At 42.0% G+C, this 144,179-nt stretch overlaps 4 protein-coding genes across 12 annotated transcripts in view; 1 reads left to right on the top strand and 3 right to left on the bottom strand.

Annotated features, from left to right (window-relative positions):
• LOC126985622 (cytochrome P450 4C1-like) overlaps nt 1-9,883 on the top strand; it is a 55,135-nt gene extending 45,252 nt beyond the window's left edge. Inside the window, exons 10-11 of the mRNA XM_050840778.1 lie at nt 5,556-5,735; nt 6,069-9,883. Coding sequence (XP_050696735.1) covers nt 5,556-5,735; nt 6,069-6,532 — 644 coding nt within the window. The 3' untranslated portion in view covers nt 6,533-9,883. The remainder of the gene's footprint in view (nt 1-5,555; nt 5,736-6,068) is intronic.
• Nucleotides 9,884-14,861: 4,978 nt separating this feature from the next.
• Nucleotides 14,862-24,472, bottom strand: LOC126985879 (translation initiation factor IF-2-like). Of its 2 annotated transcripts, none has more exons than XR_007739107.1 (4): nt 24,389-24,472; nt 22,154-22,225; nt 21,574-21,976; nt 14,862-15,503 (listed from the first exon to the last, which is right to left on the bottom strand). XR_007739107.1 is itself a non-coding variant. In XM_050841371.1 (4 exons), the coding sequence occupies exons 2-4, from the start codon at nt 22,217-22,219 to the stop codon at nt 15,271-15,273; spliced, it is 390 nt and encodes a 129-aa protein (XP_050697328.1). In that variant the 5' UTR covers nt 22,220-22,225; nt 24,389-24,472; the 3' UTR covers nt 14,862-15,270. The 2 variants fall into 2 exon arrangements, 1 of the variants encoding a protein (XP_050697328.1); XM_050841371.1 differs by having other exon boundaries at nt 21,886-21,976.
• Nucleotides 24,473-34,210: 9,738 nt separating this feature from the next.
• Nucleotides 34,211-53,475, bottom strand: LOC126985877 (trichohyalin-like). Its single transcript, XM_050841361.1, has 11 exons — nt 53,233-53,475; nt 51,586-51,733; nt 49,907-50,533; nt 48,987-49,163; nt 48,278-48,430; nt 47,606-47,768; nt 46,500-46,561; nt 46,032-46,130; nt 44,607-44,757; nt 42,827-43,054; nt 34,211-42,029 (listed from the first exon to the last, which is right to left on the bottom strand). Exons 1-11 carry the CDS (start codon nt 53,334-53,336, stop codon nt 40,021-40,023), a joined length of 3,921 nt encoding a protein of 1,306 aa, XP_050697318.1. The 5' UTR covers nt 53,337-53,475; the 3' UTR covers nt 34,211-40,020.
• Nucleotides 53,476-59,753: 6,278 nt separating this feature from the next.
• LOC126985878 (protein kinase shaggy-like) lies at nt 59,754-131,707 on the bottom strand. Of its 8 annotated transcripts, none has more exons than XM_050841366.1 (9): nt 131,143-131,707; nt 86,590-86,780; nt 83,327-83,410; nt 82,049-82,159; nt 80,890-81,127; nt 79,539-79,744; nt 76,238-76,297; nt 69,993-70,179; nt 59,754-69,264 (listed from the first exon to the last, which is right to left on the bottom strand). In XM_050841366.1, the coding sequence occupies exons 1-9, from the start codon at nt 131,225-131,227 to the stop codon at nt 69,113-69,115; spliced, it is 1,314 nt and encodes a 437-aa protein (XP_050697323.1). In that variant the 5' UTR covers nt 131,228-131,707; the 3' UTR covers nt 59,754-69,112. The 8 variants fall into 8 exon arrangements, with proteins under 8 accessions (XP_050697323.1, XP_050697319.1, XP_050697320.1 ...); XM_050841362.1 differs by lacking the exon at nt 131,143-131,707 and adding an exon at nt 100,065-100,337; XM_050841363.1 differs by lacking the exon at nt 131,143-131,707 and adding an exon at nt 100,065-100,335 and having other exon boundaries at nt 79,551-79,744.
• Between the last annotated feature and the right edge of the window lie 12,472 nt (nt 131,708-144,179).

Here is a 144,179-nt window from a genome sequence, read left to right as displayed (position 1 = left end):
TGTCACGAAAGATGGCGGGGATGATCCTTCAGGGATGGACGCGCGGGCTTGGCATCATTGCTTGGGTGAGGGAGGGTCTCTGCGCCACTCATTGGCTGTTGTTAATAAGAGCTAACCTGCGGCGGGGAGGGACTCGAACCCGGGGCCTCCAGGACACCTCGCCGCATGATGTTTTGGGCTGGTTTATCAATGTTTGGGCTGGTTTATAAATGTCTGGGCTGGTTCATCAATGTTTAGGCTGGTTTATCAATGTTCGGGCTGGTTCATCAATGGTTGGGCTGGTTCATCAATGGTTGGGCTGGTTCATCAATGGTTGGGCTGGTTTATCGAAGTCCAGGGGGAGTTAGCGCTGTGTTTGACGAGCATTAGGAAAAGAATGATCTGTTTATCTTCTTCCTCCTCCTCCTCCTCCTCCTCCTCTTCATCTTTTTTAATTTTTTTAGGGGAACATATGGACGCCTCTACGATCCTCCTGATAAACTCATTACCGCTTCATTTTTGTTCATCTTTAGGAAGCCAATTGTTTTCTTGTGTATTTTTCCTTTTATTTTCTCTCGGCCCGCGCGATCTTCTTCCTTTGCCATAAAAGGGTGACGAGGAGAGGAAAAGGAAGGGAATAATAACAATGATAATAATAACAATAATAATAATAATAATAATAATAATAATAATAATAATAATAATAATAATAATAATAATAATAATAATAATAATAATAATAATAATAATAAGAAGAAGAAGAAGAAGAAGAAGAAGAAGAAGAAGAAGAAGAAGAAGAAGAAGAAGAAGAAGAAGAAGATTTTGATCTTGATGTCACAGGTGGCTCGGGATTTCTCCCCAGCCAGGCCTTTGTATCGGCAACTCCTGTGAAAGAAAACAAAAACATGCGGGAAAGTCTATGTCCTACTCGGGGCAAGGTGTCATTCCCTACATCTTGCACACCGCATGCCCTCCAGGAACTCTTTCACTGCCTCAATCACTCTTCCACTCGTCTCTCCACTGAGCCCCAGCAGCAGCACCATCCACTCCCTTACATTCCTCCCATTCACTCCACGTCCCATCTCACTCAGAAACACCTGCATCATCTTCGTTCTCTCCCTGTCATACTTCTTACATTCCAGCACTACATGCTGCACAGTCTCGTCCACACCCCTGTCACACATCTGGCACACTTTGCTGCGGGACTCAGACCATCTATAGTTCCTTGCATTCACATCCAGACACTGCTCTCTAGCACGGAAAAGATCACCTCCCAGGCTTCCCTCATACCACACCTCACACTTTGGGGCCACTTTCTCCCTGTACCTGTCTAGGCCGGGTTTCCTTTCTTTCCATCTCATTCTTCCACTTGCTCAATCCCTCATCTTTAACTGCCATATCTATCACATTCTTCCACTTTCTTACATCCCACACAAACCCCTCTCCAGTTCTGTTTGTTATTCTCCATTCAAACACAGTCTGCCTATCTTCAAAGGGTCGGTACACCCATCTACTTAGCACAACATTCCTGTCTATCATTCGCCCACATTTATTCGCCCATTTGCCATCTCTTATATTACACAAGTAGGCTATACCTTTCGTGCTAATCTTGCATCCTCCATCCTCACTTTATATCTCAAGGTTGCCTTCACTAGTCTTTCCCTAAATGTGTTCCATCCCATATGTCACCCCTAAGAGCCTCTACTGCTGCAAACCTTGGTGCATTCAGTGCCACTCTTGCTACCCTATTCTGCCCCACTTCCAGTTTATCTATCTCACTCTCGTTCCATGTCACCACATCCATTCCATACATAATGCTCGGAACACCCACACTCTTCCAAACCTCACGGATGACATACTTACTCGCCCTCAACCTTGAAGAAGAAGAAGAAGAAGAAGAAGAAGAAGAAAAAGGAATAGAAGAAGAAAGATAATAACAACAACAACAACAACAACAACAATAATAACAACAACCGATAGACATAGTGGGGTTTTTTACGCTATCTAGAACTGGTTGATCAGAAGTGTTGTTGTTGTTGATGTTGCTGTTGTTGATGTTGTCGGGGCGCGCAGGTAGGCACTAACGAGGGCAGAAATCACAGTCTGGCGGGGCGCGGGGGGGGGGGGGAGTTAGGCTACCGGCGGGCCGCCCAGACTCGTTTGGCCACTATTATATTATGAAAGTTGTTTGGCCCGCTGTGCACTGTCGCGTGGTGTGTGTGTGTGTGTGTGTGTGTGTGTGTGTGTGTGTGTGCATTTATGTGTACAATGTGAGGAATTTTGTACAGCCACACGTTCACAAAGTAATTTTTGATCAGTGCCCAAAATAACACATCAACCTAATATGATGTAAGTACAAAAGAATATCCGAGGATGTGTAATTTTGATAAATATGGTGTCGTTAAATCCGGTGTTTGAAGTAATGGAAGCACTCATTCGTGTTGCCGTGGGTGTTTTCTATCAGCCTTCACGCCTCAGCCTTGTGGAGAGCCGCGGGAAGCAGCGCAGAGATCAACGCTCGGGTGAAAATATAAAGTGTGCACAACGGCGCGGCCGCGGGCGTCGGAGCAGCACTGACTGTCCGCCTCTCACTCATACAATCCTGAAGAGCTGCCTAGCAGTGCCACGAGGCAGCCCTGCTGGCAGCACCGGCGCCTGCTCTGCGGTGACCACTCTCAAGGTTTACGGCTGTGCGCGGGACCCCCGGAAGTGCCGTGCACACAGGAGAGCGCTCACGTACACGCACACGCACGTATTACCGTCACAAATTCTGGGTAATGAGGCTACTTTCCCCCCACTCTCTCTCTCTCTCTCTCTCTCTCTCTCTCTCTCTCTCTCTCTCTCTCTCTCTCTCTCTCTCTCTCTCTCTCTCTCTCTCTCCCACACACACACACACAAGGTCTAAGCATTTTCCAGCGGGACCGGCATCGTCAACAGAAGGATCCGGGTAATCTTCACTGTAGCCTCTCAAACCGGTCAAAATAAAGAGCTAAGAGCGTGTGTTAAAGAGTACGAGTCATTTGGTTCTCTCGCAGCATCACATCTATACAAGAACCCGATTAACCTTCTCTGTAGCCTTTGAAAGTAGTTGAAATGAAGAGACCCAAAGCCAGGAACCCGACTGATCTCAAACATATAAAACCAGTTGAAACGAAGAGCCTAAAGCGTTCGTTGAAGAATACTAATGTTCTGTTTCCCACGCAGCTTCAGGTCAATACAAATACCTGACGGAGGTGGGTGATGGGGGTGGGGGGAGGCAGCGCTCCTAAATGTACTACAATGCTAGGTAAACCAAGTGTTGTATTAGGTTCTTGGAGTTAAGTGCTCAGTCGGAGTCACTCACTTTCCTCTTCCTTTGCTACTTTCCGTGTTGAACTCTTAAGAAACGACCGGCCGATTACCACAACAAGCAGAGCCTCTTTCGCAGTAACCACAAGTAACCACCAACATTAGAAAAGGCTTTCGTAGAGATTGTTGTGGGTAGGTCCATGCGCAGTTTGACAAGGTTGCTGCACCATGAACGCGAAAAGCACTCATGAGAACCCGACTAATATCCTTTGCGGCCTTTGGAAATAATAGTTTTGAGAGCCGAAAGCGTTTAAGAATAGGGCCCTTGGAGGCATGTATTCGGCGTTACTCACTTTCCTTTTCGCTACTTTCCGTGTCGGAGTCTTAAGAAACGACCGACCGATTACCACTAAATGCTGAGACTCCTTCGCAGTAACCACAAGTGCAAAAAAAATACTTCCTGTTGCCGTAAAATAGCACCAAATTACAGTGCGTGGAGAATTATTGCGGCTCTCGCGTAGCTGCAATAAAAATAAAAAAAAACTTCTTGACGCAAAAAAACACTAAATGAGAAAGTGTGGAAGATTATAAAACTCGCGTCATAACTCCCGGTAAAAGTACTTCCGCGTATGCCGGTTGACGGAAACACAAACTAACGCAACGCCGCTCTTTGTTTCCGTCGCGTGCGTCGTGTCCGTCGTTACTACAGGTGTACTTTTACCGGTTGATTGGCGGGTAAGTTTCTGGAGTGTCATTTCCGCTTTACTCTATCCAGTAGTGAGGCGGAGACCACAGGGACGCCGTTCAGGCCCTGTAAATCCTCACAACTCCTACGAAAGTGAAGTCAATTACGTGAGCTTTTCTCAGACGCTTCCGCCTCTCACATCAGCTATTTCCAAAGGCCGAAAAGGATGCCAGTCGGGTTCTACAGAATGTCTTTTTAGGTTCTTGTTACAGAAGAAGGGTCAAACCATCCCCAGGGTCATAAAACTACCCATGGAAATGCTCAAAACTCCTGTGAAAACCTTGTCAGGACACCTCTCCTCCCGAAACTGACCTATCTTTCGGCCACCTCTTTGGATTCTTTTTAGGAGCAGCGAGTAGCGGGCTTTTTTTTTTATTAATGTTTACTTTTTTGTGCCCTTGAACTGTCTCCTTTGCTGTAAAAAAAAATAAAAAAAAAATGTGCTTGGGCGCCGAAATGTCTAAGAATTAGCCCGTATTCTAAAACGTATCGGCGTCTCAGTTCGCCGATTTGAAAAGCCTCTCGTAGAAACTGCTGGGGTTTACACGGACTGTTTTGTGATGCTGGTGATAGTTTAACACACTTCTGCATCTTGAGCGGGAAAATCACCCATGAAAACCCGGTTAACCTTTTCTGTGGCCTTGGAAAATAGACGTAATGGGAACCCGAGACGTTTAAAATGAACCTCAGGGCCTGCATGAGGGGACTAAAATACTTGGGGGAGGGGGGGATTACCGTGGAGGGGAACCCCAGTGGCTATTACAAGTTATATCACTGATACCTTGGAAAACTTCACATACCTTGGTTCAGAACAACGGCGGGTCTCGCCAGGAATTACGGCGGACTGGCCTGGCCCACGGTGTTATGGACTCGCTCAACACAAGTATATGGCGTTGTCGATACCTGTGTAGAAGGACACAGATCTGGATCTGCAAATCCCTTGTGCTCCCTGTCTTACTCTATGGCTGTGAGACATGGACACTAAATAGGGACTTGGAGAGGCGGATTGATGCCTTTGGTAATAAATGTCTACGCAGAATCACGGAGTATCGCTGGATTGACTTTATGTCAAACCGGCAACTACTCCGTGAGACTGATTCGACATATATTACCTGCATGGTCCGTCAACGCCAACTCCGGCTATACGGGCACGTGGCACGCTGCCCAGAAGCTGATCCTGCTCACCGGGTTGTCTCTGTAGCTTGAGCAAGTCGATAGATCCTGCCGGGAGGTACTCGGGATGGGAAGGGGCCTGCATGGAGACCTGAATGGAGGGATCCTAGGACTTGGCGTCGTGGGGTGGGCGAAGCGACGCGCCCCCCGACGTTTGTCTCCATTGATTGATTGATGGCATATTTTCCTTAATACAGCCATATTATGAGGCTCTGATCGCGGGTTCTGTATTTTCGTGGGTTTTGTACTTTCGCGTTTTTTTTATTTAAGGGTTTTTTACTTTCGCGAGTCTGGGATACGCAAACCCGCGTTAATCGATGGACGACTATTACACCCAGCATTACCCTTCCCTCCCTCTCTCTCCCCGCAGACAACTACACCATCCCGGCCGGCACCACCATCTTCATCTTCACGTACGCGATCCACAGGGACGCCTCGCAGTTCCCGCACCCGGAGAGGTTCGACCCTGACCGCTTCCTACCCGAGAACGTGGCCAAGAGGGACCCCTTCTCCTACATCCCCTTCAGCGCCGGCCCCAGGAACTGCCTCGGTGGGTGGGAGGTGGGGGGGAGTGTTAATGGTAGCGGTGCTGGTGATAGTTGTAGCAGTAGTAGTAGTAGTAACAGTAGCAGTAGTAGTAGTATTCCTGACACATTCAAAATATAACTACTATACAAAATAAGATTCCTGTTAAACTAATCCTCTCTGTCTATCCATCTATCTCTTGCTGCCTATCAATCTATCTATCTACCTATCTCTCTATCTATATATCCATCTCTTGCTCTACCTATCTATCTATACCTATCTTTTGCTTGATATATCTATCTATTTATCCATCTATCTGTCTCTATCTGTCTCTATTCATCTCTCTCTCCCCCAACAGGACAAAAGTTTGGCATGCTGGAAGAGAAGGTGATGGTGTCCAATGTCCTGCGCAAGTTCACCGTGGAGAGTCTGACCAGCAGGGAAGCGATGAGCCTCAAGAGCGAGATTGTCCTAAGACCCAACGACGGCAACTTTGTCCGTCTTCACCCCAGGACCATGCCAACGACGGGGAAAGAAGAGGAGGAGCAGGTGGAGGAGGTGGTGGTGGAAACGGAAAGGGAAGAGGAGGAGGAGAAAGAGGAGGCGGTGGTGAAGTCTACGGGTGTTAAAGGAAAGGAAGAGGAGGTGAAGGTGGAGACTACGGGTGATGTGGAAGAAAGGAAAGAGGAGGAGGAGGAGGAGTTGATGATAGGGCGTACGTGTGTGGAAGAGGAGGATGTGGTAATAGGGATGGAGAAGGATGGGAAGGATAGGATGGCAGGAATGAGGGCCGAGGAAGGATCGGAGGTGAGGTGCAGGTGAGAGAGGTGGACTTGGACAGGTATATAAGTGTCTCCCGCTATAGGTTCAGGTGGCTGAGTGGTGCAGCGGTTGACTTGTAAACTGAGTGGCCCGAGGTCGAGTCCAACGCACGCTGATAAATGCACATAAATCCACATGACAGCTAGGTTGATTCTGCCGATTGGTAAGGTATCCGGGTGGTTGTGTGGTGCAGTGGTTGGCTTGCAAACTGAGTGCCACTAGTTCGAAACCAATAACATACACATACACACGGTAGAAAGGTAACTGTATCTCTATCTGTCTATCTGTCTATCTGTCTGTCTATCTACCTCTATCTCCCTCTGTAGCTGTCTGATTCTAGCAGTTAAACCCGTCTCAGGACAACTAAAATGCAATAGGAACGTAAGAACATATGGAGTCTGCAAGAGTCCAGTCAACTCACACAAGACAACTCCTGGAATACATAAGAAAGCCATCACTAATTCTACCCCTGACCTACTGCCTGGGCCATGCTGTCACCTTGTCTTGGGATAACTTAACACCAGGAACATAAGAACATAAGGAGTCTGCAAGCGGCCAGTCGGTTTACACAAGGAAGCTCATGGATATCTAAGACAGCCATCACTAGTTCTACCCTTGATCCATCTGCCTGGACCCTGTTCTCACCCCGTCTTAGGATAACTTAACACCAGGAACATAAGAACATAAGGATCTGCAAGCGGCCAGTCGGTTTACACAAGGAAGCTCATGGATATCTAAGACACCCATCACTTGTTCTACCCTTGATCCATCTGCCTGGACCCTGTTCTCACCCCGTCTTAGGATAACTTAACACCAGGAACATAAGGAGTCTGCAAGCGGCCAGTCAGTCTACACAAGGAAGCTCATGGATATCTAAGACAGCCATCACTAGTTCTGCCCTTGATCTATCTGCCTGGACCCTGTTTTCACCCCGTCTTAGGATAACTTAACACCAGGAACATAAGAACATAAGGAGTCTGCAAGCGGCCAGTCGGTCTATACAAGGTAGCTCCTGGAATACCTAAGACACCCATCACTAGTTCTACCCCTGACCTATTGCCTGGGCCATGCTGTCACCCTGTCTTGGGATTACTTAACACCAGGATCATAAGGAGTCTGCAAGCGGCCAGTGGACCCAAACAAGGCAGCTTCTGTAAACCCATTCCCATGCATCCAACTCATAAAGTCATTCCAGTACGAACATTAGCACATAGGAAAATCATAACAACACGAGGAGTCTGAGGGCCAGTATTTCTAAACGTATAGCCGCCTCAGTTCGCCTGTTTCAAAAGCCTCTCATAGAAGTTGTTGGGATTTCCATGGACTGTTTTGTGGCGTTAGTGGTAGTTGTACACGACATCTGCATCTTGAACGGGATAATCACCCATCAAAACCCGGTTAGTCATCTCTGTGGCCTTGGGAAAGAGTCGCACTAGGAGCCTGATACGTTTAAGAATATGAACCTCTGCATTAAGCTACATTCACTCTACACGAAGCAGCTTTTGTCAACCTCTCACCACGTACAAATCCATCATACTTGAATCTGTGTTTTATATGCTTGAAGCGTCTATCGTGTTTGCCTTGTTCATGTAACTGTCCTTTGCTTGGTAGCCGCAGGGCAGTAAGCGTTTTGAATAAAGGCGGTTGTTGTCAGGCAGGATTAAAGGTTAGGTTAGGTTGTTAAGCTGAAGGAAATTTACAAACAAATGAACGTCGACATCGCGGCATTCAATAAATAAATGAACAAAAATTAAAAGACTGAAATTTAAGATGAAGGGTTTAAAGAAGGATAATTATTGTTAGATAATATTATGGTTTGTAAACAACTGAACATCACGACATACAATAAATATATTAAAAAAATAGAGAAAACGGAAATATATGACCAAATCCACTGACGGCAACAATATATGAACACTACAAATAGAAAAAAATACTTCTGCAAACAGCTGAGCATCGCGACACGTAACGAAACAAGTTATTACGCAGAAAACGGCGAAAAACAGGTAAAATAAAAAAGGTGGCAGGAAAGGAAAACTAAACCTGGTTGGCTGAACTCAGACTTTTGTGAAGAGTTGAGCCAGCAAACAGCGGCGTGGACTAGGGTGTCGGTGAGCCCCGAAACGTTTATACCGCCCGTATGCTCAGACGTTTCCGGCTCACAACAACGATTTCCCGAGGCCACAAAGGAGACTAGTCGGGTTCTCAGGAGCGATGTTCAGGTCCATAGTGTAGAAGATACCACTACCACTTGGCTCTTAACTCTACCCATAAAAATACCTCTACGAAAGCCTTACCAAATATGGGTGTAAACTAAAGGTCGAGTTGGAGCATATGTTATAGCTGCGCGTGGCGGCGGTGCTCATCTCCGACACAGGGCCAGTATGACATCCGGGATACCACAGTTTACCTTCCCCAGGTGTCCCCAGGTACCCATTTATCGACCAGCCCGAAAGGAAGGATGAACAGCTGGGTGGGCTGCACGCCGACTACAAAGGCCGGGATTCAAACCCAGGCCTATAGATTCGTAGTCAGGGACGCTAACCACTGCACCGCGGAGGCGTGGGTGTGGGTGTGGGTGTGAAGGTGAAGGCCCCGAGATGTGGAGTGCCCGAGAAATGTACTACCCCCCCCCCCCCCCCCTCACACTAGGCCAGCCATTTCCACTACACACAAATGGAGCAAAGAAAATTCACGACAACCAAAATATGTGAAGAAATAGTCCAACAAACATAACCATAAAAAATGAGATGAAATAAATGTTGGAAAACTAAAGTATGTGAAAAAAAAAAGTTGAGACGAAAGTAAAATAGAAAACGAGTTAAAAAATATTCAAACACCAAAGAATGTAAAGAAATAGTCAGAAAAATGAATAAATACATGTTCGAAAACCAAAATATGTGAAGAATTAACATATAAAATTACAGAAAAATAAGACGTTAAAAAAATCGAAAACCAAAGTAGATATGTGAAAAAAATATTGCAACAAAAGTAAAATAGAAAAAACAGCAATAATAAAATAAGTGAAAAAATAATCAAACAGGAAGTAAAACCGAAAACAGGAAGTAATAAAATAAGTAAAGAAATAAAGAGACAAAAATAAAATAGAAAAAAATGGTAAAACATGTGAAAATAAAATAATCACACGGGAAGCAAAACAGAAAACAGGAAGCAATAAAATGAGTAAAGAAATAGACAAAAGTAAAATAGAAAAAATAAATGATAAAACATGAAAAAAATAAACAAACAGGAAGCAAAACAGAAAACAGGAAGCAATAAAATGAGTAAAGAAATAGACAAAAGTAAAATAGAAAAAAATAAATGATAAAACATGAAAAAAATAAACAAACAGGAAGCAAAACAGAAAACAAGAAGGAATAAAATAAGTGAAGAAATAGACAAAAGTAAAATAGAAAAAAATAAATGATAAAACGTGAAAAAAAAAATAATCACAGGAAGTAAAACAGAAAACAGGAAGCAATAAAATAAGTAAAGAAATTAACTGACAAAAAAAAAAAATCAAAGAAAACGGGAAGTGGGAAATGTAAACTCCAGGTGAGGACAGAAGATAGCGTTGGTGTGCTCGCATGGACGGAGGGGAGACTCTTGTAATTAAACATGTTAGCGCTAAGTCCTGTATATTACCGTACTAGTTATCATAGTTAACCAGTGCATGTATACTATTAACGTGCATGTATACTATTAACGAGTTTTTCATAGCTAGCCGTTGTTCCTTGTGATATGCAGAGTATTATGAGAGCTGTTATTACTTAGAGTGTTAACAGAGGAATCTTAAACCTTTTTTTATCTTGTTTTTACATAGAGTTAGTGTCTCCTTTAGTTTTCTTTGTAGTTTAAGAGGTTGTTTTATACGTAATACAAATGTTATTGCACGAGGTTGAAGTTTGTTGTGAAGATAATTATATATCTTAATCTTTATTCTTATTCATATTCATATTATTACTATTATTGTTGTTGTCATTATTATTATTTTTTTTTCTTATCATTATTATTATTATTATTATTATTATTATTATTATTATTATTATTATTATTATTATTATTATTATTATCATTGTTGTTGTTCTTGTTGTTGAAGTTATTACACTCAGTATCACTAGTTATTATAATTAGTATTACAATAGTTAATACATTCAGATCATTTATACAATAATTTTAGTTATTATTATCATTATTACTAAAGTTTTTAATATTTTCATTGGTTTATTATTATTATTATTATTATTATTATTATTATTATTATTATTATTATTATTATTATTATTATTATTATTATTATTATTATTGTTATTATTATTATTACAGTTATCTTTACTCACTAATAGTTATAATTTGTTAATATATAAGCTTTCAGGATTAATATAAGTCTGTAGATAGTGTAAATTGTTCTCTCTCTCTCTCTCTCTCTCTCTCTCTCTCTCTCTCTCTCTCTCTCTCTTTACACACACACACACACACACACACACGTACAAATACAAATCTGTTAAGTTTTTTTTTAAGTAAATCTTATCTGTTAACTCTTTCTAATTGTGTCCTTAACCTGATGTATGAGAGAGAGAGAGAGAGAGAGAGAGAGAGAGAGAGAGAGAGAGAGAGAGAGAGAGAGAGAGGTGGGGGCTCGTGTGAGAGTGAGTGAAGCCTTAACTGAAAAAATATATCGTCACCTTCGTAAACAAACCGCCTAAGTCATTATTTTCTACTTTACAGGAAATCATAAAAGAAGTGCCATTATCTCATTTGGCATAAGATTTAGGCAGAAGTGAAAAGGCCAATTCCAGAACACTCAAACCCTGAATGACGAAGGCAACTGTACAAAAATGGCCGTCAAAAATGTCATTGATGTAGACAAAAACCTGGAAATCGCTGAAACATGATTTTGGCGATTATTTTATGAGGGTGACGATATACAAATCTACATGAGCAGCAGATGAACAAGTTTTCTTTACGGAATAGGAAGCAACCAAAAGAAAATATCTAACTATATCTCCGACACTGTTCCCTCGGTTCGGGTGTCTCCATCTCTCCCTATTCTGGCACTCCCTCACAGCACACTCAGTCCTGCTACTCCAACTCTCTCTCTCTCTCTCTCTCTCTCTCTCTCTCTCTCTCTCTCTCACCCTATTGGTCCACTTCACAGGTTGTCTTTCCCCGACACACCCTCCCTCAATCCTTCCCTAATACCCACTCTACACAAATTCATTCTCCCCCATTCTCATCACGCGTCCAAACCATCTCAGCGCACCACACTTCACCCACTCCACACTCCACAATCCACTCCTTTCGCTGTCACACCCATACCAAATCGCTCATACACGCTTTCCATACTTTCTCCATCCCATCCTGACACACCACATGCACCTCTTATATAACTCATCTCCCCTGCACGTATTCTCGATTGAGTGAGTTGGCAGGATAATACTGATGCCCCTCTTTACATACTCACACTTCTTCCTTTCATAACCCTCCAGTGCACCTGCTACCTGTTGTCTGCCCTTCACTGCTCTTTCCCTCACCTCACCTTCCATACTTCCATGCTTATATGAAACTCTCCCTAAATATTTAAACTTAGTCACCTCCACTGTTATCTCTTCCCCAAGCCAATATATATAATTATAAAAAAAAAAAACTATATATCCACAACGCACCAACCCCCCAAAAAAAGTAAACAAATTGAGATACCAAGAGACGGAGATCAACTTTAAAGAGGTTAGCGAGGCGCCTTGATTCTCCTCTCAGCGTAATGCCGCGATGGTTGTCGAAAGTAACCTCTCCTAAGAGAAGATGGACCTTCCCAAGAATGGTACCATTAGCCTAAAAATAGTACCGTACCTTTCGTCCAAGAATGTAGCCTACCGCTAGCCGCAAAATAGTACTGTTAGTCTAGGAACGGTCAAGTTAACAAGATTGGTACCGTTAACCCAAGAATGGTACCGTTATTAGCCCAAGAATGGTACCGTTAACCCAAGAGTGGTACCGGTAGCCAAAGAATGATACAGTTTCCCATTTTACGAGCGGCAGAACAGAGAAAGCACGACCGCCTGAGATGATGGACGCTGCTATATAACTGTTAATCTCATCCGTCTGTTTTATGAAGACTCTTAGGGCGCAGCTGCATCCTTTACTAAATTTAACTGAGCCGCCACATCTACACATATGTCATAGGCCAAACTTCCAAGGCGGGGTAGAGACAATTTTCATCCCCCTGCCTGGTCTGAGTTAGGTTAGGTTAGATGAGTTACACGTGTATACCAGACCACGAGTACTTTCAGTCGGGAAATACACTGAGAATAATTAGAAGAGGATCACATCATTAAATTGTGAGCTACGACCCGCGCGTCACCCACGGCGCAGGGAGGTGCCCATTAAAAGCCCCGTTCACACTGTGCCGACCCTGGGCCACGACAACCCAGCGACTTTTAGGCCCCCTTCACACTGTGCCGACCCTGGGCCACGACAACCCAGCGACCTTTAGGCCCCCTTCACACTGTGCCGACCCTGGGCCACGACAACCCAGCGACTTTTAGGCCCCCTTCACACTGTGCCGACCCTGGGCCACGACAACCCAGCGACTTTTAGGCCCCCTTCACACTGTGCCGATTCTGGGCCACGACAACCCAGCGACTTTTAGGCCCCCTTCACACTGTGCCGACTCAGCATCTGGCGATCGTTTCTAGACCCCTCTCCGACCAGGTGCGACCTTTTTCTCATCAACTTTTCATACTCATATAAAACGCAAAATGCAGGCAAGGTAGGAAAAAATTAGTAATAACAATAATAAAAGGTAAAGTTGGGTGTATTCGCTATAGTTGCGCGTGGCCTCGGTGCTCATCTCCGTCACATTGTCCCTTTGAGCCTGTGGTGAGTAAAGGCGGCGTCACACAGGGCAAATTTCTCCCAACATGTTGCTCGTTTTGGTTGGCGGTTGGTCAAAATAAACAACCACCAACAAGATATGGCGGATCGGGAAGGATGGACAACGGTTGTGTTGTCAGACTGGTTGGGAGAAATCGGGGTCAAATGACATTCGTGCTATAAGCTGTAAATGTAAATTGAAAATCAATCATCGCACATGTTTACTCAAATTGTCAACTGTAAAACTCCAAAAACCGACGTACATGTGCAAGTATGTGTTTGTGATTTATTTGTCCAGTGTGTAAAGTTATTTATAACACTCAACTGACTGTGATGGTATGCTGGGCGGAGTCTGTGCCTGGCGCGAGGTAAACAAACTGTTGAGATGGAGAACACTGCCTCTTCTGGCGCTTCTGCAGTCATAACACATGCTTCATTATGTGGAATGCAGCAGCACAATCTTCTAAAACCTCAATATCCTTCCGATTCATGGTAAGGTGGCTGGAGAGATGCTGGCGTGGTGTTTGTTGTTGTTGGAGCGCGGCGTCAACACAACAGTTCAGGGTCAGTACAGTGTGATGCACAACATTGTTGTTTGGCGATATCACCAACGAAAACAAGCAACATGTCGGGAGAAATTTGCCCTGTGTGACGCCGCCTTAAGAACCCATCACCCGGGACACAGGGCCAGTGTGACATACGGGTTACCACAGTTAACCTTCCCCAGGTTTCCCCAGGTACATATTTATCGACCAGCCCGAAAGGAAGGATGAACAGCTGGGTGAGCTGGACGCTGACTGCCCGGGCCGGGATTCGAGCTCGGGCCCGCAGCTTCGCAGCTAGGCACGCTGACCACTGCACCGCGAGGACGCAAAGGACTGAATGACGGCATGGCTGTATAAGTGGAGGAGACAAGAATAAAGGATGGACATAGCGAAGGATAGAAAGACTGTTCATGTAAAAGGCAAAATGAAAGCAAGACTCGCCAATGGTTAAAGATAATAATAACAATAATGATAACAAGTGTTAAAAGCACAAAAACTGTGCAAGATCGCCGTCGCGTGACCCTCCAACACTCCCCCAACAAGTTATATTTCCAACTAGCGGTCTAAAATGGAAAATGCTGAAAAGTAAAGATGGCGCCACTATAAACACTTGCCTGCGCCACAACGGGCAGGGGCCGACCATCAGGCCCTACTATGAAGCCCTACCGGCGCCACAGGCCGAGACGTAAAAAATAAAAAATAAAAAGCTGACTTTGTTTATAATGCCATGTTGCAGGGTTCATCAGGGCTAACAAATGTTATTATACAATGTCATGTCTACAATGCATGGGTAAGCCAGGAAAACAACTTGAAGAGAACAACAAGAAGATGGATAATCTGTTGATCGGCGTCTGCGACGCAGATAAAAATGATAAAGATGATAATAATAATAAAGTGGAATAAAAGAGAAGTCACAATGCATTACGTTACTATTATATGTACATGGCGACCAGCGCACATGATCATGTGTACACAGATAAGCACACACACACACACACACACACACACACACACACACACACACACACACACACACGTAGACATACACAAACATGTAAACTTAAAAACGTACAAAATTTTTGACCTATACGAAAAACATACATAAGAAAAAACAGAACAATTAAAACAAAGATCAGAGTACTATGAACAACAACAACAACAACAATTACTACTACTACTACTACTACTACTACTACAATAACAACAAAAGATGGTCACAATACAGTACTAATACCATTACAAAATCTCTCTCTCTCTCTCTCTCTCTCTCTCTCTCTCTCTCTCTCTCTCTCTCTCTCTCTCTCTCTCTCTCTCTCTCGTCTACAGGTTTTCCAGGACCAGCTTACGGAAGGACTTTAGGAACCCCGACACACTTCTATCCTGACCTCTTGCCCCGATCGCTTCCCGCTGCTTCTGGGGCGCGACGGGGCGGGGGGCGGGGGCGGGGCGGTTGGCGGGGGCGGGGCGACGACGGGGCCTCTTGCTGGGGCGCTTGGCTTTCTTCACGGGGCGCGGACGAAGGGGGGCAGTGGCTGAGGCGGGGTGGAAGGCGTCTGAGGGAAGAGAGAGAGGCAGTGGGTGAGTGTGAGGATTCGAAAACAAAGAAATAAAGAAAGAAAGAAAGAAAGAAGAAAACTGTATTGGAATTCACTTATATGTTTGTTTTTCGTATATGTTTCTTTATTTTTGGTATTATCTATTATCCATCTATCGATCTTTTATCTGTTATCATATACTGTTACCTTTCATCTTTATCAAATTTATTGCTACTTTATTATTATTATTATTATTATTATTATTATTATTATTATTATTATTATTATTATTATTATTATTATTATTATTATTATTATTATTATTATTATTATTATTATTATTATTATTATTATTATTATTATTACTACTACTACTACTACTACTCCTACTACTACTACTACTACTACTGATACTATTACTTTTGTCATCATTATTCCTACTACGTACTTTACAACTACTACTACTACTACTACTACTACTGCTATTACTATTGTTATCATTATTCCTCCTACGTACTTTACATCTACTACTAATACTTCTACTACTACTACTACTACTTTCACTACTACTACTACTATTACTATTACTACTACTACTACTACTACTGCTACGACATTTTTTTATCATTAATTAGTCTTATCAAATGAAGGAGATTATGCTAAGAGAACAATAAATAAACAACTAAATGAATAAATCCTCAAACAATGACATTCCTGAAATAAACACTAAGGAAAAAAAGTTGAAAATTTAATGCGGACAGAAAAACAAGAATCTTCACAACCCATTCCTTTCCTGAAGTGTTTTGATGCTCCTTCACTGAGATAACATAAAGGGTTGAGTCTGGAGGGCGGTAGACTACGTAGAGTATTGGTAAAGTATTGGTATCCCATTACTAAGAGAACAGTCATTGCCAACTCAAAAAAACAACGGCAGCTTCTAAACTATTTCTCGCCTTCATTCAATTCAACACACTTCACTTCTAACTACTTTTCTTAGCCTATTTCACCCACACTATTACCAACAGAGAAATATAACGTTGGATGTAGCCATTAACACGCATAAGTGGATCATTGAGAGCTTGTAGGGATCGGGTCTGGCTGAGTGATAGCGTTGGAACTGGTCACAAGGGAATGGCCGAGGAAAAGAGATGTGATAGGGTTGTACGGAACGGTGTCTGGCTGAGCGATAGCGTTGGAACTGATCTCAAGGGAATGAAATGGAAGGGAAGGAAAGGAAAGGAAAGGAAAGGAAAGGAAGGGAAGGGAATGGAAGAGAAGGGAGGGGAAGGAGAGGAAATTAAGGGAAGGGAAAGGAAGGGAAGGGAGTGAAATGGAAGGAAACGGAAGGGAAGGGAAGGGAAGGGAAGGAAACGGAAGGGAAGGGAATGAAATGGAAGGGAAGGGAAGGGAAGGGAAGGGACAGGAATAGAAGGAAAGGAAAAGAAGGCGAGGGGAAGGAAAGGAAACGAAAGGGAAGGGAACATAATAAAAGGAAGAGATTCAAAGGAAAGATAGGTAAGATGAGGAGAGGGAAGGGAAGGAAAGGGAAGGAAACGGTATAAAACGAAGTGATTCAAAGATAGGTAAGATGCGGAGAGGGAAGGGAAGGAAAGGAAGGAAAATGAAGGGAAGGGAAAAGAATGGAAAAGAACGGAAAGTGATGGAAAGAAAAATGAAAAATGAGGAAAGAGAAAGGAAGGGAAGGGAACGAAAGAGAAGAGAAGGGGATGGAGGGAAAGGGAACGGAACGGAGAACGAAAAGGAGCAAAAAGGAAGGGAAGAAAAGGAAAAGAAAGGAAAGGAGACAGCGTATAGAGGAAAGGAATGAAACGGAGAGTGAGAAATAAAAGTAAGGAAAGAAGGGAAGGGGAAGAAATGAAAGGAAAGAAAGGAGAAACGAACAGACGGTGATGATAAGATAAATATATAGAGAGAAGGGAAGGAAAGGTATGTGAAAGTGAAGGGAAGGAAAGGAAAGGATAGCCCGCCCAAGGATACAGCAGGACATAAGGAGATTTCAAGAGGTCCGTCCATCAGCCCAAACACGACAGCTCCAAAGGATTAGCTATTCACCATCTACCTTTCCAGCCTTCAATCTTATCTAGCCCCCACTGGAAGCTTTCACTGCCACGGCACTAACTGCACTGCCAGGGTTGGTACACCGATGTTAACAGCAGTACCAAAACGAACCTGAACACGTACCAGAGGAGAACAAGCCGTACCCAAGTAAGAATTTCCATCTTTTTGTTGTTGTTGTTTATGCTCTTTTTGATTTAGTTTCGGTATCCTTAGAATTGTGATTGCGGAGTGTCTTCCTTTTACAGCCACACGCTTCCCCTTGTACTGCAGGGAGCCTTGACGTTACCTCTCGACACATACTTTCTCTGGGAAAAAATTCGTACTAAGACACCCACCGAGCGTACTTAAGGGTGGCTGGAGTATCTGTATTTGTAATTCAATGCAAATGTAATAGTAATTCAGTTCAAATGTAATTAATTTCGTAAATAAAGAAATTGTACTTATAATTGATTGAAAATAAAATTAGGGCGAGGAATTGTAATTATTCATAAGATGAGGTAATTTGCAGCTTCATTCTAATTATTGTGAACGGTGAGTGACACGGCCAAGCTCTCTAACAGTGAGGAAAGACGGACTGACCCTGGAAGAAGAAACTTAACCAATTACCTCCCTGCACACACAGCTCATCTTTGTGTCACTTCTTGCCGTTCAGTTTTATTGCTCAAATGTCATAGTGAATTATTTGAAGAATTTGCAGTTTTTTCGGTCTATTGTTTCTTTTTTGTATTTTCCTAGTTTCTGCTACTCTGTAAATAAAGGACAACTTTATAATCCAAAATACCTGTTTCTCATTACCAAAGGGAGAGGAGGGAGTGACAGGAAGGGAAAGGAAAGTAATGGGAAAGGAAGGGAAGTGAAAGGAAACATAGGTAAGTGGTAAGGGAGGGTCCGATAGGGAAGGTGATGTGAATGGAAGGTAAGGTGATGGGAATGGAAAGTAAAAAAAAAAAAAAAGTGATGGGAAGGGAAGGAAGGGTGACAGGAAAGGAAGGGAAAGGAAAGGAAGCATAAGGAAGAAGTAAGGGATGGCCCGGTAAGGAATAGGGTGGGAAGGGAAGGGAAATAAATGGGAAGAGAAACTGATGGGATGAAAGAAAGGTAAGGCAAGTCATGGGAAGGGAAAGGGAAGGGAAGGGGAGGGAAGGGAAAGGGAAGGGAAGGGGAGGGAAGGGAAGGGAAGGGAAGGGAAGGGAAGGGAAGGGAAGGGGAAGGGAAGGGGAGGGAAGGGAAGGGAAAGGGGAAGGGAAGGGAAGGGAAGGGAAGGGAAGGGGTGTAGATGTGACGGCATGCAGTACACAGGCGGGCAGGTGTTCCTCTCCTTAATGGTTACCTGGAGATGCCTGGGGAGTGGAGAGGTGAAGGGTTAACGTGAGGAGGAGGAGGAGGAGGAGGAGGAGGGATGATAGTCAGAGAGGGAAGAAAATGGAAGGAAGGAAGGGAAAAAAAATAACGAAAAAAAGAAAAGTGAAAAAAAGGGAAATGAGGAAAAGGGATGGAGAGGAAGGGAGAGTTTGAGGAGAGAAGGAAGGAACAAAGAAGAAGAAGAAGAAGAAGAAGAAGAAGAAGAAGAAGAAGAAGAAGAAGAAGAAGAAGAAGAAGAAGAAAAAGAAGAAGAAGAAGAAAAGACAGAGAAAGAACAAGAACAAAAGAAGGGAACAAAAAAAAAAAAAAAAGAGGAGGAGGAGGAGGAGGAGGAGGAGAAAAGTAAAGGTAAAGGTGGAGTTGTGAGCATACGCTATAGCTGCGCGTGGCGGCGGTGCTCATCTCCGTCGCACTGACCCGTCAAGCCTGTGGTGGGAGGGAACCCTTAACCCACCATGGCCAGCGTGACATCCGGGTTACCACAGTCTACCTTCCCCAGGTTTCCCCAGGTACCCATTTTCGACCAGCCCGGAAGGAAGGATGAACAGCTGGGATTCGAACCAAGGCCCGTGGATTCTTAGGTAGTGGGAAAGGAGTAGGAGGAAAATAAAAAGGGAGAGGAAGAGAGCAATGGATGGGTGTGGGAAGAGGAGAGAAAGAATGAATAAGACAAGGAGAAAGAACAGGAAGAGGAGTAAGAGGAAGAGTGCCAGAATGAAGAGGTGTGTGAGAAGGGAAAGGAGGACGGGGAGAATGACAAGCAGAAACAAAAGGAGAGGCAAGAAGAAGAAGAAGAAGAAGAAGAAGAAGAAGAAGAAGAAGAAGAAGAAGAAGAAGAAGAAGAAGAAGAAGAAGAAGAAGAAGAAGAAGAAGAAGAAGAAGAAGAAGAAGAGTAAATAAGTAGGCAGCAGGTGATGAAGAAGGAGGAGAAAGAAAATAACAAGATAGAAGAGGAAGAAAATATGATTAAGTGCGTTTAACAAATCATGGAGAAAGAAGATAAAGAGGAGGAGGAGGAAAGTGGACAACTGGAGGCTCGGAGAAGAGGAGGAGGAAATGGAGATGAATTATGTGTTTATGAGGAGGAGGAGGAGGAGGAGGAGACGAAGAAAGTATAGGACTGGGGCTCGAGGAGGAGGCGCGTGGATTGGAGATGAATTATGTGTTCATGGAGGAGGAGGAGGAAGAGGAGGAGGAGGAGGAGGAGGAGGAGGAGGAGGAGGAAGAAGAAGAAAGTGGAGAACTGGAAGCTTGATGAATTACGTGTGAATGGGGGAGGAGATGAATCATGAGTGAATAGTGGAGGAGGAGGAGGAGGAGGAGGAGGAGGAGGAGGAGGAGGGGGAGGAGAAAGTGGAGAAATGGAAGCTCAGGGAAGAGTTGGAAGAAGGGGAGATGACTTATGGTTCTGAGGAGGAGGAGGAGGAGGAGGAAGAGGAGGCGAAGATGAGGCAACACAAACTTTCAAAAATGGGACGTGAATGAGGACGAGGGGGAAGCATGGACACAGGGCAAAGCAGGCAACAGTAAACAAGGTACCATTATAACGCGAACCTGCAGCCTTCCCAGTGACCTGCTGATCTGACCCCGTATTCCTAAACATCTTGGCGCCTTAGTTCGACTATTTGAAAAGCCTCTCGTAGAAGTTGCCGGGCTTTCCATGGACTGTTTCGTGATTCTAGTAGTAGTAGTAGTAGTAGTAGAAATTGACCTCTCTTTCGGCCACCTCTTTTGATTTTTTTTTATTTTTTTTATTTTTTTATTTTAGGAGCAGCGAGTAGCGTGCCGTTGCCAGATTATCGTACTCAGAGCATCGTATTTACCGGTTTCTGACCTATAACAATTGCCAAGAAACACCAATAATGAACCATTTTAACGATAACTATATATGAAGCCAGTTATTAGGATGGAGGAGACTGTTTTTGGGTCGGAAATTGGCAAACATAAGAGGCTGAGTACGACAATCTGGCACCGTTGCTCCTACGAGACCCGATGAATGTGGCTTATTAAAGAAACCTTCGTGTGGTACCTTGTCAAAAGCTTCCTGAAAGTCTAGTTATACGTACACAAGTTACGCTGCTGGGGGTATGGTTGTCAAAATTTTCATATGCACACAGGAAGAAGTCTAACAATTTTTTTTGGAGAAAGAGCGTTTGTTATTGAGACCTTCCTGGACACTGCAAATATTAACGTTCTTTAGAATCTTGAAAAGTTTGTCTAATATTTTCTCGAAGATATCAGGATCATAGGCCAGTAGAAATAGTAGTAGTAGCAGTAGTAACAGGAGGAGGAGGAGGAGGAGGAGGAAGAAGAAGAAGAGAACGAGGAGGAGGTGAAGGACTAGGAGAAGAAGAAGGAATAGAATGAAAAAGAGATGTAGTAATAGGAGGAGGAGGAGGAGGAGGAGGACGAGGTGAAGGACCAGGAGAAGAAGAAGGAATAGAATGAAAAAGAGATGTAGTAATAGGAGGAGGAGGAGGAGGATGAGGAGGAGGAGGACTAGGAGAAGAAGAAGGAATAGAATGAAAAAGAGATGTAGTAATAGGAGGAGGAGGAGGAGGAGGAGGACTAGGAGAAGAAGAAGGAATAGAATGAAAAAGAGAAGGAGAAAGATGACCAGAAAGAGGAGTAGGAGAGAATGAGATACCTTTCACTTTCGAAGGACGAGGACGAGGACGAGGACGAGGAGGGGGGTGAGAAGGACTTGCGAACTCGAATTCTGGAGGATGAGAGGAAGGAGGAGGAGGCGGAGGAGGGGGAGCAGGAGGATGGGGGGAATCAAAGTCGGGAAACGAATCAAAGTGGGGAGGGTCAAACTCCCCTCCGCGCCCCCCAGATAACTCCGGTATGCTGAAGGGTGACGGCCCCCCAACCTCAGGGAAGGGCGCGAATCCCCCCGTTGGAGGGTCCCCTAGCTCCCCCAGTGACGCCAGGCCGGGGGGGCGGGGGAGGGGGTTACCTGGGGGGAAGAAGCCCAGGTGGGGGTCGGCCTCTAGGTCCTGGCGGGGGGCGGCGGCGAGGAGAGGGGAGCCGCCGCGGAAGGGGTGGGCCTGAGGGGGAGGGGGGAGGGGGGAATTACGTCTATTACTACAACTACTACTACTACTACATATACTACTACATATACTACAACTAATATTGGTATGACATTTACTCTTATTATTACTGCTATTACTACTACTACTTCTACTACTACTACTACTACTACTACTACTGCTGCTACTCACCTCACACAACGCCATCATCACCACCACCACCGCCATCACCATCACGTTAAACACTTTCATCTCCATCACCACCTGAAAGGATGATGATGATAATAATAATAATAATAATAATAATAATAATAATAAGAAGAAGAAGAAGAAGAAGAAGAAGAAGAAGAAGAAGAAGAAGAAGAAGAAGAAGAAGAAGAAGAAGAAGAAGAAGAAGAAGAAGAAGAAGAAGAAGAAGAAGAAGAAGAAGAAGAAGAAGAAGAAGAAGAAGAAGAAGAAGAAGAAGAAGAAGAAGAAGAAGAAGAAGAAGAAGAAGAAGAAGAAGAAGAAGAAGAAGAAGAAGAAGAAGAAGAAGAAGAAGAAGAAGAAGAAGAAGAAGAAGAAGAAGAAGAAGAAGAAGAAGAAGAAGAAGAAGAAGAAGAAGAAGAAGAAGAAGAAGAAGAAGAAGAAGAAGAAGAAGAAGAAGAAGAAGAAGAAGAAGAAGAAGAAGAAGAAGAAGAAGAAGAAGAAGAAGAAGAAGAAGAAGAAGAAGAAAAAAGAAGAAGAAGAAGATGAAGAAGAAGAAGGAGAAAAAAAAGAAGATGATGATGATGAAGAAAAATAGAAAAACAAAAAGAAGAAAAGGAAGGAGAAAAAGAAGGAAAGAAAAAGAAAAAAAAAACAAGGAGAAAAACCTAACACTCCTCTTCCCAACACTCAGGAAATCCTCAAGAAACATAAGAACATAAGGAGTCTGCAAGAGGCCTAAACAAAGACCATAGAAGGCAACTAATCCCGAACGAAGACCTTGGTGGCACAACTGGGCCATTCAACAACGACGTGTGTGTGGGGGAGGGAGGGACAAGCTAACAATAATGATAGGATGTTGATAGCGTAATGATAACACATGTATTGATAGTTTTGTTAATATATAAGTAGCAGCCGTTCTAGCGACAGCCACTGAGCCAACAAACACCGAAAAACGGCTCTTGTGTGGACCATTGTGGGGCCCTGACACACCCACACTCCCGCACCCACACCCACACCCACACACTACACCTCCTCCCTAAACACATACACACCCTACACCCCCCTACACACACTGTGACCAGAAAAGACAGCAACGCCTTCACCGCGACACCACAATAAATCTACACTCCGGGGCGCGTCGTGGCCTGTAGGAAAAAATAAATGAAAGTGCAACAGTTAATGCTCTGAGCGGCGGCCGAGCGGTCAGCACACGGGGATGGTGATCGATGAGGAGCGAGATTCAAGTCACGCTGTCGGCCGGTTCGTAAACCACAGCCCTTTGAAAGTGTTTGTAGTGGGAGCCGAAAGCGTCGGAAAATACTGGCCTGGCAAAGTTTCTTACACCACGCCTGAGGATGTTACCGGAGCTCGAACCTCTGGCCATCAGTTTGAGTGTAATAAACCCAACACCAAATGGCCGCGGCACAATGGTTGGCGCTTTTCTTTTCTTTTTTTTTTTTTTCTTTTTTTTTTTTTTACGTCAAAGCCTGTAGCACCGTTATGCTTCCTTGAGGGGCCTGGTGGTCGGCCCGAGCCCGTCTTCGTGTAGGCAAGTGTTTATATTGGCGCCATCTTTTCTTGGCTCATGCTGCCCCCCGGAGCTTATTCTTGAATGCTTTGGACGGTTCTTTTAGAGCCCCATTTCCCAACCCTGGGGTCGCGACCCCCGCCATGACCTCAAAATATCAAACAGGGTGTTATTATGTTATTATAACACATATACAACTAAACTAGTGGGATCGCGGTCATGTCTAGAGGTGCATGATTGGGGTCGCCTGAAAAAAAGGTTGGGAACCACTGTTCTAGTCCGGGTTGATGGGTGGTCGGTCTTCAGGACAGCATGTGGGTAGTCTTGGGCCACTCGGCGGTGACTGAAAAATCCAAGGTGGTAGCGGAGGATTCGAACTCACGTCGTAAGTCTCGACTTACGAAGAGCAGAGAACAGATCAATTCTTTTTCTCGACTTATGAAGAGCAGAGAACAGAGCGATTCTTTTCCTTGACATACGACCAGCAAACAGAGTGATTCTTTTTCTCGACTTACGAAGAGCAAAGAACAAAGCGATTCTTTTTCTTGACATACGACCAGCAAAGAACAGAGTGATTCTTTTTCTCGACTTATGAAGAGCAAAGAACAAAGCGATTCTTTTTCTTGACATACGACCAGCAAAGAACAGAGCGATTCTTTTTCTCGACTTATGAAGAGCAAAGAACAGAGCGATTATTTTTCTCGACTTACGAATGCAGAGACCAGAGTAGAGGCAGAGGTAGAGGGAAGGCGTCCTGCTTGCACCTCTCGCCCCAGTGTTAGTGTGCGGGAGAGAAAGCGAGATAGTTTATTTATGCTGTAATGCTACCGTAAGGCGATCTATGGCAACCTCCCTCTCTCTCTCTCTCTCTCTGTTGACTTTCTCGTGACAAGCAATAGACACAAGACAGCCATCATCACCCCCCCATCAGCACCCCACCCCCCACCTACACCCAAACACATACACACACAAACACACACACAAAGGCTACAGTGAAAGCAGGATCGTTTGCCTTAGAGAACTCCTATTTATCACCTTAGAATTTCACTTTTTCCTCCTTGTATGTGTTTGTAATTCACCACTCCGCCTGGGAATCGAACCCGGGTTCTCTTGGTTGCGAGGCGAGCGTGCTAACCGCCGTACTATTGTTACATTATTATTTTGACTACTATTACTACAACTACTACTACTACAACTACTACTACTACTACTACAACTACTACTACTATATATACTACAACTAATATTGGTATGACATTTACTCTTATTATTACTGCTATTACTACTACTACTATTACTACTACTACTACTACTACCACCACTACTACTACTGCTACTACTATATGACTATTAAGTCACGTAGGAAGCGTAGGCTACCTGCCGTTGTAACACACTCTCTCTCTCTCTCTCTCTCTCTCTCTCTCTCTCTCTCTCTCTCTCTCTCTCTTTTGTTTGTGTTTATTTTGCATGTCTGTCTGCTTGTCTGTCACCCTAAAACACACACACACACACACACACACACAGACACACACACACACACACACACACGTGACATAACCGCAAAAGAAAGTGAGAAAAACGTGTTAACAGATATACAATTTTTACGCAACACACAGGTAAAGGGGAAACTTTCACGAGAGAGAGAGAGAGAGAGAGAGAGAGAGAGAGAGAGAGAGAGAGAGAGAGAGTGAGTTGTGGAAGAATTAAAAGTAATCAAATACATTAAAACGGACAGGGAACAAACAACATATGGCTTCAAATAATCATGAGAGAAAGAAAGAAAGAAAGCCGACATTAGCCACACACTTTCCTTATGATGAAGACGAAAATAATAGAAAAGTAAACCAATTCCAGCAGAGACTTAGAGAATAACTGATCGCTGGAGAAAATGAAAACACCAAGATGAAATAATGTACGATAAAGTATAATAAACTAAGAATATGATCGCTAATGTTATTGAAGATATAAGGAGAAAGGAAAACGGTAAAAGAGGGGAAAATAGTAGTTTAGAATGTTAGAAAAGAATATGTAAAAGATAAAAGGATACAAAAAAAAGGAAAGAAGAGTAATAAGGAAAAAGATAGGCTAGTTAATGTTCATCATGAGAAAGGAGAAAGAAAATAGCAAACAAGAGCAAAGAAAAGTAGCAAAAAAAAGATAGTCAATGTTCATAATGAGAAAGGAGAAAGAAAATAGCAAACAAGAGCAAAGAAAAGTAGCAAAAAAAAGATAGTCAATGTTCATAATGAGAAAGGAGAAAGAAAATAGCAAACAAGAGGAAAGAAAAGTAGCAAAAAAAAAGATAGCTAATGTTCATAATGAGAAAGGAGAAAGAAAATAGCAAACAGGAGCAAAGAAAAGTAGCAAAAAAAAGATAGTTAATGTTCATAATGAGAAAGGAGAAAGAAAATAGCAAACAAGAGGAAAGAAAAGTAGCAAAAAAAAGATAGTCAATGTTCATAATGAGAAAGGAGAAAGAAAATAGCAAACAGGAACAAAGAAAAGTAGCAGAAAAAGATAGTCAATGTTCATAAGAAATAATAAAGAAAATCAGTATAAGAAGAGGAAAGAAGGATGGTTAATAAAAAGTTGGATTACATAAATACGTAGTACCTCTGGATTCGCTGAACAGGATTTTTACTAAACAATCTTTTTGTGTTATAAAGAATTCAATGAACGATATTTTCACTTAATCATTTCAAAGTTATCAATGATTCACATATTATTTTTTTAATAATATATAGATTATCAATGTCGCCACTTCATGTTTTTATGTTTTTTGCGTGTCACAACGGATTCATTTGACAACATCTTCATTTAACCATCTTTACATGTTATAATCGCTCTGCTTACTTGCAAGTCAAAATGGATTCATTTAACAAAATTTCACTTAACGATCTTTATATGTTAAAATCGCTCTGCTTAACGATATTTTGCCTTTATGATCGTCTTTCTGGGATTACCACAGGTTCAAGGGCCAAATGTGACGGAGATGAGCACCAAGGCCACGCGAAGCTATAGCGTGTGCCCCAATTTAACCTTTACTTACCATGTAATCAGTACTTCTCATATTCTATTGCTATAATATCCTACGCTCCAGAGCCCAGACAACTGTATTTTCTTCAGATTATAATTTCTTCGCTTAACAGTGCTGACTGCTGGGATATTTTGGACTAGCGGGGTTCAAACTGACTTTTACTGCGTAATAATAAGAGTGACGAACAAGCTAACAATAAGCGGCTTGGATTTCTCATATAACCTCTCCCTAAGATTAGTTCCGGTAGTAGTAGTAGTAGTAGTAGTAGTAGTAGTAGTAGTAGTAGTGGAAATTATGATGATGATGATATTGATGATGATGATCATCATCAAAATAATAATAATAATAATAATAATAATAATAATAATAATAATAATAATAATAATAATAATAATGATAATAATAATAACAATAATAATAATAATAATAATAATAATAATAATAATAATAATAATAATAATAATAATAATAATAATAATAATAATAATAATAATAATAAAATTAATAACAATAATAGCAGCAACAATTAGAATAGCCGTCGTTATAGTATCCACTCTAGAATACTATTATTTCTAAGAGGCGGAGGCTGGACGCATGAGTGTTTTGCTAGCTGCGGTGCGGAGGAGTTTAGTCAACGAGATACGACCAGCAGGCAACCGTGGCCACAGGTGCTGACGCCCCCGGCGGGAGCACTGAACACAGAGGGCTATGAACAGGAGGCGGCGAAGCGCCGCCGGCCGCCGCTTGAAAGTCGATCCTGAGTAAGAAAGTATAGTTTCCAGGCAAAACTTTAATGATAGCGGAGGCGTGCACAAATATTTGAAAAAAAAAAAAAAAAAAAGCTTTAGAAATCACCTTGTCTGCAGCAACAGTAGTGAGAATGATTTGAAGCGAGACGATGATCGGTAAAGGTGTAACTCACCTACTCTGAACACGACCGCCAGCCAGCCGAATAAGCTTGGAGCCCACAAGTGGCGGATCTCTGGGTAGGCTACAACTGAAACCTCACGCCCACACATACCCATGAGGCGGGACACAGCCCCCGACTGACGCCCGGCACCCATTCACTGCTGGGTGGGTGGACAGGGGGCACGGATAAAGGAGGCTGCCCACCCGCCTCCCTCCGCCCGGGAATCGAACCCGGGATCTCTTGGTTGTGAGGCGAGCGAACGAGCGAGCGCGCACGTGTGTGTGTTTGTGTGTGTGTGTGTGTGTGTTCGGGACAAAACATCGAGACAAATCACAAGCAGGATAACTACCATACAACACTTTGCACCATTAAGATCTGTTTAATATAATTATGGTGACTTATCAACATAAATGAAGACTTAATATATAAAGGATGAAGCATAGTACGTGTACGTGTAATGAGCCACCACCCCTCCACCAGCCACCAGATTAAATACCACACGCTCCCTTGGCCGTGGAGTACCATTATCAGGGTTAAGATTCTCTTAATCCTGCCTTATTGGCCGAACAGTGGCTAGAGTCGTACGAGTCATTACCCGCGTCTCTCTCTCTCTCTCTCTCTCTCTCTCTCTCTCTCTCTCTCTCTCTCTGGTCATTACAGTGATACATATATTATCAAACATTTTATTATTTTAATATTATAATTTATATTTGACATTGATAATTTATTCATGATCATTAATACATTTACTTTTTTATTTATTGCTTTTTATACTTTATATATATATTTTTTTTATTTGACTTCTTTTTTTATTATATTAATAATTATATATATAAATTATCTGTATATTCTAATTATTTACTTTTTTTATTACTTTTACAATGGGTGGGGCAAAACGGACCTCACATATAGGGCAAAATGGCCCTCATATGGAAATGTTTGGTAACATGCCAAAACATACGTTTTGATAAGAGAATTACACTAGAAAGATTACTTAACATAAAACTAAAATAGTCTAGTTATTCCATTAGAAAATAATTGCTCTTAGGCTCAGTAACATGAACAACAATGAATTCTTATAAACTACTCACAAATTAAAAGTGATATTACCTTCCTGAACATAAAAGTTCTTATTCCATTACAAAATAAAGGATCTGTGGCTCAATAGCATGAACACCAATGAACTCTCACGGAACTACTCAAGAGAAAGTGAAATTACCTTTCTGGACATATATAAAAGTTCTTTATGCATTACAAAAATAATTGTTCTTTTGCTCAGTAGCATGAACAGCATGAACTCACAAATGAAAAGTGACCACCTTCCTGAACATAAAATTAATATTCATATAAAAGAAACAGATAATACTTTGTCCTTATCTTTGTTCAGTGAAGTTGTGAGTTAGTTAGCAGCAAAAATTAATTATTGCTAAGTGGGCCGTTTTGCCCCAAGGGCAATGAAAATGTTAACAACAATCTCAGCGGAACAATGGTGGTGCAGAAAAATGTTTCAGTAGTCAGACTCATTCACAGAGTAACGCCAAAGAATCATGCAATAACACATGAAATTATGAGTCACAGTATTCCTACAAACACGATTTTATCAGACTCTTACCAATACATCAGCTGGTGAAAAAATATTCTGGGATTTTTCACACACAAACAAACGACGGCGTCCAAACTTGCTCCGATGTTACGGCTGACTAATGAGCCGAGGAGTAAGTCCATATCATTATCAATACCTGGCAGAAGCTAAAAACACAGAAAACGGGGTGGTCCATATAACCCACCTGTGCCATTTTGCTCCACCTTCCCCTATTGTGGGTTTACTCACCTGGTTGGTCAATCCATTCTCATAGCATGACGAGGACTTATAGGGGAAAAGGTTAGGTGGGCCAAAAACTGCTGGCAAGCCGGACCCCAAGTCGATATATCATACTGAGATTATATGGGCTGGAGGGGTGTGTCATGAGCAGTATACTTATGTTCAGTCTTGAAAACCATACAACACATCAGATAAGCGAGTGTGTAAGGAGGATTGGAAACTATCAAGTGAGAGGCGTCCTGCCACTGCTTAGCGTACTGTAATATAAATGATAATCTTGGCCAGGCAGAGAACAACTGTTGACGGGTGCGATTGTCTGTCCTTTCTGCTGCTCACCCATAAACACATTTGAGGTTTGTTGTGGAGCATTGAGCGATTTTTAGTTGTTAGCCTACTCTGACGGGAGGAAAAAAATAGTTTTCACAGTGTAACTCGAGAACAAATATAACTTAAGTTTGATTGGCTAATAAACAAGAAAATAACTATTACAATACATTTGTATGAGCACAAAAGTGTCCTCTCAATATATATATATATATATATATATATATATATATATATATATATATATATATATATATATATATATATATATATATATATATGAAAACTATAAGAAATAACTCAAGAATTATGGATTTATGGCTCCTTTTCTCACAAGCATATTATAAATCAACCAAAACTGTCCGAATCATCACGACTTTAAAAAGTAAATGGGTGGTCACACTCCCCTTCCACACGAGAGCTGGGTGATCGTGATTTACGGCAATACCTTCGCCGTGCATGCTGCGTCGCTATAATAATGGACATTTCGCTACTTGTCATATTCATGAGGTGAGAGCTTACGATACACCCTAAAATATGAGATGCAAAAAATAAAATCGGACTTACATCGAAAAGAACAGCTCTGAAGGCAACGGTGTCCCATCAGTCCCTTACGTTTTACAATCAATGCGTTGTCCGCACCACCCCGCCGTCCGAATCATCACCGCTCTCCCCTATATTCTTGAATTATTTCAACGCGGGGGGAATACGTAGATAATCGTAGCCTACTCCGCCGCCAGTGACAACAAAAGGTCTATCTTCAGTTTTTATCGTAAACCATTGATAAACCCAACAAATCTAACCAAACTAATCTAACTCAACCTGACCTAACCTAACCATATCTAACCCAACCTAACCTAATCTGGCCTGACCCCCCCACTCCCACCCACCGCTGCCAAAATACAATGTGCTGCACTGCGTTCATAATATTTTAGCATCAATATTTTGAAAATTCTTTATTTTTCCAGAAGCTGTAAGTTACTTCACTGCATCATGGCCAAAATACAACACCAGACCGTACCCAGGGTTTGGACGACACCCCCATCTGCTAAAAGGTCCACTTTTTGAGTCAAAACGAAAACCGAGGACAAAAGGCCCAGTTTAGACAGCAGGAAAATGCACCCAGAAATATCAATTTTTCAAAATCCCAAATCCCTCAGGTGATTTGGCTCGCTTCGCTCGCCACTCGCTACTCTTCAAGTGGCTACAAAGGTTCACATTTAGTGGAAAAAGACCCACCCACATCCCATTTACAGCTCTGGGTACGCCCCTGAACACATAACGGAAGCATTTACCTCGCGCGAGATGGCTTCCCTAAAATAACAAATAGCCAAAGTTTGACTCGAATAGCCTCGTCGCTGCCGCCTCTGAAACGACTTGACAGAACAACACGGCAGGTACTGTGCCTGATGCGTCGCCGTCAGGTAAAAACATATATTCTTGCACGACTACCGGTACAAGTTTTGGGGGATCTAATACAAGCCTTCTTTATGTACCCGTAATGCAAGGAACCAAGAGGTGAAGACGAGTGGACGAGGGATCTTGTATTATTCTTTACTGGACCTATTTCTGCCTATCGTCCCGTTGCTTCGAAGCCTCATAGCATCAACTCCAAGAACCCGTCCCCACAAAACACCCTCCCAGACTACTCTATAGGTATTAGTAACTGTTTCTAGCCTATTAATACTCACCACCAGACCTTCCTTGGTGTACAATTGCGTCACACCGGCCAGTGAGATCCTTGAGGAACACACAGAGCTAAAAAGACTAATAGGTGGCGTCCTTCAGCACATGAGCCGCGCGAAGCGTCTCCATATTATAAACGTATCAGGCTCCTATTACGACTATTTTCCAAGGCCACAGAAGAGTAGTCGAATTTTCATGGGTGATTTCCCCATTCAAGATGCAGAAGTCATGTAAAACTATCACTGAGGTCACATAATAAAAATTCCAGAAACCAAGGTCCATGATTCTTAACGTTTCAGCCTACCATTACGATTTTTTTTTTTGTCAAGCCCACAGAGAAAATTAACCGGGTTTTATGGATGTTTTTTTCCGTTATCACTAGCATCACCACAGTCCATGAAAACCAAGGTCACTATTCTTTTAAACGTTTCAGGCTCCAACTATACGACTATTTTCCAAGGCCACAGAGAAGATTACCCGGGTTGTCATATGCGATTTTTCCGTTTAAGATGCAAAGTCATGTAAAGCTATCACCAGCATCACAAAACAGTCCATGAAAATCCCAGGAACTTTTACGAGAGGCTTTTCAAACAGGCGAACAGGCGGCTATACGTTTGTGAATACGAGGTTCAGTGCTGACCACCTCCTTTCAAGACCTTTGTATATTGATAATGCAAAACAGGTAGATAAATTCGAACCCGGACCCACAGATGCATAGCCAGGCACGCTAGCCACTACACCACGGAGTCAGATAGACATATGTTCAGTTCAGTGCCAGCTCTTAATATCCTGCCCCAAAAATTAAGACTTATGAGATCTTTGGACCATTGGAACTTAGATGAACTGAATTTTACTGTAGTTAAGCCTTCCTAGTTATATAAAGGAGAATATGCTGCAGAATGTGAGTAGACTGTTTTTGTTATGAGATGGGAGTGTTTTAACTGTTGCTCCAATAAATATTTTTGCTGTAAGATAAGGGAAGGTCTTTATTGTCATTCGGTTAACCTTTTTTTGTTATATTAGAAGGGAAAGTGCTTACTGTTTCTTGCTAAGTGTTTTTTTGTACGTAAGGGAAGGGAAAGTTGTTAGTGTCATCCTGTTAAGTGGTTTTGTTATGAGAGCAGGGAGAGTCTTTGCTCATGTCCACCTAAATGTCTGAAGAGATGGCAATTTTAACATAATGAAGTGTGAGGATAATAATAAGAATAACATTACTACTACTACTACTGCTACTACTACACTACCACAACTACTACTACTACTACTACTACTATTACTACTACTACTACTACTACTACTACACCAATGATGATAATAATAATAATAATAATAATAATAATAATAATAATAATAATAATAATAATAATAATGGTAATAGTTGGTAAGTCACATCATCTGCTTCGGTCAGTTCATTACAACATTTATTAAAGCTTCAGTCGTACACATAATAATAATAATAATAATAATAATAATAATAATAATAATAATAATAATAATAATAATAATAATAATAATAATAATAATAATAATAACTACTGCAGATTATCATGTAGAAGTTGAATTTTTTATGATCTCAAATGCCAAGTTTAGAATCGACTCTCACATGAAATTGACTTTTACAGTATTCTCAGTAATAATAATAATAACAGGAATGACAATAATGATAAAAATAACGACACTACAAAATCCTTCAAAATATATATCTTCACGCCCACTTCCCTAATAACTAACATGGATTCCTAGTACATGGCTATCATCTGTGGTAAGGCTAAGAGACAGAGGTGAGCGCTGAGGCAATGATCCTCAAGCTCTGCCCTCCTTCCTTCATCTCATCATACACACAAGCAGGAACATTTTAAAGACTATGCCTAAGAAGGTGTTTTAAAATTGTTATTACCTACCACTTTCAAGTTTCTGAATGTGTAGTTAGTGGTGGTAGTGGTAGTAGTAGTGGTAGCAGTAGTAGTAGTGGTGGTAGTTGTGGTGATAACTGTAGTAGTAGTAATAATGATAGCTGCAATAGTAGTAGTAGTAGTAGTAGTAACAGAAGTCATATTAGTTGTGGCAATAAAAAATAATAATAATAATAATAATAATAATAATAATAATAATAATAATAATAATAATAATAATAATAATAATAATAATGAAAAATCCACATAATATTCATAACCTTTAACTTCACACTACCATGTATATATATTTTTTTTACCTTGTTTCAAAATACTTCTAGACTAACTCATTTCACACACACACACACACACACACACACAGATGAGCAGTAGGAGGTGACAACAAGAGTACTAAAGTGTTCCCCTAAGGCTACTGGGCCATGTTGACCAATCTGTACTCGCCACCCCTGTTAGTACTCACCAGGAAAAAGACAAATAAGTAAATGAAGTAGAAAGTTTGGACTGAGGTATAAGCATGAACTCTTGTCAAAATGAAAATAACCCAAACTAATTTTCCCTTTCAATTCATGAGACAAAGAATCTTACAGCCTAAAGTTGTATCAGAGACAAACAAAACACTGGAATTTGGTGAAAAAATCAATTTGTGCCAATGTTGCTCCCGGCAGGTCAGAGGTGGCGTGATATTATGAGCTCCTAGGTCTGTGTTTGTGTGTATTTCGGCCTAAGGTTGTCGCTTATTTTCTATAGTGTATTTAAATTACACGACAGAAGCAAAGGTCACAAGGAAACAAAGGAAATGACATTCGTCCTTTAGGGTTAAAAAAATATTCAACCTGTTCATTTTTTTTTCTTGCTTCCTTTACTCTATTAAACAACAAATACACGTTTTTTATTCCTAATGCTTACTAACTGGAGAGGTACGTACAAATTGGCAAGCACTGCAGCCCTTGTATGTATATATGTATAATACCTGAATGTTGCAAGATGAACCAAACTAATACAACATTTAAACCTTATGAAATCACTGAAGGAAGGAAAGTCACACCGACACGAATATATATAATTTTTATGGGCGATTTTTCCTCTTATTTTTTATTTTTTTTATATCTAGAGAGCTGCTTCTACCACACCCAAAAAATAGGTACAGTACACTATCAATACAGATACTGGGGTTACGCATGGAAGAAAAGACATGATCACTATTATTGTGAGCATTATTCACCATCACTAAATTACCAGTTGCCATCACTATCATCAATTAGCTTATGACGTCATTATCACAATCAGCAACACTATTACTATCATATTCATTCACTATTTTCATCACTATCACATTCAGCATTATCATCATCAGTCACCATTTTCAAGTTACTATCACAATTCACAATCATTATCATTCACTATCTTTTTCCTTATCATATCCAGCATCACTATCATCATCATCATTCACCATTTCTATCATTAACATTTCCAGCATCATCACTATCATCATTCATCATTTTGTAGTCATTATCACATACAACATCATTATCATTCACTATCTTTTTCCTTATCATATCCAGCATCACTATCATCATCATCATTCACCATTTCCATCATTAATATTTCCAGCATCATCACTATCATCATTCATCATTTTGTAGTCATTATCACATATAACATCATTATCATTCACTATCTTTCTCATCTTCATGATCATTAATTATAACCATCAACATCATTAATAAAGTCATACACACACCATTCAAACATCATTATCACTCTCAACATCACAATCTCCATTATCATTACTATCATTATAATATACTGTCACTAATCTTACGAGTCATCATCATCGTCATCATTCACCATTACGACATCATCACATTCAGCCATCATCATCATCGTCATCATTCACCATTACATCATCATTTCTTAGCATTTTCTCAAGGGAACGGCCACAGAAGAGGCTCTATTTTCTCATATTCTTACACTCCATCTTTGCATACCCAAGCCCCTCATTCTGCTACACTCTCAGGTCCATATTCTTAAACATACAAGACTCCCATTACGATTATTTCCCAAGGCCACAGAGAGGATTAACCAGGTTTTCAAGGGTGATTTTCCATTTCCGGGTGCAGAGGTCGTGTCAAACTATCACTAGGATCACAAAACAGTCCGTAGAGAGCCAGTGAACTACTACGAGAGGCTTTTCAAACGAGGGAACTGAGGTGCCAAGATGTTTAATAATTTGGGTTTCTATCTCTCAAGTATTCTGCCTTCCATTTCTTTTACTTCACATCCTCTGTCTCCTCTTCCTACTCCTTCTCCTCCTCTTTCTTCTCCTCTTCCTCCTCCTGTTTCTACTCATTATCTTTTACTGAGCACATTTTCTCCTTCAGACTTTCAAAACTGTATCTCTCCATAACAACTTCTACCGAGCACATTTTCTCCTTCAGACATTCAAAACTGTATCTATTTCCATAACAACCTCTACCAGGCACATCTCTCTCTCTCTCTCTCCTTCAGACATTCAAAAACCTGTACCCTCCTTTTTCCCAGTTTCCATCCAGCAAACATCTTCCTGCTTCACATATTCAAAGTCAAGCCTCCTCCTATCCATCTTCCATTGCCCAAACTCATTTTTTTTCCCTTCAGACATTCAAAACTGCCTCTTTCCATCCAGTTTCCATATACCAAACATCTTTCTTCAGGCATTCTTTTCATAACACCTTCCACAACAGACATTTTACTCCTTCATATATTCCAAGCTGCCTCTTTCCATTTATTTGCCATCTACTAACTGCCACCTATATCTACATTTTTCTTCCTCCTCAGGCATCCACCAATCCCATCCACCTATAACTTGTCTGTGGAAGGAGCAAGCACATCCACCACTAACCAATGGCATGCATCGTAGGTGGGTCAGGGGCGGAGCTTGAGCAACATATTGGTGTAAACAGGAATTTTTTTTAGGGGTAATTGTTTTAGGAGTAATTTTCAAGGGCAATGGTTTTTTTGGGGGGTGGGGGTAATTTTTTAGGGTAAATATTTTAAGGGGAAATTTTTATGATTTTTTTTATAGGGAAATTTTTTAGGAGCAATTTTTAAGGGCAAATTTTACACACACACACACACACACACCATTGAGAAATTGAGCTTCCCGTATAGATTTGCTGATGCTGGGAATGGTTTAGATTGAACATGAAGGTGGTGTGGGCAAGATATCTCCACAACTTTGAATAAACCAGATAAAGGTAAGTTACGGAGATAAGGAATTAGAGGTTAACTCAACACACACACACACACACACTCTTTCCCTCCTGTACTCATAATAGATTTCTTTCTCTTGCACTCACAGCGTTACCTTTATTCATGTATATACTTTCATTCCGAGTACATTTCTTCCCTTTCTCTGCTAGACTTTACCGTTCTTACTACTCCACATTCTGCCACATAATATACCCTCATTCTCTCCAGTATTAATAGGGCAAGAAATATACATGACTTTATGATTGAGCCAAATAAGGGAAAATATAGAGATGGAACGACTCAAGACTAACTCAACACACACACACACACTCACACTCTCACACACACACACTTCCCTCCTCAATGCCACAGGAACTACGGTAAGCTCACACTAACATATCACCAACATTTAAGTGTAGCAAAATACTGTATATAAACACCACTCAACAAGAACAACAACGAGTGTGCAACCACTGGCAAAGTGAGCAAAATAGCAACAGTAAGCGCCTACCAACAATAGTCTTTATGTTACGATGCAAACACGAACGGTCTCCTCTACGCCGAGCCACTACAGTGTTACATGACAAGCTACGAGTGCATTGTGAGCCGTGAACTTACGCTTTTAACATTGAGTCGTCATTGAAAGAGTATAAACGTGTAAAGACCTCTGAGGCTGGTGTGGAGTGTAGTGTTTCTTAAGGGTTGAAAGGTTGGAGGTGGTATTACGTGCTTCCTGTCGGGGGGAAAATAGGTGTGGAATGAATGAATGAGAGGAAGGAACGATGGAATGATTAAAAGGAGGAAGAAAGGTGTACGAAAGGGAGGAAAACAGAATGAATAAAAGGAAGGAAGGATAAAGAAAGGGGACCACAATGAATGAATGAAAGAGGGAAATAGAAAGGAAGGAAAGGAAGGAAGGAAGGGAAAAAATTAGATGAATAAAAGGGAAGGAAGGAAAAAGATACCGTAGAATGAATGAATCACTGAAGGAAATGAAGGAAGGAAGAATGGAATTAATGAAAGAAAAGAAGAGGTAAAGAAGGAATGCATGAAGGGATAAAATGGAATGCATGCACGAAAGGAAAGAGAGAAATGTGATGAAAGAAAAACAGAGCATGAAAAAAGTGGAAGAAAGGACATAAAATAATGGCCTATAAGAAAGACAAAAGGTGCATGAAGGAGAAAATAATTAAATGAAAAGAAAGCAAAAAGAAAAACTTGCATCACGTGGGACACTGAACGCAAGAGTCAAACCGATACAGAAAATTTCCTTCGGTGACGTGAGTGTTAACTTTCTCGAGGGAACGGAAAAATGCATCAACAACAACCATCAATCAATTCAGGAGAGAGAAAAAACATGAAAGGAGTGAGATTAGAAGAGGAGGAATGCATGAGGGACAGATAAAGGAAATAAGAACAGAAAGGAGTGAACTAGGGAGAAGAGGAGGGTAAGGGAGATGGACATAAAAAAAGGAAATAAGTTAACCCCTTCAACACGAGGACGCGTATACTGCGTCCTGGCGCGCTTTAGCCAATACACGAGTTATTTTATCTTTATATTTATGCTTACATCTAAAAATTATCAATTAATTCATGCTTCTTTATGTGCACCATTTACTTCTGCATGTTTTCATATATAATACATGATGATTATGTTGAGTTTATGGCTGAAAACTTGTTATATTCAATAGCGACATTTGAAATTTGGCGCGCGGTGATCCTGGATATGGCACAGGGCGCTGTTTTTGGCCCGGCCGTAGTGAGTTTCATGTGCACCATTTATTCTGCATGTTTTCATATATAACACATGGTGATTATGTTGAGTTTATGGCTGAAAACTTGTTATATTCAATAGCGACATTTGAAATTTGGTGCGCGCGGCGATCTCAGATACGGGGCGGGGCGCTGTTTTCACCCGGCCGTAGTGAAGGGGTTAAATGAATGTAATGGCGTAGAGAGGAATTAGAGGAGGGAAGGGAAGAATGAAATGTAAGAATGGGAGGATAAAAAGAATCAATAAAAGAAGTCAACTCAAGGCTTGTGAAGTCAGCCTTTGAATGCCCTCCCTTGATATGTTTAAATTTTATAATATACTAGTGTCAAAGCCTCATTCTGAAACTACTACTACTACTTTTAATCAGACTTTTACACTAGTATATACAATCTCTCTCTCTCTCTCTCTCTCTCTCTCTCTTACAAACACATACTCTATTTTTGTTGTTTTCTCTCATTTTTGCTTTTTATATATTTATCCATAACTAAACTAATTTGACATAACACAATTCATTACTCTCTCTCTCTCTCTCTCTCTCTCTCTCTCTCTCTCTCTCTCTCTCTCTCTCTCTCTCTCACACACACACACACACTTTGGCTTCCACATGACAGCCGAGCGGAAGAATTTATTAAAGTTACAAAGTGGAATATATAAGACCCTACAAAAATATCAATGTACGTCTAAATTTGCGACGGAACACAAATGATGCCAAGTCAGTGTTATGGAAACTTACGGCAAAAAACACCGATGGCGAAGCGAGGGACAGACAGAAATAAGAAAACACGATTGACGCTCCGAAAATAATAATAATAATAATGATGACAATAATAAGAACAATGATAATAATAATAATAATAATAATAATAATAATAATAAACTTTTCAACAGAGGCAAGGTGGTTTCATAATGGTGTTAATAACTAATAATAATAATAATGATAGTAAAAAGAAGAAGGAAAAAGAAGAAGTAAAACAAGAAAGAAAGAAAAGAAGAAAATGAGGAAAAAGAAAGAGAAAGAAAAACAAGAACAAGAAACAATAGTAATAACAATAATACACAAAAATAATAATAGTAATGACAATAACAATAATGAAAATAATGACAATAATAATGCTAACTTTGGTAATAACAATAACAATAATAATAATAATAATAATAATAATAATAATAATAATAATAATAATAATAATAATAATAATAATAATAATAATAATAATAATAGCAAAAAAATAACCCATAGTTGTTCTCCTCCGCACACCACAACAAAAACAGACATTACGAACCCTTCACGCCACCTCCATAAGTGCCGTGCTCACAAGGGATCCAGGACTAACATGCAGAGGATCGGACCCTTCATCGGAGCCTCGAGGAGCATCAGCGCAAACTCCCGACTAACGGCACAGCAGGACTCGATTCCACAAAAAGGACTGCCAACAGGATCGAATTCCCCACAGTTATCAGATCTCTTGCTGCAATCTCCTCTTCTATTCTGCACTAAGGACTTTCAATAGGATCAAACTCCCTATGCAAGAGGTTCTGGTTTATGTGTTATCAAGCAGGTTCAGATCTCTTGCTGCAATCTCCTCTTCTATTCCACACTAAGGACTTTTAACAGGATTGAATTCCCCATGCAGGAGGTTCTGGTTTATGTGTTATCAAGCAGGATCAGGTCTCTTGTTCCGATCTCATCTTCTTCGTGCTGGAGGTTAAAGAGATCTTGTTGCAGTAAATCCTCCTCGTCCTGTAATCCCAAGTCCTCCGGTAACTCCAATTCTAACCTTCCCTGAAACGCCGAAGGGTCGAAACTTGCTTCAAATGCCTCGTCCTCGCTGATGAAACTCGGTACTTGCGTCTCGTGTTCAAGCTGTACCGACAACAAGCTTCCTTGGTGCTGGGGTAAGCTTCTATCTGGCTCCCCTGTGGCCCTGGTGAGTGGTGAAGCTTTCTGTGTTCTCTGGTGCTCTCCTGCTGTGCTCTCTGCTGTCTGCTGTGCGAACGTCACTCTACGCTGTGTGGTTTGTCTTCCTCTCTGTTGCTGTGGGTTGCTGTATACATGGAAATGCTGTGATGCTAACTGTTCTTGCTGCTGTGGGCTACCATATGCTTGGAAATGCTGGACGTTCTGTGGTACTGGTTGTTCTTGTTTTTGAGGTTGCTGTTCAAACCTGTCTTGCTTCAGTGGGACGGTTTTCAGGGCACGTGTCTTTCGCTTGACGTCACGCTGCTTGAGTGTTTGGAGTTGTTTGTTTTGGGGGCTCTGTGTGGGGGGATGCTTTGCTATGCCTTTGGTCTTCTTGTGTTGGCCTCTCCCTTCATGACCCTGTTGCGGTATAAGGTTCATTACTTTGGGTTTGTATGTGTGTGGCTGTGTGGCTGTGTTTGGTTGGGTGGAATGATGTAGTAGATGCCTCTTTAACTGTTGTGGTGGTGGCGGTGGAAGTGGTTTCGTTGTGTTTGCCTTCCTGTCTTCCTTCTCTCCTTCCTTCATCACCTCCTCCTCCTCTTTCTTTAAATACATCCCACCAACTTCCCTCTCAAGTAGAAGAATCTGCCGTCTTTGTCTCTGCGGTTGTGGTTGTGGTGGTGGTGGGAGTTGTGGTTGCAAGTTCCCATTTTCGTGTAAGATCAGAAGTTGTTGTGGTTGTTGTAGGAGCTGTATTTGTGGGTTGTTTATTACTAGTTGCTGTTGTGGAGGGTGGTTTTTCAGGAGTGGTAGTGGTTCAAGTTGATTTTGTTGTTGTTGTTGTTGGCCTCCAAGTTGTAATGGTTGTAGTTGTTGTCCCAGTAAGTGTAGTTCTTCTTCTGATATCACAACCTCCTCCTCTTCTTCCTCCTTCTCTTTCTCTACTTGTTGTTGTTCTTGTTGTATTATAAGTTGGTGTTGCAGTACTTCCTCATCTTGTATTTCTATTGCTACTTCCTCCTCATCCTCATCTTCCTCCTCCTGTTGCTGATGTTGATAGTGATGATTCAGTTCTAAGTCCTCAATATATATCAGCTGCTCTGGTTTTTGTTGCTGTTGTTGTTGTTGAGGGTGTACTTGTATGTATTGTACCTTCGCTCTGGGCAGATGATGTTGATGTTGATGAAAATTGTCACTTTGGGATAGGAACCGATTTGCCATTAGTGTTTTGTTTTGTACTTGTTGTTGCTGTTGCTGGCTGTCCCCGTCAGCCAGCAGGTCCCCACTGAGCAATGCTGAGTCCTGGCACGGCTTCAGCAGGCACTCCACCAACTCAGGGTCACTGCCAGACGTGTTCTCCTCCAGGTCCTGTTGCTGGAGATGTATTCCCTCGTCCTGTGACCCCAGCTCCTCCTCTTGTTGGCACAGATCATCATCCTCTTCCTCTTCCTCCTCATCTTCCTCTTCCTCCTGTCCGTGTACCTCAGCATCATCTTGTTGTTGTTGTTCCTGTGTGATGCGCGTCGTCACCTCCACCATCTGCAGCGGTGTAACCCCAAACAGCGCCGGCAGCCTCCACAGCGTCTCAGCCGTCGCCTTGAGCTCAGCGTTGCGGCGGTCCAGCGCCTCCCTGGTGGCCCCCAGCCGCCGCCCCCGGGCCTGGAGGCGGCTCAGCGTGGCGTTCAGCTCCTCCTTGGCCGCCACTGCCACCACACTGCTCTGGCGCAGGGCGTGGATCTCCTCCTCACGCTCTGGGGGGGGTGGGAGTGAGGGAGAGGGTGAGGGTGAGGTGAGGGTGATGGGAGAAATATGATAGGGGGAAAGAATCACACTTAACCTAGGATAAGGAGTGCAAGGGTGCATGTCCACCCAAAGACAAAGCTGTCACTTTTTTTTTACGTCTGGCCTGTAGCATCAGTAGCCTTTCATAATGGGGCCTGCTGGTCAGCCCCAGCCCATGAGTGACAAAAGTATGCATTTTAAAGTGGCACCATTCTTGTTTGGCTCATGTAGACCTCCCAGAGCTCCACTTAAGCCTCTTCGCCTGCCTGGAACCTGGGTCCTCCTGGACACGGTGCATGCACGCTGACCACTCAGCCACTGCCTCCCCCATAAAAGTGCTGTCAACAGCACCACCATCAAGAAGAAATGGCCCTGCAAGTTTCTATTAGATGGTTTGAGTTTACTCTTTGAGAACTGCACTCTGCTTATCTGCCCCTGTGTGGACATGGCACACCAAAACTATCAAGAGAAACTCTCGTAATGAGCTAAATTCATCTACATGTCACTATCTTCTTTTAAAGTAATTTTCTGTTGCTTAATCCTATTAGTTAGCCAGACCATGTGTGTTTTGTTGATTACCTCCTCTGTCCTTCATCTGTGTCTGGAGGATGTTGTGTTGGTGTTGCAGACTTTGTAACTTTGTATTTGCACTCTTCGTAATTTGATGACAACAACAACTCTCTAACTTATACATCACATGAAGAGCCAAGAGGAAAGACATTAGCTGCAGATAAACAAATGAACAACAAACAACAGCAAGACTCACCCATGACCTTGGCCATCACTCCCTCCAGCGCCTCCGTGATGCTCTCTGTGGGGGGCGGCGGAGGGGACGGGGGAGTGGAAGAAATGCCTCCTTCATCTTGTCCATCCTCCTCCTCCTCCTCATCCTCCTTGTCGCCATCGTGGTCATCCTCCTGGGGGGTGCGGGGGGACTGAGGGGGGGCAGGGGAGGGGCTGCAGGAAGGGCACCCCACCAGGAGGGAGTCAACACCTGAGAGAGAGAGAGAGAGAAGGGTGAGAGGCTGCAAGAAGAGAGTAATGCTTTGACACAAACTTTTTTTTGTTACTGTTTGCAGCATTACTTCCAGGTCCATTTTCTTTTTACAGTGAAGGAAAAAGCTCAAGGGCAAAAGCACCAAAAGAGCAATGCAAAATTGAACCCGGTACCAGCGATGGGCCAAATTTGTGCCATGATAGAAACCCCCAAAATAGATGAAGCATAAACTGATCACAAATGCATTGATATATATTATGAAATGATTTGCGAGAGTGATGATTTTTTCTCATTTTTCTCGCTTAGAGGGGCCTTTAACCTGGTAGCAGCGGCGGGCCAAATTTGTGGCTTTATCGTGTACCAGCGATGGGCCAAATTTGTGCCATGATATAAACCCCAAAAAATAGATGATGCATAAACTGATCACAAATGCGCTGATATATATTATGAAATGATTTGCAAGAGTGATGATTTTTCTCATTTTTCTCGCTAAGCGGGGCCTTTAAGAAACATGATCCCCGCAGCTACAGGGTTAAATTGATAGTGATACAATAGTGTTTCGTGTGCTTTGGGTACTTCTTTGAGATGCTGACAACACCCAGAGCACATGAAAACATTTTTGTATTGACAGCAATTTCCCACAGCTCTTTTGGTAACAACATAGTGCCTGTGATGAAGGTGGCCACTCTCCCACTCTATGGCTCTGGCTTTTACTACAAAATCTGTGGTTTTTTTTGCATGTTCAGTGAAGACTCGCATAAAGACATAAAGGGGCTTATACACTGGGCAAATTTTCCGTGGATCTTCAGTCAAACCATGATTTCCGCTGGTGTGGTTCTCATTTGTTTCTTGTTATTGCTGCTGATGATGATGATGGTGAGTAATACCGCCGTCCTTCTGTGAAATCTACCGTAGCTTTGGAATATTGTGGACCCGCCAGAAAACCACGGAAGTATGAGAACCACACCAGCGGAAATCGTGGTTTGACTGAAGATCCACGGAAAATTTGGCCAGTGTAATAGCCCCTTTAGGATGCACTTGTGTGGCATATGAGAGGGAGGGTCAAGGTTATAAAAACAAGAACAGAAACAGAGAGGAGTATCAAGACACCTCTCCTTCCAAAACTGACCCTCTCTCTCTTCTGGCCACTCATTGTCCTTTTGTGGAAGCAGCGATTATCTATCTATCTATCTATATCTTCGATGCCTTGCTCCATCACAGGAACTTTCCTCCAGGGGATGACCGCGGCAGAAGTATCTCCATCTCTCCCCGTTCTGTCACTCCCTCTCAGCACACCCAATCCTGCTACTTCCAACTCTCGCTGCATACTCACTCACCCTATTGATCCACTTCACAGGAAACCTCATACCCTCCCTCATACACTCTCTTCACAAATTTAATTCCCATGGCCCGCACCAGCAATTAACGGGCTCTTTCCTGGTCTTTGTTTTTGCTTTTGCCTTTGAGATGCTTCCTGTGCTAAAAAAAAAAGTGGCATATGTGTAAGAGGGTAGAGAACGTCAACCACAACAACACGCCTGTTCCTCACCTTTCCGGGCAGGGGCGAGGTGCGGTGTGTGGGGGGTGAGGGGGGAGCCACAGGTGAGGCAGTCCCCAGCCCCCTGACCCACCCTCAGGGCTGCCGCCATCTGCCGCTCCTCCTCGGCCAACCTCTCCCGCTGGTACTCCCCTGTGATGGCCTGGGGGAGAGGGAGTGATGGAAGTCAATCACAGTATTCTCTGTACGGTAAGTTTTTAAGGCCGTGGATCATTTTGGTTCAATCAGGCAAGGAGCAAACTGAATATGCCTTGTTTAAAAAAAATAAATAAATAAATAAAAAAAAAAAAAAAATCATTGATGGCTGATTGAGGTAAATGGTTATGGCACCAGAACTGAAATGGTCATATAGTTAGAATACCAAAAACAAATTAAATATATATGTATGACTGTCGATTTGGGTCATTCAGGGGAATACATAGGAAAAACAGACACCATAAGACCTGGTGGTCTTTGGCGAGGGTGTCTGTCTAGGAGGGGCGAACTAACCTTGTGCCCTGTTGTTTGGAATAGTAGTTGACTGATGGATTGGGGAAATGATCAAGGCACTGCAACTGCTACGATTATATGGTTAGAGGAGTAAAAACAGTAATTAAATAATATAAGTTTGGAAAGTAGAAGTTTCGTTTAGTTGGCGCAACATCTGTGGTCATATGCCGGAGAGAGACAGAAGGGGAAGGAATTATAGAGGGAACAGATCCCAGGAGACGGGACACAACCCCCGATTAATACCTGGTACCCATTCACTGCTGGGTGGACAGGTATCGGAAAAGCCGCCCAAATTTTTACACTCCACCCAGGAATCGAACCCGGGCTCTCTCAGTTGTGTGCCGAGTGTGCTAACCACTGCACCACGAAGCCCCCTGTATATATATGTATGGAGATCTGGGCATTCAGGGAAGGGGCAAGCTAACCCCATGCCCTGTTGTTTAGAATAGTAACTGATTGCTTGGTTTGTTGGGGTATATAGTCATGGTGATATGGTTATAATAGTAAAATCTGCAATTAATGGACATACAGTCACACCTTGCTTTATGTGCTTAAATCGCTCCGCAATTTTGTTCACAAACAAAAATGAACGCACAATGTAGTGCTGAAAACACAGATCGCACACTAGAGCACAAACATAAGTGGTCACGAGTGCGCAGTCCTACCTCTGCGAGTAACAATGTGGACTGGGACCCAATTCCCATAGTTTTCTGCTCTGAGCTGTCTCGTCTTCCAGCAAACAAAGGAAACACACGCTTGCGTCTTTGACTTGTACAAACAAGATGCTTGAAGACCAAGTCACTGCTCGTAAACCAAGGCATTTTTAGTGATTTTTTTGCTCGTAAATTAAAACACTCGTAAACTGAGATATTACTGTACATTTGACCGTTGGTAAAGGCATCCCTCGCACAGGGAGAATTTACTCACCTGCAGATGTGTCTTGCCATAGAGGTGCTCGCGCTTATTGTGCAGTGAGGTGAACAGCTGGTCACAGATGCGGCAGTACAGCTCCTCACTGTCATCATCCTGAGAGGGAGATGAGGAAAGGAGATTAAGATGATGGGGGAAAACAAAAAGCTACACATGGCGGTGGTGCTCATTTCTGTCACACTGGCCCTTGTGCCTGTGGTGGTTAAGAACCCATCACCGCAGGACACAGGGCCAGTGTAACATCCAGGTAACCAGTTTACCTTCCCCAGTTTTTGTCAGGTGCCCATTTATCAACCAGTCCAAAAGGGAGAATGAACACCTGGGTGGGCTGCATGCTGACTGCCCCAGCTGAGATTCAAACCTGGGCCCATGGAGTGGTAGTTAGGGAGGGATGTTAACCACTGCACTGTGGAGGCATAGTAATATCAATGTGAAAAACAATCATTAAGCAACAACTCAACTCACATCAATTTCGTCAGTGAAGTCAGAGGATTCTTCCGTTGTCGTTCCTCCACGTCGGATGACATCTGGAGGGAAAGATTGCAAAAGTATGGGCATTAGAATTTAAATAACGGTGACACGTAGGGTTAGTAAACAATTCATGTCGTATGTATCGAGTAACAATTATTGGTCATCAAATAAATAAATTAAAAGACAATATAAATTAGCCTCAGTAAAAACATGTGCTGGTAACTATACACAATAAGTGAAGTACCCCATTAATCGCATCAGTTACCTAGTGTTAACCTTTCATTGTTGACTAAAAACACTGTGTACCAAGTAACCCAAACCCCGAAATTGACCCCTCTTTCAGCCACCTCTTGATTCTTTTTAAGAGCAGCGAGTAGTGGGCTTTTTTTATTATTGTTTCCTTTTTTTGTGCCCCTGAGCTGTCTGCCTTGTTGTAAAAATAATAAATAAATAAATAAATAAATAAACATTCATTCCCACGTTATTATCACAGCAGTCAAACTCAATGTCATAATAATAAGTATACATTTTTTTTTAATAACATAACACCCACCCCACACCCTCGTACTCATCCCAAACTCTCTCCCTTTCCCCTCTCTTCATCCCTTCCCACCTATCCCAACACACTCTTTCATCCCTTCCCCTCCCTGTTTCCTTCTCCTTCTACCCAATCCTTCTCTTTCCTTCATCTCCACCCTCCTTACTATACAATGAGGCTGATGATAACAGTAACCTAGCAACAAAGGAGCCTCACCCGTGAATTTAAATCCTATCCTTATCCTAATCCATACCTTGCACATTCCCGCCTCCAACCTTCACTCTTTTCCCAGCCATCCCATTTCTTTCCCTATCCTTCACCCCTCCCACCCACCCCACACCCTCTTACTCATCCCAAACTCTCTCCCTTTCCACCTATCCCACCCCTTCTACCCATCCCTTCTCTTTCCTTCATCTCCATCCCTTCCACCCATCCCAATACACCCTACACCCATCACATCCCCCTTCCCTACCCTTCCACGCACACCCTTTCCCTACCCTCCCATCCCATCACCATTCCCCCCTCTCTCCAACCCCTTCTATCCTCCCAGCCCACTACGTACTCTTGATCCTCTTCTTCCGTAACAACAGCTGGTAATCATGGGACTGCCTGTAGGCCTGGAGTTCGTTTCGGTACCTCCGCTTGTCCTGCTCCGAGCGACTCACGAATGCTGCCTTCTGCTCCACACTCATCGCTGACCACTCCGCACCCAGCACCTTGGTCACCTGGCGGAGGGGGGAGTGGATGAGCGGGCAGGTGGGAGGCTGAGTAGATGGGTGAGCAGAGTAGTAGCAGAGAAGGTACAGTAAATGATGGTATATGTTGAAATTGTGATAATGGGTGAATATGTGGGTGATGAGTGGATGTATGAGGGGGTGGGTGAATACAGTAATAAATGAGAAGGTAAAAGACAGTAAGAGAGAGAATGTGAAAAAAGAGATGGACAGATGGATGAAATAAATAGTAAATGATAAACTAGTAGTGGATGAGTAAATGGGTGGGTGGATGAGTCGGTGGGTAAATTGAGCAGTAATAGAAAAGGTAAAAGACAGCAAGGGATAGAATAACATGCAGAAAAAAAATAAAATACTGAATCCTGGATGAGTGGGGATGACTATATGGATGAACTGGTGTCTGGAGCAATAATAGAAAAGGTTAATAATAGTAGGGAAGAGAATGACTTGTGGAAAAGATAGACACATAACTGATGACACAGCACGGCTGTCCCACTCACCGCCCCAAAGCTGAGCTCTGGCCGGGTCTCCCTGTAGTACTTGCGGCGCTCGTTGAGGAACAAAACATACGCGGTGAGCGGCGCCTTGGGCGGCTTGGCGCCCGGCAGCTCCGGCTTCCTCTTCCGCCCCTTTGGCCACCCTCCACGCCTCTTCTGTGGGGGCAGGAGGAGGAGGAGGAGAGTCAGTAAAGGAGGAGATTTTACAATGCAGATTGCAATGTAAGAAAGAAAAAAAAAAAAAAAAAAAAAAGAAAAGAGGTCCCTTGGTGAAAAGCAGAGGCTGTCACAAAGGAGCAAATCAAAACAATGCCTTGCAAGTAGGGGGAGGCATGGAGTCTCATGGCTTGAAGCCACTAAACTGTCAGTCAGCCATATTGTTCAAGCCAGGGAGGAGTGGCCACATGGGTGTACCTCCATGAGCAGCCGGCTCATGCCTAGCCTAGGAGCTAATCCAGGTGAATACCCATGCAAGCCCCCTACAGCTATATGGACATGTGGCATGCTACCCAAAAGCCGACCCTGCTCATCGGGTTTTCTCTGTAAGAGTTAACCCTGAGAGGAGGAGGCCAAGGGGAAGCCCAGAGTTCATGACTTGAGCAAGTTGATAAATCCTGCCACGAGGTACTCAGGATGGGGAGGGAGCCTGCATGGAGACTGCTTCAGAGATTTAATATATTCACCTTGTAGCTAATCTATTTAATGCCCTCACCTTGATGGCCGTGGGTGAGGTGGATGAGGGTCCACGCGAGGCTGAGGGGCGGGGCTGGATGAAGGCCGGGGGGGTGGACGGGGCCTCCGACGCTGACTCAGTGGACGACTCTACCGGCTCATCAACGGAGGACCCCATGCCACTGGTCTCCCCATCTGTGTCTGCGCGCTGCGGCACCTGTTGGGGAGAGGGAGAGATCCTTACATGACACCACAGCATCTTGGTCATGGCAACAAAGACCATGAAAGAAGAAAAATAAAATGATTGGAAATGATTGATTGATAAGTGCAGTAAAAGTCTTTAATCCAGAATGTAGGGGGTCATGGACTTTCCAGATAAGCAAATTTTTGGGATTACCAGGAGGGGACCACGAAATACTCAGACACCATTCCACCCTTGCTCCACCAATCACCAATATTCAGTGCCTGCCCCAGACTTTTATCATACTCTGTACAGCACATTTAACCTGGTAGCGGCGGGGATCATGTTTCTTAATGGTCCCTCTAAGTGAGAATAATTAGAAAAAAATCATCACTCACACGAACCATTTCATAATATATATCAAAGCATTTGTGATCAGTTTAAGTATCATCTATTTTGGGGGGTTTATATCATGGCACAAATTTGGCCCGTCACTGCTACCGGGTTAAGCATCACATCTAAGAGCTGAACTAACAGTAAGTTATTTGAAGACTTGCATCACATGTTAAACAAAGGACACACAGCCGGCGGCAATCATGAAGTGTATGTCATTTTCTTTTTCAATTCAAGGGGCTTAAGCATATCATACAATGTGAATTATTGACTACTGAATGCTTCTCTATAAATATCAGGTAATATAAATTTGAAATGGGAAATAAAAACGATCATAACTACATCGGGGACATCAAAAACTCCCACCCGGCAACCCCAAAGCCCACCTTGCGTCCATTCTTCCGGGGGGGCAGCGGTGTGTCCCTCAGCTTGGCGCCCCGGTAGCTCTTTGGGGTTTGGGCGGCCCAGCGCAGGGACGGCCCCACGAATGGCTCCTCACTCAGCTCATCCTCGTCCAGCGAAGACTTGCAGCCTGACACCAGCTTGGCACGCAGGGCAGACACCTCCGAGACTTGTAACGTGTGTGTGCGCGTGTGCACGTGTGTTTGAGGTGGCTGTGGCTTTGTCTGTGTGTGTGTCTGTGTCTGTGGTTTGATCTGTATGTGTGTCTGTGTGAGTGGATGTCTCTGTGTGTGTACCTGTGTGTGTGTGTTTGTCTCAAGTATGTTTGTGTATGTGCTCTTCTTGGTGTTTGTGTACGTCTTCAGCAGTGTAGATTCCCTGTGTGCGCTTGTGTACGCTTTGGGAACAGTCGGTGATGTGATGGTGGTGGTGGCTACAGGGCTTGAGTGCGTGTTTGTGTGCGTTCTGAATGTGGCTGGCAGCTTGGTGTGTGCGTCTGTGTAGGTGAGTTTTGTCTGTGTGTGCGTTTGCTGTGTGTGTGTGGTTGATGTGTGTGCGTATGTGGCTGTTATCTTACTGCTGTTGTTGTTTGGTATTTCTTCTGCTGAGATCTGTTGGAATATGGTGGATCAGAACCTGACTAACTGACTGGCTGACTAAATGCCTGACTGACTGCATAAATGCTTGCCTGCATGACTAACTAAGTGACTGAATGACTGTGACTGACTGGGTGACTGATTAATATTAATAATACAACAAAAACTCGGAAAAGTTTAAAAACAACTTTTTGGCCCATGGCAACTTTTGGGGTGGTCCTAATTGGTTAAATATATACATATCCTTTACAAAGTTTGTCATATGATGCAGAAAATAACAGGGAATTAATTTCTGACCTCAAAATAGCTATACAACAAAAACTAACAGAGAAAAATTGAAAAAAATTAAAAAATAACCATTAAAAATTTTGAACGGTCCAAATTGGATGACTGACTGACTGACAAAGTAAATGATCGACTCTGACTGACTGACTAATTGGCTGAATGAGTGAATAACTGACTGACAAATTGATTGACTGATTAACTAATTGACTGACTAACTAACTCATGGATTTAACATATTTACTGATACTGAAACTGACTGATTAACTAATTGACTGACTAACTGACTCATGGCTTAACATACTTACTGATACTGAAAAACTTACAGCAACTGACTGACTAACAGATTACACAACCAACTGATGGACTAACTGACTGACTGGCAAAATAAATGACAACTGTGAACAGGTGACTTACTGACTGAGATACTGATGGGCATAAAACACAGACCCATACAATGACTGAGTGACTCCTTAGATTAATAAATTATAAAATCATAGAGAAAATAACTGGAAAAAGAGAGAGAGAGAGAGAGAGAGAGAGAGAGAGAGAGAGAGAGAGAGAGAGAGAGAGAGAGAGAGAGAGAGAGAGAGAGAGAGAGAGAAGACAAAGAAAAAGAAAACAGAGGATAGAAAAAAAGAAAAGAAAAGAAGAAAGAGAGGAAAGAGAAGGAAAGAGAAAGAAACAGAAAGAAATAAAGAAAAAGAAAAAAAGAGAAAGATCAGCATACTTCCAATCAGACAAAAAACAAAACAAAACACAAACACGCTTCAACACGTTCTAACCTGAAGTGGTGGCGTGAGGTCAGGCGAGGTCGGCAGAAGGGAGAGGTGGTCACCGAGGAGGAGGAGCGTCTCCCCCCCAAGCTCATCTGGCAGCAGCACCCCCTCCTCCCCCCCTCCGTCACCCCCAACCACCCACATCATGTCCTCCCTGCATGGAACAAGACAAACATTACACACAAGAATACACAACAACAAAATATATGATGCAGGAGAAGGTGCATCAAGCAATAAAGTAACTCCAAAGTTCTCTATCCATCCAAATGTCAGGAGCTTGTGAGAGATTGTATTGATAAGTGCCTCAAGGCTGCACTGGAGTGTTCCCACTCAGGTGCAGGCCATGTGCCTTTAACTGACTTTGCTCTGGCTGCCTCATGAGAGCGACCACAGCAAAATTACCCTCATGCATGCTCCACCCTAACCTTGCTGCGCCCATTTTTTGTCTGCCACACAGGCCCAACCCGAGTACACATGGTTGGCTTTACAGTTTCCACAACTCTTGGAATATGGCCCAGACCTTGAAGATGCCATCAGTGAAGGAGGCTGTGTTGATGTGGTAAGCCTGGACTGTCAGAAAGCCTTCGATACCATCCCTCATGGTCGCCTGATGGTGAAAGGATCTTGGGGTTTGTCTTTTTCAGTTGGCAAATGTGTCAGAATGAACTTTTGTAAAAGTTTCCAAGAGGCACGTGTTCTCTTGCAGTTCTTCATTGGTGAGGAACCCATTCTAGATGTTGACAACCACAAAGATCTTGGGGTCAGGATTGATTCTTCTCTCAAGTTCCATCTTCATGTGAGAGAGATTGCTGGCAAAGCTAGTGGCATAAGCTAGAGTATTCTTAAGGGAGCTATTTGTAGAGCTCCAGATTTTATGAGAACGGTTTCTATTTCGCATATTGGGCCAATCCTCGACTTCGCTTCTGTGGTGTGGTTTACTGGTTTGGGTGATGTTAGACTAGAAGCTGTTTGGGTGATGTTAGACTAGAAGCTGTTTGGGTGATGTTAGACTACTAGAAGCTGTTCAGAGAAGGTGGACTAAGAAAATCATTGGGTTCTGTGACGTACCTTATAGGAATCGTCTCACGCAACCGAGTCTCTACTCGATCAAAGGCAGACTGATCAGAGCTGATGTTATTATGGTGTTTAAATTTAAAAAGGACTTTGTCCTAATCTTGAACATTTGCTGATGAGAAATCGCAATAGGAACACTAGAGGTCACTCCTGTAAGCCTTATGTCCCCCGTTGTAACACTGATGTGAGAGTCCGCTTCTTCTCAGTGAGAGTAATTAACATTTGGAACAGCTTGCCAGATTCTGTTGTTTCTGTCATCTTGGTGAATTCCTTCAAGCATCAGCTGGGCAAGTATATTGGTATGCACCTGTACAGGTGCCCTGACCATTATTCATCAAGATCAAGATCAAGAAGAGCACTGGCTCTCTTGCCTTAGGCCATCACTAGGTGACCTACACACACACACACACACACACACACACACGAGCGTAAGCCCAGGCCCTGTACAACTACAACTAGGTAAATACACACACACACACACACACACACACACACAGGGCTGCGGCAGCGGTATAAGCAGGTAGGCCAGGCAGGCAGGTAGGCAGCAGGGCTCCCAAGGCCAGGCGGGGACAGACTCACCTGGCGGTGCTGGCGGCCTGCTCCTGGCCTCCGCAGTACAGCAGCAGCGCCTGGCCGACACCCGCGTCACCCAGGACCACCGCCGAGTCCTCCCGGCCCGCCATGGCGACGCAGCACACGCTGGGCGCCTCGAGTGTCGTGAAGGCCAATGTTTACCTCCGAGCCCTCCGCCACAACCTCTCGCCTCGCCAGGGGCCGGGCAGGTACCGGTACTAGCGGTACTGGGAGTCTGGTACCGACAAAACCCGTCCCAGTACTGGTACCGCAAAGTGCTCGCCCCGCGCCCAGAGGGTGGACCTCAAGGGCAGAGGCACCTCGAGGCGTTTTGTTGAGGCCCCGAGGGACGAGCAGCGCCCCGCCCCGCCAGGCTCCCGCCGCCGGGCCAGGTGAAGGTGGCCGCCCGCGGGGGACTCCACGGGTCAGCAGCACGGCTGTGGTGCGGCACCACTACTACCGGTACCGCTGTTTTCGGAACTGGCACTTTGCTGTTCCCGTGTCATTTATTTCCGTCATGTTTCTCTTTAGGAATTGTTGAGGCATGACTCGTTCCTTCATCAGGAGCTAAGTTTGCATATTAATTTCCACCTTTTGACTGAGATTTGTCCATGAGCGTCATTACTCATATTTCCTATAGTGTGCACATCCCTCCACTCCACACTATAACAACAATGATAATGATGATGATAATGACGGTTAGTCACCTAGGCCAAGACGATAATTAATGATTAATATTGTCATTCATGGCGCCGCAACATCGAGGTCACATGGCGGCCTAGACGATAATGCGGGTCACTTCAAGTTCTTCCAAGATTTCCTCAACAGGACCTCGATCTATGGCTCTTGTTCTCTCCTCCTTACTCCAGCTGTGTCTACGTATAGTGGCTATGGCTTAGATTGATTGATTGATAGTTTATTGTTATAGGTAAATCTTAATTAGTTACACTAATAAAATAATTCATATATAGGCCATATATAGGCTGCCTTCAGCACCTTCATTAACTACTCACTCTTCTTTTTTTATACATAACTACGTGCACACTACGTACATTTATTTATTTCGACATTATCCTCTCACCTCATTATTTTGCTACTTATTACTCTATAACTCATTATTCTGCTACTCATCTCAATTATTCCACTAATCACCTCATTATCATATTACTCATCTCGATCGATCATTATTCCATTACTACTCATCTCATTATTCCACTACTCATCTCATTATTCCACCACTCATCTCATTATTCCACCACTCATCTCATTATTCCACCACTCATCTCATTATTCCACTACTCATCTCATTATTCCACCACTCATCTCATTATTCCACTACTCATCTCATTATTCCACCACTCATCTCATTATTCCACTTCTCATCTCATTATTCCACCACTCATCTCATTATTCCACTACTCATCTCATTATTCCACCACTCATCTCATTATTCCACTACTCATCTCATTATTCCACTACTCATCTCATTATTCCACTACTCATCTCATTATTCCACTTCTCATCTCATTATTCCACCACTCATCTCATTATTCCACTACTCATCTCATTATTCCACTACTCATCTCATTATTCCACTACTCATCTCATTATTCCACTACTCATCTCATTATTCCACCACTCATCTCATTATTCCACCACTCATCTCATTATTCCACTACTCATCTCATTATTCCACCACTCATCTCATTATTCCACCACTCATCTCATTATTCCACCACTCATCTCATTATTCCACTACTCATCTCATTATTCCACCACTCATCTCATTATTCCACCACTCATCTCATTATTCCACCACTCATCTCATTATTCCACCACTCATCTCATTATTCCACTACTCATCTCATTATTCCACTACTCATCTCATTATTCCACTACTCATCTCATTATTCCACTACTCATCTCATTATTCCACCACTCATCTCATTATTCCACTATATACTCATCTCATTATTCCACTATACTCATCTCATTATTCCACTACTCATCTCATTATTCCACTATACTCATCTCATTATTCCACTATACTCATCTCATTATTCCACTATACTCATCTCATTATTCCACTATACTCATCTCATTATTCCACTATACTCATCTCATTATTCCACTACTCATCTCATTATTCCACTACTCATCTCATTATTCCACTACTCATCTCATTATTCCACCACTCATCTCATTATTCCACTATACTCATCTCATTATTCCACTATACTCATCTCATTATTCCACTATACTCATCTCATTATTCCACTATACTCATCTCATTATTCCACTACTCATCTCATTATTCCACTATACTCATCTCATTATTCCACTATACTCATCTCATTATTCCACTATACTCATCTCATTATTCCACTATACTCATCTCATTATTCCACTACTCATCTCATTATTCCACCACTCATCTCATTATTCCACCACTCATCTCATTATTCCACCACTCATCTCATTATTCCACTACTCATCTCATTATTCCACTACTCATCTCATTATTCCACCACTCATCTCATTATTCCACCACTCATCTCATTATTCCACTACTCATCTCATTATTCCACCACTCATCTCATTATTCCACCACTCATCTCATTATTCCACTTATCATCATTATTCCACTACTCATCTCATTATTCCACTACTCATCTCATTATTCCACCAGTCATCTCATTATTCCACCACTCATCTCATTATTCCACCAGTCATCTCATTATTCCACTACTCATCTCATTATTCCACTTCTCATCTCATTATTCCACTACTCATCTCATTATTCCACTTCTCATCTCATTATTCCACTACTCATCTCATTATTCCACTTCTCATCTCATTATTCCACTACTCATCTCATTATTCCACCAGTCATCTCATTATTCCACCACTCATCTCATTATTCCACCAGTCATCTCATTATTCCACTTATCATCATTATTCCACTACTCATTATTCCACTTATCATCATTATTCACTCATCTCATTATTCTACTCTTGATTATTTCTTGCTTTGATCTCATTTTTCTTTACTCACTTTGTCATTACTTTGCCTTGTCATCTCCCCTCTCCTCTTGATTGATTTACAGGCCTAAGACACCTCCTATTTGTTATCTTCTCAGTATTTTTCTTTTAATTCATCAGCAGTCTTTTAATCCGTCATACATTGCCTCCTTCTTTCTCTCCTCAACTTCACCCACACCCTTCCAGCTCTTCAGGTCTTTCATGTTCTTTTCTTCTCATTTAACATCCTTATTTTCCCTTATGGGGTTGGACAGGAATATAATGATTGAGAATATGGGCTTTCGTACCTTTCTTCAGTGATGTCTTCTCTCCCCTCCAGCTACCATTCTTCTGTCTCCCTTCGTCTTCATGTTCTTGGTGAGGAGGAGGAGGAGGAGGTAAACACAGAACAAGGGATCAATTATAGGAAAACTAACACGTATCAATATGAAAGACTAACAACACCAAACAGGACTCACTACACCCAAGATATGTTGCCTCACTTAACACTGAGAATCTAATCTTGCACCCCCAACCCTCCCTTCTTAAGTTCTTGTATATGTCAAAGTATAATCTATTCTTAACCTGGTAGCAGCAACGGGACAAATTTGTGGATTTACCGTGTACCAGCGACGGGCCAAATGTTTGCCATGATATAAAAAAAACCCAAATAGATGATGCATAAACTGATCACAAATGCGTTGATATACCGTATGTTATGAAATGGTTTGTGTGAGTGATGATTTTTTCTCATTTTTCTCGCTTAGAGGGGCCTTTAAGAAACATGATCCCCGCAGCTACCGGTTTAAAAGTGCACCCACAAACACATCTATTACTTTGCCCCCAACCCTTGCCCCAACCCTCACACCACCCTTCATAAGTTCTTCTATCTCAAACTATTCTAATCTTGAAGGTACACCCACAAACACATTGCACCCAACCCTACCATACCATCTACCTTCTTCCTTGTATCTTAAAAGTAATTCTACTCCAAAATTACATTTTCTAAGGTTTTATATACTTACTAGGTACTAAGAAAACATACACTGACTCCCCCGGTGCCCATCCCAATGACTCCACTCTTGAAGGTTGTTCCAGGGCATCTCCACACCTAGCTTTCAATTCCTTCCTGTACGACCCTCAGCAGGATCAAGTACTCTGCCCCAGCCATGTGTTAGGTGGAGCTTCTTATGGCCTCCTCCTCTGGGCTTGTCTTTCACACACACATCACACACACACACACCTCTGAACTACAGACCAGTATAGTTTGCAAAATATGCGAGAAAGTGATAAAGAAACAATGGACGAAATTTCTAGAAGAACACAATATAATTACAGAAAAACAGTATGGCTTTAGAAAAGGGCAATCAAGTGTAACAAACTTACTGAGCTTCTACTCAAGAGTGACAGACACAACCCAGGAGAGGGACGGATGGGTAGATTGCGTGTATTTGGACCTGAAGAAGGCTTTCGACAAAGTTCCACATACAAGACTACTATGGAAGCTGGAAAATAGAGGAGGATTGAAAGGGAAAATGAAGAACTGGATGGAAAGTTACTTAAGGAGAAGAGGGATGAGAACAGTGGTAAAGGACATGAAATCAGAATGGAGAATTGTTGATAATGGAGTGCCTCAAGGATCGGTATTGGCACCAATACTTTTCCTCGTGTATATAAATGAGTGATATGCTGGAGAAAATAAGCAGTTACATGAGCCTGTTTGCAGACGATGTGAAACTGCTGAGACATATAAGAAACAGTAAAGACTGTGAAATTTTGCAAGAGGACCTAAATAAGATTTGGGACTGGAGTATGAAATGGGAGATGGAGTTCAATGTGAAGAAATGTCATGTAATGGAAATGGGAAAGAGTGAAGGGAGACCAAAATGGACAGAGAGAATGGGAAATGGAGAAATATTAAAAGTTCAAGAAGAGAGATTTGGGAGTGACGATACAAGATAATCAACAGTCTAAGAGTCATGTAAATAGGATATTCGGTGATATATATAGAATGGTACGAAATATAGGAATAGCATTCCATTACATGGATAAGGATATGATGAAAAAGAAGATAACCACTATGATTAGACCAAAATTGGAATATGCAGAAAAGGTGAGGTCTCCCCACAAGAAGAAACATGTAAAAAAAATTAGAAAGAATGCAAAGGATGGCAATGAAAATGGTTCCAGAACTGGAGGGATTGTCATATGAAGAAAGGTTAAAGGAAATTGACCTGCCAACTTTGGAACAAAGAGAAAGGGGAGACCTAATACAAATTTATAAATCATAAGAAAATATAGCTTCCCGCAAAGAAACATAGAGGTTTGGAACAGACTAAGTGAGGATGTAGTATCAGCGAAGTGTGCACAACTTTAAGGAAAAACTGGACAAATACGGATATGGAGACGGAACCACACGAGCGTAAGCCCAGGCCCTGTAAAACTACAACTAGGTAAATACAACTAGGTAAATACAGCTAGACATCCTGACAGTGGGGTAAGGATAAGAAAATAAAGACATCCTGACAAATGGCTGGGTTGAGAATTAGGGATGAGGATAGCTGAATAAGACATCTTGACAGTAATATAGAAATGTACATGGTTGGGCTGAGACTTAGGCTTGAGGACAACTAAATAAAACCATCCTGACTGATATAGAACTGTACATGGCTGGATTGAGACTTATGCCAAACTTTTGTCATTTGTAATCATAAGTGGCTAGTTTGGCATTTTACTTCCACTTTTAGGATGGAGTTAGCTAGAAGCGTTGGGTTCCCACAGCGCTAAGTCCATATGTTACAAACTCAGTCGTAAAATGTGATACTAAGAATCTGAAAAAATAGCTAACCACGCCTTGAAAACTGACCACGAGACAAATCAGCCGCAGTAGTGTTGGTGAAAACTAATGCCATGCTAGAAAAATTTGGTGTTAGACTTGACTATACCTAATTCAAAACAGCCTGACTTACCTATATATATCGAAGTGTACATGGCTGGGTTAAGACTTGGGTTGGTATTGTTAAGACGTTTCCACCCCTCAAAGCAACTATTTCCAAAGGTCAAAAAGGAGATTTGCAGGATAATAATGAGTGTTTTCTTATGTCCATGGTACAGAAGAAGGGTTAAACTACTGGAAAGGTCAGAAAACTATCTATGGAAAGACCCACAACTCCAATGAAAGCCTTGTCAAATGTGTGTGCTTGGGAGTTGAAATACTGAACCCCTTGACTGCGGATTTCCTACAACAAGACATCACCAAGCTACAGGAATGGAAAAAAAAGTGGCTGCTACAACTCAATGAAGAAAAATGTACTCATGCACCTTGGGAGGGGAAATCCAGCACACCAATACCACATGGGAAACACTCCACTATCCACCACAGAGGTAGAGAAAGACATGGGAGTGTATGTCACCAGGCTACCAGCAAAGGCGAAATCCGTGCCAATCGCAGCGGACGGGTTGATAATATGACCCTTGGGCTTGAGGATAGCTAAATAAAGACATCCTGACAGTAATACAACTGCTCTTTATTAAAACAATTATACTATAAACTTATTACATATACTACATTTCATTTAAAAGTACATCCATTTAAGAAAGAACATAAGAACAAGAACAGTTGCATCTACATTAATTTAAAAGCACACTGTAAGCATTAGAGTACATTTTTACATTAGGGTAATTACAAATATTATTGGCTAAGGTGTTAAGGGCTCATGCTTATGGCCCTTCATCATCAGCATCATCAGCATCATCAAGTGACATGGTGGTGGTGGTGGTGGTGGTGGTGGTCGCTGGGCTACGGCATAAAGGCTAGTAGTCAACCCGCCTCCACCTCTCTCTCTCTCTCTCTCTAAACACACACACACACACATACACACGCACACACATTCATACATACATACATACATTCATTCATTCAGCTGTCTCCCGAGTCGATAAAACTAATTATATTGATGAATTTCGATGATGAATGCGAAAAGGAGGAAAAAGCGAATTTCTTTAAGTGCAGCACAAACACACGTACTAATATATGTGTTCGCTCTCTCTCTCTCTCTCTCTCTCTCTCTCTCTAAAGCTTCCTCCTCCCTCCCCTTCCTCCTCTGTTCCTGCATTCTCAGCCTCCAAATAATGATAATGACAATAATAATAAAAGTAATGTGGTAATGGCAATATTCAAACGACAATCACAGCAAACCAAACGGGATCTAAAACGTAACAAAAACGGAAAGAAAAAAAATTGAAATGGAAATAAAATGAAATGTGTGTGTGTGTGTGTGTGTGTGTGTGTGTGTGTGTGTGTGTGGCAGGGTGACACATAGCCCAGCCAAGCCCAGCACAGTCATACGTACACACGCACACACACACACACCATGATCAGCACACAATATTCTGTAGTAATTCTTCATCATGAGGAGGAGGAGAAGGAGGAGGAGGAGGAGGAAAAAGTGAATATAAAAAGATGAAAAAGATGATAATGACCGAGGAAAAAGGAGGAAAAAAGGAGGAGGCAGAGGAGGAGGAGGGGGTGGGGGGGGGGGTCAAAGTCCTACATCCTATCATTGCCACACTGTCCCTGGTCGGCCTAATACAGCAGCCATCGCAGCGACAGCATCATCATCGTCAGCAGCAGCAGCAGCCTTGAACCTAAGCCTCTGTAAGCCTCACGTGTAAAGCTTCCCGTAAGTCGTCCGGCAGACCCACCCAGACCCGTCGAGACCCAGTGTAACCTCCCCTTCCTCTCCTCTCTCTCTCTCGTGTTCATTCTACTCTTTTTCCTTTCTCATACTATGCACCCAACATTACCCTTTGCTATCTGACTTTCTCTTGTACCTTTCCTTATTCCCCTTCTCATTCTTTCTCTTAGCCTCCCCTTCCTCTCCTCTCTCTCTCTTGTGTTCATTCTATTCTTCTTTTTCCTTTCTCATACTATGCACCCAACTTTACCCTTTGCTATCTTACTTTCTCTCGTACCTTTCCTTGTTATTCCCTTTCTCATTCTCACTCTCTTTTCATCCTGTATCTTTCTCTTTCTTACTTTCAAACTTTTCCTCTTTCCTTTCTCCTACTTTCCTACTTTCAAACTTCTCTTCCTTCTTTTCCATATTACTTTATCTTCCTCTCCCTTCTTTTTTTACCTCTCCTTCTTCATCCTTCCTCTATTTGGTTGTCTAGCATTTTTCTTTCCCTAGTTTTTTTATATTTTCTTTCATGTCCTTCCACTAGCTTTCTTTCTCTCTCCTCTTCCCTCCCCTCCCTCCTCCCTGGTCCCCTTCCCCCTCCTCCGACAAGGCATTTATTTTGACAAGATTATTCTCATGTAGACTAACTTCATTTACAAGACACAGTTCATGTTTTCTTTTTCTTTCCATGGTTTGTTTTGTGGTTATTTTTACTCTTTTTTTATGATGTTGCTGTGCTTGTATGATTTATCTTTCCCGGGTTGTATATTTTTCTTTTGTTCTATTTTTGTCTTTTCTAATTCGTCTTGGCATCGTTTTTTTTTTTTCAGAGTTGTACTATTTCTTCTCCTGTTCTACTTCATATTTACATTTTTCTCATTTGTAAGTTGTACTATATTTTCTTTCATTCTATTTCTCCTTTCTCTGTTTTGCATTTTCATCATTTTATATTTACGAGCGGCAGATTCCTTATTCCTTTTTTATGTATTGGACTGCTTAGATTTAACATTTGTCCTGAGTTCCGTCTTTCCAACGTCTTCTAATTCATAACACTCTCTCTTGGTATTGATATTGTGATGTATATTATTATCATTAGTGCTGTTGTTCTTTGTGTGTCAGCTTGTTCACAGTTGACTTTGTTTTTCTTCCTGTTCCTGTCATTCATAACACACTTTCCTCGTCCTGATATTCTCATAACACTTATTCTTGTGCTGCATTTTCTCATTCGTTCCGTTCACATTTCTCAACGCTTCACGTCAACATATATTCATTCATCTCTTCCTGTTTTCTTGTCAATTTGGTTCACATTTTTGGCCACTCACACCACTCTGCTCTGCATTCATCCCATCATTTTCATTCTTTAATTTCACGTCAGTTTCACAATTCAAGATCGTCGTGTGAAAACTTTAGCTTGCGATATCAGGGGATCCAATTTTCTTATGGGTTTCAGATTTCATAACTAAACCAAATTTTCTGTCTAGTTTCAAAGTTCTTTCCTTCCTGGTTTCTGTTGACATGAAATTTCTCATGCAGCCAAATTTTTCAATTCACTTTCTTTCATTTTTGGTTTCAGATTCACTTTCTAATTTCTTTCCTTCTTGGATTCCATCAATGTCAACCTAATCTGGTCAAACTTTTCATGTACCATTTTATCCATTTTCCAATTTTACTTTGATTCAACCTTAGTGATGTCAGTACGTCCAAATTTCTCAACCAAACAAATCTTTTCCACTGCACTTTTCATATTTCCTTCACTCTTGTATTCAGAAAGCCAAAACTTATAACATTGCCGAATCACCTAACATTTCAATTTTCTTCATTTCAGCATCAAAACTTTCATATTTCTTTCCTTCTTGGATTCAGAACGAACAAACCAATAACATCGACAAGCCACGTAACCTTTCGACTTTCATTATTTCCACGTCAACATTTATGGGCTGTGAACAAGTAGTATTTTAAGCCCTACAAACTGTGACACAGGCTGGAGAAAGGGCAGCTTCCCTCTTACCCAACTAACACTCACATACACCAATTCTATCTTTACTCTCAGCTTCAGAAGGTCCATAGTGTCTCCTCAACCACTAATGCGTAGGGCACTTGTAGGCACACACCATGATGCATTTCCTCACTAGGTTGTCACAAGGCAATCTTGTGCCACCAACACTCACTCTAAGGCTCTTCAGCTACCCTGGTGTCCTCATAAACAACAACAGTACAAGAAATAAGCTCTTGGGGGCGTGAAGCAGCTCAGATGCAGGAGGAGGAGGACATATGAGGTCTGTATTTAGTTATTTCACATGACAATCTCAGATTCTTTTGATGACGAAGATGAAGAAATAAGGAAGGATGGAGGAAACAGGAAGAGGAGGAAGGGATATCGGAGAGACAGTTACATTACGTTTCTCTGATTTCATGAGGTGGAGGAAGAAAGAGAGGGAAGGACAGAATGAAAGAAAAGAAGGAAGAAGGATAGGGGAACAAAAGGATATATCAGAAAGAAGGGGAAGTGAAATAGATGAAAGGAAAGATGGTTGGAAGGACAAAGGAAAGGATATATAGGATAGGTGTGTGTTTTGTATCATTATCGAAAAGGAAGGAAGGATGGTTTGAAGGATAGAGGAAGGGCACAGGAAGGAAAGGATATACGAGATGGGTAGGAGGGTGCAAATGTACTTCACCATATCACCTTTTTACCTCTTCAGTTTAAGGTTCCCGACACTTCAACATCCTTAGCACACTGAACTTCCTGACACCCGAGGAAAAACAACAGCTAGCCAGTGACTTCTCGGGCGCTCAGTAAACCCTTCGGAGACTTAAAACTACACAAAACAGTTCTTCTTTACGTCACTGGGGGAAAAAACTGCCACGTTGACCTCTCTCAGATACAGAGTTGAGGAGTCTAAAAATTAACACACGGATAAAATGAAAAATTGACACCGTGGAAAAAATGAGCAAATGTGACGAACGATGAGCCACTGGTCTTGTTTTTGTTGTTTTGTTGTTGCTATTTTATGTGGTGGTGGTGGTAGTGGTGGTGGTGGTGTGTGAACTTGGGTCTCTGTTTTACGCACACACACAAACACACGCACACCAGAAAACACATATTAAGTCTATCTCTCTCTCTCTCTCTCTCTCACACACACACAAATGCACACTTTCTCTCTCTCTCTCTCTCTTTCTCTCTCTCACACACACACACACACACACCAGCTCACCAGTAAACACACATTAAGAAGTCGCTATCTCTTTCACATACACACAAACGTACACTCTCTCTCTCTCTCTCTCTCTCTCTCACACACACACACACACACACGTCCCAGCTCACCAAAACTGCACCTTCATCGTCAGTGTGTCCCACCCGCCGCAAAAAACACGATTATTTATTTTTTGTATAATATTTAGGTACGTTTTTTTGGTTTATATATATATTTTTTTGTTGCTGTTGCCTGCCTACGTCTATCACTACGCTGTTGCATTTCCTATGTTTATATATATATACTGAGTCTGCACAAGTGTGTTTCATTCTATTGAGTCAACAAGCCACATAATAATAGTAATAGTAGTAGTAGTAGTAGTAGTAGTAGTAGATCATAGTAACAATGATAATAATAACAATAATAATCATAATAATAAATAATAATTGTAATCGTGATATAATTGAGGATGACAAAAATGACTTCTTTATTATTATTTCTGTTAACGGCAAAATCCCACACACGCCCAGCTTTGCAAGAACTTCCTACTAGACAGTGGCTTGGGGAGGCAGGGAAGGGAGGGAGGGAGTAGCCAGTTAACATGGGACAATGGAGTGGGGAAGGAGGCAGGGAGATATGGAGGAAGGGAGGGAAAGGGAGGGGCTGGTTATAGTAGTCTTGTCATGTTAGTGATATTAACCAAAAAAATTAAAGGCAAGCTTGATTATGCGAGGTGAGGTGAGGTGAGGTGAGGTGAGGTGAGGTATGGTTGGGTTAGGCTTAGTTTGGGTTAGTTTGGTTTGAGAAGGGTTTGGTTTGGTTTGGGTTAGATTGAGCCGAGTTAGGTTAGGTTAGGTTGGGTTAAACTGCATTAGGTTAGGTTAGGTTTGACGGGGGTTGGTTTGGCTAGGTTATGTTGGGAGGTTGGATGGTGGCAACACTAGTCATTCTGCATCAACTGATTCACTCGAGTCAAAAGATGCAAGAACATGCGAGTGTGTGTGCGCGTGAGTCTGTGTGTGTGTGTGTGTGTGTGTGTGTGTGTGTGTGTGTGTGTGTGTGTGTGTATAGACCAAACTAAATCACTCTCTTTCTCTCTCTCATTGACAAGATGGCCCCTATATACCATGGATAATATATAGCGATGGTGGTGGTGACTCAAGCCTTTACCAGGAAGGGGATGAACAAGGACTGGGTGGATAGGAGTAAGCACGGGGAAAGATTAACAGATAACTAGAAATGAGAGTGGTGGTGATGGTGGTGGTGGTGGTGGTTAAGTGTGAGATATGAGGGATGAAAGAACAGAAGGAAAGGAGGATTGCCAAGGCCACTGCTTCCCCACCTTGGAGGCTTTCCAGGGAATATTTGAATCCACAGATGTTGTAATTTGGTTGTGTTGTGTCTGCTTCATTTCTGGGATACTTTGTGGTGATATATTTGGATTCCTTTTGGCTTGGAAGTCAGCAAGAACCTCCACCAATGACAGAGCCTTGCCAGGGAGGGAGGACAGGGGTGGGACGGCAGGGGTGAGGAGGGACAGTATTCATGGACCTGAGCACGAGGATACATAAAACTGGACTGGTAAAATTATGTAGAGTTTTGAGGTAAAATACACAAATCAAGAGAACTTTGGTGTGTTAGCAAACTGAGTATTGATCACTCAGCCAATTTCTTGCTACCATTTCTTTGTGCGTTGTTATATGAAGAAAAGAGCAAAAACATCCTTTCGTCTTGTGGTAAAATGCATAATACCAGGATCAGATGGTAAACTGGTGTGTCGGTTGAATAAATATCTGACCTTCCATATTAATTTAAGGACTTTTTTGTGTTGCTAAGTTAAGAAAGAAAAGCAAAAACAACCTTTTGTCTCATCACAAAATGCAAAATAAAGGATCAGATGGTAAACTTTGGTGTGTCAATAGACTTTAAATATCTAAAGACCTTCCATATAACTTTCAGCAAGATTTTGTGTTGCCAAGTTAAGAAAGAAAAGCAAAACCAATCTCTCGTCTTATGGTAAAAATGCACAATTCCAGGATGAGAAAGCTTTTGTATGTCATTAGGTTAAATATCTAATGATCTACCACATTATTTTTTTGTGTATTGCCAGGAAATAAAAAAGGGAAAATAACAAATCTGGGTTCCGTCAAATGAGAAACTGAGATGCGTTAGCGAGTTCAACATTTATTGGTCAGCCATAATATTACCACCAATGTCTGCGCTGCTAAAACAAGAAATGGCTAAAGAAAAAAACCTTAACGATACAATAAAAACCTCTCGACGGGCTGCGCCAACCATCTCCGTCACATCTTAGGATTAAAATACCGAAAGCAGACCTCGAGAGTCCTCCTAAAGTGTGGGTTTTTACTCTACTGTGATGATTTAAAGACTATAAATTTCCTTAGCTTCCCACGCCTCCCTTCCTCACTCACTCACACTCACCCCATGAATTTCCTAGCTTTCCACACATCCCACACTCACCCTATCAATTTCCTTAGTCTCCCATGCCTCCCTCACTCACTCACACATTCCCTGCCATTGTTAAGTCTGCATGAAGCTCCTCTAATGTAAACTGACCCCTCCCATTACACCCGTTTCCCAAGGAGAAGACTAACCAGGTTTTCATGTGTGATTTCCCTGTTGAAGATGGAGAGGTCGGGCATGGCTATCATTCTTGGTGTGTGTGTTGCGAGCCTGTCAGTGGTTCTTTAGGTATTGTGACTCTCCCTCAGGCATTTATTCTCTTTCATTAACATATAAGAAGCTTTTGAAATGTAATGAGAACTGTTCCTTACATGTTCCCCTTGCTAAATCATTCTTGGTGTGTGCTGCAAGCCTGTCAGTGCTTCTTCAATCTCTTATTATTATTATTTATCCTCCTTCATCGACATATAAGAAGGTTTTGAAATGTATGAGAACTGCCCTTCATATGTTACCCTTGTCAAACCATTCTTGGTGCGGGCCTCTGATCTTTTACTGTGGATTGTCATTCTACTATATTTTGTCCCTCTCTCTCTATGTCATTTATTTTCCTTCTTCTTCAACAAAAGCCTCTGAAATGTAATGAGCACTGTCCTTTCATACGTTCCCCTTGTCAAATAATTCTCCGTGGGTGTTGCTAGTCAAGTCCCGAAGGTTGGTATGCCCGGTGTTGTGTTCCTCTAAGGCTTCACCCAACTGTTGCTCCCTACCACAATGTTCTTTAATCCCGTAAGCTGCTGTGAGTCGAGGGGAGGAGAGGGGGGGAGGGCCGAGGAGAGGAGGAGGAGGGACCAGAGGGATAATTAAACGGCATATTACTGCGTTTCTGGTCACATAAACGCATGCACTCACACACGCACACACACGCACACACACACATACACACACATCATTTTCTTGTGAGGATGCAAAAGACAGGAAGGAGAGAAAAAAGATAAAAGAGGTAAAAATAATAAAGATGGAGTAAAGGAAGAGAATGAGAGTAATGGAGGAGGAGGAGGAGGGAAGGGTCCATCAGTCAAGCCTAACAAATGCCACAAAAATGACCCCTAAATTTCCGTTCCATTAGACAAATTTTTCCTTAAACATGCAAAAAATAAAATGGTGGTGTGTTTGTGAGACAGAGAGAGAAAGAAAGAGAATCACCCTTGAAGATATATATCAACTGTGGGAAAAAAAAAAGAAAGTTGTACTCGTTTCTCTGAGCATAAAATGATTGCTATGTACAAGGCAGGAAGAAAGGAAGGAAGAAAGGGAAGAAAGAAAGAAGGAAGGGAAGGAGTTAGGAAAGGTAGGAAGTAAAAATGGAAGTTAAGAAGAGAGAGGAAGCGAGAGAAGAAAGGAAGAGGAAGATAAAAACAGAGAGGAAGGAAAGGAAGAAGAGAAATGGAGGTAGGAAAGAAAGGAAGGAAGGAAACAAGGAAGTGAGGGAATTAGAAGGAAAGAATAAAGGGAAGGGCAAGAAAGAAAGAGGGAAGAGAAGGAAAGAATGTAGGAAGTTAGAGAAGTAAAAAAAAGGAGGGAAGAAAAAAGCAAGAAAACAACCAGAAAGCCTCAGTGAAGGAGCCCCAAACAGAGACATCGCGCGGCCACACCACAAGGCTTCCGACACTCTCTGTAGGGCCTGTTGGGGGGGTCAGGGAGCACCGTAGGGGAGGGGAGGGGAGGGAGGGGGAGGGGGTGGGGGTAAAACTGCTATGGGGTCGAGGGGGGTCTAGGAGGCAGACACTAAATGGGGGGGGATTAAAACATCTCTCGGCACAAATAAAGAAATAAAAGGCGAAATTTTCCATGAGCCTTGCATAACAATTTCATCGTCTCTGCTATTCCCCAGCTCGGAGGAGGAGGAGGAGGAGGAGTGTTGGGGTGAGGGAGGTGTGGTGAAGGTGTGGTGAAGGTGGTGGTGGTGGTGAGAGCCTACAAGTATAATAACATTGGCACTAACTGAAGGAGACAACAACTCACAACTCGTCGCTAGCAGAGGCTGGGCTGGCTGGCTGCTGGGTGACTACCTGCTGCTGGGGCGGGGAGGGGAGGGGAGGGCGGGGCAGGGCGGGGCGGGGCGGGGGAGGAGTGGGAGGGGAGCCGCTGGGAGGGTGGCGTGGCAGACACACACAGACAACAGCTTCCCCCACAGACTCGGTGCAACACCACGTCGTCCTAACTAAGTCCAAACAGTACGCCACCTCCGGGGTGTGGCGGGGGCGGGGGCGGGCAGCCGGCTGTCTCCAGTCCCGGGGCGGGGCGGGGCGGGGGGGCAGGGGTGGGGGTCATCCGCTAGTAATGTTCCGACGTATTTACACTTTACACGGGCAACCGGGGCGGCCGGGCGGGGCCGGGCGGCCAGACTGCTGCAGTGTGAGGTACGGCCGCCCTGGCCCTCCTGGCCTGCCCGGCGGCCTGCCCCGGCGGCCGCCCCGCCTCACCGGGACTCTGTACAGGCTGGGGCCCGGCGGGGGGCGGGGTCAGGGGTGACGGGGGTCTGGCGGCCAGGGGGCGGCGGCCTCAGTTGTCATTGACGGGGGCCGCAGCAGCACCCTCGGAGGAGTCCACGGCCGCCGAGCCGCTGCCGCCACCGCCGCCGCCACTATTGGCCACCTCGCCTCGGTAGTGTGGCGGGATGAGCTTGTTGTTCAGCTCTGGCTGGATCTTGATCTCTGGAACACACAAACACACACACACTCTGTTACTGGGCACACAAACACACACACACACACACACACCAACAACTAGGCAAATACACACTGCTCAGGTCATTAAGAATCCCACTACTTCCTGTAGTAATAATTTCCTGAAACAATAAGATTTGCTTTTTGGCTGACAAATATAGAGAGAAATATGAAGCTGTTACTGACACAACCTCATAAGTACCTAAAATTGTTGCTGCTCCGTAAAAGACAATGGCACTTGATGCATCAATAATGTACACACACACACACACACACACACACACACACTAAAGATTTATGTTACGCGCTAGTCTATGGCACAGGACTTTTCCCTCTCCCTCTCCTCTCTTCCCTTTCTATCCTTCTCTATCTCCTCCATTGATATATATATATATATATATATATATATATCTCTCTCTCTCTCTCTCTCTCTCTCTCTCTCTCTCTCTCTCTCTCTCTCTCTCTCTCTCTCTCTCTCTCTCTCTCTCTCTCTCTCTCTCTCTCTCTCTCTCTCTCTCTCTCTCTCTCTCTCTCTCTCTCTCTCTCTCTCTCTCTCTCTCTCTCTCTCTCTCTCTTCCTGCCTGGTGTTGGGGTCTTTCTCTTCCTTCCCCTTTTCCTTTACTCCCTCTCTCCTTCTCTCTCTCTCTCTCATCTCTCTCCCTTTCCCCAACCTTTTCTATCTCCCTCTCTTTTTCCTCCCTCTCCCTCTCTCTCACCCTGCTCAGTAAAGTTGTATAGCGGAGGCAGTTCCCTGTTGTTGGGTAGCCTGGTATTGGGATCCCTGAGTTCATCGAAAAACTTGTGGGCACAGGCCTGGAGCGGGGTGATGCGGGCTGAGGGCGTATACTCCAGCAGGCGCGACACCAGGTTGATGGCGTCCTCGGGGGTCCTCTGCCTGAACACCTGCGGGAGGGACAGAAGGAGGTGTGGTTAGTGGTGAGCTAGGGATTGTTGTTGCTGTTGTTGTGGGAGGGAGTGAAGGAGGACGTGCAATTAGTGGTGGAAGCTGTGGATTGTTGTGGTTCGGGTTAGGGGAGTAATTGTGAATGTGTATGAGAGAAGAGGGAGAGTAAAGGAAAAAGATTGTGTAAGAAAGAAAAGACAAAAAAATTGTTGTGGTTCAGGTTAGGAGAGTGATTGTGAGTGTGTATGAGAGAGAGAGAACAGGGAGAGTAAAGGAGAAAGATTATGTGTGAGAAAGAAAAGACAGAAAAAGAAGAGGTGATTGTGTGTGGAAGGACTTGGAGAGATTGAGTGAGAGAACATTATAATAAGAGGTTACAGGGAGAAAGGGAGAATATGAGAAAAAGTGTGTAGAGAGAATGTGTATGGGAGAGAGAGGATATGGAAAGTTGGAAAGTTTTGTTTAGTCGGCGCAACATCTGTGGTCATATGCTGGAGAGACAGAAGGGGAAGGAATTATAGGAGAAGGGAACAGATCCCAGGAGACGGGACACAACCCCCGATTAATACCTGGTACCCATTCACTGCTGGGTGGACAGGGGCGTAGGGTATCGGAAAAGCCGCCCAAATTTTTCCACTCCGCCCGGGAATCGAACCCGGGCTCTCTCAGTTGTGAGTCGAGTGTGCTAACCACTGCACCACAAAGCCCCCAGAGGACATGGAAAGAGAAATCAAAAGTATATGTAAGAAATAGGAAATGGGGAAAAAGATGGAGAGAGAGAATGTGTATGGGAGAGGATATGAAAAGAGAAACAGAAAGAGTATATAAAGAAATAGGAAATGAGGAAAAGATGAAGGGTATAAAAATAGGACATGGGGACACTGTAAGAAATAGGACATGGGGGCAGAGTTCAAGAGAGGGAAAGCACATGTTATTGTTACCCTTCCCTCTGTTACTAAGAGAAATGGCGTTTGGATGACCATGGAGATTATTACTATTATGATGATCACTGATAATTTGGTGGTGTCTGTATGCAGTTCCATCAGTGGCAAGGCAGTGTCACAGCAGCACATTTTCGGCAGTGTTTGGCTTTTCTTTACCAGTGCGAGCATCTTTGTTTATGCCAGGGATGAATCGACCGCTCTTCTATTCTTCTCACCTAGTGTTGGAAAAGTTCGGAATCATTCAAACAAACTGATTTCCACTTTTCACATCTTTTCTTCTCCCTCTCCCTTCTACTCTTACTCTCTCTCTCTCTCTCTCTCTCACCTGTCTTATTTCTCCCCTCTTTCTCTGTCACCCTGCTCTCCTTTCTCCATCTTCTCCCTTCCCTCTCTCCCTTTCTCACAAAACACACGATGAATTAATCCAGAGCCGGTAAGGGTTCCCAGCGCCAGGGATTGAACCCACGACCAGCAAGATGAGAAGCCACTCCATTAGCCAGTCAGCCAGAGATGCCCCCTTGCTGAATGAATCAAGGCGGCTTTCCATGCCAGACGAGTCCGCAACACTGCGATGAAGGTAGATTAGTCATGGGAAGCTCTTTTCATTCTGTGAGTGCATAAGAAAGCAATGATGTGTTTGTGGTTTGCATGAGGCCCTGTGTGGCGTGCTCAGAGAAATCATACTTCCGTGAGGCACCAAAATTTTGTGGACTGTTCAAGAAGTAAATTCAGACCTTTCTTTTTGAGGTCAGCGGTGATCTAAGAAAAGGTGCTGTGATGGATGAGTCAAGAGTTTAGTCTGCCACTCTTACTGACTTGATTAATATCTGCTGCTGCGTGAATTGTAGTACTTACAGACAGGCGAGTTATATTTTGTCGAGCACTAATGCATTCTGCAGGTGAATTGGATCTCTGGAGAAACAAGTAGTATGAGTATTATGTTTACTATCATCATCATTATTATTCCAAACACACCTCCCTCTACTGATGAGTCCATGCATGCTCTTTTTCACCTAGAGTAAACAATGGAAGCATGACTCAAGCCCAGAGGAGTCAAGCACCTTTTGTTCCTCTCCATCTTGCTGCTAAACCTCCAGACCCAAGAGACAAGGACTTGATTTTTTGGTGCTCGTAATGGCACAGAAAGATGCCAAAAAATATATATGCTCATGTGATACTGCCTTCAATAGCTGGAATAATATTAAGAGGTGAATGTGTGTTACTCCATGTGTGCGAGTGTGTGTGTAGGTGCTCGTATGGCAGAGAAAGATGACCCAAAAATATATGCTCATGTGACACTGCCTTTGTTAGCTGGCAAAATGTTAGGAGGAGGTGAATGTGTGTTACTCCAGAGACGTGTGTGTGCGAGTGTGTGTGTAGGTGCTCGTATGGGTAAGAAAGATGCCCCAAAAATGTAAGCCTTCAATAGCTGGTAATATGGTGTGAGGAGGTGAAAGTGTTACTCCTGAGACTGTGTGTGTAGGTGCTCATAATGGCAGAGAAAGATGACCCCAAAATATATGCACATGTGACACTGCCTTCAACAGTTGGCATGATTTCAAGGAGTTAAAGTTATGTTACTCCTGAGAGATTTTGTGTGCGTGTGTCTGTGAGTGCGTGCATGTGTGTGTGTGTGTGTGTGTGTGTGTGTGTGTGTGTGTGTGTGTGTGTGTGTTAATCAAGTAGTAATATTTAGGCCATACTATCACTAATGGAGAAAATTAGTGTCATAATTATGAAGCTGTTACCCCACAAAAACTCGTTATAAATGGGTCTGGCACACTGACATTACTGAAAGACGTGAGAGCTTGTAAAAATGGGCATCATAGAAGTACAAAACATTGTCAAGCAGGGACAGAAGACTGACGCACACAGACAACCAAACAAGGGAGAAGCGATTGATATGAACCCAACAACTAGCAGGCTTTTCTGTTGTTTTGCCCCTGAGCTGCCTGTGGTGGTGGTGGTGGTGTGATATATGGTGGTGGAAGGTCATGCATAAATGCCTAATGATCGGCCTAATCACACGTGGCAGCCATAACTAAATGCAATATGTTTTCAACCTACACTTAAGTTCATTCAGTCACATTTGCCCACATTTACACCAAAAATAAATACTATAAAATGTTAGAAAGGGCGAAGAGATGAGTTTCATTTCATCGTTTAGAGGAAATAATTGCTAATATGTTTGTTATCAGTGAAATTTGTCAGAAAAGTATAGGAACTTATTTCTGTACCCATAAAATAATTCCAATCAACTAAATCAAAGAATAATAAATTCAATTCCTGCCTCTCATCCAAGACAACTTTCAGCCTTCATCAATGACTAACCACATGCTGTCCCGATGACCGCCTATCAACCTGGACTTTAGTGAAACTCTCCCAAGAGGATCAAGTGGAGCTCTAAGGGGCATGAGGAAAGTAAGAATGGCACCACTATAAAAACACTTTCCCGTGCAACTAACGAACTGGGGCTGACCAACTGGCTGCATCAAGAAACCCTACTGGACCTTTGGGATGTAGGGAGAAGAAATAAAATAAAATAAAATTAAATTAAATATATAAAATGGTAATAAAAAATGTAGCAGTAACTTATCACTCAGCAGCTTTGGGCCGTTCTCAGAGGAGTTCTTGTTCAGGCATTTCCTCAACTAGTATTTTACTATTAGATGATTTAAAATTTTGTCTACCAAGAAAAAAATAATTAAAACTTACCACGAATCAAGTGCAAGCGTTTTTGTCTTGTGAGTGACCTGATCTATAAGGCCACAGTGCCAAAACAATAAATGTTACGAAGCTAGACAGACCGAACACTCGAACCTTAGTTGTTACAAGGCAGCGTAACCTGAAGTATAGACGTTACAAAAGCTGCGTGTACAAAACAACACAGATGGAAAACCGGAATTACAGATGACACGAAGCAGCGGCAGCATCCAAACCTTCAGCAATAAACGTTACGAAAGCTTGGTCACCACAACAATAAACGTTAGGAAACCCAAGACCGTCAACACTCAGCTATAAACACCACGACCAAATCAAGAACTATAGACGCTAGACAAGGATACAAACTATGGGTGTTACGAGCAGTAAGGGAGCGGCAGCGTGAGTCTCGTTACGTCTATACAAGTCCACTATGTTAGGACATTGTTAGGGGGCCACCTCACCTCAGGGGGGAGGGGGAGTGAGATAGAATAAGAGAAAGAAAACAAGTAGGAAAGTATTGACAGACAGAAATAGATATAAATAAAGATAGATAAAGAGAGAGAGAAGGGGGGACCATAACAGCACTCTGGGCCACTCGTCTCTACTAACTTTGCCCGATGGTCCTCCACACACACCCTCGCCACACCATGGTGGGAAATAACTAAAACAAAAGGGGAAAAAAAAAAAATAATAAAAATAAACAGGGTGGACAATTCCATCAAGTTACCTCTAAAAAATAATTAAGTATAAAAAAACAAAGAGGCAGCGATGTTACAGGTTTTCCTGCGATGGCTGAAATTTGTTCCATTTTTAGATACATGTACACTAAGAAAGGGCTGACATGTGCTACTTTACTAGACACTGGGGTGACTAAACTGTGCTTCCATATATTCATTTTTAGATATATGTACACTAAGAAAGGGCTAACATGTGCTACTTTACTAGACACTGGGGTGACTCCTCCTGTATTTGATCTTCCTTTCGGCCACCTCTTTTGCTTTACTTTTAGGAGCAGCGAGTAGCGGGCTTTTTTTTTATTATTGTTTTCTTTTTTTGTTGCCCTTGAGCTGCCTCCTTTGTTGTAAAAAAAAAAAAAAAAAAAAAAAAAAAAAAAAAAACTGTGCTTCCATATCTGTCATTAAAAAAAATCAGTGCGGGGAGGCATGGAGATCCAAAGGGCCTCTGTAGTCCTGGCAAGCAGTGAGAAGCCTGACCTCTCTCTACCTGCATCCCACACAGAACTTTTCATAAATTAAACAACCAAGTAACCCACTGGAAGATGTTCAGTCCTCAAAGTAGTGTGAAGTGAAATACTTGTAAACTATTTAACTATGATGAACATTGTTTATGTGGGTGTAAATAATTGTTTATCTGTACCCAGGAAACCTTGCTAAAGACACCCCCCACATACACACACACAGATCTCCACTAACCGGTGTCTCCACTCCTGGGGATGGCTCCAGACAGCACCTCCACAACCTAAACTAATGATGCTGTACATCTTCTAGGCAGCTGAACACACCAGCCAAACACATCCTCAGCTAACCCAGCTCCTCCATCAATTGTGAGTAACCTACACAACCCACAAGTGAACAGTACAGTAGTGAAGGAAGAAGCAGAGGAAGAAGCAGTGAATGCCTGCCGTCAGCCATCGCAGATCACAACCCTTGCCAACACCATTAAAATTGAAGATATATAAAAGGTTCACCTGAACAGTAAACACACAGAAAAAAACAAATGACAGGGTGTGTGCAGGAGATTTCATTAAAAACAAACTTGCAAAAATAGGGCAAATAACTATTTAATCTCAGTTCAGTCATCCCTCGGTTTTTGTGGGGTTCCATTCCTCAGACCTCTGCAGAAACAATTCTGCAAAGTGTTGCCCCTTCCTGAGGCTCTGTGCATCCATATTGAACCAAATTTACAGCATGGCACAAAACAAAACACTCGAAAATACGCAGCATATGTGAAGTACTGCAGCTGGGAGAGAAAGGCTTGAGGGCCCCCTCTCACGAAGTCTCCCATGCATGCATGGGATATGTCTGGTAGCAAACACCAACATTTTCTGATGGATGACCCAAACTTTCTATTGGGGACTTCCTTTTTTTGACCGTGCACCTTTCCTTTGCAAGGACAAACCCTAAAAGTATAACACTGCAAATATTATAACTGCAAAAACAATATAGCAGCATTTTGCTTCACTTCTTTGTGGGTCTGAGCACTTTTCATTATTATTGTTACCAGGAAAACCCACAATAGTGAGAAACTGCAAATATTAAACCCAACAAACGAGGGATGACTGTCTCTTCCTTCCCAGGCCAAGTGTTTGGGGGGGGAGGTGAGGGGAGCTAAGGCACCCAGCAACACAACAGTCGCGGCCACACACCGCCGCTGCCACTCCCTTACTTACTCTAAGCTTCTGGTGCTTTTTATCATGGTTTGGCGCATCAGCTATTCGAGTCAGCAATGCCTGCAACAAACAGCACCGCCTCCTGTTAGCACCGGCCCAGGCCAGGGTGGTGGACCATCCTAAATGTGTGTGTCTGTGCATGTATTTGTTTGTGATACACATGAAGCAATATAAACTTGTCTGTGTGTGTGTCCAGGTTCTTAGCTATTTGTTTATAACAAGGTTGAGTCAAATTCAAAGTGTGTGACATGCACACACTCCATTCACCCCCCACCTCCCCCTCACAAGACTCTTCTGCCCTGCCACAAGGATGCTTCATCAGGGGTGTACTCTGCCCTAAAGAAAAAAAAGAGGTTAATTTCTAAGGTCATCCATCCTGATGGGTATCAGTGACTTGTAACAAATATGATACAAGCAACAGCCTTCATTGGGACTAACACGGCTATTACTTTATTCTAATGCATTATCACAACCTTCAACAGTGCCTGAACTACTGCTACAGACACAAGACGTCAGGAACACACCAAACTTGTCCCATAGAAACACAAGAAAGGAGAATGGCAGGGAGCTTGTCAAGGGTAAAATAGAAAGAGAATGAAGGGCATGTGGTGAGCTTGAGGGTACAACAGAAAGGGAAGGAGGGACATGAAGTAAGTCTTCTGTCAAGGATAATAAAGAAGAGGAAGGGTGTGTAATAAGCCTGCTGTCAAGGGTAGAACAGATGAAAGAGGAGGGGCATGTGGGAAGCTTCAACACCTTGAAGACCAGGCAGGGAGGAGATAGGCCATGTATGGGAGACCTGACAACAACAAATCTAAAATACACACGCACATCACAAACACAATCTGGGTCCTCTCTACGGCTATGGTGTTCTGTTGTCTGCATAACCTTCACTTCAGGAGGCTCGGTGAAGGAAGTGTGGGGCCAGATATCAAGAAATAATTAAAGAAAAATGTAGATAAAAACCAGTGCATAGAAATTATTTTAATAGACTAACAAGCAATACCTGAGAAATGAATTAAGTCCTACCTTCTTCAGATGTCACCTGTTGTTACTACTATTACTACTACTGTTGCTACTACTCCTACTACTGTGACTAAAACCAGATGCAAAAACACACACACACACGCACACACACACACGCACACACACACACACACACACACACATACTGTTAGTCCCCCACACAGCATACATGAGAGGCATTTCAAGGCTGAGTTTACCAAGACTGAGAAAGACAAACAATGAGCAAGCAAGCAAGCAAACGAACACCTGTCCAACATAACGAGTATACAAGGAAAACAAAAACACCGCAATGCTTGGCTGTTTGCACACGTGTGTGTGTGTGTGTGTGTGTGTGTGCGTGTGTGTAAGAGACTGCATCTAAATATTTGTGTGTTTGACAATCTAACACCACCATCATCACCACCACTACCACCAGTCCACCACCTCCATCATCATCATCATCATCAACACACACAGCTGCCCTGCCCATCCCAAAGTCCCTCCCGGCAGGATCATCAATTTGCCCAAGCCATGAGTCACGTGGGTGCCCCCTTGGCCTCCTCCACTCAGGGTTGTCTCGTACAAACAACCCCGTGGGCAGGATCGACGTCCAAGAGGTACACCACGTGCCCGTATAGCCAGAGTTGGGATTCACAGACAAAGGTGGTAACAGGCTTCGATTCAGCTTCACGGAGTAGTCGCTGGTTTAACACAAAGTCATTCCAGCGTTACTCCGTGATCTTGCGAAGGCACTTGGTGCCAAAGGTATCGACACGCCTCTCCAAGTCACCGTTCAGTGTCCATGTCTTACAGCCACACACTAAGACAGGGAGCACAAGCAACTTGAAGATCTGAATCTTTGTCTGCCTTTGGCCACTATATATTCATGTTGAGCAAGCACATAACACCGTGGGCCGGGCCAATCCTTCAAACTCACCAGCATCATACGCTCATAAACCCGAGTAACCTCAACAACAGAGGACTGCAATCGACGGGAAATGGCTGTACCTACTCCCTTTGTAGCCTAGACACACTTAATTATTGATAAGCTGCTGAGTGTCACTGTTCAGTTTGGTTTAGTTTGTGTAGAGGTAGAATTTAGCAGTTGCTCTCTCCTCAATTACTTGTCTTTCTTACAATGAAGGCAGCTCAAGGGCAAAATAAAGAACAAAAGAGCCTGCTGGACATTCTATCAGTAACATTTCCTCACTATCCGCCAGAACACACCCCAAGCAGAACTAACCTAGCCTAGCAATGCTTATCCATTAACCAGACTTATCTTGAGGAACATGAGCTCTGTGAATCAGTAAAATATGGACAAAAAAAGTGCCGTATTAAGAGCATTGCCAAACCCTTCCCTCACACCCGCCAGAACACACCCCAAGCAGCCTAACCTAGCCTAGCAGCATTTATCCATTCACCAGACTATTTTGGGGAACTTGAGCTCATTGTATCAATAAAGAATAAACAAAATAGCCCAGTATTAGCGTCATCATTAAACCCTCCCATCGTACCCAGCAGAACACACCCCAAGCAGCCTAACCTAGTCTAGCAACACTTATCTGTTCACCAGATTTATTTTGGGGAACTCGAGCTTCGTGTATCAATTAGAAATGAACAAAAATGCCCATTATTAGCATCATCATCAAACCCTTCCATCACACCCAGCAGAACACACCCGAAGCAGCCTAACAACACTCACCCAGACTTGATCTCGGGGAACTTGAACATCTTGTAGCCAGTGTTCAATGAGAAATAAACAAAAAAGTGCGGTATTAAGAGCATTGCCATACCACTCCCGCACACCCGCCAGAACCCCAAGCAAGCCTAACAACGCCCAGCAACGCTCATCCATTCACCGTACTTATTTTGGGGAATTTTAACTTGGTGCATCAGTATGAAACAAACAAAAAAAGTGCGGTATTAAGAGCATTGCCAAACCACTCCCACACACCCGCCAGAACCCCAAGCAAGCCTAACAACGCCCAGAAATGCCCATCCATTCACCATATTTATTTTGGGGAATTTTAACTTGGTGCTTCAGTAAGAAACAAACAAATAAAGTGCTGTATTAAGAGCATTGCCAAACCATTCCCGCACACCTGCCAGAACCCCAAGCAAGCCTAACAACGCCCAGCAATGCTTATCCGTTCACCACTTATTTTGGGGAACTTGAGCTTGGTGTATCAGTGAGAAACAAACAAAAAAAGTGCCGTATTAAGAGCATTAACGCACCCTTCCCGCACACCCGCCAGAACACACCCCAAGCAACCTAACCTAGCCTAGCAACGCTCACCCGGTCACCCACCTTCTGCCAGGGGTGAGACTTGATCTGGGGGAACTTGAACTCGGTGTAGTTGGGGTTCATTTCCCGAATCTGCTCGCGGGTGGGTGTGCCGAGCACCTTGATGATCTCCACCAGCTGGTCCACCCCGGAGTCGCCCGGGAAGATAGGCTGGCCAAGGAGCAGCTCTGCCAACACACACCCTGCGCTCCACACGTCTGAGGAGGGGGAGGTGTTAGTTGTTATTATTATCATTATTCTTTTTTTATCTTTTTTTACAGTACAGGGAAAAAGATGGAAAGGGAACAATACGTGGCAGTGAAGCTGATGTAAAAATAAATAAATAAATAAAAATAAAGATGACAATGAAAATATTACGATTATTAGTCTCAGAAAACTTCAATTCTTCCAAGGTATTTAGCTCTTCAGTGGTCTGCATGAGAAAGTGTAATTTGTGAATCATGCCGTCTTATCAGTCAGGTATGCCACACTATCACTGATTATGTAATGAGAGAGAGAGAGAGAGAGAGAGAGAGAGAGAGAGAAACCAAAAAGTGAGAGAAAATAAAAGAAAGTGAGCAAGAATGATAGAAAATAGATAGGGAGAGAAAAAATAAAGATAGACCAAGAATTAAAGATAGAATATGAATGAGAGAGAGAGAGAGAGAGAGAGAGAGAGAGAGAGAGAGAGAGAGAGAGAGAGAGAGAGAGAGAGAGAGAGAGAGAGAGAGAGAGAGAGAGAGAGAGAGAGAGAGAGAGAGAGAGAGAGAGAGAGAGAGAGAGAGAGAGAGAGAGAGAGAAATACCTGGTAGAGATAAGCAAAAGGAAGTGAGGAAGAGATAAATGACTTCCTAACACAAAACAACACCGACGAATGCCTGGAACACACACACACACACACACACACGCACAAAAGGATAACAACAAAACAAATAATAAGGAAGGCAATAAACATAACCAGAAGGCCCTGAGGTGTTGAATGACAATAAGTAAGCCTAAAAGGATAGAAAGTTTTGTTTAGTCGGTGCAACATCTTTGGTCATACGCCGGAAAGACAAAAGGGGAAGGAATTATAGGAGAAGGGAACAGATGCCAGGAGACGGGACACAACCCCCGATTAATACCTGGTACCCATTCACTGCTGGGTAGACAGGGGCGTAGGGTATCGGAATAGCCACCCAAATTTTTCCACTCTGCCCAGGAATCGAACCCGGGCTCTCTCAGTTGTGAGCCGAGTGTGCTAACCACTGCACCACGAAGCCCCCAGCATAAAAGCATAAAAAAGTGAAGAAAGAAGCAAGGAAAGAAGCAAGAGAATAAAACAAATATAACCTCTGGGTAGAAACACCACCCCAACACTCACCAATATTTGTGGTGTAGTCAGTGGCCCCGAATATGAGCTCTGGGGCCCTGTAGTAGCGGGAACAGATGTACGATACATTGGGTTCGCCGCGGACCAAGTGTTTGGCGCTGCCGAAGTCGCACAGCTTGAGGACACCCGTCTCGGGGTCCAACAGCAGGTTCTGTGGCTTGATGTCCCTGTGACACACCCCCAGCGAGTGGATGTAGGCCAGACTCCGGAACAGCTGGTACATGTACAACTGTGGGGGACAACAAGGATCAGTGACAGGGAACAAGGGAACAGCTGGATAAGAATCAGCTGTTGGGGGCACAAGGAGTTAATATATACTATAGTCACTGTACAATAAACTGGTTCAGAAGCCTCATCCCCTCCCTCTCCAAGGTAAAACTGACTCCTTATTCCAGGCTCCTTTCACCTAACCAATCAGTTTCCTTGGCTATGGAGGAGGGGGCAGGGCTTCTGGGTCAATTTAGAGCACAGGGACTATAATAAAGCTAAGTTAAGAGCATCAAAATATGATCTCTTTTGGCATCCTGCTGTGCTGTGAGAAGAGAATCTTGCAGGCATTTTCTATTTAGCTTTTGTTAGTCTTTGCACTGTCTTTCTTACTGAAATAAAACTTCAAAGGCCCTTATGTACTATTTTGTCTATGTCCTGAGGTACACAAGGATTCCTAGGCATAACTACAGCCCTGAAAGTGAGGTTACAAGTCTGACATCCACAGCTATTCCTCTCCAGCCTTCTCCACTTTTTGTGATTATACATTTCATCTCTGCTCAGTCTATTATACAATCAGTCTTTTCTTTGATTTCCTCGTCTACAACCCTTTATCTCCATATTCTCTCTTTTTTAAACAGATATCTCATCCTTTTCTTGTCAAGTTACACCATTTAGTTAAGTTATCCTTCCTTTCAGGCTGGTTGCAAAATGAGTGCCTGGAGAAACCTGGTGAAGGTAAATTGTGGTAACCCGGATGTCACACTGAGCCTGTGTTGGGTTAAGGGTTCTCTCCCACCACAGGCTCAAAGGGCCAACAGGATGGATATGAGGACCACCGCCACGCGCACCTAAAGCATAGCCTCCCAACCTTACCTTTCACACCACCTAACCCACAAAACAATGATGACAAAGTATACACACACACACGGTTTCCACGTACCTTAATATAGCTGATTGGTATAGTCTGTTTCTGCTTGCTGTGGTGCCGGGCCACCTTATAGACTGTCTCCGGGATGAACTCTAAAACTAGATTCAAGAACACCTCTTCCTTCTGAAATGGGGAACAAACATGTGATGAGTGTGTGTGTGGAAGGGTGGGCAGGGAGGAAGTGTGGAGGGGAAGCAAGAGAGGCAGACAAACAGGAACAGACACATAAGAAGTAGGAGTAATACAAGGGTCAAGGAAGACAGACAGACACAGAATGTATGCAAAGAAAAAACTATAAATATATCAGAGTAATGAAAAGTAAGAAAAAGCAACCAAGTAAATTTTAAATGAGCTTACTGGCGTTAAGATCACAGGACTGTAACTGAATGCACCAAAAACACTCCCTGCTGCTGTTAGGGTCCATGAACTTTAGTACAAAAAATATTCTCTGCTGCTGTTAGGACCAATGAACTTTAAGGCCCCGCATACACGCTCAGCTGAACTGTCAGTTTGCCGTACAGTTCTGGCAGCTGGAGGTAAAACCCAACATGTATGGGCAGAATTTTGACTTATGGTCTGTCTGTGGTCTGAACTGGTGGAATGGCAAGCTCTCCTAAAGTTTGCCGGCAGTTCTCTGGGACTGATGTGTGATCCATGCGTGGGGGCCATCGCCAGGTCCAGTGTCTGTTGGTGCGCTACTTCAGGAGTAACTTTTCACACATTTTAATGCAAATTGAGACTAATTGCACCAAACACAACGAAAATTTGTAATTGTAATTTGTAGCGGGCTTTTTTATTATTATTGTTTCCTTTTTTTTGTGCCCTTGAGCTGTCTCCTTCGTTCCAGAATCAAATCAAATGACTCAGATGCAAGAATGAATCCCTGCATGGTAGCAGTAAGCTGTTCTAAAAACCCATTTTGTAGATCACAATAAATCAGATCAAGCTAAACATTAACAGTATTTTTCCCCATCTGTATTTATGAAACTAATGAATATAACATGTCATGGATACTGTTTTCCCAGTCTGTTCCTTCTATCACTGCACGAACGCCCGCTGTAGATACACATAAAATCTGTCGTCAGGGGGAGAGCAACGTGACCTGCTTAAAATTTCCATGGAACTGAAACCGCACCTAAAGTCCTAATTGAATAGTGTATGGTGACGCTTCTTTCAATTTAGTCCATCAGTTCAGTTTGGCCTACAGTTAGATCTGAGTGTGTATGGGGGCTTAACACTGCCTGCTGCTGTTAGGATCAAGGTACTGAGCCACAACACAAACACACTCACCTTGTCACCACTGGAGTAAAAGAAATACATCAACTTGACTATATTACAGTGTTCTAGTCTTCTCATTATCTGGAGCTCTCGGTTCTGTGGGAGGAAGGAAACAACACTTAGTAAAGGAAGAAGAGTCACACAATATCACAAGAAAATAACACAATAATACCTAATCACCTTGGAAACTATTGGGGAGTGTGGAGCTTTTTTTTCAGTATGAGTATAGAGGGTATAAACAAAGGTATAAACTTGAATTAGTGAAGGTAATATAAGTTGTAAACAAAAACAAGAGAAGAAAACAATAAGAATATCCAGTAAGCTAGAGATCTATTGGGCAGCATGAGGCACGGTTTTATATTTATTTATTTATTTATTTATTTATTTTTTTTTTTTAGTAAAGAAGGGAAGGTCAAGGTAGAGACAAAATAACAATGATAACACAAATACAATGAACAAATAAGAATAAATGACGATAATACTTGAATGCCAAATCAGAACCATTGGCAACTGTAGAGCACGAGTACAGGTAACTCAATTTACAAGAGTTCAGTTTACGCGTTTTTTAAATAACGCAGGGTCCAAAATCCAAATGTTTAATTTACACGTTTTTTTCACTTATACGCGATATTTTATGGAGTGGCCACCAGATGTCTCACACAACTGGACTCACACGGCGCCGGGGCCACACAGCTGAGCTCAGTTCTTCCCATGCACCACTTGAACAACAATACAGTACCCACGTTGCCATGCGCCCAGGAGTGGGCAGAAATCGGTACTAGTACTGGTACTAACGGTACCAGCTATATGGTACGGTACCGGTACCAGACTGCTCAGTACCAGTACCAATACTAGCCAGTCGCTCATGGTGTCCCTCATTTCTTCCTCACACGAGTGAAGCTGAGACTGAGTGCCTGAGTGGATATCTTGGTGATATGGATATTTTCTCTCTCTCTCTCTCTCTCTCTCTCTCTCTCTCTCTCTCTCTCTCTCTCCTGAATGAAGTGAATATTTATTTTTCAATAGAAACCTACCTCTTGTTTGATTTACATTGTTTTTGATTTACGCGACCTCTTCAAGGACACAATACTTGTGTAAATCGAGAGTTACCTGTATTATCAGTAAGGAAAGCAGGCCGAGGGCAGAAAATATAGCACAAAAATATATCAAAATAATAAAACAAGAAAAGATCAAAGAAAATAAGAATAATACAAGAAAAAACAAAGAAAATAAGAATAATACAAGAAAAAGAAAATAACAAGAAAAGGAAAAAAGAAAATAATAATAATAATACGAGAAAAAGAAAATAACAAGAAAAGAACAAAGAAAATAAGAAAACTGGAGAACAAAGAAAATTGGATAACAAGTGAAAAAAAGAGAAAAAAAGACGTAAACAAGAAAAAAAAAAAAAAATAAATAAATAAATAACACGAACACCTGATCACTAGCGGCATCAAGAATTACAGAACATTATCATTAACCCGTGACTACTCATTTTACGACCAACAATACTCCGTTCACTTTGCCGAGGATATTCATGACAAATCAGTACACAGCTAGACTTAGGCAGAGCTCTTACCTCCTATCTACAACCGAGTGTGCACCTGTTCCATCAATGTTAAAGTACTTCATCCACATCCCCTTTAATTCATATCCACTTAGGCCACAGCGCACCCAAAGCCTTTCCGAAGAGTGGTATCAAGACGCCTTAACCTTTCCCTGGAGTGGATTTAGTAACGCTTGTATTTCTTTTTCTCATGCACATGTTTCTGAAGTGTTCCACCATTTTTTTCTTTCTTAACTATTAATCCTAGGCCCATATTTCTCAGCTACTTTCTTCCTCAAAACCTGCATTTATCATTATACATAATATATCAATGGCTTCCTTATTTGTTGTAGCTTTTCATGAATCAATAAAGAAATAATAATAGTAATTCAAAGGACTGTTTATGGACATGGAATGAAGTGCACATAAACAATTTTTCTACTTAAGTCATGTTCCCGCCTCCAAAACTAAAAACTTTGTGTCAACTTTTCAAGGTAGATGTATTCATAATAGCAGAATTTTATCAGGATTCTTATGGTTCCTTCAAATCTCAAATCAGACAAATTGGCACCATGCAATGTTTGTGGAAAAGTAAAAATACTACTGTCCTGTCCTCCACGCTGTCCCATTCCGTGCCTTCATTTCCTTCTGAATCTAAGTCTTTTTCGCTCTCATCACTTTCTCTGGCAAAGTGGGGAATGCTTTCTGTTTCACTCTCACCAATACTTTCACTGTCTGAGTACAAGAGTGGGTAATATTCCTCAGGTTTCTGGGACCTCCGTGCCATTACGTATTTACGTCCTTATGTAATTCACAAAATATAATACGCAACTGCCTGTAAAGAGAATATAATACAAATTTGACCCAATCAAATCACTGTATTGTACTATATAACACCATTATCACTGTTATGCAGTGGGCCACATGGGCGTGCGCAAGCCCACAAAAAGTTTAAAGCCCACAGCAGCGAGACGTGCAGATTGACTGATGAGAGAGTGAATGGAAACTGTCTTTGTTTTCTCAACCGCGCTCAAATCTGTGCACGTGGAAAGTGTTGCCAATTATTTCATTTCGGAGAGGGTGAGGAAACTTACCCTCAAACAAAAAATGATGCAATTGGAGTAAATATAACTATTTGAAAGTAATATTTTTGTTCAAATTGACGCCAATGCTGTCACGGTGCACTTTGGCCCTAAATTTTTTACATGCCATCGCCGTCACGGTGTGCGAGAGGGTTGACAACAGCTTTAGAATTTTTATTGCCTATGTTCAGAATGGGGCTATGTTTGAGAAGGATTATAGGGACTAACCCTCCCTGAAATATTACTTGGTATAGAGAAAGATTTAGAATAATCGGAGTGATCCATAATTGCTTCACTGACTATAATTCAATAAACTAAACCCATCAAGTAAATTCACATTGGGTTTTCTTTCTGCAAAATAAACCTAGTGAGCTCTTGGCACGTTCTTTTATATTGATCCTGACTTCTACGTTGACCCCTCACCCAGTCAGTCTATCACCCCAACCATCTAATTATACCCCTGTTCCTGCCTGTCTCCTTCCATGCTTCACCCAGTCTATCACCCCAAACATCTAATTATAACCCTGTTCTTGCCTGTCTCCTTCCACCCGTGCCTAACCAGAATATCCGTGAGGGGAAAAAGAAAAAAAAAAGTACCAGGCGATCCACAAACCGCCCAAAACAAACAAGATCCACATGCACCGTACCTTAAACCGCTTATCCTGGAGCACCTTCTTGATGGCCACGAGCTCCCCGGTCTCGCACAGCTTGGCCTGGAACACCACCCCAAAGCTGCCATTGCCGATGACTTTGGTGTCCATGTATGACACCTCCTGCGGCCGGTCTGAGCCCTGGCCAGGGGTGGCGATGACCGTGGTGATCTTGTTCCCATCTTTACCTGTTGACAGAGAGCAGCTGTTAGTGGGGGGATTATGGGGGGGGAGGCGTGTGTGTGAGTGTGTGTGTGTGTGTGTGTGGATGGGAAAGAAAGGGAAGGAAGGGAAAGGAAGGGAAGGGAAAGAGAAGGGATAGGGAGTAGGGAAAGGAAGGGAAGGAAAAGAGAATGGATGGGGAGTAGGGAAGGAAAAATGAGAAGGGGCAGGAAAAGGAAGGGAAGAGAAGGGAAGGGAGAAAAAGAGGAGGGGGAGGAAAGAGTGTGAAAGTTAAGAAGGAGGGGAAGAGTGGAAGGAAAGAGTAGATAGGAGGAATGAAAAATTGTAGGAAGAGAGGAGAAATGAAGGAAGAGAAGGAGGAGGAGGAGGAGGAGGAGGAGATATATGGGAAGTAAACAGGAGAGAAAGAGGAGTAGTGTGGGAGGGAAGTGACAGAAAGGGAAGGGAGGAAGGGAGGAAAGAAAGCATGAGGGAGATGAGGGAGAAAGGAGGAGGAAGAGAAGAAAAAGGAGGGATGGAGAGAATAAATATGGATAAAGAGAGAGAGAGAGAGAGAGAGAGAGAGAGAGAGAGAGAAAGCCTGGGTAAGGACAACACAAGAAGCCTTACATTTCCCTCTCAGAATGTTGCTTAAAATATTACTGGAAGGTCATGAGTTCAGGAGCGACCAGACAACACATGGGATTAAACTAGCAGGGAAAAAACAGGTAAAAAGGATCTAATACCTTTCACAAACCACTCAAAACAATAAAAATCAATAAGAGAATCTGATACCATAACAATAATAATAATAAAAAAAAGATGATGAAATAAAACCAATGAAATCTCAAAGAGGAAGCAAGAAACAAAACCCTTAAAAAATGAATCAGATACCAAAGCCTGAGAAGATGGGATCAGAATGCTTGGCTAATACCATTCACTCACTTCAAGCCCATTTGCGTCATGTGATAAAAAGGATCAAGGAAGATTAGACCAAATGCCTTCACCCAGGATGTTGTTATCAGTATGTACTTAGTTATCGACACTTTTATCTTGCTACACACACACACACACACACACACACACACCTTATTATAAACTAAATAAATCCATCTTCCTCACAGTTTCCTAACCAATCACGAACACCCCTTTTTCCTTTCCTCTTTTTTTTTCCTCGACACACACACACAAACCTTATTATAAACTAAATAAATCCATCTCTCTCACAGTTTCCTAACCAATCACTAACACCCCTTTTTCCTTTCCTCTTTTCTTTTTCCTCGACACACACACACACCTTATTATAAACTAAATAAATCCATCTTCTCACAGTTTCCTAACCAATCACTAACACCCCTATTTCCTTTCCTCTTTTTTTTTTTCCTCGACACACACACACAAACCTTATTATAAACTAAATAAATCCATCTCTCTCACAGTTTCCTAACCAATCACTAACACCCCTTTTTCCTTTCCTCTTTCTTCACCTCCACTCCACTTTCTTCTCCTCACTCTTCCTCTTTCCCACTGCCAATTTCTGTCCGTCAAATCAAATCACGGTCATAATACCTTAGTTTCCCACCCAACTAAGTTTTCTGTAGAGCCACTAAACTAAATATGAACTGTTTTTCTCAGTTTCTACGATCGTCTCCTTGTATAGTGTATCGCTGGATTTAACAAATGTCGTATTAGTATTTATTAATAGTTATGTGGCTAGTTTGGCTTTTTTATTCCATTTTTGTGATAGACAAGTGTTGGATTTTCACAGCTGTCGACATATTACAAATTCAGCCGTAAAATGTCATCTATAAGAAACCAACAAAGCCAACAAAAGAGGGGTGTGAGTGTGGGTGGGGAAAGAGAGGGAAGGGAAAGGAAGGGAAAGAGAAGGGATGGGGAGTAGGGAAGGAAAAATGAGAATGGGGGGGAAAAGGAAGGGAAGGGAAGAGAAGGGAAAGGAAAAATAGAGGAAGAAAGGGTGTGAAAGTTAAGAGTTAAGATCTAATACCTTTCATGAACCACTAAAATCCCCCAAAATCAACAAGAAAATAAATGACATAATATCATTGGAATGTTTTATGTGTTATGAAGGCCTTGAAAAATGGATCAAAGAATACAAATCAGCCACATTGGTGTTGATGAAGACTAGCATGTTTTAAAAATCATGAGAGGCACAAGAGATCAATGAAATGAAATTGAAACCCTAGTGAGGCGAGGGATGAACCAGGAAACAGGGAGGGACAGTGGCTGAAACCTGTGAAGGATGTGAATACCTTGACCTGCCAATACTGCTTCCCACCATGTCCCATTTCTATCTTTTAATTCATCCCCTCTATGATCCCACCCATACTTGAGAAGACTTTCCTATACTTTAATCATGAGTTTTAATGCCTGGAAGTCGACATAATACACTAATCATGAGCGTCGTAACCTAACACAGCTCCAATCCAGTCGAGAGAGAGAGGCAGGTAACGAAACACACAACAATGGAAAACAACACTAAATACTTCAATCGTGAGTTTTAATGCCCGGAAGTCGACATAGTACACTAACCCTGAACGCCATATCCTAACACACAGCTCCAATCCATTCCAGAGAGAGAGAAACAAATGAAACACTCGACAATGGAAAACAACACTAAACACTTCAATCGTGAGTTTTAATGCCAGGAAGTCGACATAATACACTTATCCTGAACCCCATATCCTAACACACAGCTCCAATCCAGTCGAGAGAGAGAGGCAGGTAACGAAACACTCGACAATGGAAAACAACACTAAACACTTCAATCGTGAGTTTTAATGCCAGGAAGTCGACATAATATACTTATCCTGAACGCCATATCCTAACACACAGCTCCAATCCAGTCATGAGAGAGAGGCAGGTAACGAAACACTCGACAATGGAAAACAACACTAAACACTTCAATCATGAGTTTTAATGCCAGGAAGTCGACATAATACACTTATCCTGAACCCCATATCCTAACACACAGCTCCAATCCAGTCGAGAGAGAGAGAGAGGCAGGTAACGAAACACATGACAATGGGAAATGGCAACACGAAATGCTTTAATCATGAGTTTTAGGGCCATATTATTAAACATTTCGTCACCCAAGAACACACACTTGACATGGCTAGCCTGGAAGTTGTGGCCCTTTCCATGGGTAGTTCTATGACCCTGGTGGGAGTCTGACAAGGCTTCTGTACCATGAACTCTACAAAACACTCGTGAGAATGCATTTTACCTCTCTCTCTCTCTCTCTCTCTCTCTCTCTCTTAGTAATAACTGATGGGAGAGTCAGCAGCATCTAGGAATACTGACCTTAATGTTTGAAAGTCGACACAATACACTAATCCTGACACCCATAACCTAACACAAGGCAGTCACTGGAACACCCGACAAAGCGGAGCGATGATACAAAACATTAAATAGGAAGTTTAAGCTTGAAGTCGACACAATACACAAGCCAACAGAATGATCCCGGCAAGAAAGACATCTAGTGCAAATCATCCCAGAAGACTAAAAATGAATGAATGACTAAAGATGACAATGAATAAGAAATGACTAAAAAAGACCAATGAGTAAACAACTATATAAAAAAATGCATAAAAGGGCAAATGAATAAAGAAGAGAATAAAAAGGACAAATAAAGAACAGAATAAAAAAGACAAAGGAATAAAAACAGAATAAATGACCAACGAAAAAAATAAAATAAAAATAAAGATGATTGAACGAAAACATGACTGAATAAAAAAAAAAAAAAAAAAAAAAACAAAAGCTAAAAAGATCAATAGAAACAGCAAAATAACAATGAAAAAGACGATGGATAAAAAAGAAATATAATAAATAAATAAATAAATAAATAAAAAAATGAAATAAACAATAAGATTACTAATATCATCACCATCACCGCCAGAAGAACAATCGCAAAATCGCTCGCAAGGATCCCTCAGCAAAATCATTAGTGTGTGCCGAGTGCCAAGGTCAGGTGCCAATGGGGGGGAGGGAGGAAGCTGAGCCGGCACTGTGAAGCCCCTCAGCACCCCCCCCCCCCCCCCCCACACACACAGGCGAAGGGTCAGACAAGTATTTCCCTCCACTCACTTCCGGGCACATCTATGAAAGGGCTTCCTCCTCCTCCTCCTCCTCCTCCTATAGCTTCCTTTTTTTCTTCCTTCCATTCTTTGCTTCCCTGTTTTTGCCTTCCTTCTTTGTCCTCCTCCTCCTCCTCCTCCTCCTCTTTTATTTTTCTTCCTTCCATTCTTTGCTTCCCTGTTTTTGCCTTCCTTCTTTGTCCTCATTTTCCTCCTCCTCCTCCTCTTTTATTTTTCTTCCTTCCATTCTTTGCTTCCCTGTTTTTGCCTTCCTTCTTTGTCGTCATTTTCCTCCTCCTCCTCCTCTTTTATTTTTCTTCCTTTCATTCTTTGCTTCCCTGTTTTTGCCTTCCTTCTTTGTCCTCATTTTCCTCCTCCTCCTCCTCTTTTATTTTTCTTCCTTTCATTCTTTGCTTCCCTGTTTTTGCCTTCCTTCTTTGTCCTCCTCCTCCTCCTCCTCCTCTTTTATTTTTCTTCCTTCCATTCTTTGCTTCCCTGTTTTTGCCTTCCTTCTTTGTCCTCATTTTCCTCCTCCTCCTCCTCTTTTATTTTTCTTCCTTCCATTCTTTGCTTCCCTGTTTTTGCCTTCCTTCTTTGTCGTCATTTTCCTCCTCCTCCTCCTCTTTTATTTTTCTTCCTTTCATTCTTTGCTTCCCTGTTTTTGCCTTCCTTCTTTGTCCTCATTTTCCTCCTCCTCCTCCTCTTTTATTTTTCTTCCTTCCATTCTTTGCTTCCCTGTTTTTGCCTTCCTTCTTTATCCTCCTCCTCCTCCTCCTCCTCCTCTTTTATTTTTCTTCCTTACATTCTTTGCTTCCATGTTTTGCCTTCCTTCTTTGTCCTCATTTCCTCCTCCTCCTCCTCTTTTATTTTCTTCCTTTCATTCTTTGCTTCCCTGTTTTTGCCTTCCTTCTTTGTCCTCATTTTCCTCCTCCTCCTCCTCTTTTATTTTTCTTCCTTCCATTCTTTGCTTCCCTGTTTTTGCCTTCCTTCTTTGTCCTCATTTTCCTCCTCCTCCTCCTCTTTTATTTTTCTTCCTTCCATTCTTTGCTTCCCTGTTTTTGCCTTCCTTCTTTGTCCTCATTTTCCTCCTCCTCCTCCTCTTTTATTTTTCTTCCTTCCATTCTTTGCTTCCCTGTTTTTGCCTTCCTTCTTTGTCGTCATTTTCCTCCTCCTCCTCCTCTTTTATTTTTCTTCCTTTCATTCTTTGCTTCCCTGTTTTTGCCTTCCTTCTTTGTCGTCATTTTCCTCCTCCTCCTCCTCTTTTATTTTTCTTCCTTTCATTCTTTGCTTCCCTGTTTTTGCCTTCCTTCTTTGTCCTCATTTTCCTCCTCCTCTTTTATTTTTCTTCCTTCCATTCTTTGCTTCCCTGTTTTTGCCTTCCTTCTTTGTCCTCATTTTCCTCCTCCTCCTCCTCTTTTATTTTTCTTCCTTTCATTCTTTACTTCCTTATTTTTTTACATTCATATTTTTCCGTCCTTACTCCTGTCCCGATTTCCTTCCTCCCATATTTCTATTGCCATTTCCTACGTGTCGTCCTGTAGCAAATGAAATCTATGTAACTAAATATAGCTATCAATACATTTGTTCTCTCTAATTTATGTGGAAAAAAAATCTTGTGCCATTTTCTATTTTTGAAGATGTAGAGAATGAAATCTTTGTAACTAAACATGGTAAATAACATCTACAATTGCTTATTTATGGGGAAAGAAAATATACTGTGCTATTTCCTATTTGCGTAGCTGTAGCGAATGAAATCTTTGTAAAATATATCGTGCCGTTCTCTATTTTGGGAGCTGTAGCGAGTGAGGTCTTTGAAACTGAATATAGCGTGGGCTGAACAAGCTACGGCTGGTTCAAGTGGGCTGGCGGGCTGCCTAAACCTGTGCTGGAGTGAGATAAGACCAGGAAACAATGAAACAGAGAGAAGGGAGGTGAAATATATGTCGTTTAGTATAGAGAAGAGGGAGGTAGAGAGGCGGAGAGGGAAAAGAAAAGCAAGGAAAGGTAGAGAAAGTACAAGGTTATTAGTGGAGTCATATAAGGCCAGGAAACAATGAAACAGAGAGAAGGGAGGTTAAAGATATGTCGTTTAGTATAGAGAAGAGGGAGGTAGAGAGGTGAAGAGGGAAGAGAAAAGCAAGGAAAGGTAGAGAGAGAAAGTACAAGGTTATTAGTGGAGTCATATAAGGCCAGGAAACAATGAAACAGAGAAAAGGGAGGTGAACGATATTTAGTTTAGTATAGAGAAGAGGGAGACAGAGAGGAAGAGGGAAGAGAAAAGCAAGGAAAGGTAGAGAAAGTACAAGGTTATTAGTGGAGTCATATAAGGCCAGGAAACAATGAAACAGAGAAAAAGGAGGTGAACGATATTTAGTTTAGTATAGAGAAGAGGGAGGTAGAGAGGTGGAGAAGGAAAAGAAAAGCAAGGAAAGGTAGAGAAAGTACAAGGTTATTACTGTGAAGTGGCAGAATGGGAAAAAGTGTAGTTTGACAAAGAATAGAGGAGAGAAAGACAAGGGAATAAAGGGAGGAAGTGTAGTATGTCTTAAAGAAGAGGAAAGGAAGACAGGAAGAGGTACACGGAGGGAGTGTACCAGGTTAACAATCTTACGAACTAGCACTATAGGAATTTTTATTTATTTATTTATTTATTTATTTATTTATTTTTTTTACAGCATAGGAGTTAGTTCAAGGGCATAAAAAAAGGTAACAAATGTGAAAAAAAGCCCGCTACTCAAAGTTTAGCAAAGAACAGTGAGAAGAACAAGGCAGCAAAATAAAAATGCGTAGTATTGCATAATGAAAAGGAGATGCCATATAGACTGTTTTAACTTGGTGGCGCTGAGACAATACAACACCAGGGTTACCACAAGTCATATATTTCAACCAGGGACCATTTCCAAGACCAGTAAGTTACCAGCACTACCGGCAACACACCAAGCACGCCAAAATCACCACAAGTTTTACTCTTCAACACAACACAAAATCACCACAAGTTTTACTCTTCAACACAACACAAGATTACCACAAGTTTTACTCTTCAACACAACACAAGATCACCACAAGTTTTACTCTTCAACACAACACAAGATCACCACAAGTTTTACTCTTCAACACAACACAAGATCACCACAAGTTTTACTCTTCAACACAACACAAGATCACCACAAGTTTTACTCTTCCACACAACACAAGATTACCACAAGTTCTATATCTTAAGCGGAGACCATTTCCGAGACCAGTAAGTTACCAGCACCACCGGCAACACAACAAGCACGCCAAGATCACAAGTTTTACTCTTCGACACAACACAAGATCACTTCTCTCCCCTCTCCCCTCTCCTTATAGCTAACTTCTCTCCCCTCCCCCCTTCCCTTACAGCTAACTTCTCTTTGTTGACTTTTTTTAGTGTAGTAATAATGATAATGTCAGTAAACACAACCGTGGCGCTCAGTGGGGTAAGGCTAGTCATCGGCATTACTAGGTCATCAGTGCATGGTGCCACGTCACTCCCCGCCCTGGCACTCACGGAGGGTTTGAGATAAGTTTGTTCATTAAAGCCTCCTCTCTCTCCAATCTTTCTTTTTATCTATCTATTTATTTATATTTCTTTCTTTTCTTTCATCTCTTCTATCTATTCTCCTCACTCTTCTTTCACTTTTCCCGTCTATCCTTCTCCTTCTTTCTCCCATCTTTCTTTCTATCTATCTATTTATTTATATTTTTTCTTTCTTTTCTTTCTCCTATATCTCTTCTATCTATTCTCCTCGCTTTTTTTTCTCTTATTCCTTCTAACTATCCTTTTCCTCCTTTCTATCTTCTTGCTTTTTAATCTATCTATCTATTTACTTATATTTCTTCTCTTTCTTTACTTTCTCCTATATCTCTTCTGTCTATTCTCCTTTCTTTTCTTTCTTTTATCCCTTCTAACTATCCTTTGCCTTCTTTCTATCTTCTATTTAATCTCCTTCTCTCACTCTCCTTTCTCCTATATCTCCTTTAACTACCTATATTTCTCCTTCAATCTTATATTTATTCTCCTTCTCTCACTCTCCTATATCTCATTCAATTATCCTTTTTCTCTTTCTTTCTATCTATCTTTTCTCTCTCCTCCTCTTACTTCTCTTTCTCTATTTCTTATTCCTCCTCTTACTTCTCTATCCTTCTCTTCTATCATTCTTCTCCTGTCTGTCTCTTTTATTCTCCTCCTCTTATATTTCTCTTTTTCTTCTCTCTCTAATCCCTATCCTCCTCCTCCTCCACCTTTTCTTCCCCCTCTATCCTCCTCCTCTTCCTCCCCCTCCTATTCTATTTTTGCATTTCCCAGTGAGGCAAAGGGTACAAGACCACGATTAAAGCCTATAAATGGGTGAAGGGCTTTAATAAGGGGGATGTTAATAAGGTTTTGGGGGTACAAGAGCCAGGTAGGACACGCAGCAAATGGTTTGTTAGATAAATTCAGATTCAACAAAGATATGGACGAGAGCTGGTTTGCTAAGAGTGGTGGATCAGTGGAAGAGGCTGGGCAGTCATGGGGTGAGTTTTGGAGGAAAGAGAGCCAGGTAGGACATGTAGCAATTGGTTTACGTTAGATAAATTCAGATTCAATAAGGACACGGGCAAGAATTGGTTGACTAGCAGAGTGGTGGATGAGTGGAACAGGCTTGGCAGTCATGGGGTGAGTGCCAAAACGAGATAGATGGTTAGATTAATTTACAGATAGGGAGGTTAGGTGGGGTTAGGTTTACAGAAGAAGAAATGGAAAGTAAAAGAAGAAATATCGGGAAAGGAAGAAAGAATGGAAGAAATGAAGGAATGATGAAGTGGAATAAGAGGAGAAATGAAGGAGAAAGAAAGAAGACAAGAAGAGTGAAGGGAGATGAGAAATAAATCCATCCATCCACATCCACATCCACATCCTCCTCCTCCTCCTCCTCCTCCTCCTCCTCCTCCTTCTCACATCTTGGCAGGCCAGATTCAACAACCATGACCTCGGACCAAACACTGCGCGGTTTAATTAGATGAACGCTTCCACAATGCAATATTATGTTAATCAAATATTCTTCAGACACGGATGTATATAAATGCCAGTTAGTTTGTCCTCCTCCTCCTCCTCCTCCTCCTACTACTACTACTACGGCTACTAAAATTCACTTGATAATTATTCCTCGTTTTGAAAATTGCAAGAAAATGAAGATAGTAAAGTAAATGAAGCTTGTAAGAATAAATAAGAAAAAGAAGCTCGTAAAAGAATAAAATTAAGCTTGTAGATGTAAATGCATAAGAAAATGAAGCTAGTTAATAAAATGAAGCTTGTAAATGAAAATGAAGATGAAAATGAAGCTAGAAAGTGGAAATGAAGATGAAAATGAATAAGAAAATGAAGCTAAGTGAATAAAGTGAAGTCTGTTAATGAAAATGAAGCTAGTAGGTTTAAATGAATAGGAAAATGAAGCTAGCAAGTGTCATATATTCCCTTCCCTATTCCTTCTTTCCTCCTATTCCCTATCCCTTCTCTATCTTCCCTTCCCTTCTCTACCCTCTTTCAAACCTTGCTACCATATTTTTTCATTTTTTTCTTATTCATTCTCATTTCCTCTCTTTTTTCCTTTTCATCCCCTCCCCTTCCTTCCTTTCCCTTCAATGCACTTCCTATCCCTTCCCTTTCCTTCCCTTCCCTACCCTACCCTTCAATACACTCCCTATCCCCTCTTTCCTCCTATTCCCTATCCCTTCTCTTCCCCTTCTCTATCTTCCCTTCCCTTCTCTACCCTCTTTCAAACCTTGCACTCCCTACCATATTTTTTGCATTTTTTTCTTATTCATTCTCATTTCCTCTCTTTTTTCCTTTTCATCCCCTCCCCTTCCTTCCTTTCCCTTCAATGCACTTCCTATCCCTTCCCTTTCCTACCCTACCCTACCCTTCAATGCACTTCCTATCCCTTCCCTTTCCTTCCCTTCCCTACCCTACCCTTCAATACACTCCATCCCTTCTTTCCTCCTATTCCCTACTCCTTATCCCTTCCCTTCCCTTCCCTTCCTTTATACATCTTGAAGGCCACTACAAGCACACCACAGCATCCCCCCTCCCCACCCCCCATGCCTGCGTCCAGGTAAACATGTCAGGCGGCCCCTTATCACACCTGTGCCCTCGTTAGTGATGACGCCCCACCTGTCTGGCTCGACTCGGCTTCCTTATGCTGATAGTGGAGGGGGATGATGATGATGATGATGCTACTACTACTAATATTTTTTTTTTTCAGTAAAGGAAGCAGCTCAAGGGAGAAAACATATATAGTAATGAGAAAAAAAAGCTAATCATTGCCCATAAAAAAGTTTAGAAGAATAGCCAAAAGAGAGGTCAATACTACTACTACTACTACTACCATTACTACTACTACTACTACCATTACTACTACTACTACTACTACTACTACTACTGCCACTCTCAACCTTGCACAGTAACGAATTTGGGTATTATTATTATTATCATTATTGTTATTGTTATTATTGTACTTGTTATTGTTATTGATGTTACTGGGAAGTCCTTGTTTAAATTATATTCTCAACTGTCATGTGTGTGTATGTGTGTGTATGTGTGCGTGTGTGTGTGTATCCCAAGACAAATAACACACACACACACACACACACACACACACACACACAGATCGGGACCAGTGCACACCAGACGTACACACACACACACACACACACACACACAGATAAGCTTAATGCACTCCTCAGCCAGTCAACACATCTTCAAAGGCAACTGATAAGAAGGGAAAGTAAAAACAAACAAACAAACAAAAAAAATACGAAAAAACACCGAAACTAATAACATTGATGGGCGTCGATGAGAGAGAGAGAGAGAGAGAGAGAAACAGGAATGAGTGAGGGAGGAAGTGTTAGAAGGAAGGGAAGGAGACGTAAGTAATGAGAAAGAATGTCGTGTTAGTATTTGTAAGTGATATTGAAGGAACTGAGGAAGGAAGGGGATGGAAAAAGAAGTAATATTGTGTTAGTAATTGATGATGAAATGACCGGGAAAGATGAGGGAAGTAAATAGAGAAGTACAGTTGTGTTAGTATTAATGAAAGAACTTAAGCATGAGTGGTAAGTAAACAGAGGGAATGTGGGGTTAGTATTAGTGATGAGGGAAGTAAATAGAGAAGTACAGTTGTGTTAGTATTAATGAAAGAACTTAAGCATGAGTGGTAAGTAAACAGAGGGAATGTAGGGTTAGTATTAGTGATGAGGGAAGTAAATAGAGAAGCTTGTGTTAGTATTAGTGATATTGAAGGGACTGGGGAGGGGATAATAAGTACTAGATGAATGTGTTGATAAATTTAAATTCCTCTCTTACTTTCTTTGTCTTCCTTTCCTCCTTTTCTTCCCTTTCCCTTGCCTTCCCTTCCCTTCCCTTCCGTCCCTTCCCTTCCCTTCAATACACTCCCTATCCCTTCTATCTTCTACCCTGCCCCCCAACACAAATGCATACTAACCGTCCTTTACCCATCACAATACACCCATCCACACCAACTTCTCTTTTCACACACACACACACACATTACATTGCACTGAACGCTCATCAACCCGAAATCCGAGAGTCAGAGGATCCAATGAAATCGACACCATCACTTCTTCCTTCCCTAACACTGCACTCCACCCCACAAACACCATCTTCAAAACCTTCTTCTTTTTTTTTCTTCTTCTTTTACATCAAAGGATACGGCTCAAGGGCAACAAAAGGGGGGGGGGGGCTGCACCTCGCCGCTCCCACAAAAGAAAAGAGTAGCCAAGAGAGGTCAGAGTAGCCAAAAGTAAGGTCAAAGTAGCCAAAAGAGAGGTCAAAGTAGCCAAAAGAGAGGTCGAAGTAGCGAAAAGTGAGGTCAGTAGCCAAGAGGTCAAAGTAGCGAAAAGTGAGGTCAGCAGCCAAGAGGTCAAAGTAGCCAAAAGTGAGGTCAAAGTAGCCAAAAGAAAGGTCAAAGTAGCCAAAAGTGAGGTCGAAGTAGCGAAAAGTGAGGTCAGTAGCCAAGAGGTCAAATTAGCCAAAAGAAATGTCAAATTAGCCAAAAGAGGTCAAATACACTATACCTCAAAATGCCAACCCTCTTCATTTCGTACGTGTTTCTTGCATGAGTCTACTTTTAAATGCATCCTTTTTTTCCCTCGCTGTATTTTAGTTTCATGTTCACTTTGTCAATTACTTTCCCAACAGCACACACCACTGTCTTATTTTACCCCCCAATCTTTTAGTTCATTTTTCCTCTTACACTACATTTTTGCCTGTCTGTCTAATTGTTTTCCTCAGCACAAACCATTTACTTTCTTTTCCCATTTTTAACCTAACTAATGTCGAAACTAAACCATTTATTATTATTGTTATTATTATAATCACACACACACACACACGCACACCTAGTGGTACGTGACAGAAGTGTGACAAGAGGCAATGGTGAGAAATTGAAGAAAAGCGACTGTAGGAGAGACATCAAGAAATACAGTTTTCCATACAGAAGCATAACAACATGGAACGGACTTGACGAGGAGACTGTGTGCAAAAACGATTCATGAATTTAAAGCCAAACTGGATAATAAGTGTTATGGAGACGGGACAGCACGAGCCTTGTACGTCTCTTTTCCTGTATTTCACAACTAGGTAAATACACACACACCAACCCTCCCCTCCACACACATACTCACGCTCTTGAGACACGGTTCTTCTCAGTCTGATGAGCAGCTGTTTCATGGCTGGGAAGGAACACAGAATGCAACCGGACAAGGGCTGTGTAGGCCCTTGGGGGGACCACTGAGGCACTAGGGACCACCTCCATGCATCGAGAGGCCCTTAGAGACCCTCTAGAGCGACCACAGCCACAGGGGACCACAGAGACACGGGGAAGTGAGGTGGTGATCGTGTTGGTGGTGATGGTCGCGGAATTAGTGTTACGGTTTCGTCTCTAACACTCACACCAGCTACAAGTTATCGGCGGAAGGACTAGAACCGTTTCCACTACGCGTTTCCGCCTCTACGGGTTAACATGGAAGCCTCAGGTTAACTACGACACATCAGCAGCAGCAGCGATAGTAGTAGTAGTGGTAGTAGTGATAGCGACACTGTGACACTCCAGCGACGCCCCGGCTAGCTTTTGGGTCAGGTCAAGCCTCGGCGACACAGCCACACACACACAGACAAACGGCACAGTTCAGTACCTCGGTGTGTGGTTTTTTTGGTGGTAACGATCGGTCCGCTCTCGCTAGTGGGCGGCGCACGGCATTGGGAGGCAAGCATCACTATCACGCCAGAGGGAGCAGCCCCACCAGCTACAGGGTGCCACAAATAGCCCCTGCGATGCAAAGCCCAGTGCCAGAATCTGGGGTGTACATGCAGTGGTGGGGGGCGAGGGGGGAAGAGGAGGAGGAGGCGGAGGTGTTGGTGGCGTTGGTGGTAGAGGCACAAGGCACAACTCTTGGCACTAACACCTTCCCTTCCCTCCTCCCCCTCCCCCTCCCCTCCGCACCTGATGCCAAAATTGTACTTCAGCTTGGCACTGGTCTCGCCCACCCCCACCCTCACTGCCCTGGCTCCCTGTACTCTACGCGGCACTCCTTCCCTGACCCACATCCCCGACACTCACTCTCTTGCGTCCTTCACACAACTACGACAACACTGGGTTTGTTTGTCTAGGCTTTGGATGCAGTGTGTTTTTTTTGGTTTTGTTTTCCTGTTTTTTTTTTTTACTCATTTCCTTGTTTTTCTTTTTGTTTTATTCTTTTCCTGCTTTACTCTTTCTTTTCCCTCTTAAGTTTTTAGGATAGCAATGGGAGTCTTTTTTTTCTTTCCTTTTTAATTTTTTTTCTGCTTGTTTTATTATTTTTCCCTTTTTTTTTCTCTCGTTTTATTTCTTTTCTTTTTTTCCCTCCTTGTCTTTTTTACTCATTTCATATTTTACTCTTTTTTTTCTGCTTTTCTTTTCTTCCTTTTTTTCTCCTTATATCTTTTTATTTTATTTTATTATTTTTTCATGTTTTATTATTTTTCTTTTCTTGTTTTGTTTTCTCGTTTTTTTCATTTTTTCCTCCTTACGTCTGTCTCTTCTTTCCCTATTTTCCTTTTCTTCAGGTTTAGAAGTATATTTTTCTTCCCTCTGTACTTTCTTTCCCCCATTCTATTAATTTAATTTCTTCTCTACCTTTTTTTCCCCCTCCATATGCACTTCTTTCTTTCTTTCCCAATTCTTCTATTTCATTATTTCTCTTATGTTTACTCAGCCACTGTTGCCTTTCTTCTTTTTTCCTAATTGTCTTCTGAAACTCGTGACACATCTACACCCAACACCTTCTACTTTTCTCCTTCTCCTTTCCATTCCTCTCTTTCTTCTTTTCTTTTCTTTCCTTTCTTTCATTCCTCCTTTTTTCCTTCCTCCCTCCTTTCCTTCCCTTCCTTTCCATGTTATTCCATCCTCCCATTTTCCTTCATTCCTTCCCCTGTTATCGTTTTTTCTTCCCTTCCTTTCTCTTTCTTTCATTCTTCCTTCCTACCTCCCTCCCTCCTTCCCTTCCCTTCTCTTTCTTTCATTCTTCCTTCCTACCTCCCTCCCTTCCCTTCTCTCCCCTTCCTTCCATCTTCCCTCCTCCTCCTCCCCCTCTTTACTCTCAACACTCCCTAGACGCATTACTCCCTACACCTTCGCCTCTCGCCACTGCCAAAAGCAATCAAATAAGTAAGTGGTAAGTAAGACAGCCGTGGGAGGTTTTAAGACCGCTCCAACATTACACGGCCCGGCTTATGATGGATGGTCAGAGAGAGTCAGCTGGGATATGTATTTTTGTTGGTGGTGGAGTTTTCTGTTGCCTCTCTTTCCTCTCTCCTTCCTTCCTTCTGTCTCTCATACTCTTCCTACCTTCCTTCCTCCTTCCCTCCGTTTCTTTCCTTCTTTCTTCCTTCCCTTTTTTCTTTCATTCATTCTTCCCTTTCCCTCCTTCCTTCTTTCTCTCTCTCCTACGCTTTCATTCCCTTCCTTCCTTCCTTCCTTTCTTTCATTCATTCATTCATTCTTCCCTTTCCCTCTTTCCTTCCTTCCTTCTTTCTCTCTCTCCTACGCTTCCATTCCCTTCCTTCCTTCCTTCCTCCATTTCTTTCTTTCTTCCTTCCCTCTTTCCTTCCATTCCTTTTCTCTCTCCTACCCTTCTTCCTCCCTTTCTTTCCTTCTTTCTTTCTTTCTTCATTCCCTCTTTCCTTCTTTCTCTTTCTTTCTTTCTTTCTTCCTTGCTTATGCCATATTGCTAGTATCTTATTTCTAACAATATTGGAAAGCAGTTCAGAGACAAAAACAAAATAAAATAAATGAATACATGAAAAATAGGGATAAACAGAAGTAAACAAAATGCTAAAATAAAATAAAAATAAATACAAATGAATAAAATAGTTCAAAAAGCCAACTCCTGTTCTAACCAAATGCTGTCTTTTTTTTTCTCTCTCTCTTAGCTTCTTGTTACATCAAAGTGAAGGAGACAATGAACTACATATTTCCTCTTCTTGTTGTTTCTTGTCTGTGTTTTCTAGTCTTCTAACCAAGTATCAGCTCTCCTTTCTCTTCCTCGCTCCGCCTCTCACTCTCTCTCATCACGGCAACACTAAAAGAATGAACACAAACCAGCTCTTTCGTTCTTTTTCTTTGTCCGTTTCACTTTCAGCTTCCTAACCATTCATGAACCTTCCCCTCCTCTCTTCCTCCCCAGCTGCCTCTCCTTATGTCTAAACTAACCAAAGAAACATTAATAAGGGCCATTTCTTCTTGTTTCTCTGTCGGTCTTACTTACAGACTTCAAACTAATGACTAACACTTTTTTACATTCTTCCCTTTCCTTCTTTTCTTCTCCTTATTTTCTTTTTTCCTGTCTTTCATTCTTCGTTCCTTCCTCCCTCGCGTCCTCCTTTCCTTTCCTTCTCCAGTTCTCATGTTTTCTTTCCTTCCTTCCTTCCTTCTCTCTCCACCAAAATAAGCTGAGGAATTGTAACCCAACTCTTCTCCTTGTGTTTCTGTGTTTATCTGTTATCCAGCTTTTGTAATAAACCACCAACCTCCTCTCTCCTTCTTCCCTCTTCTCTACCTCTGTTCTTCCTTCATCAAAAGAAGCTAAATAAATCTTTCTCTTTTATCTTCCTATTCAATCGCTAACTCCTTTTTTTTTCCCTCACCTGCTTTTATTCCTCTTTTCTCCATCTCCTTATTCCTTTTCTCCTCTTTTGCCTCTATTTCTCTCATCTTCACTTCCCTTTGCTTTCCTCCTCTTCTATCTTCATTCCTCTCAACCCCATCTTCTCTTCACTGTTTCCCTATCCATCCATCCATCTTCTTAAGTAATTACTAACTCCATTTTTCTTTTCTCCTCACCTGCTTCTATTCTTCTTTACCTCCCTTTCCTTTCCTCCTCTCCTATCTTCATTCCTCTCTACCCCATCTTCTTTGTTTCCCTATCCAAATAAACCATCGTCCATCTTCTTAAGCAATCACTAACTCCATTTTTCTTTTCTCCTCACCTGCTTCTATTCTTCTTTTCTTTACCTCCCTTTCCTTTCCTCCTCTCCTATCTTCATTCCTCTCAACCCCATCTACTCTTCACTGTTTCCCTATCCATCCATCCATCTTCTTAAGCAATCACAAACTCCATTTTATTCCTTTCCTTGTCCACCTCCTTCTCTTCCTTCCTCTTTTTTTCTTCATCAAAAACAAACCTAACCTAACTTAACTTGACCTAACCCAGTTCATTTATTTTGTCTGTTTTTCAACTTTCATATTACTAACTTCTTCCTTTTTCGGTCCTCCCCTTTCATATCACTAATTTTTTTCTTCCTTTCCTCCCCTTTCATAATGCTAATCTTTTTTTTCCTTTCCTCCCCTTTCATAATGCTAATCTTTTTCTTCCTCTTCTCCCCTTTCATATCACTAATCTTTTTTCTTCCTCTTCTCCCCTTTCATATCATTAACCTTTTTCTTCCTTTCCTCCCCTTTCATAATGCTAATCTTTTTCTTCCTTTCCTCCCCTTTCATAATGCTAATCTTTTTCTTCCTTTCCTCCCTTTTCATATCACTAATCTTTTTCTTCCTTTCCTCCCCTTTCATATCACTAATCTTTTTCTTCCTTTCCTCCCTTTTCATATCACTAATTTTTTTCTTCCTTTCCTCCCCTTTCATATCACTAATCTTTTCCTCCCTTTTCCATATCACTAACCTTTTCCTTTCCTCCTTACGTACCACTCTTCCTCTCTCCTCCACCTCCCTCTTCCTCTCTCCTCCACCTCCTCCTCCCTCCTCCGCTGGTCTCTGTCCCGCCAAAACAGATCAGCATAACACTAACTGCCCCCGTTTCCTCTTTGCTCGACCTAACATCGATCACCCAGCTCTTTTTCCTTCCTTTTACTTTTTTCTTTCCCTACTAAACTATCTCCTCTTCAGTCCTTTCTTTCCTTCTTTCCTCCCTACTTTATCTTTCACTCAGTTTTTTATTTATTTTCTTTCCTTTCCTTCCTCACTACACTGCCTCTTCTACAGTCTTCTACAGTCCCTTATTTTCCTTCTTTCTTGCTTTCCCTTCCCTTTCCCTTCCCTTCCCTTTTCTTTCTCTTCTCTTCCCTTCCCTTCCCTTCCTTACACCAATCAATGCACTTCCACTCTCCTTCCTCTCTTCCTCCTTCAACCTAATCACTTCCCTCTTCCTTCCCTTTCCTCCCTCTCTCCATCACCTCCAGCAGGCTTGGGTGTGCTAAATTTGTCTCTCCATTTGCATTCCTTACCTCCAAACCTCACCAGCGGAGGAAAAAAAGTGGAGCAAAGTGTTTACTGATAGCGGCGTGTGTGTGTGTGTGACAGAAGAAGAGCTAAGAGAGAGAGAGAGAGAGAAAGAGAGAGAGAGAGGAGGGATGGAAGAGCAAAAGGTTGGAAGAATGAGAGAGAGGGAAAGAGATGAGGAGGAAGGAAGATGGAATGAGAGGGAAAGAAAAATGAAAAAAGAAGAAAGAAGGATGAGGAAGAAGATGAAAAGGAGGGAAGAGGAAGAAGAAAGATGAGGGAAGGGGCACAAGAGAGTATGTGTGTGTATGTATGTGTGTGTGTGTGTGTTACTTATAGTATAGATGTGTGAATGTAAAACAGCTGAAGGTAAATAAATAAATGTAACTAACAGACCATAAAATAGGATGTAAAATTAATGCTTAAGATGTTTGTCCATTAACCCTTCCACGCACCACGACGCGATTCACGTCAAAACGGAGTCGTCTACATCAGCTTCAGACTCGAATCACGTCAAAATCTTTAATAAAATTCAAAGTATCTTTCAAAATCGTGTCAATTTTTTTTTTGCGTCAAAGATCCGAGCTCGACCTATAAAATAAATCAATTGTCAACTCTCTCATGCCGTTCGATGTGAAGTGATAATTGCCCACGGTTTAGTTCCTCTCAGCAGGCAGCCTGTGAGCGTGGCTGTCGTTCCTTTATATTGCTTTTTTTTCAGTCGGTAAACTTCGCTATTTATTTGCATTTCTTGATATTTTTTTTTTCATAAGGCAGAATAATCTCTTCCAAAACCAAAGATATAATAATAATACCAGGAAAAAGAATACTTGTGGGTGAAATTGATAACATGATAAAAATTTTCGGCGCAGGGTAAGACCATTACGCGAGACCCCCTAGGGACCCCAAACGGATGTTGCAGTGGAAAGAGAAACTTATTAAACTTTTGGTGCGTGAAAGGGTTAAGATGTTTTAGTCCATTAATAAAGAGATGTCACTAAGAATAAAAATTCAAAACAAAACCCAAATAAGTAAGTAGTGGGCTTTTCTTTTATAATTTTCTTTACGCCATTGAACTGTGTCCTTAGCTGTAAAAAAAATAAAAAAATAAAAATAAAATAAAAGATAAATAAAAAAATATAAATGAAAATAAAACTTGTAATGCATGAAAACTCGGAATACATGAACACACACACACACACACACACACACACCTCCGTTTTCTCAATGATGCAATGTTCTGGAGGCATACAAAGACACACTCTCCTTGCGCACATACATACGCACACACTCACACACACACACACATTCCAAGCCAATAGTGTTTACCTTGATACAATGAACATTATGTGGGACAATATAAAACACACATACACACACACACACACAGACGACACAGCACTTTCTTGCCTCATCGGAAACAAAAAACAGAGACACGAGAACCAAAACAAACAAAACAAAGGAATGGAGTAATATGCACCATCACCACCATCATCACCACCACCACCTCCGAACTACCATTATTACTTACTGCCCTGTCACTACCACTTATGCTCCTCCACCTCCTCCTCCTCCTGAACACTCTTCCCAAGCCTCAGAGTTGTGAATGATACTGTTTTTTTTAAGGTGTAAGCTGCTGCAATCCTGCTAAAAGCTTGTGATGCCTTTGACTCTTTTGCCTGACTTTTCCAGCGTGTTATTAGTATATTCCGTAACAGTTCTGTGGCTGGTGCGGCTTTTTGGTTCTATTTCTGGGATGGAGTTAGTCAGAAGTGTTGGATTTTCATTAAGTCAACATATAACAAACTCGTAAATAGTGACACATAAAAATTAACAAATCCAACTAACCATGCCTTCAAAAATGGGTCAACTAAGACAAATCAGCCATATTTTTGTTGCTAAATAATACGACGTTTGAACACTCGTTATGCGCATTCAATGTCCATGTTACAAGCTCTCCTTTCTTCCTCGGCCATTCGCTTGACAGCAGTTCCAGACCAATTTCTTATGAGCCTTCTAAGAACCACTTTTATGGGTTAATGGCTACATCTATGACATTATTTTTTCATAAAGTTAATCCTGGAAATCCCCAAAACTCATATAAAAGCCTTGTCAAATATGTGCTGAAGAATATAACCTTTGAAGACCTCTACTCCAGACAATTAGAAACAAACAGCTTACTTCCCTGGCCATACTCTCCCTTGCCAATGAAGAACACCTAATCCTAGCAGGCAAGAATGATGGGTGGAGGTCAGGAGGAAGACAAACTAAATATGTAGAGTTTGCTGGTGGATTTGGTGGGTAATTAGATGTCAGCGCAGTGTCATTGAAGCGTCACAAGACAGATCAAGGCGGCAAGGTGTGATCGTTACAGCCAATGACATGCAGCTTCAGTAAAGGTAACTGTACAACTTTGGTAAATGTAAGACTTCGGTATATGTAAATGTAAGGCCCAGGCAAAAAGCATTCTTGAGTTTTAAGAATAAGTTGGATAAATGTGGATATGGAGGAAGGTCCATATAAACATGACTCATTTTGTATAAACATTAACAGACACAGACACAGACACAGACACACACAGACATATCACGCTTTTGTATTAGATGACGAGGAAGAAGAAAAAGAAGAAAAAAAGACACAGACATTGCACTTTCCTTTTAGATGATGAGGAAGATGATGAAGAAGAAAAGGAAGAAGAAAAAAGAGACAGACATCACACTTTCCTTTTAGATGATGAGGAAGATGATGAAGAAGAAAAGGAAGAAGAAAAAAGAGACAGACATCACACTTTCCTTTTAGATGATGAGGAAGATGATGAAGAAGAAAAGGAAGAAGAAAAAAGAGACAGACATCACACTTTCCTTTTAGATGACGAGGAAGAAGACGATGAAAAAGAAGAAAAAAGACAGACATCACACTTTCCTTTTAGATGACGAGGAAGAAGACGATGAAGAAGAAAAAGAAGAAGAAAAAGAGATAGACATCACACTTTCCTTTTAGATGACGAGGAAGAAGACGATGAAAAAGAAGAAAAAGAGACAGACATCACACTTTCCTAATAGATGACAAAGAAGATGAAGAAGAAAAAGAAGAAGAAAAGAGAAGAATGTATAGTAATTTAAGGAAAAACTAGGCAAAATATAGATATGAAGATAAGATTAAGACCCAATGTGTAAAGCAGGCCCTGTATACTACCACCAGGCAACACACACACACACACACACACACACACACACAAAATCACCTAGCAAACGAAACCAAAACAACACAGTATCATAACAAAAAATCCATCCCCCTCCCTCGATATATATTTTTTATACGCAAACCCATTCTTACTTATGGTGGCTTTCTTTTTATTTCTGGTCGGCATCTTCTGTTTTGAGATATACTCACACACTTCAGGCGACTAAGCATTCATGGCCATGGTGTTAGGCTTCTGCAAACACAAACTCGTCTATTTTTCATTACATATGTCTTCAGTAAACACACACACTCTCCTATTTTAACCCGGTAGCTGCGGGGATCATGTTTCTTAATGGTCCCTCTAAGCGAGAAAAATTAGAAAAAATCTTCACTCACACAAACCATTTCAAAAAATATATATCAAAGCATTTGTAATCAGTTTATGCATCATCTATTTTTTGGGGTTTATATTATGGCACAAATTTGGCCCGTCGCTGCTACACGGTAAAGCCACAAATTTGGCCCGTCGCTGTTACCGGGTTAAATTCAATCTTCTTCATATAAACATATGTCTTGATTTTCTCTTAATACATACATACATACAGTCAAATTTCCCCATCTTAACACTGAGTTCTCTATTTTAAGACACACTAACGCACTAATACATGACACACACCCTTCTGTTTAAAATGTAATCTTTTTCATATATACACACCAGTCCGGGCTTTCACTTGTAACATACACACACGAAGTACTGTCACTCGCTCCTATTCTAACACTGACTCCGCTATATTAAAACACGCTAACTCACTCACCCATGGTACACACCCTTCTGTTTTAAATCTAATCTTTTTCATATATACACTAGTTAGGATTTTCTTTTATCACATACACACATCTAACACAAGTTCTTTATATAAACACACTCACAGACACACACACACACACACACCAACACAAACTAACACACACACACTTAAGATGTCATTCACTGCCCCAAGCCTCAGGAAAACTAAGGGAGGCCTATCGGATTTGTTATGCAAGATATTACTTAAGTCGAGCAGCAATCCACCTTCCTTACTGCTAACACGGCATAGCAAACTGAGCGCCAGATTCTGAGTATATAGATAGTGTGCTTTATTGTTCTTCCTGTGTGTACGTGTGTATGTGTGTGTGTGTCTGTGTGTGTGTATGTGTGTGTGTTCTTAGCTATCTATTTTATCATTATTTTTATCAAAGTTTCTAGAATTTTTGCAGTTTTGACGCACATACAATTCCATGATTTTGTACGGCTAAGATGTGTGTGTGTGTGTGTGTTCTTAGCTATCTATTTTATCATTATTTTTATCAAAGTTTCTAGAATTTTTGAAGTTTTGACGCACACACAATTCCATGATTTTGTACGGCTAAGATATGTGTGTGTGTGTGTGTGTGTGTTATCTATTTCCATTTTCACAAGGTTGGATCAAAGACGTAAAGCATTTTTCCCCCACATTTTATCACACGAATCCTAAAACTTATGCAAACTCTTTTTACGAACAAGTAAATATACATATGAGTATTCTTGTTATATTGTCCCTCAGTGTGTATGTGTGTGTGTGTTTGTGTGTATTTACCCAGTTGTATTGACCTAGTTGTAATTTTACAGGGCCTGGGCTTACGCTCGTGTGGTCCCGTCTCCGTATCTATAATGTGTGTGTGTGTGTGTGTGTGTGTGTGTGTTTGGGGTTCTCCCTTCCCTATCTAAAGCCCAGACAGATAAGGCAATGCAAGGCTGATCAAGACAAAACAACAAGATAGGGCAATCCAGGCAAGTAGATTTAAGATGCCAGACAGCAACAACCACATAAAAAATAATAATAATATAAATGCATAAACTAGAGTGTGGCAAACAAACTGGTGGATCGACTGATTGATTGACTGGGTGAGTGATTGACTGAATGACTGGATGACTAACTTTTTGACTGGCTGAGCATCTGATTGGCTGACTGACTGACTGGATGACTTACTAGCTAGCAACATGAGCGATTGACTGACTGACTGGATGACTAACTTATTGACTGGCTGAGCATCTGATTGGCTGACTGACTGACTGGATGACTTACTAGCTAGCAACATGAGTGACTGACTGACTGCCTCTGCCTAACCTGACAAACTGAAAAACAAGAGAAGCATGAGAAGAAAAGTACGTAAATCATCAAAGAGAATGAAATGAGTGACTGAATGACTGGATGACTGACAAGCTAGTGACATGAGTGACTGACCAACTGACTGACTGCCTAACTAACTGACAAACTAAAAAACAAGAGAAGCATGAGAAGAAAGGTAAGTAGTTCATCAAAGAGAATGAAATGAGTGACTGAATGACTGGATGACTGACAAGCTAGTGACATGAGTGACTGATCAACTGACTGCCTCTGCCTAACTAACTGACAAACAAGAGGAGAAGCATGAGAAGAAAAATCAGTAAATCATCAAAGAGAATGAAATGAGTGACTGAATGACTGGATGACTGACAAGCTAGTGACATGAGTGACTGACCAACTGACTGACTGCCTAACTAACTGACAAACTGAAAAACAAGAGAAGCATGAGAAGAAAAGTACGTAAATCATCAAAGAGAATGAAATGAGTGACTGAATGACTGGATGACTGACTAGCTAGCAACACGAGTGACTGACTAACCCACAACTGCCTACCTCCCTTCCTGACAAACTGTGATACAAATGAAGAAGAAAGGTAATAAACTAAGCTAATTGTGCCCAAGTATCCCAGGCTACGAACTAAGTCAGTGGGGCAGGAGTTCAGTATCAACACCCAACACTAGGCAACTGGGGCATGGGTAAAACATGGGACACGGAGCCAAGCATGAAACTGGGGCAAGACTAGACAGAACCTGGAGCATGCGACAGCAGGAAGATAGCGGTTTTATTGTTTTTATTATTGGTAGTAGTAGTATTAGTATTTGTAGTAGTGGTAGTAGTAGTAGAAGTAGTAGTAATATAATCATTCTTCTTCATCTATCTTTTTTCCTACTTTTTCTTATTCTTTTCTTTTTAACATTTCTTTTTTAACAGTATCAACAGCAAAACTCTTCTTCATTATATTGTTATTATTATTATTATTATCATTAATTTTTTTTTTCACTTTTTCTTCCCTATATCTTTTTTTCTACCTTTTTATTCATTTTTTCTCATCATTTTTGCCCTTGAGTTGCATCCTTACTTGAAAAATGAAAGAGAAAACAAGAAAAAAAAGTTGGGATATTAGTGCACATTTCTTTTTTTTCTTTTCTCTTTTTTTTTTGGCCCTTGAGCTGCTTCCTTCCTCCCCTCCTCCCCCTTAAAAAAAATTAAAAAAATAAAAATAAATAAAATAAAATAAAAAGTTGGGATATTAGTGCACATATTTTCCTTTTCTTTTTATTTTCTTCTCTTTCCTTTCCTTTTTTTCCCCTTGAGCTGCTTCCTTCCTTCCCCCCTTCCCCCTAAAAAGAAGTTGGGATATTATACTACACATATTTTCCCTCTTCTTTTTCTTTCCTTCTCTCTTTTCTCTACTCTTTTTTTCTTTTCTTTTTTTTGCCCTTGAGCTGCTTCCTCCCCCCTAAAAAAAAAAAAAAAAGGTGTTGGGATATCATTATGCATCTGGTCAGGCAGTGGAAGTGAGGGCCCCTGAACTATAGACGCAGGAGGCAGACCAGGAAATGCCCGGAGAGTAGCAACTAGCAGCCAGGCATCAAGTCCAGCTCCAGGCCATGAGGAACTAGAGCACCAGCACCACCACCACCTCTGCCTTGCCTACCCACACTTTCACCCTCCAGTGCCTTCCTTCCCTGAACCAACCTTACTATACTGAAATGTTATGCTCCTATTGCTCACCTAACCTAACCTAACCTTTCTTATGCTATACTTATAAATGGCTGACCACTGTTACCACCACCACTACCACCACCTTGCCTACCCACACTTTCACCCTCCAGTGCCTTCCTGCCCTGAACCAACCTTACTATACTGAAATGTTATGCTCCTATTGTTCACCTAACCTAACCTAACCTTTCTTATGCTATACTTATAAATGCCTGACCACTGTTACCACCACCACTACCACCACCTTGCCTACCCACACTTTCACCCTCCAGTGCCTTCCTGCCCTGAACCAACCTTACTATACTGAAATGTTATGCTTCTATTGTTCACCTAACCTAACCTAACCTTTCTTATGCTATACTTATAAATGCCTGACCACTGTTACCACCACCAGCACCACCTCTGCCTTGCCTACCCACACTTTCACCCTCCAGTGCCTTCCTTCCCTGAACCAACCTTACTATACTGAAATGTTATGCTCCTATTGCTCACCTAACCTAACCTAACCTTTCTTATGCTATACTTATAAATGCCTGACTACTATTACTGCCACCACCACTGCCCCTACCACCAGTACCCACACTTTCTCCCTCCAATGCCTTCCTGCCCTGAACCAGCCTTACTATACTGAAACGTCATGCTTCTATTGTTCACCTAACCTAACCTTTCTTATGCTATACTTATAAATGCCTGACCACTATTACCACCACCACCACCACTGCCTTGCCTACCCACACTTTCACCCTCCAGTGCCTTTCTGCCCTGAACCAGCCTTACTAAACTGAAACGTTATGCTCCTATTGTTCTTCTTACACTATACTTATAAATGCCCGACCACTATTACTGCCACCACCACCAGTACCCTCACCACCACCTCTACCTTGCCTACCCCCACTTTCACCCTCTACTGCCTGACTGGATTGAACCTGACCTAACTGAAAAGACAAATATTACAATATTATTTTTCTTCTAATACTTCTACGTGCATGACCATTACCACCAACAGCAACAACAACAACAACCACCCCATTTCTGGCTGCCCACACTTTCACCTCCTCTTCCATACTGCACTGAAAAATGGCATACACAAGTGCGTCTACCTCACTTTACTGAACAGGCAAACTTTACACTGCAATTGTTTTTCTCTTATCTACAAATACCTCAACTTTGCCACCATCACCACCCATGACTACCATACTGCACTAAACCTGTCAGAATAGCAAGTGCCTTTACCTCACTTAGTCAAACCATTTCAAATAGCCCGTTGAGGCGTTGGCTTCTGCGGATCGTTTCCTCCCCTCTGCTCTGCCACACAGTCCCAACGCCTATATTTCCCTCTCATGCGTTAGCTATAGGTAACATATGAGAGGAAGAGATAGGTGTTGAAACTGTGTGGCAGAGCAAAGTGGAGGAAAGGACCCAAGGAAGACAATGCCTCAATGGATTCGCTAAAATGGTTTGACTATATAAATATTTAACCCCATGAAAGCGGATTTCCAACAAGACATCACCAAGCCACAGGAATGGAACAAAAAGTGGCTGCTACAATTCAATGAAGAAAAATGTAAAGTCATGCACCTTGGGAGGGGATATCCAGCAGTCCAATACCACATGGGAAACACTCCACTATCCACCAGAGGCAGAGAAGGACCTGGGACTATATGTTACCAGGCTACCAGTGAAGGCGAAGTCCGTGCCAATTGCAGCGGACGGGTTAAATGCCTCTGCCCTGTACCTATCTACCACACCTACAAAAGTGATAGGGAAGTAGGGAGTGTACAAGCAAATGACTGGTTGTAAACTCCCTTATTGCTTGATCCTTGCAGTTAGTCAGGTCTTATCTATTTCAGTCATCTATCTTTTATGTTATCTCCTGAAGTGTGTCAAGGTGAGAGATTAGTAACTTTTTGTGTATCTACTGCTCCATCTTCTTACCTATTTCTTCAACAGTAGTTCCAGCAATATCAACAACCTAACCTAACCTAGCCTAACTTTACCCAACCTAACCTAACCAATCATCTTCGTATAAGCCAACCGGCCTCTTGCAGACTCCTTATGTTCTTATAATCATTACAGCTGTGAGAATAACCACATTTAGAATCCATGTCTTTCATTCATCCAAGTCTTTAAGGTGACAATAATAACAGCTACTTTAACACTTGATTTCTAACTGTATGACGCTAGTTCAAGTCTTTTAAGTGATAATGACGGCTACTTTAATACTGACTCCTAAGTGCACGACGCTAGATATTCAAGTCTTTTAAGTGATAATGAGAGCTACTTTAACACTTGATTCCTAACTGCATGACGCTATATTATCCACCATAACCGCAGCCTGTCATACGCCAATAAATTCCTGACCCTGCAGCTCCATTGTGAAACTCGTTGTATTTATGAATCCTCTAATAACAGTGATGATAGCCGATGCAACACTCATGCTTAGTAACCAGATGACACTATTTTATCCCCCTTAACCGCAGCCTGTCATACGCCAATAAATTCCTGACCCTGCAGCTCCATTGTGAAACTCATTGTATTTATGAATCCTCTAATAACAGTGATGATAGCCGATGCAACACTCATGCTTAGTAACCAGATGATACTATTTTATCCCCCTTAACCGCAGCCTGTCATACGCCAATAAATTCCTGACCCTGCAGCTCCATTGTGAAACTCATTGTATTTATGAATCCTCTAATAACAGTGATGATGGCCGATGCAACACTCATGATTAGTAACCAGATGACACTATTTTATCCCCCTTAACCGCAGCCTCTCATACGCCACATAAATTCCCTGACCCTGCAGCTCCATTGTCAAACTCATTGTATTTATGAATCCTCTAATAACAGTGATGATGGCCGATGCAACACTCATGATTAGTAACCAGATGACACTATTTTATCCCCCTTAACCACAGCCTGTCATACGCCACATAAATTCCCTGACCTGCAGCTCCATAGTCAGACTCATTATGTTTATAAATCCTCTAATAACAGCGATGATGGGCATTTTACACTCATGATTAGTATGTAGCCAGATGACGCTAATCTATCCACCCAAAGACTCAAATAACTTAAATCATATAATCACTACAGTTCCCAACAGAGCAATTACGTTCCTAAACCACGTGCCACACTTTCTAATGCTCCTGATTTTCAAGTGATAATCCTGACAATCACTTACACACTCATCATGCATAACTAATCACCCATTATCTATCCAACCAAAGACTGTCATAACCTAATCAATTTCCTAATCCTCGTAGCTCTTTTGTGAGAATATTCAAGTTCATAATCTACACATCTTCTATTGCTCCTGATCTTCAAGTGATAACCATGACAATTGCTTTAATACTCAGGATGCATAACTGATCAACCATTATATATCCAACTTAAAACTGTCATAATTTAATCAGTTTCCTAATCCTTGTAGCTCTTCTGTGGGAGACTGATTAAGTTTATAATCCACATATCTTCTGTTGGTCCATATTTTGAAGTGGCAATCGTGACAACCACTTTAACCCGGTAGCAGCGACGGGCCAAATTTGTGGCTTTACCGTGTAGCAGCGACGGGCCAAATTTGTGGCTTTACCGTGTAGCAGCGACGGGCCAAATTTGTGGCTTTACCGTGTAGCAGCGACGGGCCAAATTTGTGGCTTTACCGTGTAGCAGCGACGGACCAAATTTGTGGCTTTACCGTGTAGCAGCGACGGGCCAAATTTGTGGCTTTACCGTGTAGCAGCGACGGACCAAATTTGTGGCTTTACCGTGTAGCAGTGACGGGCCAAATTTGTGGCTTTACCGTGTAGCAGCGACGGGCCAAATTTGTGGCTTTACCGTGTAGCAGCGACGGGCCAAATTTGTGCCACGATATAAACAACCCAAAATAGATGATACATAATCTGATCACAAATACTTTGATATATATTATGAAATGATTTGTGTAAGGGGTGATTTTTTCTCATTTTTCTCGCTTGGAGGGACCATTAAGAAACATGATCCCCGCTGCTACCAGGTTAAAATCTTACTCCTAACTAGATGACTTACTCTATCCACATTAACCAAAGCCTGTCGTAACCCAATAAACTCCAGGATCTCAGCAGCTCCTTTGTGAAACTCGTAACAATTATAACCCCATACATTTTCCACTGTTCAAGATCCTCAAGTGATTCAGAATAGCCGCCAACAACACTCAAGATTCCGAACTGGTTGACGACATATTATCCACCGTAACCACAGTCTGTCACGAGTCAATAAATTCCCTGATCTACACACCCTCAACTCATTATGCTTATATTCCACATGTTATCTGCTGTTCAAGATCCTCCAGTGACTCATACAGCTGTCATAACACCCAAGATTCCTCACCTGTTGATGCCATATTACCCACTAAAACCAAAGCCTGTCATAACCCAATAAATTCCTGATAACCACAGCTCCCCCGAGACTCGTTACGTTTATAATCCACACGTCAACAGCTGGCCCAGATCCGTCGGGGTAAGCCAATCGCATCGCTTATGACCCAGAAGTCTATCCACAAGAACAAAACAAGACGAGATGAGACGCAGAAATCTTATGATGTCAGAGTTTACATGACGCGCGCACACACACACACACACACAGAGTACACATTCTCGTGGCTTTGTGTGCGTCGGTACAGTGTCACGCGCACATACGCACACACCAAGGGCCATTTGCTGCGCACACATATATGTAATCAAGTCCCTAAATAACATAGCCACTTCACTGTCAATCCATGAGTCAGAGAGAGAGAGAGAGAGAGAGAGAGAGAGAGAGAGAGAGAGAGAGAGAGAGTGGATATGCTTGCCAAGTCTACACAACCACCATCGCCACCACCACCACCACCACTACCACCATCGTCACCACCACTAACACATCCACACACCACCACTGTTACCACCACACTGCCTCACCACCAACACTAACACTTCTCTCCTTCTTTCCTCCTTTCTCTTTCCTCCTCCTCCATCTTCTAAACATAAAAATACAAGCAATAAACTTCTAATCACAGGCTTCCTCAGTCTCTTTCTTTGTCTGCGTCTCTCTCTCTCTCTCTCTCTCTCTCTCTCTCTCTCTGAATGCCTTGCCAGATAGGATAAAGAAGCTACTAAGGAATTGAATCGTAAGTAGGTCACACATTTGTTATTGAGGTTAAGTTAGGTCAGTTCAAGTTAGGTTTTTAAGTTGGATTTTATCATTTTCTGTTTCTCTCTCTCTCTCTTGATTAAGTTAGGTTATGTTTTGTTTAGTTAGGCTTTAATCACATCCATTCTCTCTCTCTCTCTCTCTCTCTCTCTCTCTCTCTCTCTCTCTCTCTCTCTCTTGATTAAGTTAGGTTATGTTTTGTTTAGTTAGGCTTTAATCACATCCATTCTCTCTCTCTCACCTTACCAGAAATTAAAGAAAAAATTTAAGAGGAAAATCTTTAGTGGGTCATCTGTCTAGGCTCAAAGGAACACACACACACACACACACACACACACACACACACACACACACACACAAGCACGAGAGAAGACGGGGATAGTGTGTGTGTTAAACTCTACTAACTTCACATTTACTTGAGTCACAGGCGAAAACTTTGACCCCCAATTTTCAAGGAACACAGAGCTAGGATTCCGACTTACACTGACCGGTAAAATGGACTTATGGACAAATTAATACAGTAAGTTCAACCACATACAATACTTTTAATCTACTCCAAATTTTCAAAGGTTGAGAGCTAGTAACATTGACTTATACTGACCGGCAAAATGGACTCATGGATAAATTAATGCAAAGTTCTGCTTAATACAATACTCATACTTTACTCCCAATTTTCAAGGGGTACAGCTCTAGAAACACTGGCAAAATGTGAATATGGAGTAAAAAAATTTATTTAATCTTTTTTATCTTTTTTCTTGTGTGTGTGTTGTATGGAGTCAGCTCAAGGGCACATTATAATGAAACCCTTAAAAAGACACACGATAACTGGAGGGCTTTCTGCATACACGTAAATATAATGTCATGCCTAACTACGAATCTTATGAGCCCAGGTTCAATCCCAGCTCGGACAGACATGTAATACACCCAGCAGTTCATCCTCCCTTTCAAGCTGGTGGATAATTAATTGGACACCTGGGAACACATGGGAAGGATGAACTGTGGCCACCCAAACGTCACATCAAGGAGGAGAGAGTTTATGGGTTCACACAACGAGCATTTGTGAGTTTAACCTGTTAGCAGCGACGGGGCAAATTTGTGGCTTTACCATGTACCAGCGACGGGCCAAATTTGTGCTGTGATAAAGGCCCAAAAAAATAGATGATGCATAAACTGATCACAAATACGTTGATACATATTATGAAATGGTTTGTGTGAGTGATGATTCTTTCTCATTTTTCTCGCTTAGAGGGACCTTTAAGAAACATGGTCCCCGCAGCTACCGGGTCAAGAAAAAATTGGATAAATATGGATAAGGAGGCAGGATGATATTAATATGACTTATATCCTGTACACTGTGGCTAAGTCCATACATACATACACACACACAGACACACACACACACACACACAAAGTCATTCATAATTCAGCCTTGGCCACATTCCCAGCCACTCAAACACAACTATTTTGGGTGTTTTGTGTTGTCTTCCATTAAACAAACATCTCTTACAATGCTTTATGTTGCCTGTGTATGTGTGTGTGAGTGTGTGTAAAAAGTGAGTAGGCTTATGTAAGAGTTGATGCAAGCTGTCAAGTATCTGATAAATTTATGGAAACTAAGCCAGCGTGCCAAGTGTGTGTGTGTGTGTGTGTGTGTGTGTGTGTGTGTGTGTGTGTGTAGACAGGACCCAAGCCTCTGTGTGCGTCGCCTAATGCACATTCCTTCTTTTTATCCAGTTCACACTCGACAGGAGACAACAGCAGCAGTGTCCCGACCACCCCACCAGCAGCAAGGACACAGCCTCAGCCTTGCGTCTCTGGGTATGTCCACTGGCTCACCCACACCCTTACAATGCACCTCTTTTAATGGTCTGAATAGCATTGTTTTTACAGCCCTCACATCAGGCCTATAGTTTCAGCAGGGACATATCTAGATGCTTTCAGCTCGCACAACAAAAATTTCCGAAGGCCACAAAGGAGATTAGTTGGGTTCCGAGTGTTTTTTTTCATATTCACAGAAACTTTGTCAAACTATCGTCTGGCTCAATAAACTACCCATGGAAACACTAACAAAGCCTCTACGACAGCCTTAATAAATGTTGGTGTGTAAGCTGTGAAATGTTTGAGAATATGGCCAAGGATCTCTTATCTAACACCTCATATATAATGGTCCACTCAAGGAAGGAATTAAATATTTATTGAGAAAATTTGGTAGTACTTTGAATTATGCCGTCAGCCAACTATGCTAAGCACCGACATATTCAAATCCAAACAGGTTTATATACCGTAACTCTTTCTTCCTTCTTGTTTTGTATTACAAGTACTGATATATTTTTATACCTAGTTGTAAATGTGTGGTAGAGTTTGGTGCATATGCTATAGCTCTGTGTGAGGGTGGTGATCATTCATGTTCCTGTAGTGGGAAGAACCCATCACCTCAGGACACAGGGCCAGCGTGACATCCAGGTTACCACAGTTTACCTTCCCCAGCTTTCCCCAGGTACCCATTTATCTATCGACCAGCCTGAGAGGAAGGATGAGAAGCAGGGTGAGCTGTACGTTGACTATCCATGCAAGGATTTGAACCCAGGCCTGCAGATTTGTAGTCAGAGATGCTAACCAATGAACCACAGAGGCATTGTGATACATATACAGAAAGTTAGTTACTCTCACTAGGTTCCATCTCTTGAATCTCCATCAACTTTGGCTTAAACCCCTTGGCTGCAGACTCCTTACAAGACATCACAAAGCTACAGGAGTGGTGTAATAAGCGGCTGCTACAGTTCAATGAAGAGAAATGTAGTCATGCATATTGGGAGGGGAAATCCAGCATACCAATACCACATGGGAAACACTCCGCTATCCACCACAGAGACAGAGAAGGACCTGGGAGTATATGTTACCAAGCTACCAGTGAAGGCGAAATCCGTGCCAATCGCAGCGGATGGGTTAAATAAACACACAACTGGGCAACCTCTCTGTACAGGCTGTTCCATTGTTCAAGGAGTGTACAGGATATTAATCACCCTGGTGTTTTCCTGTCTACTTATCCATAGAGTTACTCATAAAAACGGGGAAACCTTTTAGTACAGGCTGTTCCATTGTTCAAGGACTGTACAGGACGTGAGTCAGCCTGGCGCTGAGTCACCCTAGTGTTTTCCTGTCTCCTTATCCATATTCATTCTCTTTATCCTCAAACTTGTGAATGGTTCTTGCTTGAGCCTCCGTTGTATTTAAACTGATCCACCCAACTTATCCATCCACTTTATCCTCCAACTCATGAATGCTTCCTGCTTGATCCACCTTTAAGTTTATATTGATCCACCCTAAAGAAAAAAGAAAAGTAAATGCCACAGTGATGAAGAATAAAGAAAGAAGGAAAATTAGTGAAAGGCGATAAAGAAAGAAAGGATATGAAAGAAGTGATAGAAATAATGAAAAAAGGAAAATTTGTGAAAGAAGAAATAAAGAAAGAAGGAAAATAAATGCAAGAGAAAACAAAAAATCAAGAAAAAAGGAAAATTTGTGAAAGAAGAAATAAAGAAAGAAGGAAAATAAATGCAAGAGAAAACAAAAAATCAAGAAAAAAGGAAAATTTGTGAAAGAAGAAATAAAGGAGGAAAATAAATGCAAGAGAAAACAAAAAAATCAAGAAAAAAGGAAAATTTGTGAAAGAAGAAATAAAGAAAGAAGGAAAATAAATGCAAGAGAAAACAAAAAATCAAGAAAAAAGGAAAATTTGTGAAAGAAGAAATAAAGGAGGAAAATAAATGCAAGAGAAAACAAAAAAATCAAGAAAAAAGGAAAATTTGTGAAAGAAGAAATAAAGAAAAGGAAAATAAATGCAAGAGAAAACAAAAAATCAAGAAAAAGGAAAATTTGTGAAAGAAGAAATAAAGAAAGAAGGAAAATAAATGCAAGAGAAAACAAAAAATCAAGAAAAAAGGAAAATTTGTGAAAGAAGAAATAAAAAAGAAGGAAAATAAATGCAAGAGAAAACAAAAAATCAAGAAAAAAGGAAAATTTGTGGTGGTAGTGTGTGTGTGTGTACAACTAAATGGCGTAAAGGAATCCAATATCACTTCCTCGGCCAGACAAAGCGCTTCTCCTCCAAGCGTCTGTGTTTTAATCTCCTCGAGGCTTCTTATGTAATCAACACAAACCAAAACGAGAAGAAAAATGCCTTGCAAGACACCACACTAATTAACTACAATCCCATTCACGTCTGTCCCCGGGGAGCTTATGTGCCTCTGCTATTTCTTCCTTTCTTTCAAACGTGTATGTCTGCCATTTACTAATCTTGCGCCTTTCTTTTCAGCAATAAGGGAGGCAGGGAGCTAAAGGTAAGGGTCGGTGCATATGCTATAGCTGTGCGTGGCGACAGTGCTCATCTCCGTCACACTGAAATTTGAGACTGTGGTGGGAGGGAGCCCTCATCCCCTTGGCTGCAGATTTCCTACAAAACCTCACCAAGCTACAGGAATGGAGCATAAAGTGGCTGCTACAATTCAATGAAGAAAAACGTAAAGTCATGCACCTTGGGAGGGGATATCCATCACACCAATACCACATGGGAAATGCTCCACTATCCACCACAGGGGCAGAGAAAAACCTGGGAGTATATGTTACCAGGCTACTAGTGAAGGCCAAATCCGTGCCAATCGCAGCGGACGGGTTAACCAGCACAGGGCCAGTGTGACATCCGGGTTACCACAGTTTACTTTCCCCAGGTTTTCCCAGGTACCCATTTATCCACCAACCCGAGAGGAAGGATGAACAACTGGGTGGGCTGCACACTGACTGCCCAGGCTGGGTTTCGAACCTGGACCCAAAGATTTGTAGTCACGGATGCTAACCACTACACACCTTTTTCTTGCATGTTTCTCTGTGTAATTCATGTTTTCACGTCCTTACTGAGAGCACTTCCTTACCTAACTGCCCCTTATGATTTTTTGAGCTTGCTTTCTTCTTATTCTGTGCCCACTCTGCCTCCTATACAAAAATAATAATAATAATAATAATAAGTAAAAAAATTGTAGGTAAATGAGAAAGTCGGCTTAAGGGAAATATTTGTGTAAAGTTATGAATTGACTCTGCTCTCTCACTCTCTCTCTTTCTCTCTCTCTCCACTAATGAGAGAGATACACCTGCCCAGACACACACAGGTGAGCAGTCACGAAGGAAGAAGAGGAGAGGAAGAAGAGGACAAGGAAGAAGACTAAGATGATAGCAAAGAGAAGACGATAAGAAAGGAGTAGAAGAAAAAAGGAGGAAGGCAGAGGTAAATGAAGAAGATAAAAAGGAAGAGGGACAGAGCAAGAGGAGGAGGAGAATGAGATGGAGAATAAAGAGGAGGAGGAGGAGGGAGAGATGAAGAATGAGAAGCAGGAGGAAGAGAAGGGTCCAATCAATAGAGATTAAAGGAGGAGGAGGAGGAGGAGGAGGAGGAGGAGGAGAAAGAACACCAGCCAAACATGTTAATAGTTCAAGCTCTCCCTTCCTTGGCCGTTCCCTCGACATCGGTTTCAATAACATTAGTCGGTCCAACCCTCCTCCCTGTAAGCTCTCTATTAAACACATTTATAGCTTAATAACTACCTATACATTATATTAATTCCCTCTATTAGTAATCGTAAGGCAGGGAAATGATGTAAGTGGTGTACCTCTTCAACAACAACAACAATAATGACAAAAATATACCTACATGAAATCCTCAATATCTTACTTTCTTTTCTTTTCATTCTGACAAACACGCATTCACTTCCCTTTTATTTTATTTTATATTAATTTTGTATATATTTTTAGTTTAACACAACACTTAATTTCTTCTTTTATATTTGTTTGTATTTCCCAGACTCAAATCTATCATAGTCTCAAGTTATATTTATTCATGCATTTTTCTCTTTAATTCTGCCAGACATTCAATGCCATCTTTAACTCCTTGACTGTGGATTTCCTACAAGAAGACATCACCAAGCTACAGGAATGGACCAAAAAGTGGCTGCTACAATACAGTGAAGAAAAATATACAGCATACCAATACCACATGGGAAACACTCCACTATCCACCACAGAGGCAGAGAAAGACCTGGAAGTGTATGTTACTAGGCTACCAGTGAAGGGATATCCAGCATACCAATACCACATGGGAAACACTCCACTATCCACCACAGAGGCAGAGAAAGACATGGAAGTGTATGTTACCAGGCAACCAGTGAAGGCGAAATCCCTGACAATCGCAGCGGACGGGTTAACTAACTAATCCACTAACAGTTACTTGGAGGTGAAGAAACTGGGGCCCCAAATTACAAGCTCTTGGTAAACAAATCCCTACCAGACTATTATTTTGTGATGTGCTGTAACAAAACTTCCTTCATATTTCCCTGGTACTAATTGATTAACCGATTGATTGGGGTATTATCATGGTGAGGTCGATATTCTTAAACGCCACCAACTCTCACATCAATTATTTCTGAGGGCCAACAATGAGGTAAAATGCGTTCTCATGAGTGGTGTTTAGAGTTCATGGTAGAGACGCCTTGTCAGACTCGCACGAGGGTCATAAAACTAACTATGAAAGCCCCATAAAAACTCCTCAGAAAACCATGTTAAATGTGTGTGCCAGGGTGATGAAATGGCTCTAAGTGACTTGTTCATTACACTTTCTGGCACTATTTTCCTTTATTTCTCTCCCGGGACAGCCAAACACACCCTTCTCAACACATGCTCCAGTAAATTTTCTTCATATTTCCTTGGTATTGACTGATTGGTGTATTGTCATGGGTGTGAGCATTGCATTGTACATTCTGGCACTAATTTCCTTCTATTTCTCTCAGGGGACAGCCAAACACAGCCTTCTCAACATGTGCTCCAGTAAAATTCCTTCGTATTTCCTTGGTATTGACTGACTGGTGTATTGTAATGGGTGTGAGCTTTGCATTGTACATTCTGGCACTAATTTCCTTCTATTTCTCTCCTGGGACAGCCAAACACAGCCTTCTCAACATGTGCTCCAGTAAATTTCCTTTGTATTTCCTTGGTATTGACTGACTGGTGTATTGTAATGGGTGTGAGCATTTCATTATACATTCTGGGATTATTTTCCTTTATTTCTCTCCCGGGACAGCCAAACACACCCTTCTCAACACATGCTCCAGTAAATTTCCTTCGTATTTCCTTGGTATTGACTGACTGGTGTATTGTAATGGGTGTGAGCATTGCATTGTACATTCTGGCACTAATTTCCTTCTATTTCTCTCAGGGGACAGCCAACACAGCCTTCTCCGCCGGATGACGATGAAACTAATTTGATCATTCTTCTTCCAATATCCTCCTTTGTGTATCTTAACGGGAGGAGTCGGTTATGGGCATTTTTATCATACATTTTTTCAGCTCTTGATTAGTCTTCTTTGCCATAATAAAAGAAAAAAATGGTGGTACAGTAGTTAAGGTTGGGTGCATAGGCTGTAGATGTGCGGGGCTGTGTTGCTCATCTCCTTTGCACTGACCCTCTGCTTCCTCTACTATAAAAATTTGCTTAAGCTGTTAACCAACTGGAGCCAACCACCTGAGCCTCTCCAAGAAAGCCTACAAGCACTAAGGGCCTGCACATAGAGAAGAGAGGAAATACAAGCCCCATGTAATCACAGCTTGGCACACTGACCGCCAAAACAAGAGACAAAGGATGACTGGAGCAAACTACTACTGCTGCTCTCCTTGTTCTCACTTCCCTCATAGGGCTGGACAGAAACTAGAGCAACCTACTACTACTTCTCTTCCTCACACTTAACATCCTCATTTTCTCTTATGGGCCAGGACGGAAACTGGAGCAAACTACTACTGCGTACTTCTCTTCTCGTTTAACGCCCATATTTTCTTTTACAAGCCTGGATGGAAACTGGAGCAAACTACTACTTCTCTTCTCGTTTAACGCCCATATTTTCTTTTACAAGCCTGGACGGAAACTGGAGCAAACTGGCCCAAGCAACCACGCCCACTAACACATTTGAAGATGGAAGGATAACGCTTAATAGACAAAGGGCACTAGAGCAATCTGGCCATAACAACCCCACCCACCAACACCAATGAGGATGGAGGAGCAATGCACATCGGCCTCTTCAAACAATTAAATGACATGGGAAACTAGGGCAATCTGGCCAAAACAACCCCACCCAACGTCAATGCACACCAGCCTCTTCAAACGATTAGGTGACATGGGAAACTGGAGCAGACTGGGCAACACTACATTCACTAATACTTGTGAAGATGGAAGAGTAATGCACAGAGGCCTCAAAAATGATTAGGTTAAAAGAAACACGATTGTCCATTACGCTCGCTAATTCAACATTTAAAGGACACCCCACCTACATCATCAACGGGGAACAACCACACCCACTAGTACCTGTGAAGATGGAATAGTAATGTACAGAGGCTCCAATAAATGATCAGGTTAAAAGAAACATAATTGTCCCTTACGCTCGCTGATTCAACGTTTGCAGGACACAGCACTTACATCATCAACAGGGAACAACCACACCCACTTATACCTGTAGTGAGATACCAGTAACACACAGGCCTCAACAAACGATTCAGTTAGTTCAAGAAGTTCAGACATCTTGTACGTTCATGGGGTGATAATGAACATGATTAACAGGGGAACTCTTTCGCCAGATCATTCCTATTTGCATTTACAGGAGCAATGCTGAGTGGGACTTTTTGTTTTCTTTATGTTTTTGTCCTTGAGCTGCTTCCTCTACTGTAAAACAAACGAAAAACATAGGAGTGTGCGAAATACCTCATAACCTAACACAGGCACTTATTGATGATTGTGAGGCTTATTGTGTTTTGCATTTTGGGGGGTCACAAGACTTTTAACTGAACTTAGGGAAGGCTTAAAATATTTGTAAGTTCATATACGTATTTGTTGTGGTCTTTGTCCTCAACCCCACACATATGTTACAGGCAAGTATATTACAAACTGGTGTGTATATCAACAGCTGACAGAGCTTGGGGAGGGCTCACAATTACTTGCTCATAAAGTTTCTGAGGTCTTTGCTCGCAAACCCCTCGTATGTTAGGGAGAAGTGTATTACAAACTGGTGTATAAATAGCAGACACATAAATAAAGGTTCACCCTCACCCTCATTACTAGCAGCCTCTGGGCGTCGGGTGCCAAGCGACAACACTGAACAAACACCTTGTCAACAACCACCACAGCAAATTTTTTATTAAAGAAAAGGAGGCAGCTCAAGGGCAAAAAACAAAAAATATAAACAGAAAAAGCTCGCTATGCTATACACTGCTCGGGCAAAAGGAAAATGAACAAGAGGCCAGGAAAGGTCAATTACGGGTGGAAGAAGCCATCCACACCACTAATGGACTTGTAACCACCAGCACGCTTCCACCAGAACCATAAGCCCACCAGCACTATGAACCTGGACATGATAAAAAATAAATGAACTAAATAAAAATAAATGAGACCCTGCCCTGCCCCGCCCAGCAACAAAGCCGGGAGTCACAGTAACAGAGATACAAGTTCTAACACCTCTGATTCGTATCATGGTGTGCTAACCACTACACCATGGAGGCACCTAACCTAACTAAAAATCATGCCGCTAACCTAACCTCACCTCACCTATTGCCAGAGCATGAGGTATGGTATGATATATATATCGTTATTTTGTACCACAAGGAATCCCTTTAGCCAGAGCCAGGGAACATCCAGGAAACTTTGGGGGAATGTCAGGGCTGGGTATGGTTGAAAACTAGTGTATTGAGAACAAGTAAAACAAAGTGCTGATGTTAGGGGTCACGAGAGTTTCAAGATTCTAGGAAAAAAGTCACGAGTGCCAGAGCGTTTGGAATTGCTCTTCTATAAGAATTAAGTAACAAAATACCACACAATGAGCAAAGGACTTGAAGAGGACATACCACGAGGACCAGATTTACTAAGAAGCATACACCATAACCATCCCATACCATTTGAGAAACTGTATTAACACAGTGCCATGTCAAAATCAGTGTAATACAACTTTTCCCATTGAATAATAACCTTGGAGGTATGCCACAAACATCAACCTTTTGAAGGATGGCCCAATACCAGTTGAGGGTCAGCTCTTCATCATACACAATAAACCACACATGGAATTATACTGGATATACAACCTAACAACCCCATACAATATCTTAAAACAACTTTTTGTCTCCATTAGAACCTTGAAGACATACCACAAACTTTAATCTTTTTGTAGGATAACCCAGCGCCAATCATGGGTAAGAAATACATCATAAAAGGTTAATGAGCAAACCACATGAGTAACAATGTATATCCTCATGTAAAAGTTGATCTTGGGGACAATTTGATCTCATCCAAAGCTATATAATGTTTGATGAATGAATAGAATGGGTGTGAAAGGGAGAGAGAGCGCGGCAGCGAGAGCAAGAGGGAGAGAGAACTAGACAGGGCTGAACAGGAGTGTACCATGGCATATGCATAAGAGGGTGAGAGATAGCACCTGTATTATCTCTTTTTTTCCTTCAACGATTACGGAAGAGTGCCAAGTAAAAAAGTCACTCGATAGCCAGAAACGACGAAGGAGACTCTCAACCAAGACCAAAGAGGAGCAAATGGAGATAAAATTGACCCTCACAGAAAAATAACAGAAGCAGCCGAACAACCAAACTAACAATGGTAATGGAGAAATCTTATATGTCAGGGCAAACGGAGATGGTGCTGAAATTTGCAAGACCACAACCATGGGAAACATATGGATAAAATTTAGCTCATAAGAAAAGTAACAGTAGCAACCAGACAACCAAAGTAACGGCAGTAACAGAAGAATTGTCTACATCAGGGCAAACAGAGATGATGATAAAATTTGCCACCTAGAAAATACATAAAGTCAGGGTAGACAGAGAACCAGGTGGAAAGTTGAATTTAGAGCATTTGCCGGAGCAGGATGGAGGACACTAACACCAGACAGAGAACCAGGTGGAGAGTTGAGTTTAGAGCATTAACCGGAGCAGGATGGAGGACACTAACACCAGATAGAGAACCAGGTGGAGAGTTGAATCTAGAGCATTTGCTGGAGCAGGATAGGGATGGAGAAGGATGTTGGGAAAGAGTGGACTAGTAATGGCTGATAATAATGATGCTGTAATAGTAGGAGTAACAGAAGTAGGAAAAATAACTGGTGGAGCATTTGCCAGAGCAGGGCAGAGTACATTAACCCCAGAGAGGTGGAGAATGGTGTTGGGAATAGCCATGGACTAGTAACAGCTGATAATAATGATGTTGTAATAGTAGTAGTAAAAATGGCAATAGTGGTTGTAAGAGCATTTACCCGACCAGGACGGAGTACACTAACATCAGGCGGAGATGGAGAGGGATGTTCGGAAGGGCAATGAACTGGTAACAGCTTTAGATAATGATACTGTAATAATCATAGTAGTAGTAGTTATTGGTGGGTGTGAATCTGTAGAAAATAGTATCTGGGTATAAAATCACTGCAAAAAATCTCTCAATACGCAAAATATGGTATACATGAAAAATATGGGTTGCAATACAAAGATATATAATTGTACACATATAATAAAAAAATATATATGGATTCATTTCTATCTTAAACTCTCTCTTTCACTCTCATCTTAACTTACCTGAGATGAGTTACTAAGGGAAGGAAGGAAGGAAGGAAGGATGGAGTGAAGGAAGGAAGAATGAGAGGAAGGAAAGGAGTGAAGGAGAGGAGTTATGATGGAGAGGAGAAAAGTATAAGTAAGAATGAAGGAGATACAGAAGGAAGAATGTAAGAAGGTAAGAAGGAAGGATGGAAAAAAGGAAGGAGAGAAGGAAAAATACGGAGAAGAGAAGGAAGGAGGAGAGAAAGGAAAGGAGGAAGAGCAAAAGAAAACTGATCATGAGAGAAAATCGAAGAAACTGAATAAAGAAGAAATGAAAAGGAAGGAAAGAAAGAAGATAGATAGATAGATTAAAAGAAGTTCCTCTTGCCCTTTACAAGATGGAAATGGAAAATGGGAGACCAATGAATAAATAAATAAAATCAGTTCCTATTAAATGAGAGAGAGAGAGAGAGAGAGAGAGAGAGAGAGAGAGAGAGAGAGAGAGAGAGAGAGAGAGACTACCTGGGCACAAACTCATTAGGAGAAAAGGGAGGAAAGGAGGTAGAAGAGGAGGAGGAGGAGGAAAGGAATGAGGAAAAAATAAAAAAAGAGGGATAAGGAGGAAATGAGGTAAGAGGAGGAGGAAGATTACATAAATGAGGGAAATAGAGGAAAAAGGAAGATAAGGAGGAAATGACTTACAAGGAGGAGGAGGAGGAGGAGGAGGAAAGAAGCAGAAGAGATAGAGAAGAGGAATAAGAGGAAGATAAAGGGAAAAAAATGAGAACAGGAGGAAAGGTGATGACCAGAGGAAGAGGAGGAGGAGGAGGAAAGGAGGGAGATAAAGAGATAGATAAGGAGAGGAAGAAGATATGGAGGAAATGGAGGGAGGGAGAGAAAAACCCCTCCAACACCTATTTCTCTCCATATGATGTAAGACTAATGCTCAGGAGGGTATTTAGGTCATGGAGAAAGAGGAGGAGGAGGAAGAGGAAGAGAGAAGAGTGGATAGAGAATGGGAGGAAAATAAAAAGGTGGAGGTGAAGAAGTAGGAAAGAGAAGGAGGAAGAGAAGAAGGTAGAGAAGGAGGAGGAAGAGGAAGAAGGAGGAAATAAATAAATGGAATAGGTAAGGGAGAGGGAAAAGAAGGATAAGGAGGAAGAGGAGGGGAAGAGAAATGATGAAGGAAAAGGAGAAGTGGAAACAGGAAAGAATAGAATGAAAGGAGGAAAAAATAGATAGAGTAGATGAATGAAGGCAATAGAATAATTGATAGGAAGGTAAGACTGTGGATAAAAGGGAGACAGGGAGAGGTGGATAAAGGGATAGAATAAGAATAGAAGGAACAAGGAAGAAGAAATGGATAGAATGGATGAAATGGAATAGAAGGAGAGGAGAAAGAGGGAATGGAATGGAATGGAAGGGAAGGGAAAAAGGTAGGAAAAGAAGAATAAGATAAAAATGTGTAAAAAAGAGGAAATAGAGGATGGTAAACTAACTAAAGATGGATAGATTGAAGGAGGAAAGGCAGAGATGGAGAGAAAAGGAAGGGGAGAGATGGAGGAAAGGAAGGAGAGGTAAGGTAGAGCACAGCAGACAACCACCAGTACAAGAAAACTATAGATTCACACCCAGGACCCTATAGCACCAAGCATACACCTGGAGGCAATAGTACAGGTGTGGAGGGAAGAAGAGAGGAAAGAGTGGAGGGATGGAGGAGAGGGAGGGGAGGTAAGGTAGGGAAAAGCAGACAACCACCACCACCACCACCAGTACAAGAAAACTATAGAATCACACCCAAGACCTCATTACACCTGGAGGTCAAATGACAGGTGTGGAGGGAAGAAGGGAGGGTCTGGGTGGAGAGGTGGAGGAAACTTTACCTCCTCACCTCTTCCATCAGCTGTTTGGCCTCCACGTCCTCCACCTCAACCTAACCACGCCCCGGCCTCTCCGCACCTCCACAGCCGCCCTTTCCTCCACATACACGTTAGGGCACAGGAAAAGGGCAAAAGAAAGGGCAGAAGAAAGGGACAGGTAAAGGGAATAATGGCAGCAAAGGGCCCTTCTGCACTCACACTACAACCTCAAGGAAAGGGTAAAACAAAGGGTAGAATACATAAGAACATAAGTATATAAAAGAAAGGGCTGGAAAAGGGCAGAAGCAAAGGCCTGGAGGAGGATACCATGGCAGCTTGGGGCCCTGATCACCTTTATGCATATACACACTAAGACCTCAGGAAAAGGGTAAAACAAAGGGCAGGAAAAAAGTGACAGAAGAAAGGGCTGGAAAAGGGCAGAAGGGGACTAGGAACATATCATGGCAGCCCAGGGCCCTTATCCACCTCAGGAAAAGATTGAAATAAAAGCCAGGAAAATGGTAAAATAAAGGCCAGGAAAACGGTAAAAGAAAGGGCAGGAAAAGGGCAAGAGAAAGGGGCGGAAAAGGGCACAAGAAGGGGACTATAGGAGGATATCATGGCAGCCCAGGGCCCTTATTATAAACACTAAGATCTCAGGAAAAGGGTAAAACAAAGGGCACGAAAAGGATAACAGGAAAAGGGCAGAAGAAAGGGTCTGGATGAGGGAATAAGGGCAGAAGAAGGGGACTGGAGGAGGATATCATGGCAGCCGCGGGAAGATCCATGTCCCTCATACTTACTACTGATTTTCATGCCCGGGAAGGATACAGATGGCGGCCCTTTATTCCCGTCGGCAAAGCTTGTGGTTCTGGGTCGCCCACTCATGGTCGGGGGGTTTCACACGAGGAGGGAACACGATAAAAACCTCGTCTCATTTCACGACCACTGCGGGACCTCGACTCGTGATGGCGCTGACAGGTCCATCTTTCGACCACTCTCTCTTTCTCTCTTCCCTTCCTCCCGGGGCCACTAGAGCCTCACGACCCCCGGGGCACACATGGGGGAATCCACGGGTGAATTATCTTTATTTTCTCTAGCCGTGCTGGGCCCCGCGACGCTGGGAGAGGGACTGGGAGAGGTACTGAGCGCAGGACATTATTGATCCATGGCTGCTGTGGGTGAAGATGCCTCCCCAGGGCCTCATGCCACCCTTTTCCCCCAGTCCTCTCGCCCTTGTTTCAGCCTTGTAGCCACTGGTAAAAGCCTTAGCCCTTGGTCCAGCGTCAGGTCGGCCAGGAGATAATGTCCTCCGAGTCAGGGGTGAGAGACTGGTGGCCTGCGACGTTATTGGAACAAGATGAAGAAGCTGCCATTGACCGCAAGCTGAAGGGCCAACCACCGCCCTTGTCTCATGGCCTCTCGTCTCCCCCTACAGGCACATCCACAGCCTTCATTCTGCCTGTACTTGTAGATTTTCACCTGTATCTTCCTTTCCGGTCAATCCAATCTAGAGTTTAATTAGTGGAACATGATGAATAAGCTGCCATTGACCGCAAGCTAAGGGGCCAACCCGCACCACCCTCTCCCATTCTCTTCCCTCCACCCCATTAACAAATACCGCCTTCCCATTTAATATTTTGTAGTGTTTCACCTTAGATTCTCTTCTATTGCCCTGAGGATGCATGTAGTTTATTTATTGGACCCATAGGCTGCCATTGACCGCGGGCTGGAGGGCCAATCAACGCCTGTCTCTTATGCCTCCTCGTCCCTTCCCAAGAAATAAGTACCAGGTTCCCTTTTATTGTTTCATGATTTTCCACTTTCATCCCCCCTTTCTGCCCCTTCCCATGCCCTTGAGGTTACATATCGTTTAATAATCTTTAGTTCTATATGTGTATTGTTGCCGTGAAGGTGGAGGAAGAGGGTTTATTAGGGGTGTTTCATAATATTCTTCGTGGCCAAGGTGGGGAATGGCTAAAAGTACCAAGTTACCTTTTATTGTTTCATGATTTTCCACCTTTATCCCCCTTTCCCAACCATCCCCATGTCCCTGAGGTTACATATCGTTTAATAATCTTTAGTTCTGTATGCGTATTATTGCCGTGAAGGTGGAGGAAGTAGGTGTATTTGAGGTGTTTCATAATATTCTTCGTGGCCAAGGTGTGGGATGGCTGCTGTCCTGACGTCATGACAAGTGAGATTCCATGTCCGCACTGGGTTTAATGAATGAACTTGCACCTTGTAGTCATAAAGCACCGGATATTATAGAGATTTTAGGGGTGATGAGGTTATTATGAGGAAAATGAGGGCAGGGAGGTGCGTGTGAGGGTGTGTTGGGGAGGTGAAGGGAGGAAGGGATGTCTATGGGTTGTGTGTCCCCCGTGAACGGAATTTAAACGTCTCGTGCCCGCCCTGCACTTCCTTGTGTTTGTCCCTGTGGCCAGCTGACCCACATTCACACAAGGCCGGGGACACACACACACATACACACACACTTTCCCAACATATAGATACACTCATATTCCCTGACACACACACACACACAAACACACACATATAGATAGATACACTCGTTTAACACACACGGACACACACACACACTTTCCCTACATAGATACACTCATATTTCTGACACACACACACACACACACTTTCCCTACATGGATACACTCATATTTCTGACACACACACACACACACACACACACACACACACACACACACACACACACACACACACACACACACACACAGCCTAACTATTTCCACACATACATTCACAATCATCATCCTGACACACACACACACACACACACACACGAGTTGCTAGCCCCCGTTGCCCAGTGTCCCGAGTGTTTATACAAGGACGAGCTCTTTTTTTCTTTTTCTCTCCCTATAATTTGTGCGCGCGTGCTACATCCTGTGTGTGTGTGTGTGTGTGTGTGTGTGTGTGTGTGTGTGTGTTTAAGGGTTATGAGTGTATGTATGTATGTTGGTAGGTGTGGGAAAGTGTGTGTGTGTTTGTGTGTGTGTGTGTGTGTGTGTGTGTGTGTACATGTGTGTGTGTGTGTGTGTGTGTGTGTGTGTGTGTGTGTGTGTGTGTGTGTGTGTGTGTGTGTGTGTGTGTGTGTGTGTGTGTGTGTGTGTGAACTTTGGTAGTCTAATGGTGTATAAACTAGATTTATGGTCTATAAAGGAGATGGTGTGTGCATGCATGTACTCGTAGATGTACACACACACACACACACACACACACACACACACACACACACACACAGTAGATATAATTCCTATGCTAATTAATGTATGTATTTATATAGTGATGATAATAATAATAATAATAATAAAAATAAGAAGAAGAAGAAGAAAATAAGAAGAAATCGTAACAGAATAAAACAGGGCTGGAGTATTCGTATTTGATCACATTATTTATATCTATTAATGTTCATCTTCGAAACCTCGTAGTTATTATATAGAGGTTTTGCAGCTGACGTCATCAGTGGGGGTGCGGGTGTAGCGCGGGCCTGCACGGCCATCTTGGTGGTCAGTGGTGGTGGTCACTTATCAAAGCAAACCTTGGTGGGGGCTAAACAAGTGTTCTGTGTGTTCGTCATGGGATACGTATGCTGTGCGGAAGCTGTGTCATTTTATAGATTTTCAGCGAATCCAGAAGCGCGGGGAAAGTGGATAGCAGCTGTGAGGAGGGAAAACTGGCGGCCGTCTGCTTCATCTCGACTCTGCAGTGCTCATTTTGTCAGAGGTAAATATTACAGGCAAGACTGATCAGATTATTACATGAGGTAACACTCATTTAGGTATTGCCCCGGGTCCCCTAGCTTATTGTGTGGCGGGGGATTACTCTGGAAGTTTGGAACGGGATTTACATGAGCTGGCGGAGGTAAACACGCATGGTGGCGCTCAAGCAGGGGAAAAAAATAGGAAAGGAAATTCAGTGGAGGCAAAGTGCACAGAGGGACAGAGCTCAGTGCTGGGTGGAGTATATAAGTGTACGCAGGGAAGTGACCGAGAGTGCGTAGTGTAAGGTGACTTGCCGTCACCTGCCCTCACCTGTCGTCACTTGCCCTCACCTGTTTGCCTGCCTGTGCTGCCTACCTGGGCCTACCTGGGCACCACTGGTCAGCAACAGATCGGCCAGGCAGAGGGACAGCCAGTCAACCGACCAGCCGGACAGTCAGCCAACCAACCAATCAGCCAGTCAACCAGCCAACCAATCAGCCACTCAGTCAACCACCCAGTCAGTCACCCAGTCAATCAGCCAGCCATCCAGTCGGTCAGTTAGACAGACAGTCACTTTACCAATCATCCAGCCAATCAACCCACCAGGCAACCAGTCAACCAGCCAGCCAGCTAGACAGCCAGTCTACCAGTCTCCTCCTCCAAAAGCACTGATTTTTTTCGATGTATTTAGCTTCGCAGAATTCTCAAGCGATCTCGCGTAATCACTTAACACAAATGATGCTGAAGGTCCTGCCATTTGTCCGCGGGTAGTGACTTGGGGATGGGGCACACGTGGTCCGTCTGCTCACTCTGCTGGGAGGTGACCACCAGCGGGTTTGCAGACGACGCACAAGGTGCAGACGACGCTATTTCGTGACGTCACTGCAAAACCTCTATATCCAAGTGTTCCCATTCATAGGACTCCAACACTTGGGAAATGGATCCGTACCATTGATCGAATAATCTGACAAATCACCATAAATTAGTCATAAAAAATATCATTGATTTAACCGATAACTTAAGTTTAATAACTTTAATGTGGAGCATACACCCGGGGGAGCGTCGCTTCACTTGCTCGCCGCCACTTCCGACGGTACCCCCGAGCAAACCTATGCAGCCGCCCTATCCATGTAGAGATGTGCCGATACCACGATGTTGGCCGATACTGACACCGATACTCACTCTTCAACCGATACTGATACTCACTTTTCAACCGATACCGAAGCCCCGATACTAACAAATGGCCGATATTTTGCCGATACCGATACATATGCTTTTTTTTTTTATTGCATATCTGTAAGATTATGAAACTAATTAAAGTATCACTTGTATTTCAAAATTAGATATAAGGGAATTTGGAAATAACTTTAAAGTAATAGTTCTGAAAGTTGATAGTAAAAAAAAGGAAAGAAAGGAAGGATGATAATGTTGCATGTAGAAATAACAAATTCATAATCATCTGTGTTAATCAGTGTCATGAAACATGTTTGTCTCCAATCACATAATAAATAAGCCAGAAAAGTATCGGGGTATCGGCCAAATCTTCACCTTGCCGATACCGATACTTCAAATAAAGGCTGATACTGCCGATACTGATACCAATACTATCGGCACATCTCTAATCGCCTGTCCCTCCCGGCAGGACCGATCGACTTGCCCCATCCATGAGTTGCGTGGGCGTCCCCTTGCTCTCCTCCACTCAGGTTGCCTCGTACACAAACAAATCTGTGAGCAGAATCGACGTTTGCGGGAGGCGCGCCATGTGCTCGTATGGCCGGAGTTGGCGTTCACGGACAAAGCTGGTAACAGGCTTAACTTGACTATTTCCAAAGGCTGAAAAGAAGATCAGTCGAGTTCAAAAACGTGCTTTTTTAGGTTCATGGTACAGCAGAAGGGTCACACTACCAGAAGGGCCATTAATCTGCCCCTGGACATGCCCGCAACTCATACGAAAGCCTTGTTAAATGTATATGCTTGGGCGCAGAAATGTTTAAAAATACCGCCCTTAGCTTCTTGGAGTAGTCGCTGGTTCGGCACGAAGTCATTCCAGCGATACCTCATGACCCTGCGAAGGCACTTGAACGGATGTAACAAGTGAAATATGAATGAATAGTGTATGGTTAACTATTATCCTAAGAAGTAATCAATCATTTGACTGTGTTTATTAACCGTTCAAGTCATTTAACCATTAGGTACCTAACTTTAGTACGCTGCAAAGCTACGTTATTGCTAAAAGCTATTGCTCAACGAAGACGATCCATGAAAGCATTTGTGGATACTTTCAGGAATTTTTCGTATATGCATTCGATTTCACAACAATTCTTTGTATTCACATTCCCGTTTGAATATTTACTCGATCTTGTATTCAGTCGATGTCAGGAAGAATAAAGAAAGAAAATATAAAGAAAAAAAGACGGGGAAAAAAGGAAGTAGTAGTAGTAGTAGTAGTAGTAGTAGTAGTAGTAGTAAAAGAGGAAGAAGAAGAAAAAGAAGAAATGTAAGGAGGAAGAAGGAGGAAAACAAGAATAGTGGAAGGATATGATGATGATGACGATGATAATAAACTAATTTTCTAAGTAACTTACAAAGATATAAAGAAAAATAAACATCGTACCAAAAAAATAATAAAGAAAACGATAAACAAACATCAATTAAACACACATTACAATCTCTCTCTCTCTCTCTCTCTCTCTCTCTCTCTCTCTCTCTCTCTCTCTCTCTCTCACACACACACACACACACACACACAAGCAAAACATACACATATTCAAGTGTTTATTGCAGGATCGGCGAGAAAAGACGATCGGAAGAGGATGAGCAAAAGTGATCCGACTCTCTCTCTCTCTCTCTCTCTCTCTCTCTCTCTCTCTCGTCGACAGTGCTCAAAGAATTTATCGACCTGCCCGTTCTTGGTATTTAGAGAGAGAGAGAGAGAGAGAGAGAGAGAGAGAGAGAGAGAGAGAGAGAGAGAGAGAGAGAGCACTTGACATCCTCCTAATATGATTTATCTCTCGCCCTTGAGAAGAGTCCTACTTCACACACACACACACACACACACACACACACACACACACACACACACACACACACACACACACACACACACACACACACACACACGTAGTCTTCCATTGATCATATTAGTAATTATAGCAAAACAACCACCACCATTACCATTACTACTACTCCTACCACTACTCTGGGGAAGCGGTGGCTGAGTGATTACCGTGACGGCCCCGCGTTCAGAAGCTCCAGGAGGGACGCGGGTTCGAATCCTGGCCATCGCACAGCTGAGGTTTTTCAGTCACCGCCGAGTGCCCTAAGGCTACCCACATGCTGGCCTGAAGACCACCCATCAACCCGGACTTTAGATAACGTCTCCAAAGAGAGGCTCAAAGATGAGATCCGGGGGGCAGCATGAGCCAAAACAAAATGGCACCACTATAAACACTCGCCTGCGCCAGAACGGGCTGGTTCGACCATCAGACCCCACCGGGAACAAGCCTACCGGCGCAATAGGCAGCAATGTAAAAAAAAAAAAAAAAAAAAGAAGAAGAAGAACTACTACTACAGTCTATCCATCTCGGGTTGAACCCAGAAGCCCTTCCCCACAGGCGATGTAGGAAGGGCATAGCCGCTCTGTTGCTGGTGATTGGTTGATGGTGATGGGCAGCTAAGCCGATTTGGTTTGGGTGAAACCTGTTGGAGAGCGGACACTCAACAGGGCTTCCTTAATTTACTAAAATGTCTTCATATTCTGTGTAATGCGCGAAATACATCAACAACAGAGAATGGTGAATACATTTGCTGTCACCTAACATAAAAAAGTAATGGGTATCCGTAATCGTGGAGCAGATACTGAGTGAGGGAATGGACGTTCCAAAACAGCCTGAGTGAGAGAATGAACAGAGTAGGCCAGATAGGATCGCCCACCATCACCAATGGAACTCTAATCCCCCTCCCCCTCATGCCCCTCTCGGGGGCAGGACACGTGAGGCCTCTCTCTCTCTCTCTCTCTCTCTCTCTCTCTCTCTCTCTCTCTCTCTCTCTCTCTCGAGCATGCGTGCGTGTGTGTGTGTGTGTGTGTGTGATGGGTTGGGTTGGGTCGCTATATAATCCCGAGGTTCGTGGGAGAGCCTGTGGCCATGACCTCCGTGCTGCTGTCCACCTGCCCCACGCTCGTCACCAAACGAACTTTGACGTAGTGCACTGCACCTCCCACTTCCCTAGCCAGCCAATCCCACATATTTAGGTGGAGTCAACAGGATAGCAGGCGGGGCTTCTTGGGTCAACTCAAAGCAAACGGACTTATACTACTACTTCTACTACTACTACTAGTACTATTACTACTACTACTATAATATAATACTACTACTTTTCTTCTTCGTCTTCTTGTTCTTGTTCTTGTTCTTCTTGTTCTTCTTGTTCTTCTTCTTTCTTCTTCTTCTTCTTCTACTGTATGCTACTACTACTACTACTACTACTACTACTACTACTACTACTACTACTACCACCATCACCACCACTACCACGACTTACATCACCCCGTCGCCTACCTGCCAACGAGAGGTGAATACTAATTAAAACACATCAACCTCCTCCTCCTCCTCCTCCCCAACGCTACTTTCCATGAACCCGAACGCTTTCACTTCCCAAGGTCGCCTGGAGTGTTATGTCCCCCGTGGATGAAGTGTGACGGTCCTGCTGCCTGCCTTATAGTACTTCCGTGTTTTGGTGTGTCTTTGTTGACTTGGTTGTTGTTGTAGGGAATAGGAATGGTGGATGAGGACACTTGAGAACGTAGGGTAAAGAGAAGAAATAAGATAGAGTGGAAAAGAAGTAGTGTTGATTCGTAAGGATAAAGGAGAAAAAAGGACAAACTTGGGAATAATAAAGGAAACAGAAGAAATAATAATTAGATAGAAGAGGATAGAAATTGACTGAATAGAAAGGGACAGAAATAAAGTGGGTGAAGAAACTTGAAGGCTATAAAAGAAACCGTAGAAATAATGAGACAAAGATGAAAAAATAACAAGTATTAAACGCAGAAATAGGAAGAAAAGAACAGAGTAAAGGATATTTGAGAACGATAAAAGGAAACAGTACGTAGAATTAATATGACAGAAAAGTACAGAAGAAAGTCTTGGAACATAGAAATTCATTAAGTAGAAAGGGAGAAAACTTGAGTAAAAACAACAATTTAAGAATGGCAAAGGAAATAAAGTATAAATAAAATAAAGTAGGAATGAAAAGATAAAAGTTGAGAAAAGAAAGTATTTAGAGCATACGTATGTTGCAAGGGTCAGAAGGTAAATGGGTAAAGAAACTACAGAGCAATAAAGAAAATAGCAGAAATTATAATAGAGAATTGCAAAAAAAAGGTAGAAATAAGTAAAAATAGACAGAAAAAAGTAGAGAAAATTGTGAGCGGAACAAAGGCAATAGAAGTAATAAGATTGATGAAAAAGAGCAAATGGAAGTATTGGGTATGTAGAAATTGAGAGGAAAAATAGGGATATAAATAAAGTGGATGAACAAAATTGAGACCAATAAAGGAAATAGGAGAAAACAGTAAAATAGAAGTGGGAAGAAGAAGAAGAAGAAGAAGAAGAAGAAGACGAAGAAACAGAAGAAAAACAAGAAAAAGAAGAAGAAGAAGAAGAAGAAGAAGAAACAAAAGAAAAAGAAGAAGAAGAAGAAGAAGAAGAAACGGAAGAAAAAGAAGAAGAAGAAGAAGAAGAAGAAGAAGAAGAGCAGGGGAAATGAGCAGAGAATAAGATGAATACGCAAAAAGAAGAAAAATAACAATAATAATAAGAAATTATGGTGAAGTATAAAGCGTTTAACGTATCAATTAAGTATAAAAAAAAGGGAAAAAAAACAGCAGAAAAGGTAAACAATGGAAAAGGAATTGGGCGAAGATCTGAATGTAATAAAATAAAGTTGATGAAATGAATAAATGCACAATAAAGAGACTAAGAAAGAGAACAGGAAGCAGAGAACGATAGAGAAGGACGCAGCAGAAGAGAGAAACAAACAAACAGAGCAGGGAAGCAGGATAGAAGAAAGCGGCGCACGTGAAGGCCTAAATAAAATAAATAAGAGGATGTCGAAAAAAAATAAAGGAGCATAAATGAAGAATAAGAAAACAGATAAAAACAACAACTTGAGAACGGGAGGAAAAAGCGAAATGAGGAAAGAAAGGCAAGAAAAGTGAACACAAAGACGAAGATGAGACGAATAAATAAAGAAAGGAAGAAAAGAGAAACAGAAAAGGTGGAAAAGGAAACATGAAAGTAATAAAAAGAAACAAACGAACGATAACTTATGTGAGAGAGAGAGAGAGAGAGAGAGAGAGAGAGAGAGAGAGAGAGAGAGAGAGAGAGAGAGGTAACAGCTGGGAAAAAGAGAGGTTATCTGTCACCTTGCTTCCTCTTCCTCCTCCTCCTCTTCTTCTTCCTCATTTTCTCACGTTTTTAGAGAGTACGAACAAGTAGTCTTAAGAAAGGGAGGAGGAGGAGTTGGAGGAGGAGGAGGAGGAGGAGGAGGAGGAGGAAGAAGAAGACGGATATTAACTTTGAAAAATAAGTTAACCAGAATATACAGGAGGAGGAGGAGGAGGAGGAAGGGCGGAGGAGGAGGAGGAGGAGGAGGAGAACAGCAATAAATTCTGAAAAACAAAATATGAGGTCAAAGATTTATCTGCACACACACACACACACACACACACACACACACACACACACACACTCACCATGGTTGTGTATCATTCTCTTCCATGCGAGGGAGGAAAACATTTGTATTTTCTTGCATTTATCACCTCAACATAACTTCTTTTTCTTCCTCTTATTCTTCTTCTTCTTATTATTATTTTTCTTCTTCTAACGGATTTATCTTATTCTCTTCTCATTTCTCCTGCTCCTTTCTTCTTCTTCTTCTTCTTACTGTTCTTTATCTTGTCCTTCGATCACTTCTTCGTCTTTTCTTCTTCTTATATTCCTTTATTTATTATTTTCTACTATCACATTTTTTTCTTCCTATTATTACTACGTTAATATTTTTCTTCGATCACTTCTTCGTGTTTTTCTTCTTATTGTTCTGCTTCTAATTATTTTTACCTATTTATCTTTCCCTTCAATCATTTCTTCGTCTTCTTATTTTTGCTATTTATCTTTTCCTTCTTTTACTTCGGTTTCTTCTTTTTATTATTATTTTTACTATTACTACGCATTCATTTCCTATCAATTTCCATCATTATTATTTTAACCACTTACTTATCTCTGTTTTCTATCACTTCGTCTTATTATTACTTCTACTATTCTTTCGTATTTATAATCTTCTCTCCAAGTCACTATCACTTCCACTCCCTCATTATCATCATTATCTCAAAGGAATTAAACTCAATTTGTCAACATATCTGGGGTCACCATTTTCTTGTAGCACTAGTCATCGGTCCTTGGGGTTTTGAGGTTATCTGGGTCTTGTTTATACACACGAGTTACTGTTTTGAAAGTCTGTATCAGCGGGGGAGCGTGTGGCGGGCCAGAGGAGTCATTAGCATTATCGTCATCATCAGCTTTTTCTATGTTGGTTTGTAGGGTCGGATTCTACTACGCAGGAGCCTGATAGTTTTGTTTGAGTTTATGAATTTCTGGAACTATTGGTATTAGTATTAGTATTGGTATAGGTATTTGTATTAGTATTGGTATTAGCGTTTGTATTGGTATTAGTATTGGTGTTATTCTTAGTATTGGTATTAGTATTGATATTGGTATTGGTATTAGTATTAGTATTGATATTATTATTGGAATTGGTATTAGTGTTATTGGTATTAGTATTGGTACTGGCATTAGTATTGGTATTGTTATAGGTATTAGTATTGGGATAGGGATTAGTATTGGTATTAGTATTGGTATTAGTATCGGTATTGGTATTGGTATTAGTATTGGTATTGGCATATTATTAGTATTGGTATTAGTATTGGTATTGGTATTACTACTGGTGTTGGTATTAGTATTGGTTGATGGTATTAGTATTGGTATTGGGATTAGTATTAGTGTTGGTGTATGTATTCGTACTAGTAGTAGTGATAGCAATACCACTACTACTACTACTACTACTACTACTACTACTACTACTACTACTACTACTACTACTACTACTACTACTACTACTACAACTACAACAACTACTACTACTACTACTACTACTACTACTACTACTACTACTACTACTACTACTACCAATGACAATTATAGTAACATGATTGAGGTCTGTTCTAGAAAGGCCGATGACTTATTTAAAGGTTGAGAAGAAGATGTCTGTAGGTGAACACGAGCGAGCCTAAAGGTTACATCACCACCATCACCACCACCACCATCACAACCATCACCACCAGCATCACTAGCACCAGCACCAACACTACCACTACCATCACCACCACCGCCACAACCACCACCTTGACACGAACTCACGCTCCCCTCCTCTACTCATCACATTCCCGTCACGAACTTGTTATTTATTTGTTATATGACGTGTTTTTTTATATTCTCGTCTTCACGCATTCTTAAAATATATTATTATTTTTGTTGTTGTTGGTATTATTATTATTGTTGTTGTTGTTGTTGTTGTTGTTGTTGTTGTTATTGTTATTGTTATTATTATTATTATTATTATTATTATTATTATTATTATTATTACTTTCTGGAGGATTTCGACGCAGCAGCTACTTATGCATTTTTAATATAGAGTCGACGTTCTACATTTAGTTATTCGCTCTATCACGAGGAGGATATGAACACCAAGGCCACTTATCAAAACCTATTAGTATCCAAGCTATTTTATTCCTCAAACCACATCTGACAGCAATTTCTTTCTATATAATTCAAAACGGCATTCATAACATACTTTCTCTTCGGTTGTGGTTTCATTGATTGATAGCGGGTTGCTAATATTACGAACACTTGAGATTATTCTTGTCGTTTTAATCTCAAACTAACTTTCACAGCGTTTTCTTTCTATATGATTTAAAAACAACAACGCATTTATACCATACTCACTCTTCGGCAGTGCGTTCAGTGGTTGATATCGAGTTACTAATATTACGAGCTCTTACTGGTATTTTATTATTTTCCTCAAACATCACTCATATAATTTTCTTTCTATATAACTAAGCCGCATTTAATTAACAGTCCCTTCGGTTTCGTGTTCAATTACTGGTACAGATTTACTAATATTACGAGCGCTTATTAGTACCTTTGTTATTTTTTTTAAACTACCTGCTATAAAAAAAATACTTACAGCGTTTTCTATCGAATTAAAACCTGCATTAATATCACACACTCTTCGGCTGTGGTTTCAAGTATTGGTAGGAAGTTGCTAACATTACAAGCACATATTATTATCCTTATTTATTTTCCTCAAACCGCCATTCACAGAGTTTTCGTTCTATATAATTAACTCACATTTATAACACATTCTGTCTGGTTTTGCATTCTAATATTGGTAAACAGCTACGAAAATTACCAGCCTTTATTAGTAACCTTATTATTTTCTTGAAACCGCCATTTACAGTGTTTTCTTTCTATATAATCAAGTTGTACTATCTATATCGCATTCTCTCTCCGGCTGTGCCTTCAAGTACCTATTGGTAAAAGAGTTGGGAATATCAAGAGAACTTATTAGTATTGTTATTCCTTTCTCTAACCGACATTCATATCGTTTTCTTTCTATATAATCAAGTTGTATCTATATCGCATTCTCTCTCCGGCTGTGCTTTCAAATATTGGTAAAAGAGTTGCGAATATCAAGAGAACTTATTAGTATTGTTATTCCTTTCTCTAACCTCCATTCACATCGTTTTCTTTCTATATAATCAAGTTGTATCTATATCGCATTCTCTCTCCGGCTGTGCTTTTAATAACTGGTAAAATAGTCTGGTAATATTACGATCACTCAGTATTTCATAACCGCCACTTGCGTCATATTTTCCGTTTTCACCATTCAGACTTATCTGCATGACACTCCCTCGCTTATCATTGAACTGGTAGGGTATTTTAATCTATTTTCTATTTTTCCGTTTAATCATTTTATTTTATTTA

The sequence above is a fragment of the Eriocheir sinensis genome, chromosome 60 (genome assembly GCF_024679095.1).
Source record: "Eriocheir sinensis breed Jianghai 21 chromosome 60, ASM2467909v1, whole genome shotgun sequence".
Lineage (NCBI taxonomy): Eukaryota > Metazoa > Arthropoda > Malacostraca > Decapoda > Varunidae > Eriocheir > Eriocheir sinensis.
This window is presented reverse-complemented; position numbering and strand designations above follow the sequence as displayed.

Excerpts from the sequence above, each read along its gene's own strand:
- LOC126985877 (XM_050841361.1), bottom strand. The coding sequence starts at position 53,336 with ATGGCGGGCCGGGAGGACTCGGCGGTGGTCCTGGGTGACGCGGGTGTC. Across the intron at positions 50,534-51,585 it reads ACCTCACGCCACCACTTCAG|ATCTCAGCAGAAGAAATACC; the intron begins GTTAGAACGTGT and ends ATATTCCAACAG. Across the intron at positions 47,769-48,277 it reads CAGAGCTCAGCTTTGGGGCG|GTGACCAAGGTGCTGGGTGC; the intron begins GTGAGTGGGACA and ends CCCCTCCGCCAG.
- LOC126985879 (XM_050841371.1), bottom strand. The coding sequence starts at position 22,219 with ATGGAGATGAAAGTGTTTAACGTGATGGTGATGGCGGTGGTGGTGGTG. Across the intron at positions 21,977-22,153 it reads TGATGATGGCGTTGTGTGAG|GCCCACCCCTTCCGCGGCGG; the intron begins GTGAGTAGCAGC and ends CCTCCCCCTCAG. Across the intron at positions 15,504-21,885 it reads CCTGGGCTTCTTCCCCCCAG|ACGCCTTCCACCCCGCCTCA; the intron begins GTAACCCCCTCC and ends CTCTTCCCTCAG.
- LOC126985878 (XM_050841366.1), bottom strand. The coding sequence starts at position 131,227 with ATGAGTGGGCGACCCAGAACCACAAGCTTTGCCGACGGGAATAAAGGG. Across the intron at positions 82,160-83,326 it reads TTTACTCCAGTGGTGACAAG|AAGGAAGAGGTGTTCTTGAA; the intron begins GTGAGTGTGTTT and ends TCCCCATTTCAG. Across the intron at positions 79,745-80,889 it reads TGACTACACCACAAATATTG|ACGTGTGGAGCGCAGGGTGT; the intron begins GTGAGTGTTGGG and ends CCCCCTCCTCAG.